This window comes from Salvelinus fontinalis, chromosome 18 (assembly GCF_029448725.1).
Source record: "Salvelinus fontinalis isolate EN_2023a chromosome 18, ASM2944872v1, whole genome shotgun sequence".
NCBI classification, from domain to species: domain Eukaryota; kingdom Metazoa; phylum Chordata; class Actinopteri; order Salmoniformes; family Salmonidae; genus Salvelinus; species Salvelinus fontinalis.
The window spans coordinates 28,589,558-28,733,736 of NC_074682.1; the positions used below are offsets into that span (position 1 = coordinate 28,589,558).

At 43.7% G+C, this 144,179-nt stretch overlaps 6 protein-coding genes and 1 pseudogene across 11 annotated transcripts in view; 3 read left to right on the forward strand and 4 right to left on the reverse strand.

The window, feature by feature from the left end:
* Positions 1–479: 479 nt before the first annotated feature.
* On the reverse strand, positions 480–2,838 carry tpgs1 (tubulin polyglutamylase complex subunit 1). The gene is made up of 3 exons (XM_055870125.1): positions 2,313–2,838; positions 1,623–1,782; positions 480–1,167 (listed from the first exon to the last, which is right to left on the reverse strand). Exons 1-3 carry the CDS (start codon positions 2,723–2,725, stop codon positions 682–684), a joined length of 1,059 nt encoding a protein of 352 aa, XP_055726100.1. The 5' UTR covers positions 2,726–2,838; the 3' UTR covers positions 480–681.
* A 496-nt stretch (positions 2,839–3,334) lies between these two features.
* Positions 3,335–32,043, reverse strand: LOC129815903 (DENN domain-containing protein 2D-like). Of its 3 annotated transcripts, XM_055870102.1 has the most exons (15): positions 31,490–32,043; positions 31,059–31,112; positions 27,506–27,604; positions 25,383–25,549; positions 24,722–24,834; positions 20,763–20,832; positions 20,604–20,681; positions 14,267–14,407; positions 11,309–11,457; positions 11,010–11,181; positions 10,626–10,676; positions 10,263–10,344; positions 10,081–10,155; positions 9,214–9,453; positions 3,335–4,283 (listed from the first exon to the last, which is right to left on the reverse strand). In XM_055870102.1, exons 3-15 carry the CDS (start codon positions 27,594–27,596, stop codon positions 4,195–4,197), a joined length of 1,518 nt encoding a protein of 505 aa, XP_055726077.1. In that variant the 5' UTR covers positions 27,597–27,604; positions 31,059–31,112; positions 31,490–32,043; the 3' UTR covers positions 3,335–4,194. The 3 variants fall into 3 exon arrangements, with proteins under 3 accessions (XP_055726077.1, XP_055726076.1, XP_055726078.1); XM_055870101.1 differs by lacking the exon at positions 31,059–31,112; XM_055870103.1 differs by lacking the exons at positions 10,081–10,155; positions 31,059–31,112 and having other exon boundaries at positions 31,490–32,039.
* An 8,362-nt stretch (positions 32,044–40,405) lies between these two features.
* Positions 40,406–43,886, forward strand: LOC129815929 (transmembrane protein 263-like). The gene is made up of 3 exons (XM_055870144.1): positions 40,406–40,778; positions 41,622–41,706; positions 42,264–43,886. The coding sequence occupies exons 1-3, from the start codon at positions 40,770–40,772 to the stop codon at positions 42,569–42,571; spliced, it is 402 nt and encodes a 133-aa protein (XP_055726119.1). The 5' UTR covers positions 40,406–40,769; the 3' UTR covers positions 42,572–43,886.
* An 852-nt stretch (positions 43,887–44,738) lies between these two features.
* Positions 44,739–71,875, reverse strand: LOC129815932 (cryptochrome-1-like; annotated as a pseudogene).
* Positions 71,876–72,160: 285 nt separating this feature from the next.
* LOC129815901 (retinoblastoma-binding protein 5-like) lies at positions 72,161–89,298 on the forward strand. 4 transcript variants are annotated; one of them, XM_055870098.1, is made up of 14 exons: positions 72,161–72,283; positions 73,483–73,508; positions 76,377–76,549; positions 76,747–76,887; positions 77,211–77,373; positions 77,560–77,669; positions 77,864–77,983; positions 78,238–78,391; positions 78,593–78,664; positions 86,400–86,517; positions 86,602–86,671; positions 86,788–87,035; positions 87,124–87,321; positions 88,514–89,298. In XM_055870098.1, the coding sequence occupies exons 3-14, from the start codon at positions 76,407–76,409 to the stop codon at positions 88,564–88,566; spliced, it is 1,590 nt and encodes a 529-aa protein (XP_055726073.1). In that variant the 5' UTR covers positions 72,161–72,283; positions 73,483–73,508; positions 76,377–76,406; the 3' UTR covers positions 88,567–89,298. The 4 variants fall into 4 exon arrangements, with proteins under 4 accessions (XP_055726073.1, XP_055726072.1, XP_055726075.1 ...); XM_055870097.1 differs by lacking the exon at positions 72,161–72,283 and adding an exon at positions 72,444–72,589; XM_055870100.1 differs by lacking the exon at positions 72,161–72,283 and adding an exon at positions 72,445–72,589 and having other exon boundaries at positions 87,124–87,201.
* Positions 89,299–90,920: 1,622 nt separating this feature from the next.
* LOC129815892 (uncharacterized) lies at positions 90,921–114,603 on the reverse strand. Its single transcript, XM_055870071.1, has 6 exons — positions 114,088–114,603; positions 105,843–106,102; positions 105,513–105,624; positions 100,695–100,790; positions 99,857–100,371; positions 90,921–99,667 (listed from the first exon to the last, which is right to left on the reverse strand). Exons 1-6 carry the CDS (start codon positions 114,130–114,132, stop codon positions 98,218–98,220), a joined length of 2,478 nt encoding a protein of 825 aa, XP_055726046.1. The 5' UTR covers positions 114,133–114,603; the 3' UTR covers positions 90,921–98,217.
* Positions 114,604–143,554: 28,951 nt separating this feature from the next.
* Positions 143,555–144,179, forward strand: part of LOC129815927 (protein BTG2-like) — a 2,387-nt gene continuing 1,762 nt past the window's right edge. Inside the window, exon 1 of the mRNA XM_055870140.1 lies at positions 143,555–144,042. Within this exon, the coding sequence (XP_055726115.1) occupies positions 143,895–144,042 (148 nt within the window). The 5' untranslated portion in view covers positions 143,555–143,894. The remainder of the gene's footprint in view (positions 144,043–144,179) is intronic.

The window sequence follows — 144,179 nt, forward strand, 5'->3', positions numbered from 1 at the left end:
CAGCTATGTTCGAATTGTATTCTTCATACTATAAAATAATTCCACGGAATTCTAAGCAATTGCTGTCTGCTAAATGAACTAATGTAACCCACAACCATATGGAATAGCCAGATCAGAGCCTAACATAAGGACAACTCAGAGTATGCCATTCTGTTCTTCCAAAATAGACTACATTTTTCTTCATGTCATGTTTCTTTAGACCAGCCTAAAATGAATGTATTTATTGTAATGGTGTAGGCTAAATTACATGGATTTCTTATTTTTTAAATGTAGATGTCCCAGAGGTCTGATTCAGTGGCTTGTAGGCTCTGGGTGGAAGCCATGAGATGCTAAATGGGTTTGTTAATTAATGGTCAATTATCGTGAGACCGGCAGTTATTTGATGACGATCACCGGGTGACAAAATTTAATGACCGTGATAGCCCTACTTGTAACAGATGTTTTCATTACATTATAAATGAAAGCATGAATAAGCAAAATCCAGTTCTGACATTTATTGGTATATTGAATCATATTTACATGATCGTACTATATTATACAGTATATATTTAGCCATGCTGTATGTTCTTCAAGTGCTTCATAAGAACGAGGAAAGTCATACACACATCTCATTATACTAGGATCTGACACTACATTACAAGGAACAGTGCAGGCATTATAGGAACGAGAATACACCAGCAGCTAACACACAACTCTGACTCGATCGATAAAGAGCTCTGCCGCAGCGTCCTCAAACTCCTTGGCGTCCATGTTGCCCCCGGCTGGCTCCGCTCCAGCCATAGCCTGGGCCAGCTTACCGGGCGAGATCTTAGCACTCGCCTCCAGGTAGCGGCTAACCTTAGCCTCTAGGTAGGGATTGGCCTTAGCGTTAGCATTAGAGTAGTGGTTAGCATCTGAGGAGCCACCATCAGACCGGGAGGTCTCCAGGGCTTCATGGAGGGTGCCCAGCACAGCCAGACATAGTGTCCGACCAGCAGGCCCCTCAGCTGGGCCGCAGACCTCCGCGTACAGCCTCTGCGCCCGCCGGATGTAGTCAGAAAACACAGCACACGTCAGCACACCGTGCCTGAAGATGTCGTAGGGCACGGCCTCATGGTCCTGGCAGTGGAGCCGGCGTAACAGAGGTGCTGAAGTGGAGATGGGGACACCTCCCTCGCTGCAGAGACACTTTAGAGTAGAATATAGCAGAACAAAATAGTTAGATGTCCATCTACAACAGAAATTGGTATTTTACTCTGCTCCCAAATACCTCAGACAACACACAAACACAGCACTTGAGAAGACCACACAGGGTTAGCTGCAGAGGTTAAGGGCTAGATTCTATCCGATCTCCCCTTTTAGGCTATGCACCATATATATAATATATATCATATTTATTTATTGTCACGCACTGAATACAACAGGTGTAGACTTTACAGTGAAACTTAAAAGGCAATGTTTCCTCATTCACGGAGACCACATTCACGGTAAATGCTGCATATGTCTGCTCAATCAAAAATGATCTTTAAATGTCAATCACGCTATAGCGCTGACCTAAGTGCCTTGCTCAAGGGCACAATGGAAATAAATGGTTTCTCAAACCATCAGTGTTTACAGTATGACTTGTCAATTGTATACCCTACCTGGAGGGTGTGTGTGTAGAGGCGGCCCCTGACCCCCCCACCTGGGCTGTTAGAGCTGCATTGACCAGCAGGGCCACTGGGACCCACTGCTCCTCTCCGCTGGGGCCCTGACTGCGTTAGCAGGTCGTAGGCCACACGGACGTTGTTGCTGAAGGCAGATCTGAATACATACACACGTGGACATACACATCACAGGAGGACAGGCTCGTGATAACAGCCGGAGCTGTCGAATGATGTCAAATACATGGTTTCCATGTGTTTGATGCCATTCCGTTGGCGCCGTTCCAGCCGTTATTATGAGCTGTCCTCCCCTCAGCAGTCTCTACTGGTACACGTGCACAGGCACCCATGGATCATTTCCACTGGGAACAGACATCAGTTCAACGTCTAGTTATGATTAACATTTGGTTGAGCAGTTGTTAACTAACGTAAATTCAACCAAAAATGGCACCTGGTCATTGGATTTAGGTAAAAAAGTTAGGTAAAAAAATATGTTGATGACTTTTTGCAAATCCAATCAGTTTTCCACGTTGATTTAACACCACACATATATGTTTTATTAATATCACATGGAAACACGGTTGATTGAAGCCGTTTTTGCAGAGTGGGTTGTGTTATTTCATTGTGAGATAAAACGAGAACATAGACTTTAGCTTGGCAGTCGCAAAATGCATGTTCGTTCTGGTTTACCTCTGAGAGTGATGCGCTAGACGCAGGTGCCATAGGGCTCGGCTTAGCTGCTGCTGCTCGTGTGCGCCTGCGCCGAGGTTTAGCAAATCTCCATCGCTGCAGCATCCACCCGTCCCATTCTCCGCCTCGGAGGCCTGATTACAGAAATGGTCTGCCAAAAAACCCATTGGGTCCTCCGACCTGGCCTCTACCATCTTTAGCAGAGCCCCTCGGAGTAACTCCCCGACTCCCGCCTGCGATAGGAACTCCCGCTCGGTGTCGGTCTTGGTCGGTTTGGATTCGGACATCCCCGAAGTTCCCCCGGACCGACGTTTCTCCGCCATAGTCTTTCTAGGTAGTGACGGAAGTGATTCGTTCCTCAGGACAGCTCCGTTTGGAAAACGTAATCGTTGTGGATGCTCATCCTGCTCCATTGCACACCGCAGTAATGTAAAATCTCCTTGAATGTAAAATGTGTGTGCTTAATCGTGATGACAGAGATAAAAACTCGACAAATTATTGATTTGTCTCTCGCTCTCTGGCACTGGTTGCTAGGGACGCTATTTCATGCTCCGGATGTGATGTATGAGTGTCAAAGATCATCTCAATGGTTGCTAAAATGGGAAAAGGACTGGCCATGTAGCGTTGCTCTGCCTTCTTGACATCTCAGTCAACCAGACAGGTCGTCCAGGCCCTAGTTTTGTCGCACCTGGACTACTGTATGGTCACGTGGCAAAGAAACAGAAACCCAGTGGTAAATTGTAGTTGGTCCAGAACAATGCAGCACGTATCGCACTTAGAATGTATACGGAGGGGAAGTGTCAGCAACACGCGTGTAAGTCTCTCCTGGCTCAAAGTTTAGGTGAGATTTACTGCATCACTATTGGTCTTTGTGCGAGGTATTGATGTGTTGAAGGGTCTGTTCAAGCAGTTGGCACACAGTTCGGACACAACACAAGACATGCAACCAGAGGCCGCTTCACAGTCCCCAGGTCCAGAACAGAGGCTGGGAAAAACACAATATTAAATAGAGCCATGACTACATGGAACTCTACCACCCTAGGTAACTCAAGCTACCAATACAACCAGTTTAAATAAACATAAAATAACACTTTACTGCACAAAGGGGACTGTGAAGAGAAAGCCATTTCATATATATATTGAATTGTAATTTGCATTGTGCCATGTATTAGACTTAGTTTGTGTGTATGTACTGATATGTAGGCTATGTGTGACGTTTTAAATCTATGTATTTCAGTCCTTGACTAATAATGTTCTGTACTGTGTATTATGTGATGTTTCATGGGGATCTCAGGAAGAGTAGTTGATGCTTTTACAGCGGCTAATGGGGATCCTAATATATACACCAATCTCGTGAATGCTAACTTAATTAAAAAGGCATGTTAAAACATCATTGGTCCGACTTTTATTCACAATAAAAAAAAAAGTGCTTATTCACATCCTAACTTTCACATTCATACCCACAGCTTAAATAAACAAAATAACAATTTATAAGGCACTCAGTAGACATAAACATAAAATATTTAGAATACTATGAAATAATCATAGGTATGTTTAGTTATGAATGTAAGAGCATCTTGCAGCACAAAAGTGCAATAAATAAACCTTTTGCCAAGTCATCACAACAGAAGTAACACATCCTTCAATAAACCTAGAAACATTGACAAAAACATGTTTAAGTGTTTCTTCATCTTTAGCACACATTCATTCAACATGACAGGGGAGTAGCCTACAATTTTTACAGGCAAGAGAAAATACTGCAGACTTAGATTGTCACCATCTCCGCTCCACTGAGACAGCAGCAACTTCCTGTAGCCTCACCCTTATCCAGCATCACAAATGTACACATGATCAGAATCAATTTGTCTGAGGACGCCTACATTTACACCACAAGTCCTCTCACCCAGCCTCTCTTTGCCTTCTCTTTCTTCTTACTTTGTTGGTACTCTGCAATTTTTTGGTGGAAGAATCCTACAAAAAAAATAAAATAAGTGAAAAACAATTTATTCAATGCTAATGAATCTTGGTAAGTGAATATGCTCCTATGAAAAAATTATTTTTGTTGTTAACCACATCTTCCTCCAGCTTTGGTCAGTGCTTGGCCCAAATCTGTTTGTTGTACATCAATGATCTACCATAGATCTGCCCAAGTGCCAGCCTTCAACTGTAGACCAATGACTCGTCCATGTGTAACAGTATAACTTTAAACCGTCCCCTCGCCCCGACCCGGGCGCGAACCAGGGACCCTCTGCACACATCAACAACTGACACCCACGAAGCATCGTCACCCATCGCTCCAAAGGCCACGGCCCTTGCAGAGCAAGGTGCAACACTACTTCTAGGTTTCAGAGCAAGTGACGTAACTGATTGAAACGCTACTAGCGCGTACCCGCTAACTAGCTAGCCATTTCACATCCGTTACACATGTGTCTGGTAAAACCTGTGCTGATGTCTCTAAACAACTGACAGAACATCTGGACTCGGTGGCTTGCAACAGTGCCGAGACCCCTAGAGAGTCACTGTTCCAATGCTTTGAAAATCCTAGATCAAAAGCATATACAGTACCATCACAGTCACATCTTGAAAAACTGTACTGAGCTTTGAACACTTAATCAGATTTGCACATGTGAAGCTTGTGTGTCAATGGTCTTGAGGTTATAAAATTATTTTTTTTTTTAAATGAAAACATGTCCCGAGCTACTCATTTTTTCTAGCTTTCAAATAGGCACATTCTTCTAATCTCCTCTCTTTTACAACTCTTCCCCGGTGCACTATATTTTCTGTCAATATACACAAAAGTATGTGGACACCCCTTCAAATGAGTGGATTTGGCTATTTCAGCCACACCCATTGCTGACAGATGTATAAAAATCGAGCACATGTAATGGATGTGAAATGGCTAGCTAGTTAGCTCACCTCGTCTTCTCCGGACAAGCTTTTTTCCAGATGCCCCAAACAATCGGAAAGGGGATTCATCAGAGAAAATGACTTTACCCCAGTCCTCAGCAGTCAAATCCCTGTAACTTTTGCAGAATATCAGTCTGTCTCTGATGTTTTTCCTGGAGAGAAGTGGCTTCTTTGCTGCCCTTCTTGACACCAGGCCATCCTCCAAAAGTCTTTGCCTCACTGTGCGTGCAGATGCACTCACACTTGCCTGCTGCCATTCCTGAGCAAGCTCTGTACTGGTGGTGCCCCGATCCCGCAGCTGAATCAACTTTAGGAGACGGTCCTGGCGCTTGCTGGACTTTCTTGGGCACCCTGAAGCCTTCTTCACAACAATTGAAGCGTTCTCCTTGAAGTTCTTGATGATCCGATAAATGGTTGATTTAGGTGCAATCTTACTGGCAGCAATATCCTTGCCTGTGAAGCCCTTTTTGTGCAAAGCTATGATGACGGCACATGTTTCCTTCCAGGTAACCATGGTTGACAGAGGATGAACAATGATTCCAAGCACCTTCTTTTGAAGCTTCCAGTCTGTTATTCAAACTCAAATCAGCATGACAGAGTGATCTCCAGCCTTGTCCTCGTCAACACTCACACCTGTGTTAACGAGAGAATTACTGACATGATGTCAGCTGGTCCTTTTGTGGCAGGGCTGAAATGCAGTGGAAATGTTTTTGGGGGATTCAGTTCATTTGCATGGCAAAGAGGGACTTTGCAATTAATTGCAATTCATCTGATCATTCTAGAGTATATGCAAATTGCCATTCTAACGGATGTGAAATGGCTAGCTAGTTAGCGGGTACGCGCTAATAGCGTTTCAATCAGTTACGTCACTTGCTCTGAACCCTATTAGTAGTGTTGCCCCTTGCTCTGCAAGGGCCGTGGCGTTTGTGGAGCGATGTGGAGCGATGTATAACGACGCTTCGTGGGTGTCAGTTGTTGATGTGTGCAGAGGGTCCCTGGTTCGCGCCCATATCGGGGCGAGGGGACGGTTTAAAGTTATACTGTTACACACACAGCCATGCAATCTCCATAAACAAACTATAAGTGTTGTTATTGTGAAGTGGAAACGTCTAGGAGCAACAACGGCTCAGCCGCAAAGTGGTAGGCCACACAAGCTCACAGAATGAGACCGCCGAGGGCTGAAGCAACACTCACTACCGAGTTCCAAACTGCCTCTGGAAGCAACGTCAGCGCAAGAACTGTGCGTCAGGAGCTTAATGACATGCGTTTCCATGGCCGAGTAGCCACACACAAACCTAAGATCACCATGAGCAATGCCAAATGTCGGCTGGAGTGGTGTAAAGCTCGCCGCCATTGGACTCTGGAGCAGTGGAAATGCGTTCGAGTGATGAATCTCGCTTCGCGACCTGGCAGTCCGACAGATAAATCTGGGTTTGGCGGATGTCAGGAGAACGGTACCAGCCCCAATGCATAGTGCCAGCTGTAAAGTTTGGTGGAGGAGGAATTATGGTCTGGGGCTGTTTTCCATGGTTCGGGCTAGGCCCCTTAGTTACAGTGAAGTGAAATCTTAACACTACAGCACACAATGAAATTCTAGACAATTCTGTGCTTCCAACTTTGTGGCAACAATTTGGGGAAGGCCCTTTCCTGTTTCAGCATGACAATGCCCCTGCGCACAAAGCGAGATCTTTAAAGAAAATGGTTTGTCGAGATCGGTGTGGAAGAACTTGACTGGCCTGCAAAGAGCCCTGACCTCAACTCCATCGAACACATTTGGGATGAATTGGAACGCCGACTGCAAGCCAGGCCTAATCGCCCATCATCAGTACCCAACCTCACTAATGCTCGTGTCTGAATGGAAGCAAGTCCTCGCAGCAATATCCCAACATCTAGTGAAAAGCCTTCCCAGAAGAGTGGAGGCTGTTATTACAGCAAAGGGGGGGGACCAAGTCCATATTAAATGCCCATGATTTTGGAATGAGATGTCCACAAACTTTCAAGTTATGTATTGTACCTTTTAAAATAATGATTAATAAACAACTAAGGGGGGCCCTCTTAAATCTGTGAATTACCCCCCCAAATTATGTTTTATATTTTCCCAAGTTATGTTCAGTTAAATATTTTCTGGTTTTATATTGGTCGTTTTTAGTTTTTAGTTCTGCCCAGAAATGTTCTATAGGATTGAGGTAAGGGCTTTGTGATGGCCACTCCAATACCTTGATTTTGTTGTCCTTAAGCCATTTTGCCACAACTTTTGAAGTATGCTTGGGGTCGTTGTCCATTTGGAAGACACATTTGCAACCAAGCTTTAAAATCCTGACTGATGTCTTGAGACGTTGCTTCAATATATCCACATGATTGCCCTTCCTCATGATGCAATCTATTTTGTGAAGTGCACCTGTCCCTCCTGCAGCAAAGCACCCCCACAACATGATGCTGCCACCCCCGTGCTTCACGGTTGGGATGGTTCTTTGGACTTGCAAATCTCCCCCTTTTGCACCCAAACATAACGATGGTCATTATGGCCAAACAGTTCTATTTTTGTTTCATCAGACCAGAGGACAGTTCTCCAAAAAGTACAATCTTTGTCCCCATATGCAGTTCCAAACTTCTTCCTTGCTGAGCGGCCTTTCAGATCATGTTGATATAGGACTCGTTTAACTGTGGATATAGATACTTTTGTACCCGTTTCCTCCAGCATCTTCACAAGGTCCTTTGCTGTTCTGGGATTGATTTTCGCACCAAAGTATGTTCATCTCTAGGAGACAGAACACATCTCCATCCTGAGCGGTATGACGGCTGCGTGGTCCCATGGTGTTAATACTTGCGTACTATTGTTTGTACAGATGAACGTGGTACCTTCAAGCGTTTGGAAATTGCTCACAAGGATGAACCAGACTTGTGGTCTACAATTTTTTTCCTGAGGTCTTGGCTCATTTCTTTTCATTTTCCTATGTCGTCAAGCAAAGAGGCACTGAGTTTGAAGGTAGGCCTTGAAATACATCCACAGGTACACCTCCAATTGACTCAAATGATGTGGGGTAACTGTCTCCCTGTAGCGCTGTCTTAGGCGTCTCACAGTACGGACATTGTAATTTATTGCCTTGGCCACATCTGCAGTCCTCATGCCTCCTTGCAGCATGCTAAAGGCACGTTCACGCAGATGAGCAGGGACATATTTCTTTTGGTATTTTTCAGAGTCAGTAGAAAGGCCTCTTTAGTGTTCAAAGTTTTCATAACTATGACCTTAATTGCCTACCGTCTGTAAGCTGTTAGTGTCTAAACGACCGTTCCACATGTGCATGTTCATTAATTGTTTATGGTTCATTGAACAAGCATGGGAAACAGTGTTTAAACCCTTTACAATGAAGATCTGTGAAGTTATTTGGATTTTTACGAATTATCTTTGAAAGGGTCCTGAAAAAGGGATGTTTCTTTTTTTGATGAGTTTATATTTGTGGGTCTGTAACTTTCTCACTCATTATTTACGATCAATTCAGGACTATCCGTACCCCAATTATTTTGGTCCCCTAAAATGGGGGAACCATGTACAAGAAGTGCTGTAATTTCTGAACGGCTCACCCAATATCGACAAAAACACGCTCAAATGCAAGCTGACAGTATGCACTTAACCTCAGTCAATGTATAATTTCAAATCCAAAGTGCTGGAGTACAGAGCCAAAAATAAGGAACATGTCACTGTCCCAATACTTTTGGAGCTCACTGTATGTATGATATTTGCTTTGTGCATCTAATTGTAAACTATGACATTTTGCTTTGTGCATATAATTGTGTTAATGTAGTGATATGTGATTTAGTGGTTATACATTTTTCTTTTGTTTCTATTAGAACCTTAGAAAGACTATAGTACATGCACTGGACCATTGTTTATTCAATGTGTTTGTACTTGTCCCTATCCAAATAAACCAAATTAAATTCAAGTTGTATTCTATTCCATCCTATTCTATTGTTTCAGAAAGTGATGCAACCAGACCTTCCTGTGTGGGCTGTCTCTCCACTTCCTGGATGAAGAGGTCAAACATCTGTGTCTGGATGAAGCGTTTGACAAATTGGCGGCTGGCCTTCGGCTCGGAGGCCTTGCAGAAGCTGTTGATCTGGAATACTCCAGGCTGCCCGCCGCTTCTGCGTTTAACATAGGAGGGGAAGTGACCCACAGTCTTCACAAAGAAGGAGAGGAAGGCCTCCGAGACCACCTTATTCAACTCCTCCGAGGCTAGATAGAAAACAGAGAATACAGATGATCCAGTCAGGATGCTGAGGAGGTGTCTACAAACACAGGTTGAAAGGCCTCAGACAACACCCCTCTCATATATTCCGAGGCTGGACACAAAGTGCACAGAAGATTGTCAGTTTTTAAGTGGCGTCTGCTTTGAGATAGCCAATATGTTGTTGACACAATCATAGGTTGGAAAGCCTCCAAGACAACTCTGTTAAGCTGTATGGCAACCACAACACATGGTGGATTGGCATGTGTGGATGGGGGTTGGGTTTGTGTGTGAGCACTGAGGGGTTGCAGAGGTGCATCTGTGTCTGGATCCATTTAGGCACCGTCAACAGTATCCAGAAAAGAATTTCCAGGGTCGTGACGCTGGTCAAACCCTGGGTGTATGTTTCTACAGTATTTTCTCCAACATCACAACACTCCCACACTCAGACTAGCATAAACTTGGGACATTCCAGGGTTCATACTGTGTGGTATGAGAGAGATTTATGTTCATATTACAGCAACCATCCAGAACATTTCATTGCACATCCACTTCATCATTATTTCTCTCTCATTCTGTACAGAGGATCTCACTTCTATCGTTGGGTTTGTATGAACTATGATCGAGGATCTCACTTCTATCGTTGGGTTTGTATGGACTATGATGCTGCCTCATGTGGTTTGATTTGTTGCTGATGGAGTCTGTCTTATCTGAAATCGAATGAAAGCCTGAGTCACTGTGTTTACAGAATCCTCTTAAGCCCTATAAACAAGAGTAAAAATTCTAGTCAGTCAAAATGGAGAATGGGTCCACTCACTGGAGTTGTCTTTCCTACAACACAAGGCCTGGAGAAGCTCCCCCTGTAGTTTCTCTGGTAGGATGGTGCTCTCGTCTCCTATCTGTGCCAAAGAGAGAGAGGACACAGAGGAATCTGAGAGGTTGTTGCTAGACCAGCGAGAATGTTTTGGTATTTCTGAGTATACACACATTCAGCCAGAGAGGGCAAAACATTTGAACTGAACTGGTCTGAACCACATACACGATCAAGTTGGCTTTCAAAATGAGAATCATGGGAGTAGTGACGCTAGTTTACTAATCTGATTGTGAGATACGAGTTTTAGTTTATTTATGTACTTTTGTTTGTGAACTTGAGGGGAAATATGGTGCATGCAATACTTACACAAGTGATGAAGGTGTTCTCTGCTCCCTCTGTCAGATCTACAATGAGCATCTGTTTATAAGACAGAAATACACACACAAAATCACCAGGTCGGAGATAACACGCACACTGGCTGGTTTCCATAGGCTGTAATTGTGTTAGTGGTAGCTTAATGAGTGTCACTGGATATATTCTCCCATCTGCAGCCGGTCACAGTGTAGAGACAGGAATGCCTGATCCCAAACATAACAGTAAAACATTGTTTACAGCACTCAACAACTGCCCTTAACTTTCGTTAAAAATCTGTCTTTGTCCCAAAAACATAACTTCATCAAATAGTATTTTCTGAAGCTGACATGTACAGTACGTATACAAAACACATTCTGCTCTGCCATACACACTCACGTCGCTCTGGTCGATGACATCATCCAGTTTGTTCTTTTGCACACCAAGCAGGTAGGGAGTGGGTGCCATGACGACATCAATCAGCACTGAAGGAACGATGGAGATGAAGGTGTGTTGCCATGTGAACGGATAGAGCAGTGCCGCAACCGCATGCAACACCTGAGACAGGGTACTGTAGGGGGTGAAGCAGGTACAAACTTTACACCCATTCAACAGGCAGACAACAGGCCTGCCATTGTCCCAGACAACCCAGGTTCAGTGATGTCCTTTTGGGGTTAGGATTAGGGTTGGTGCTGTACCTGAGTTCGTCAGCCATGAAGATGATTCGTCGTTCCAGAACGGTGGAGGCAAACACCCGCAGCACCTCCTCGTCTGTGAGACAGCGGAACAGTGTCCGGAAATCCACATGCTCCAACCACGAGTCCAACGGCCTTGTCAAACTGATGACCTGGAGACACACAGGCCAGGAACAGAGAGACAAAAGGTCTTCAGGAAAAGAGAGAGAGAGCAAGATAGAGAGCTCTCTTTCAGTGCTGGACTCTAGGATGAAGGTCTCGATCCTCATCGTGATGCCAAGGGCTTTGTGTGTGTCTCCAAACTCCACGTGTCCTCAAGGGCTGCGGATTTTTGCTCCTTCTCTGTACTTGATTGATCGATGAAGGTTATTGATTAATTAGGAACTCCCCTCACCTGGTTCACTAGGTCTTAATTGGCCATGAAGTTAAAGGAATTAACAAAAAACAGAAGACACACAACCCTCTAGGAATTTAGTTAAATACCCCTATTATTGATAACTTTGACACCTTCTGGAAACAGAAGATACTCTACAGGAATGACGGAGTCCATCCAAATCATCTTGGCTCCTGGACTCCTGCATATAAACCAGAGTTACACTGTTAGCACTGAGGTGGTGTGCTATAGTAGGAAGACCACTTCATGCAGTTCACCCTGCACTATCAGCTCCAATGTAAATAACATCAGTCATTCTACCTCTGTTTTTAATGCTTTACTGGGACGCTTATCAATCAAGCAACCCAGAAAAGTGCTGAAAATAGCTCATATTAACCTATGTAACCTAAGAAACAAGGTCCATGAAGTCAATAACTTGCTTGTAACAGATGACATTCATTTTCTGACTATCTCTGAAACTCACTTGGTTAATACAGTTGATGTTGGAAGTTTACATACACCTTAGCCAAATACATTTCAACTCAGTTTTACAATTCCTGACATTTAATCCTAGTAAAAATTCCTCGTCTTAGGTCAGTTAGGATCACCACTTTATTTTAAGAATGTGAAATGTCAGAATAATAGTAGAGAGAATTATTTATTTATTTCAAATTTTCTTTCTTTCATCACATTCCCAGTGGGTCAGAAGTTTACATACACTCAATTAGTATTTGGTAGCATTGCCTTTAAATTGTTTAACTTGGGCCAAACGTTTTGAGTAGCATTCCACAAGCTTCCCACAATAAGTTGGGTGAATTTGGCCCATTTCTCCTGACAGAGCTGGTGTAACTGAGTCAGGTTTGTAGGACTCCTTGCTCGCACACACTTTTTTAGTTCTGCCCAGAAATGTTCTATAGGATTGAGGTCAGGGTTTTGTGATGGCCACTCCAATATCTTGACTTTGTTATCCTTAAGCCAATTTGCAAAAAGTTTGGAAGTATGCTTGGGGTCATTGTCCATTTGGAAGACAACCAAGCGCTAACAGTCAGTATCTGGATAATGTGTGTGAAATCAGAGGTATATTTTCTGGGTGACCTAAATACTGACTGGCTTTCATCAAGCTGCCCACTCAAGAAAAAGCTTCAAACTGTAACCAGTGCCTGCAACCTGGATCAGGTTGTCAGTCAACCTACCAGGTAGTTACAAACAGCAAAGGAATTAAATAATCAACATGTATTGATCACATCTTTACTAATGCTGCAGATATTTGCTTTAAAGCAGTATCCAAATCCATAGAATGTAGCGATCCCGTCAGATATTTAATTCGATTTTTCTTCTTTCCTCGAAACCAACTGGCTAGTACTTTAGTTAGCTAATCTAGCTAACGTACATGCAGACACAAGTCCCAGTGCCCTCCCATTAATTATATGCTAATGGAGGCCTCAAATATAATCCAGTTAGAATCAGGAATTCCCCAATGTAGATGTTTTGGCCCCTTGCTTTTTTACTAACGACATGACACTGACTGAGTAACGCCAGAGTGTCTATGTATGCGAATGACTCACTATGAATGTCAGCTACTGAATTGACTACAAAACTCTACAAAAATGCTGCAGTTAGTTTCAGAGTGGGTAGCAAGGAATAAGTTAGCCCTAAATATTTCTAAAACTAAAAGCATTGAATTTGGAACAAAACACTCACTAAACCTCAACTAAATCTTGTAATAAATAATGTGGAAATTGAGCAAGTTGAGATGACTAAACTGCTTGGAGTAACCCTAGATTGTAAAGTGTCATGGTCAAAACATATTGATGCCGTAGTAGCTAAGATGGGGAGAAGTCTGTCCATAATAAAGCGTTTCTCTGCCTTCTTAACAACACTATCAACAAGGCAGGTCCTACAGGCCCGAGTTTTGTCGCACCTTGACCACTGTTCAGTCGTCTGGTCAGGTGCCACACAGAAGAAAAAAAGACTTAGGAAAATTGCAATTGACTCAGAACAGGGCAGCACGGCTGGCCCTTGGATGTACACAGAGAGCTAATATTAATAATATACATGTCAATCTCTCCTGGCTGAAAGTGTAGGAGAGATTGACTTCATCACTACTTTTATTTATGAGAGGTATTGACATGTTGAAAGCACCGAGCTGTCTGTCTAAACTACTGACACACAGCTCGGACACCCATGCATACCCCACAAGACATGCCACCAGAGGTTTTTTCAGTCCCCAAGTCCAGAACAGACTATGGGAGGCACACAGTACTACATAGAGTCATGACTAAATACTATTACACATCAAGTAACTGATGCAAGCAGTAAAATGACATATTAAAAAAATGTATACGGAACAGCGGGGACTGTGAAGCAACAAACATTGTCACAGACACACACACGATAATACATACACATGGATTTAGTACTGTAGATATGTGGTAGTGGTGGAGTAGGGGCCTGAGGGCACACAGTGTGTTGTGAAATCATTGAATGTATTGTAATGTTTTTAAAATTGTATAAACTGCCTTAATTTTGCAGGACCTCAGGAAGAGTAAAGCAGCAGCTAATGGGGATCCATAATAAATACTCCATACCTCTGTTCCAGACTCTGGTATGAAGCTCTTGATCTTGACAGTGTTTCCGGGAGCAGGGAACGGAGCCTCCCTCAGGCTCTGCATGAATGGATAGATCATCGCCATGGAGATCTGCCTGCGCTTCTCCACCTCATCAAAGATCTGAAAAACACATATAGAATTATATAAATTGTAAGCACCAATCATACTGTAGTAAAGCTCTGTTGTGGGTAGACCAGCCTCCATATTAGGCCTACCATTTAGAATGTGTCATCAGCCCTATGTAAATGTATTGCAACCTGACTTTTGATGAATGCTATATTCATCTAGTTAACACTTATCCCAACTAGTATGTATGTATGAATGTAGTATGTAGTAGTATGGCTAGTATGTAGAAGAGTGGCTCTCAGGTTCTAAATATAGTTGTTCATAAACAGTTTGACTCATCAGGGAATTTCGCCCTAATGAAGTAGTAGGGAATGTCATTATTAAAACCAGCCCGTTTCCCTCTTCGTCTGACACACACACACACACTCTCCTTGCCTGCCGCAGCATAGATCATCTACTGTAAGGGTTAGAAGTCCCCTGGTGGATGAGGACATCAGTTGAACAACCCTCAGTGAAGAATACCTTGCTACAACAGGGCAGGGAGCTGAAGAACACCCCATTCTCCATTAATGAACAATTTCCCCATTCAATAGCGGAGAGAAGACGTGCCCTGTACCCCACTTCCAAGTCTCAGCGCAGAGAAGCAGAATGTCTTCTGGTCGATAAATTGTACATAAACCACCAAGAGTTCAAGGACTCGAATAATACAACGTGGCTGTGAGTGATAGCTACCTCCTGCTGAAATAGTACCTGATACATGATTGTAATGTGGTGCAATGTGTATTAAGTGTTTTTTTATTTTTATGCATGGACACTTTGGTTTTTTATTCATGCAGTGCAGAACCGTGTGGACTTCAAATAAGGTTGGACTTACGGGAAGGAGAAATGGGTACGATGGATTACATTTAACTTATGCAATATGGAACTTTGGACTTAAAATCAGGTTTGGATCTAGGGGAAGACGGAGGGTAAGGCTGACCTTTTTTTTCTCCTTTCTTTTTGTTTGTTTATTTTAATTTGAAGACTGCACAGGTAGTAAAATACAAAACCAATTTTGTTTTGTGAGTTTGACATAATATGGCCCAATTGTAGGGATCAGGGTATATTATGACTTAAAAGCTGTTATATAGTGCGGCCCTTTTCGGGGATGTGAATCGGAACTAATAGAATTTAAGCTATACGATCCTAATGTGCCATTATCTTTTTTCCATTTAAAAAATAGATCCTAAAAATGTAAATGGAATATTGTTCCGATACACACACCGGCAAATGGATTGGTTATTGTCAACAGGATTGTTGTCTATATTAGTGTGCGGCTGGATTGGTTAACACTGGGTTAAACTGATTAAAGTTAACGGTAGAGCTAACACAATAACTGGCTTGTGGAAGCGCTTCTAAGTGAGAAGTGTATTATGTTTTTACATGAGCTACCATTGAAGTCGGAAGTTTACATACACTTTAGCCAAATACATTTAAACTCAGTTTCACAATTCCTGACATTTAATCCTAGTAAATAATAGTAGAGTGAAGGATTTATTTCAGCATCCCATTCCCAGTGGGTCAGAAGTTTACATGCACTCAATTAGTATTTGGTAGCATTGCCTTTAAATTGTTTAACTTGGGTAAAACATTTTGGGTAGCCTTCCACACGCTTCCCACAATAAGTTAGGTGAATTTTGGCCCATTCGTCCCGACAGAGCTGGTGTAACTGAGTCAGGTTTGTAGGCCTCCTTGCTCGCACACACTTTTTCAGTTGTGCCCACAAATGTTCTATAGGATTGAGGTCAGGGCTTTGTGATGGCCACTCCAATACCTTGACTTTGTTGTGCTTAAGCCATTTTGCCACAACTTTGGAAGTATGCTTGGGGTCATTGTTTATTTGGAAGACCCATTTGCGACCAAGCTTTAACTTCCTGACTGCTGTCTTGAGATGTTGCTTCAATATATTCACAATTTCCCCTCATAATGCCATCTATTTTGTGAAAAGCACCAGTCCCTCCTGCAGCTAAGCATCCCCACGTTGCCACCCCTGTGCTTCACGGTTGGGATGGGGAGGATAGCAAGCCGAAGACCACCCTTTTCCGCCAAACATAACGATGGTCATTATGGCCAAACAGTTATATTTTTGTTTCATCAGACCAGAGGACATTTCTCCAAAAAGTACGCTCTTTGTCCCCATGTGCAGTTGCAAACTGTAGTCTGGCTTTTTTTAATGGCAGTTTTGGAGCAGTGGCTTCTTCCTTGCAGAGCGGCCTTTCGGGGTATGTCGATATAGGACTCGTTTTACTGTGGATATAGATACTTTTGTACCGGTTTCCTCCAGCATCTTCACAAGGTCCTTTGCTGTTGTTCTAGGATTAATTTGCACTTTTCGCACCAAAGTACGTTCATCTCTAGGAGACAGAACGTTTCTCCTTCCTGAGCGGTATGACGGCTGCGTGGTCCCATGGTGTTAATACTTGCATACTATTGTTTGTACAGATGAACGTGGTACCTTCAGGCGTTTGGAAATTGCTCCCAAGGATGAACCAGACTTGTGGAGGTCTATAATTATTTTCTGAGGTCTTGGCTGATTTCTTTTGATTTTCCCATGATGTCAAGCAAAGAGGCACTGAGTTCGAAGGTAGGCCTTGAAATACATCCACACCTCCAATTGACCCAAATTATGTCAACTAGCCTATCAGAAGCTTCTAAAGCCATGTAATCATTTTCTGGAATTTCCCAAGCTATTTAAAGGCAGTCAACTTAGTGCATGTAAACTTCTGACCCACTGGAATTGTGATACAGTGAATTGTAAGTGAAATAATCTGTCTGTAAACATTTGTTGGAACAATTACTTGTGTCATGCACAAAGTACAGTCGTGGCCAAAAGTTGAGAATGACACAAATATTAATTTCCAAAGTTTGCTGCTTCAGTGTCTAGATATTTTTGTCAGATGTTACTATGGAATACTGAAGTTTAATACACGCATTTCATAAGTGTCAAAGGCTTTTATTGACAATTACATGAAGTTGATGCAAGGAGTCAATATTTGCAGTGTTGACCCTTCTTTTTCAAGACCTCTGCAATCCACCCTGGCATGCTGTCAATTAACTTCTAGGCCACATCCTGACTGATGGCAGCCCATTCTTGCATAATCAATGCTTGGAGTTTTGTTTGTCCACCTGCCTCTTGAAGATTGACCATAAGTTCTCAATGGGATTAAGATCTGTGGAATTTCCTGGCCATGGACCCAAAATATCGATGTTTTGTTCCCCGAGACTCTTAGTTATCACTTTTGCCTTATGGCAAGGTGCTCCATCATGCTGGAAAAGGCATTGTTCGTCACCAAACTGTTCCTGGATGGTTGGGAGAAGTTGCTCACGGAGGATGTGTTGGTACCATTCTTTATTCATGGCTGTGTTCTTTGGGCAAAATTGTGAGTGAGCCCATTCCCTTGGCTGAGAAGCAACCCCACACATGAATGGTCTCGGGATGCTTTACTGTTGGCATGACACAGGACTGATGGTAGCGCTCACCTCGTCTTCTCCGGACAAGCTTTTTTCCAGATGCCCCAAACAATCGGAAAGGGGATTCATCAGAGAAAATGACTTTACCCCAGTCCTCAGCAGTCAAATCCCTGTAACTTTTGCAGAATATCAGTCTGTCTCTGATGTTTTTCCTGGAGAGAAGTGGCTTCTTTGCTGCCCTTCTTGACACCAGGCCATCCTCCAAAAGTCTTTGCCTCACTGTGCGTGCAGATGCACTCACACTTGCCTGCTGCCATTCCTGAGCAAGCTCTGTACTGGTGGTGCCCCGATCCCGCAGCTGAATCAACTTTAGGAGACGGTCCTGGCGCTTGCTGGACTTTCTTGGGCACCCTGAAGCCTTCTTCACAACAATTGAAGCGTTCTCCTTGAAGTTCTTGATGATCCGATAAATGGTTGATTTAGGTGCAATCTTACTGGCAGCAATATCCTTGCCTGTGAAGCCCTTTTTGTGCAAAGCTATGATGACGGCACATGTTTCCTTCCAGGTAACCATGGTTGACAGAGGATGAACAATGATTCCAAGCACCTTCTTTTGAAGCTTCCAGTCTGTTATTCAAACTCAAATCAGCATGACAGAGTGATCTCCAGCCTTGTCCTCGTCAACACTCACACCTGTGTTAACGAGAGAATTACTGACATGATGTCAGCTGGTCCTTTTGTGGCAGGGCTGAAATGCAGTGGAAATGTTTTTGGGGGATTCAGTTCATTTGCATGGCAAAGAGGGACTTTGCAATTAATTGCAATTCATCTGATCATTCTAGAGTATATGCAAATTGCCATTCTAACGGATGTGAAATGGCTAGCTAGTTAGCGGGTACGCGCTAATAGCGTTTCAATCAGTTACGTCACTTGCTCTGAAACCGAGAAGTAGTGTTTCCCCTTGCTCTGCAAGGGCCGCGGCTTTTGGGGAGCGATGGGTAACGATGCTTCGTGGGTGACTGTTGTTGATGTGTGCAGAGGGTCCCTGGTTCGCGCGAGGGGACGTACTAAAGTTATACTGTTACACCATCATACAAACTGAGGCAACAGACTTTGTGCAAATGTATATTTATGTCATTCTCAAAACTTTTGGCCACGACTGTAGATCTAACTTTCCAAAACTATAGTTCGTTAACAAGAAATTTGTGGAGTGGTTGAAAAACGAGTTAAATGACCCCAACTGTATATACGCTACCCTTATATTCTCAATCCTAATGATATAGGCCTGTGTGTAAATTAGCCAAAGTGATAGAGCAACGACCCTGGAATAAAAACTAAAATGTGTGTGGGTAGAGGTTGGTTTTACAGGTTCTCTCACTCTTGATTGTCAGTAATGCATGTCTTCTTTGTTATCGTGCCATGGCCGTGTCTTAGTGACAGACCTAGATATGGGGGGAAGTTTAGTGGGTGGAATATTAGGACAATTGGAGGTCTACTCAGTTACATAATGCAAATATTAAATGGTACAGCTACAGTATATGGACACAATCATCATGGTGCTTTTTGATGGCAAGTTTACAGACATTGGTTGTGGTAAGTATAATTGAAACTTGGGTATCATTATGGTAATTGGGGAAATAAGTTTAGACAGTTACAATTGTAATGGCTTAAAAAAATATATACACTGCTCAAAAAAATAAAGGGAACACTTAAACAACACAATGTAACTCCAAGTCAATCACACTTCTGTGAAATCAAACTGTCCACTTAGGAAGCAACACTGATTGACAATAAATTTCACATGCTGTTGTGCAAATGAATAGGCAAAAGGTGGAAATTATAGGCAATTAGCAAGACACCCCCAATAATGGAGTGATTCTGCAGGTGGCGACCACAGACCACTTCTCAGTTCCTATGCTTCCTGGCTGATGTTTTGGTCACTTTTGAATGCTGGCGGTGCTCTCACTCTAATGGTAGCACGAGACGGAGTCTACAACCCACACAAGTGGCTCAGGTAGTGCAGCTCATCCAGGATGGCACATCAATACGAGCTGTGGCAAGAAGGTTTGCTGTGTCTGGCACCATATGCTGACACATGCACATTTGTGGCCTGCTGGAGGTCATTTTGCAGGGCGCTGGCAGTGCACCTCCTTGCACAAAGGCGGAGGTAGCGGTCCTGCTGCTGGGTTGTTGCCCTCCTACGGCCTCCTCCACGTCTCCTGATGTACTGGCCTGTCTCCTGGTAGCGCCTCCATGCTCTGGACACTACGCTGACAGACACAACAAACCTTTTTGCCACAGTTCGCATTGATGTGCCATCCTGGATGAACTGCACTACCTGAGCCACTTGTGTGGATTGTAGACTCCGTCTCATGCTACCACTAGAGTGAGAGCACCGCCAGCATTCAAAAGTGACCAAAACATCAGCCAGGAAGCATAGGAACTGAGAAGTGGTCTGTGGTCACCACCTGCAGAATCACTCCTGTTTTGGGGGGTGTCTTGCTAATTGCCTATAATTTCCACCTTTTGTCTATTCCATTTGCAAAACAGCATGTGAAATGTATTGTCAATCAGTGTTGCTTCCTAAGTGGACAGTTTGATTTCACAGAAGTGTGATTGACTTGGAGTTACATTGTGTTGTTTAAGTGTTCCCTTTATTTTTTTGAGCAGTGTATATTTGTGTCCTCTGAAGGGGAGAGGGGAACGAGAGAGGTCGTGGATGAGTTAGTAATAATAAATAAAAAAAGTGAGTGAGTGAATATATAATGTGAGTGTGTATTACGACGCCCTCCCCGCTCACCTTGGAGAAGAGTCCAAAGCAGGCCACCTGGCTGATGATGCAATAGGCCTCCGGAGGCCGTGCCCCTTTGCCACTGGGCTGCAGGAACAACATGTCATGAGAAACTAAACACCGGAGAGTAATTCTCATGTCCTATGAATGACACCATGGATAATTTACCAGTAACCTCCTGCAGTAGCCATTCCTCCTACTGCCGTCGACCTCTGTCAACACGAAGGAAAATGTCTCACTGCAGAGAGAGAGAGAGAATAGAACATGTTGATCGACTACACATTTTTGTGCTTAGTACTCAGAAGTGTAGGTTCAGATTGAAAACATGATTCGTTTTCTTTAAATCATTTTTTTTTTTTTACACCTTTTTCTCCCCAATTTTGTGGTATCCAATTAGTAGTTACAGTCTTGTCGCTGCAACTCCCGTACAGACTCGGGAGGTGAAGGTCGAGAGCCGTGCGTCCCCCGAAACACAACCTAACCAAGCCATACTGCTTCTTGACACAATGCCCACTTAACCCGGAAGCCAGCCGCACCAATGTGTTGGAGGAAACACCGTAAACCTGGCGACCGTGTTAGCGTGCACTGCGCCACAGGAGTCGCTAGTGCGCGATGGGAGGATGACGCTGGGCCCATTGGTATCTCGGTCGCGGCCGGAGGCGACAGAGCCTGGACTCGAACCCAGAATCTGCTATGCAGTGCCTTAGACCACCGCACCACTCTGGAGGCCCCATCGGAGTCTTTTTCATTCAGATTTTGTAGCAACGCTAAGGAGTGCATCCATTCGTCTTGGTATTCTTGCAATTGTAAATTACACACACAATCACGGTGTACTCCAAGTAGGTCAGAGTATATAACATTGAGATTATAATTAGAATAGATGAATATAATAGAATGACCCACCCTGTTCTTCATTCACAATTGGTGGTTACATAATTATGCTTCCTCTCGCTCATCAACTCATCCATTCTCCCCCCCATCATACTTTAGCCTACATCATTTGTTGAATCCGATATTATAGCCTGTGTGTGAAAACCATAAAAGAATGACAAGCCCTCCTAAAACTGTCTACAACACCAGTTATGTTTGTGATATTACGATTATAACAACTGTGTTATATACACATATTTACAGTGGGGCAAAAAAGTATTTAGTCAGGCACCAATTGTGCAAGTTCTCCCACTTAAAAAGATGAGGCCTGTAATTTATCATAGGTACACTTCAACTATGACAGACAAAATGAGGGAAAAAAATCCAGAAAATCACATTATGAATTTATTTGCAAATTATGGTGGAAAATAAGTATTTGGTCAATAACAAAAGTTTCTCATTACTTTGTTATATACCCTTTGTTGGCAATGACAGAGGTCAAACGTTTTCTGTAAGTCTTCACAAGGTTTTCACACACTGTTGCTGGTATTTTGGCCCGCTCCTCCATGCAGATCTCCTCTAGAGCAGTGATGTTTTGGGGCTGTTGCTGGGCAACACGGACGTTCAACTCCCTCCAAAGATTTATGGGGTTGAGATCTGGAGACTGGCTAGGCCACTCCAGGACCTTGAAATGCTTCTTACGAAGCCACTCCTTCGTTGCCCGGGCGGTGTGTTTGGGATCATTGTCATGCTGAAAGACCCAGCCACGTTTCATCTTCAATGCCCTTGCTGATGGAAGGAGGTTTTCACTCAAAATCTCACGATACATGGCCCCATTCAATCTTTCCTTTACACGGATCAGTCGTCCTGGTCCCTTTGCAGAAAAACAGCCCCAAAGCATGATGTTTCCACCCCCATGCTTCACAGTAGGTATGGTGTTCTTTGGATGCAACTCAGCATTCTTTGTCCTCCAAACACGACAAGTTGAGTTTTTACCAAAAAGTTCTATTTTGGTTTCATCTGACCATATGACATTCTCCCAATCTTCTTCTGGACCATCCAAATGCTCTCTAGCAAACTTCAGACAGGACTGGACATGTACTGGCTTAAGCAGGAAGACACGTCTGGCACTGCAGGATTTGAGTCCCTGGCGGCGTAGTGTGTTACTGATGGTAGGCTTTGTTACTTTGGTCCCAGCTCTCTGCAGGTCATTCACTAGGTCCCCCCGTGTGGTTCTGGGATTTTTGCTCACCGTTCTTGTGATCATTTTGACCCCACGGGGTGAGATCTTGCGTGGAGCCCCAGATCGAGGGAGATTATCAGTGGTTTTGTATGTCTTCCATTTCCTAATAATTGCTCCCACAGTTGATTTCTTCAAACCAAGCTGATTACCTATTGCAGATTCAGTCTTCCCAGACTGGTGCAGGTCTACAATTTTGTTTCTGGTGTCCTTTGACAGCTCTTTGGTCTTGGCCATAGTGGAGTTTGGAGTGTGACTGTTTGAGGTTGTGGACAGGTGTCTTTCATTCTGATAACAAGTTCAAACAGGTGCCATTAATACAGGTAACGAGTGGAGGACAGAGGAGCCTCTTAAAGAAGAAGTTATAGGTCTGTGAGAGCCAAAAATCTTGCTTGTTTGTAGGTGACCAAATACTTATTTTCCACCATAATTTGCAAATAAATTCATAAAAAATCCTACAATGTGATTTTCTGGGAAAAAAATACTCATTTTGTCTGTCATAGTTGAAGTGTACCTTTGATGAAAATTACAGGCCTCTCATCTTTTTAAGTGGGAGAACTTGCACAATTGGTGGCTGACTAAATACCTTTTTTGCCCCACTGTAGGTAAAGCCAAGGACGAGGGGATGCATGGCTTAAATTATGGCAGAGTAATACTTTTTTTTAAATTCATGAGCAAATGACTGCTTTAGAGGTATTATAGTAGCGACATGTAATTTAACTGGAAAAATGTATTAACCTACCTTTTAATGTGGCATGAACACAACCAGTCATGAGGTCATCGGATTAAAAATCAAATCACTTCAAAAGTAGGTTACCTTGGAACATTAGTCCAAAATAGAATCCGATCAACTGAAACAGCGCCCTTCTGTCTTACAGTATGTAGCCCCATTTATCTGTCTTACAGTATGTAGCCCCATTTATCTGTCTTACAATATGTAGCCCCATTTATCTGTCTTACAATATGTAGCCCCATTTATCTGTCTTACAATATGTAGCTCCATTTATCTGTCTTACAATATGTAGCTCCATTTATCTGTCTTACAATATGTAGCTCCATTTATCTGTCTTACAATATGTAGCTCCATTTATCTGTCTTACAATATGTAGCTCCATTTATCTGTCTTACAATATGTAGCTCCATTTATCTGTCTTACAATATGTAGCTCCATTTATCTGTCTTACAATATGTAGCTCCATTTATCTGTCTTACAATATGTAGCTCCATTTATCTGTCTTACAATATGTAGCTCCATTTATCTGTCTTACAATATGTAGCTCCATTTATCTGTCTTACAATATGTAGCTCCATTTATCTGTCTTACAATATGTAGCTCCATTTATCTGTCTTACAATATGTAGCTCCATTTATCTGTCTTACAATATGTAGCTCCATTTATCTGTCTTACAATATGTAGCTCCATTTATCTGTCTTACAATATGTAGCTCCATTTATCTGTCTTACAATATGTAGCTCCATTTATCTGTCTTACAGTATGTAGCCCCATTTATCTATGTCATGAATCAAATACTTTCTCTAGTATTTTACTGGGTGACTTCCACTTAAGTAACAGTCTATTAAAAAGAGGTATCTATACTTTTACTAAAGTACGACAATTTGGTGCTTTTCCACCACTGGTTGTTTGCAAGAGATGACAGATGATGCTTTGCACTCGTCGCACACAAACATACGCAGATTTGTTCTGCGTGTAGGTAAAACGGTTCGTGTAAACCTTGCTGGAAACACTTCACCACATCCTGAAAACACTCTGCACAGCGTTGGGGGTGTGGGAGGACAAAGAAAGTAGATGTGTGTGATTGTTTGTACCAGGTGTGATTGCATGTGCACACACACAAGAGAAATCAGGTGTGTTTATTTTCAGCCAAATGTGACACTGAACTGAAAAAATGGTTGAGAGAGAAAGAGAAAACACTCAGTGAGGGGGACCCAGAAACAGAGATCACAGAGAAAGAGTGAGAGATGAGCACAGAGAGATATGGTGAGAAGTGGCACGTACCTGGCATATTCAGTCAGGGGGGCCCAGTTCACCCCCTCTGGGAAACAGAAAAGCAGGATGGCTTTCAGGGACTTCTCTTCTTCCTCTCTCTGAGAGCGCCTCATGTTAGCTAGCTAAAACACACATTTTAGATTAGTGCTAATTTACTATCACAAACACTTCCTCAATGTGTGTGTGTGTGTGTGTGTATCCAGCTGAAGTCGGAAGTTTACATAGACTTTAGTCAAATACATTTAAAACAATTCCTGACATTTAATCCTAGTTTACATTCCCTGTCTTCGGTCAGTTAGGATCACCACTCAAATGATGTCAATTAGCCTAACAGAAGCTTCTAAAGACATGACATCATTTTCTGGAATTTTCCAAGTTCCAGTCAACTTAGTGTATGTAAACTTCTGACCCACTGGAATTGTGATACAGTTAATTATAAGTTAAATAATCTGTCTGTAAACAACTGTTGGAAAAATTACTTGTGTCTCGCACAAAGTAGATGTCCTAACCGACTTGCCAAAACTATAGTTTGTTAACAATAAATTTGTGGAGTGGTTGAAAAACGAGTTTTAATGACTCCAACCTAAGTGTATGTAAACTTCCGACTTCAGCTGTATGTATGTATGTATGTATGTATGTATGTATGTATGTATGTATATATCAGTTTGACCTTGGGGAACTGATATGTGATCTGGGGTTCGTACGTTCCTTCCCCTCTCTTCTTCCGTAGGCTGACCACCACCAGGTACTCAAAGAAGAGGTGACTCTGGTTCTGGGCTGAGGTCACCACTAGGGCTGGGGCTGTAGGCCGAGGCAGTGTCGAATCCCTATCACTCCCTAAAATACAGACCGAAGACAGCAGTGAAGACAATTATTCATAAATACCATCAACTAACGGTGGCATGGACTCCAAGGAAGCTTTTCATTCCAAACATCACACGGCTGGGAACTGAAGATTGTACTTTGATATGCAGCTAGTCAAGTAGGCCAAAACTGTAAATCATGCATTGATGTTTATGGAATAATTAAAAAACAAAAATATAATTAAGTTAGGATTTAGCACTGTGTAAGTATACTGAATAATGGAAGAAGCTGATTAAACAGTATGATCATTACACAAGTGCACCTTGTGCTGGGGACAATTAAAGGCCACTAAAATGTGCAGTTTTGTTACACAATGCCACAGAGGTCTCCAAGTTGAGGGAGCGTGTAATTGGCATGCTGACTGTAGGAATGTCCACCAGAGCTGTTGCCAGAACATTTTCATTTCTCAACCATAAACTGCCTCCAACGTTGTTTTAGAGAATTTGGCAGTACGCACCCTCCCTTTTAAGGCATCTGTATTCCCAGTCATGTGAAATCCATAGATCAGGGCATAATGAATTTATTTCAATTGACTGATTTCCTTATATGAACTGTAACATAGTAAAATCTTTGTTGCGTTCATATTTTTGATCAGTGTAGTTCAAGAGGATGCCTAAACCATGCTCTAGAGATTTTAAACATACAATACTGAAAGGAAACCACAGAGCTAAAGAACTAAGAGGAACACTGTGTTAACCAGTCCCATTCAAAACCCTAATTTTCCCAAACCCCTAATCTAAAAACATAACCTTAACACTAAAAACTAACCCCCTTAGAAATAGTATTTGACCTTGTGGGGAATAACAAAATGTCCCCACTTGGTCAAATCTCTCCCCCCCGCTCCCTCGTGTGTATGAAGTACCACATTGACACAAGGCGGTCTGCCATAGACAGGTAGTGATGGCCTGATGGGTAGAAAATGACACAGCAGTGTTTCCCATATTAATTTAGCAGTGACAGGCCACTGCAGCTAAATCGTTGCCACTACTCCAAAAAATAGGATTTAAAAAAGACAGTCGGGAGAATCTAAAATTCCATTGTATGGGGTCCCCATTGATTTTGTAACAATGTTTGAATCACTCAGCATAAGAACATGGCATAAGCCATGGGAAAATGTGTAGAATTTCTGAAAATTCACTTTAAAACTAATTCTCGCAGCCCGAAGACTAAATAGAATTGCAGGAAATTAGCCACACCCACAATGTTAGACAACGTGAGGATTTGTTAGGCAACGTGAGGATTTGTTAGGCAACGTGAGGATTTGTTAGGCAACGTGAGGATTTTACTTGTTACCCACCAGTGAGAGTCTGGTGTGACTGTGCCATTTTTTGAAAGACAAGCAAGTACCTTCCTCTACCACGTGACTCCATGGGAAGAAGGGAAACCATTAACAATGCAAGTTAAGCCACAATAGAACCAGTAAGGCTAGATGGTCACTGACACACCTAATGACCTGCCACAATAGATGATATCCACACTGTCAAATACCAGGACCTGTATTTTACTAAACAATGTCTATTTGAGAAAAATGTCCAGCATGGTCAAGCATTAGGCTGGTTCTCTCAAATCGGAATTCCTCACATATCTCCAGAATAAGTGAATTTAGGAAAATGTGCCTGTTTCATAAGTGTTTATAAGAGGTGTCCTTTGTTTTATGAATCCAATGGGTTTGCCTGAGTGAGAGGGGTACAAAGCAGTTGAGGTCAAATCTTTGTATGCTTGACAGGCATGTTTAGTTCATGACCAGCATGATTCATGCTTGCCTCTTACAGTCTGTTTGCTTAGAGTTCTGTGTTGAACCTTTTACAATAATGTATAATTTGTGTTCTATACACACTTGGGCTCTGTTCCACCCATAGCCATTTTCCCTAACCCCAAGTCACTATAGGCCCAAAATAGAACGGACCCACTTCTATACAAGACACTCACGGTCTCTGTGGAACGTCTCCTTGAGGGACGAGAACATAGTAGTGAGCAGTTTCATTGGCCCATGGTCCCCCGCATCAAGCTCATTGGACATCTTGGCGCCTGCAGAGGAAGGAAGAGCAGAGGAGTGAAGGACTGATAAGAGGATAGAAAGTAGTGTGTTAACATGGTGGAAAGCCCCTTGAGTTAGTTACTTTCACTTATCCTTATGATTAAAAAGAAAAGGTTGGAGGGGATTATTCAGTGATTATCATCATGTAAGAGATGGATAGTAGGAAAAATGACCCTCACTTTAAGTTTTACTTCCCTTTTCCCCTTGTTGAGCTCAGACAATAGTTATGGGACAGGATGTTGACATCAGGAAATTGACCAATAGGTAATTAATGAGAATGTGTCATCTTTTGTTGATGCCCTCTACAGACCGCAGGTTGAAAACTACATGAGAGTGCAAGAGAAGAGGTGAAGGAGACAAAGGGAGAGAAATACAGAGACATTTGGTTGACAGAGATTGAGAACCCCCAACTTGAAAGTAGGTAAGAAAGACTGCTTAAACGTGTTGAAAGATCAAGCACAACACTTGCCACTTATTCAGCCCCTAAACAACAAGCCTTCAAATCAATTAAGCCAAAAATGTGGATAAGAGTTAACATGTCACATGCTGTAATTCAACATTCACGGTGTATCATACAAATATATATGATAGCGATCTGTAATGGCATTTACTATGTGGAGGTTGGATCTATATCAAGCCTGACAGTATAGTGGGAGTAAACAGGAGGCATTTCAGGTGAAGTTGCACAAGTCATATGACCAGCTTTCCATTACAACAAATCACCGTGGACCTGAAAGAATTGGATAGGTATTAGCACAGCCCTTTTGGTAAGGTATAGCAGTATGGTAATAGCTCTGATAGTCTGAGTTGGATCATTAATCCCTACAAGACAATGTGGATTGCACTACTATAATATTATTTGTGTGTATTTAATGTACCGTCTAATGTATTGTGATTGTACACTAATGCCAGACATCTGAAATTGTCTCTGGAAAATCCAGTTCTATTCTACAGAAGTGACTAAGTCAATTTCTTTCCAGCCAGCTGTCACTGAACCAGTAGCACCAGATTGGTGAGTTTTGTTTTTCAAAGTTATTGCCCTGACACACTTATGTAACCATTACTTTACAGTTTTGATTTTTCAGTATTTGATGAAGGCATTCTGCCTTCTCCCTACAGTTCTCAGCCATTAGCATCGTCCAAGACGGGCTCATGTGAACTACAATCCCGACGCTGTGTTTTAAGGTTTAGAAACGTCAATAATCATCACTTGCAATATGGCTTTCAAAACATATGGCCCTCATCTTTCATCAGCGAGAAAGAATCCTTAAACTGATACAGTAAGTGTTGCACAGATCCAGACAGCTATGGGTGCCTCCATCTGATGAAAGTACACTTCTGATATACACATCCCGAGTCACGCTTCACAGGTGTTCGGAGCAGGATAATTAGCACAGTGGTCACCTCGTCTTCCGTAAACAAGCACTGTTACATGGAGATATGGCTGTGTGGGAACACTAACCCTACCAAGGCGTGTAACAATTTAACCTTTAAAAAAATAAATAATAATTCTCGTTGAAATTAAAGAGAATGTCCTCATGCTTCCAAAACTGGGAAGCGACACGTGTTAATGTTCAGATTGAGCATAGGGGCTGTTGAAGCAGAAATCCATGAGGTCAAACAATTCCAAATGATAAACCTTACACCTTGGCTGGAGCTAAGAGTAAAGCATCTTCCTTCAGACCTTCTAAGATAACAAAACGGGCCAAACATGAGTGACTGAAAGATAACACACATGGAAGTGAAAAAGTTTCTAGTAAGTAACAAATGAGAGTTGGCCTTGGTGCCATTGAGATTTTAACTGTGGAGATCTACGCTTCCTCTTTAATATTTCACCATCAGTCTCACAGACCTCTCATCATCCCTGTCACAGACCTCTCATCATCCCTGTCACAGACCTCTCATCATCCCTGTCACAGACCTCTCATCATCCCTGTCACAGACCTCTCATCATCCCTCTCACAGACCTCTCATCATCCCTCTCACAGACCTCTCATCATCCCTCTCACAGACCTCTCATCATCCCTGTCACAGACCTCTCATCATCCCTGTCACAGACCTCTCATCATCCCTGTCACAGACCTCTCATCATCCCTGTCACAGACCTCTCATCATCCCTGTCACAGACCTCTCATCATCCCTGTCACAGACCTCTCATCATCCCTGTCACAGACCTCTCATCATCCCTGTCACAGACCTCTCATCATCCCTGTCACAGACCTCTCATCATCCCTGTCACAGACCTCTCATCATCCCTGTCACAGACCTCTCATCATCCCTGTCACAGACCTCTCATCATCCCTGTCACAGACCTCTCATCATCCCTGTCACAGACCTCTCATCATCCCTGTCAGACCTCTCATCATCCCTGTCACAGACCTCTCATCATCCCTGTCACAGACCTCTCATCATCCCTGTCACAGACCTCTCATCATCCCTGTCACAGACCTCTCATCATCCCTGTCACAGACCTCTCATCATCCCTGTCACAGACCTCTCATCATCCCTGTCACAGACCTCTCATCATCCCTGTCACAGACCTCTCATCATCCCTGTCACAGACCTCTCATCATCCCTGTCACAGACCTCTCATCATCCCTGTCACAGACCTCTCATCATCCCTGTCACAGACCTCTCATCATCCCTGTCACAGACCTCTCATCATCCCTGTCACAGACCTCTCATCATCCCTGTCTGACACAATGCCTTGAGAAAATATTCATACCCCTTGGCGTTTTCCATATCCCTCCACTTGTGTGTTACAGCCTGAATTTAAATGCATTCAATTGAGATTGTGTCACAGGCCTACATACGATACCCCATAATGTCAAAGTGAAATTATTTATTTAACAAATGTATTAAAAATGAAAAGCTGAAATATCTTGAGTCAATATGTATTCAACCCTTTTGTTATGGCAAGCCTAAATAAGTTCAGGAGTAAAAATGTCACATCAAATTCTAGAGAAACACCTAGTGCAGTCTGATTTCCAACAGACACTGGGAGCCAAATCCACCTTTCAGCAGGTCAATAACCTAAAAACACAAGGCCAGATACACACTGGAGTTGCTTACCAAGAAAACATTGAATGTTCCTGAGTGGCCTAGTTACTGTTTTGACTTAAATTGGCATGAAATCTATGGCAAGACTTGAAAATGGCTGTCTAGCTATGTTCAACCACCAACTTGACAGAGCTTGAACAATTTTAAAAAAGAATCATGTGCAAATATTGTACAATCCCTGTGTGCAAAGCTCCGAGTTACCCAAAAAGCTATTACAGCTGTGATCGCTGCCAAAAAGTGATTGTAACATGTATTCACTCAGGAGGCTGAATACTTATGTAATTGAGATGTGTGTGTCACCCCCCCCCCCCTTCTTTCACTTTGACATGAGTATTGTGTAGATCGTTGACAAAAAAATGACAATTAGATTCATTTCAATCTCACCTTGTAACACCAAAATGTGGAAAAAGTCAAAGGGGTGTGAATACTTTGAAGGCTCTGTACGGGTGCAAGTAAAAATACATTATTTCAGTCACTTATGATATCCATACTATGTAATGGGAATATGGCACATTACAATGCTCTTCTAGTGTTATTCACATTTTCAATAGCCACTTACAAAATACAACATATACAGTATACAGGTGGAACTATATGCCATTGCCAACAGTTGGAGCAATGTTGAGTATAGTTGAGAATAGCCTACCATTGTAAACATTGAAAATCAATACATGCTGATGTGAAAGGTGTCTCTGTGTCTAACAAGCATATCATATGTACAGTTTTCATTAAACAAACAAAAAGTATGAAACTTATAGATATACACAACCATTACAGCAAGAAAAATAAACAGTATATCAATGTCAAATACTCACTTTCCGCTGAATAATTCAATCAGTTGCTTAATGTTCCCAAAACGTTTTAGTCGCTGTTCAATATCTGCCGTCTTTCACACCAGATAAACAAGCAAGCAACCCGTCGTTCAAATGCCTTCTTAACCAACTACCCGGCACACATGCAATCGATTTCCAGGAACCGTTTCTATTCCCCTCAGTGCTAGATGCGCCGCATTCTGCGGATGAACACTTGTGGAAGACAGCTAGTTCTCTTTATCCAGAAACTTTCATTTACAACACAGCTCGATGTGTAGCGTGAGTAGCCTACGGTTAAATTTGTTGATAGAATAGAACCGTACGCAGGTTATCGAGACGACAATAAAACTAATTTGACAGATACCATGACCCACGTCAGATGTGTGACCAAAGGGGACACTGACACGCCCTTTTCCAAAAGTTCCTTAAAGCCTATTGGAGGGCGCGTTGTCTAATTAATTTAGGGAGGTTGGTCTGCTTCAGAGAATATGGAAATAATTTCGTATTATTTAGCCTATCCATGTTTCCTCTAGGCACTCATATGGTGATGTATTAAGCTAACTAATGTATATTCTCACACTGCACTAGAGACTGACATTCGTACATATTAACCATACTCTCTTTCCAAGCTGTCTTTGAACGTGATGAGTATGTCATCTTTATATTGGGGGTGTGTTTACACAGGCAGCACAATTCAGATTTTTTTTCACTAATTGGTATTTTTTTACCAATCAGATCAGCTCTGCAAAAGATCTGATGTGGAAAGATCTGATGTGATTGGTCAAAAGACCAATTAGTGGATAAAATCTCAGAATTGGGCTGCCTGTGTAAACGCATACGTAGTGTCACGACTGATTTCTCACGTCTATGCTCTCATATTATCTGACATGAATACAACAGTCAACAAGCAGGCTATGTTTCTCATGTTCCTGGTTGACTATTATATTTTGGTTATCCCTCCGACCATTTTCTAGTCATGCTTATTAAAAATGCATGCATGGGGCAATGGATCATAGACTGTAAATGAATGGCATAGCAGAGGCCCATAGGAGTCATCTTGAGACATTTTAGGGAAATGACTCCCTCTGGTGGAAAAGATAAGGATAGCAAAGGCCACTAACATCCTTTGTCAGTGCAACAAATGTTCCCTTTATTCCCTTATAATAATACAGTATTTTTTTTATGTCACCATAACCTCTAAATCCTGTTTGGTCGTTTTTTGGCATTTTCTCAGATAACTTGAAAATAAAGTTCTAGTATTTAACTTTTCCTCTACCTACTCTCCTACAGATTAATCAAGAGCTTGCTTGTCCCTGAGCATACACACACTGTTGTCAACCAGATTCAACCAGCCACCACCGAACCATCCACATGTTCCGGAAGGTGTCTGCTTCTCCATGATGTGCCCGTTCCTGGTGGGGCCACTGGAGTTGTCAGCGTGTGTGTACCCATCATCCTGAACAGGCCCTTCATGGAGGGGGGCATGTGCACTGGGGCCCTGCGCTGGAGATTCCTCCTGCAGGTCAGTGGGTTAACTAGGGTATCCCGATGAAGGGTTTATAGTAGCACATGCAGACATTACCTAGCCTATTAAGTGATTGTTTGGAATTGTTCTTGTACAGTTTTTTTTCTGATAGAAAGCAATACAACTCAATATGTTATGAAAGGGACTAGTTGGTCTCTAGAAACGTTGCACCAACAGAACTGCAAAATGAGTGGTCGGTCCATACAGAATGGTTTGAAATCACATTGACATGTTATTCTCCTTGGCCCTGCAGTGTCTGGAAAATCTCCACCGTAGTCTCCAGGCCCTGGGCTCCAGGCTGTATGTGCTCCAGGGAACCTACCAGGGGACAGTGAGGTGTCTGGTGGCCCAGTGGGGAGTCACCCAGCTCAGCATGGACACAGAGATAGAGTCCCACACGACACCCAACTGGACCAGGAGCTCCACATCATGGCCTGGGAACTGGGCCTCAACATACACACCACTGTGGCACACTATGATGTCCAGGGCCGGATTAATGCAGAGGCTTACCGGGGCTGAAGCCCAAGAGGCAGCAAAAAAAATATGGAAAAAAAACATACATAAAAAGCCAAACATATATACATTATATATTAAATATGTAGTATATGTATATATATATTTTTACTGAAACCGCCAACCACAGGAGGATTCAGGAGCCTTAATGAGGGTAGATTAGCAGAGCGACAGCAGACAATCGTCAGATGAGATGAGAAGAGTTGATAGGGGGCCCACAATGGGGGGCCCTGCCTTGATTGGGTAACTGATTCAAATTTAAAAACTGCATAATAGCCGAATGTGACTGGTCAGCTGTGTGAGTCAGGGGCTGGGCCCAAGCCCATAGGGAGCCCATGAGGTTAATGTTTTATTTCATCCATTTTAGATTAAGGCTGTAACGTAACAAAATGTGGAAAAAGGGAAGGGGTCTGAATACATTATGAATGGCATAAGTTAAACAAATCCTCAGCAATCTACACACATTACCCCATAATGACAAAGTGAAAACAGGTTTTTTGAAATTTTTGCCAACGTATTAAACATAAAAACGGAAATACTTTATTTACATAATTATTCAGACCCTTTGCATCCTGTTTCCATTGATCATCATTAAGATGTTTCGACAACTTCATTGGAGTCCACCTGTGGTAAATTCAATTGATTGGACATTATTTGGAAAGGTACACACCTGTCTATATAAGGTTCCACAGTTGACAGTGTATGTCAGAACAAGAACCAAGCCATGAGGTTTTAGGAATTGTCCGTAGAGCTCCGAGATAGCATTGTTTCGAGGCACAGATCTGGGGAAGGGTACCAAAACATTTCTTCAGCATTGAAGGTCCCCAAGAACACAGTGGCCTCCATCATTCTTAAATGGAAGAAGTTTGGAACCACGAAGACTCTTCCTAGAGCTGGCTGGCCAAACTGAGCAATCGGGGAGAAGTGCATTGGTCACGGTGCTGACCAAGAACCCAATGGTCCCTCTGACAGCGCTCTAGAGTTCCTCTGTGGAGATAGGACAACCATCTCTGCAGCACTCCACCAATCAGGCCTTTACGGTAGAGTGGCCAGACGGAAGCCACTCCTCAGTAAAAGTCACATGACAGCCTGCTTGGAGTTTGCCAAAAGGCACCTCTCAGAGGTCTCAAGGACTCTCAGACCGTGAGAAACAAAATTCTCTGGTCTGATGAAACCAAGATTGAACTCTTCGGCCTGTGTGCCAAGTGTCACGTCTGGAGGAAACCTGGCACCATCCCTACGGTGAAGCATGGTGGTGGCAGAATCATGCTGTGGGGATGTTTTTCAGCGGCAGGGACTGGGAGACTAGTCAGGATCGAGGGAAAGATGAACGGAGCAAATTATAGAGAGATTATTGATGAAAACCTGCTCCAGAGCGCTCAGGACCTCAGACTGGGGAGAAGGTTCACCTTCCAACAGAACAACAACCCTAAGCACACAGCCAAGACAATGCAGGATTGGCTTCGGGACAAGTCTCTGAATGTCCTTGAGTGGACTAGCCAGAGCCCAGACTTGAACCCGATCGAACATCTCTGGAAAAACCTGAAAATAGCTGTGCAGCGACGCTCCCCATCCAACCTGCAGTTTCAGAGGATCTGCAGAGAAGAATGGGAGAAACTCCCCAAATACCCAAGAAGATTCGATGCTGTAATCGCTGCCAAAGGTGCTCCAACAAAGTACTGAGTAAAGGGTCTGAATACTTATCTAAGATGTAATATTTCAGTACATTTTTTATAAATTAGCAAACATTTCTCAAAACTTGTTTTTGGGAGGAGGGCATGAAGGTACCAAAAATGAGGAGAAGGGGGGCAGCATGACTGCTGGCTCTAAAATCAGTCACTTTACAAGGTGTCTCCAGTTGTTGGTGTACTTCAGTAGCTGACTGCCCTTCTCTCTGCATCTCCCTGTGCCCTCTGTGTGTGTCAAGTGTTTGAGGAGCACCTGTTGGATGCAGACTACAGTATAAATGCAGAGAACTGGATTTGGTTGTCTGCCAGTGCCTTCTTCCACCAGTACACATGCATCTTCTGCCCCGTACGTTTTGGATGACACACAGACCCTAAAGAGGGACAGTGGAGCCAAGTTGTTGAACCCTGACACCAACGATCACAAACGCAATACCAGACCGTGCAAACTGGATCCACGTGGACGAAGAGGTCATGTGACCAACCACATCCCTAAAAACATAAACCCTGCCCTAGTAATTGAGCTCATGCCCCCTAAAAACATATCCGTAAAAACATGGATAGCCTCTTCCCCCACCTTCAACATCTGATCTGAGAGCAGTGGCCAGCTTTTCCATACAGAGTAGTCTTGTTCCTAGCTGTAAGTCTTCAGGATGGGGCGGCAGGTAGCCTAGTGGTTAAGCGTGTTGCGCCAGTAACCATGAGGTCGCTGGTTTGAATTCCCGAGCTGAGAAAAATCTGTCGATGAAAGGCACTTAACCCTAATTTCTCCCTTAAGTCTCTCTGATGGCTAAAATGTAAGACAATCTCTGGTAGCAAGAAGCATCAACTGTGGTGTGGCTGCTTTCCTCCAAGACCTGCTGTAATCCTTTCCAGGGGAGATAAAACATTTCCTGTTGGGGTGTACTCTCAAGTCTTTGCAGTAGTCTTAGGTTAAAAGACTGGGATACAGTTGGACTGTGTGTGTGCACAGACTGTTGGAATGCATTGAATTTCACGTGCACTTGTTTTGTTGCATTTTATCTCATTGTGGTGGAAGGCTGGCTCTGAAGCTGAGGGGTAAACATCGCAGAAATGTTCATTCAACTGTTGTACTTCACCTGCTTTTCACAGGCCTCTGTAAGGCAGAGAGCCAAGGGGCTTAAATCTAGGACTTGACAGAGATAGGTATGCTGCAGGTGTGACAGCCAGCCTTCACATCTATTATTGGAAGAGACACATTCTTCTTCAGTACAGTCTGTATGGCACTGCCATCACAGGAGACCATTCAGGAACAGAGAGATGTTTTTCTCTAGGCCGGCAGTGGGCCAGGCGGCTGTCTGTTTCGAAGAACCTCGCCACCTTCACCGTTGGCATGGCAACCAATACTCACTTGCTTCATGATGATCACAGTGCTTCCTGATGCTATGACTCACTTTGAGATCTCTGTGCATATTGACTAGGCTAACGTTATTTGAGGGTATTTTCATAAATATCTGTTTTACCGTTTAGAAATGAAAGCACTTTATGTATCCATTTGACTACGTCTTTTGGGGGGGGGGGACAAATTCACTTATAGTGTATTATTATTATTATATATTTTTTATTTAAACTTTATTTAACTAAGAAAGTCAGTTAAGAACAAATTATTATTTACAATGATGGCCTACCCCAGCCAAACCCTACCCTAACCCGGACGACGCTGGGCTAACCCGGGTCTGTAGGATAGTACCACCCCGCAAAAAAACAGGGGGATAAAACAAAAAATGTAGCTCAGTTGGTAGAGCATGGCGCTTGTAACGCCAGGGAAGTTAGTGGGTTTGAGTCTCGTGACCAGCCATAGGTAAAATGTATGCACACCTAACTAAGTCACTTTGTATGAAAGCATCTGCTAAATGGCATATATCATTACTTATTATTAGATCAGACTAACCTAGTAATTTGCTTGTGTTACAGCTTTGATGAACGGGTTGAGACCAAATAGAGACTACACTGAGTCAGTCATGTGTGTCAATAAATGAGGGTCAACACTTGGATCAAGAGCCCCATGTCTTATCTGAAAAGCAGGTCACCACCTGGGGAGGTATCCAGACCACCCACTGCGATGGAGGCTGAGATAGTTCTGGAACACCAGTGGCCCAATTCAGATACTTTTAGAATGCATTTGGAGAGATTTTAAACTGGGACCAGTGGGGGTCAGTGCTGTTTAAAATGAGGGAGGACAATTTTAAAGCTATTACATGATACTCAAATTTTCCCTATACCCATCATGAGGTTGCTACAACCTTGCCAATGAATGAAAGTTTACAACGTACAGTTGAAGTCGGAAGTTTACATACACCGTAACCAAATACATTTAAACTCAGTTTTTCACAATTCCTGACATTTAATCCTAGTAAAAATTCCTTGTCTTAGGTCAGTTAGGATCACCACTTGATTTTAAGAATGTGAAATGTCAGAATACTAGTTGAGAGAATTATTTATTTCAGCAGGTATTTCTTTCATCACATTCCCAGTGGGTCAGAAGTTTACATACACTCAATTAGTATTTGGTAGCACTGCCTTTAAATTGTTTAACTTGGGTCAAACGTTTCATGTAGTCTTCCACAAGCTTCCCACAATAAGTTGGGTGAATTTTGGCCCATTCCTCCTGACAGACCTGGTGTAACTGAGTCAGGTTTGTAGGCCTCCTTGCTCCCACACGCCTTTTCAGTTCTGCACACAAATTTTCTATAGGATTGAGGTCAGGGCTTTGTGATGGCCACTCCAATACCTTGACTTTGTTGTGCTTAAGCCATTTTGCCACAACTTTGTAAGTATGCTTGCAGTCATTGTCCATTTGGAAGACCCATTTGCGACCAAGCTTTAACTTCCTGACTGATGTCTTGAGATGTTGCTTCAATATATCCATATAATTTTCCTGCCTCATGATGCCATCTATTTTGTGAAGTGTACCAGTCCCTCCTGCAGCGAAGTACCCCTACAACATGATGCTGCCACCCCCGTGCTTCACGGTTGGGATGGTATTCTTCGGCTTGCAAGCCTCCCCCTTTTCCCTCCAAACATAACAATGGTCATTATGGCCAAACAGTTCTATTTTTGTTTCATCAGACCAGAGGACTATTTCCAAAAAGTACGATCTTTGTCCCCATGTGCAGTTGCAAACTGTAGTCTGGCTTTTTTTATGGCGGTTTTGGAGCAGTGGCTTCTTCCTTGCTGAGCGGCCTTTCAGGTTATGTCGATATAGGACTCGTTTTACTGTGGATATAGATACTTTTGTACCTGTTTCCTCCAGCATCTTCACAAGGTCCTTTCCTGTTGTTCTGGGATTGATTTGCACTTTTCGCACCAAAGTACATTCATCTCTAGGAGACAGAACGTGTCTCCTTCCTTAGCAGTATGAAGGCTGCGTGGTCCCATGGTGTATATACTTGCGTACTATTTTTTTTAGTACTTGCGTACTACTATGTTTGTACAGATGAACGTGGTACCTTCAGGCGTGTGGAAATTGCTCCCAAGGATGAAACAGACTTGTGGAGGTCTAAAAAAAATAATCTGAGGTCTTGGCTGATTTCTTTAGATTTTCCCATGATGTCAAGCAAAGAGGCACTGAGTTTGAAGGTAGGCCTTGAAATAAATCCACAGGTACACCTCCAATTGACCCAAATTATGTCAACTAGCCTATCAGAAGCTTCTAAAGCCATGACATTTCATTTTCTGGAATTTTTCAAGCTGTTTAAAGGCACAGTCAACTTAGTGCATGTAAACCCACTGGAATTGTGATATAGTGAATTATAAGTGAAATAATCTGTCTGTAAACAATTGTTGGAAAAATGACTTGTGTCATACACAAAGTAGATGTCCTAACCGACTTGCCAAAACTATAGTTTGTTAACAATAAATTTGTGGAGTGGTTGAAAAACGAATTTTAATGACTCCAACCTGAGTGTTTGTAAACTTCTGACTTCAACTGTAGGTGCACACAGGTCAAGAGAAAAAATGTAGGTGACAGACAGTGACACATTCAATACCGCCTTGCACACTCTTGCCTGCATCTAGCTGATATAGGGTGTAATTATTAGTCCAACAGTTGCAAACAAGACATTTTTTTTCCGATGGCAATAAATTAGTTAAACCAAAAGCTTGCCTTGACTTGGAAGAGTTCCAGTGTTGTGTTGGAAAGTCATAGCCAGCTATCTAACACAGCATCCCTCTGAGCAGGGTGTTTCAGTAGGCTAAACTAGCTAGCTGCATTTGCTAGCTCAGTAAGTGAAACTGGAGAAAAAAAACGATGTAATCTCAACTATCTCTCTCTTTGAGTTAACTACTCACCACTTTTTATGCACTGCAGTGCTAGCTAGCTGTAGCTTCAGTACTAGATGTATTCTCTGATCCTTTGATTGGGTGGACAACATGTCAGTTCATGCTGCAAAAGCTCTGATAGGTATGAGGACGTCCTCCGGAACTTGTCATAATTACTGTGTAAGTCTATGGAAGTGGGTGAGAACCATGAGCTTCTTAAGTTTTGTTTTGAAGTCAATGTACCCAGAGGAGGACGGAAGCTAGTTGTCCTCCGGCTACACCATGGTGCTACCCTACAGAGTGTCATTAAGGCTACTGTAGACCTTCATTGCAAAATAGTGTGCACTAATCAATTATTTGGTGAAGTGATTATATTTAGTATAGTTTTATCTAAAAATTATAACTTTTTAAATGTTTTACCATTTTTAGTTGTATGAAATTCACTGAGAAGGATGGTTCTCCCCTTCCTCCTATGAGGAGCCTCAACTGACCTGGACAGATAGAACTCTTGAACCAGGGTTTGCCATGACATGTTTTTATGAATTAGGATGCTGTTACCTAATGATGAACACAATATATTTCCTTCGCTGAAACACAGGATAAGGGTCCATATAGAGTTATTTTATTGTTGGTATGGTGTAACATATCTTATCTTAGACAAATGCTGAATAAACAAACGTTATATATTTATCACCTGTTGTTATTTAGTTGAATGAATGTATTACCAAATTCTAAAAGATGTACTGATTCTTATGAATTATATGCCATGTCGTGATTTTTTTGATAGCTATAGTCCAAAGGGTCAATGATAATTCGTCCATATTACGTAACAGTTTGTCATGTTCTCTTTAAGTGAAGCCTGAAAAAGTAAATATGTAGTCCATGTAGTACACGTAAGAAGTGTAGCACTCATGAAGAGAGACAGGCCGCAGCCTGTTTTAGGTGACGCAAGATCCGGAGATGAGGGGCAAACGAGCGCAGTAGTTGAGGCGCCACGTCCGCAGAACCAACAAGATAAAATGTATACTTTTTTTTAGGAAAAGTTTGAAGCCTCGCAAGTACGATTATATGTGTGTTGAAATAGAGGGCAGGGCGTTATTAGTAAAGAGCAGATTTTAATATATTTTTTAACAACAGTAAGAACTCGGAGGCGGAACATTGCGATAGTATTTCTCAAGGAGACAAACGAGCGCACCAGTTATTCTTTGTCCCAGGTGCGTTTTTTTTTTGAAGACGTAGCATTCCCTTCTGCAAGCGGCCATCGGAAAGTACTGGAAACATGGTGAAGGTAAGGATTTGTCTGGCCTATTATATCGATTTCATTTTCACAATGCATTCCTATGTGTTTCGACAAGTAAAGTGATACTGCATATAGATTGGGGTATGATAAAACCATTGCGTACGAACGAAATGCCAAACCGAATTGATTAGACCCAGAGTGATGCACAGCTATTCGTTTTACACAACAGGTTAAAAAACCAAAAATAAATATAGTAAAAACGAGATATATCCCAAATGAATGACGTTTTGCTTTTCGTTATCCACTTTTCGTGAGTGTTATTCACTCAGCGCAGCATACGTATTCCAAACAGAGAAGAGCTTTCACGACGGGGTAACTTTTTAAGACCCTTGTTTTTAAAAACCTGTAGCTTGGCTCTGTCTTTATTTTTCTTTGATGAACAAAGGGGCATTAATCTACACGAAACAACCAAGGATTATAGTTTATGGTTTTACAACAAGATCAAGAACTTTCAAAATCAACAAGCACAGGTTTTTAACATTGTTTGCTTGACGGGCCCCGTCAAATTGAACGTTTTGCGCAAAAAAGCCACAATAATAGCCTTTCTAATATGCTGTTACTTAACCTACGTATTATGCACGTAGAACGTTTTTCATGGCTGCTCAGTAGGCCCACAGGGTAAAGCCTGAACGCACCCCCAACGTGGCAGCGAACATTTTTTGTACACCTATATTTCTATTGAGAAATGTATTTCCAAGTGAGTTTGATTATTCTCTTTTTACTTTACCTGCAGAGATGTTGCCTAATGCTTATAGGGCTAGTGGTGGTTTAACAACTTCTAAGATATTCTACTTGTATTTATGTTTTTTTTTTTTTTTTTTCCTGTGTCAGAAGGTGAATGCCACCCCAGAGCCCCAGCCTGAAGGTTGTCTCATTGGAGAAGAACTGGAGCCCACTGAAAATGACCCCACATCAGGTAACTAGGCACAGAACACATCAACAGTGTACTCTGCATTGCACAATCTTTCTCTGCTGCATCACCCTTGGTGGGCATTTTTAAAGTGCCAGTTTGTCAAGGGACCCTTTAATCATCTGGGATATGGTGCAATTCAGGGTAAAGGGTTGGCTGTTGCTATTTTAAGCAACTTGAGAGATGTATCAAGGGAATCTGTTTGTTTGTGCAAGAGGAAGGGTAAGGGTTGTACTGCGTGTCAGTCTATCTTGTGGAAAGATTTCTCAGTAAGTGCATTATGTAGAATACCTCAAAGTATTGACATATGTTGCTATTGTTTAACAATATGATCCAATGTGTGTAGGTATACGCCTATTTCTAAAAAGCAGCCTCTTGAGTGCCTATATCCAAGCACAACCTGTTTTCTGTCTGGTCTCTCACACTCTGGTAATTGTCAGTCTCATAAATATGACATGTGGTCCTCACTCTTTCTTGCTCTCTGGTCTGTCTCTTTCTGAAACTCTACCGAGGTGTTTTTTGTTGTGTGTTTGGTCTTTCTAAAAGCTATCTCTTTCTTCTAGATAAGGGAAAGGATGAAGGGAAGGAGCACCCCGTGGCACAGCCAGGCATGATCTGGCGGGTTGGGGGTGGCCTGTTCAGCGCCAGTAAAACGATGGTGGGCGCCACGGTAGGAGGAGTTGCCTGGCTGGGTGGGAAGAGTCTGGAGTACACCAAATCAGCAGTCACCTCTGTCCCCTCGATGGGCGTTGGCCTGGTGAAAGGGGTTGCCGGGGGCGTGTCATCGATTGCCGGGGGCGTGTCATCGGTGGGTTCCACTGTAGCCAGCAAAGTTCCGTTCAGATCCAAGACTAAGGACAAGGCAGAGTGAGGAGGAGATGATGATGGACACAACACACAATGCATTGCCCCCCCCGACTGAGCCATAAGAGGATGTGATGAGTTGAGACAAAGCTAGTCACCGTGTTTTCAAAGTTGAATGGACATTTATTTTCCTTCTGTTAGTTTGTACAGCACATTCACTAAGTTGTACTTAGGGAACTTGTTCAGTAGTGCCTTCTGTAGCCTCCCCTTTCCCCTTTTTTATTTTTTTTGTTCTCAGTCGGTAACCATGTTTTTATGCAAGTAAAGTCGTATCGTGTAAACATTTTTAAATCACGACAGCTGTGATGGAAACAGGTAGTTTTGGTAACTTGCTATTTAAAGCAACTGTTATTCTGACAACTATAGGTAGTTGAAAATGCGAAGAAACATATTGAACTTGGAGATTTTCATTCGGTACATGAGTATTTAAGCGAAAAAGTACATTTTGTGTGCACTACGTCATCACACACTAACTTATCTGCAACAAGTATGTTTGGTGGAAACACCATTGGTGGGAAAAAGCGTGTTTTCTTTATTTGAATATTCACTTGAAAATATGTCGCTAATTGGATGGAAACGTAACTGGTGTTGAGGGAGATTCATGTTATTCAGGGCGGGGGTCACATACGTCCCTTTCTCTGCTGTCCTTACCCCCCACCCCCCCTTCGTTCGCCCTCAACACAATTTCGCTGTGCAATGTGTACAGGGGCTTGTCATCCAATACAACATGGGCCCCTGAAGCCTTAAGACATTGTCTAGCAGTTTGAGACAGACATGCTAAGCTGGGTTCTTCTCCAACCAACTAAAGCCTGGTTTATGATGTGCTGGTATTTTTGTTTGATCTTCTGTGAGTGCTGTCCTAACCCAGAACAGTTTCAAAATGCTACAGTGAACATGTGTTGAAGGTATAGCTGTTTGGGACTTCTGAAAAGAGTTTGATAGCATTAACAAAACAAGAGTTGGAGGTGGTATGATTTCAAGAGAGACAATAGCCCTGTTAGGTTGCGGTGGTGGCATAATGATATGATAGCTTTAACCTTGGTTTTTCAATTGATTCATATATGAACTGGAAATGTCATCAATTTTATATAAAAAATATATATTTATTGATGAAGGGCTAGTTTCTCTACTGCCTGTCTGTTTTGGCCCCTTTTTTTATGTTTGTGAACATTTCTATGGAAACTCAGCATTTCAATGCAACATTTTGGGTTTGTTTGTCTGCATTCTGCCATGACTGGGCTGTTGCTGGTAGAGAATGCTGATGTGAATGTCTTGTATGTTTACTTTCTGACATAGTATTAAAGTGTCATAGGGAAGTTTAACTTTGCCTCTGTGTCTTATTCACAACTTGATGTACCTTGTGGTTTCAAGTCGAAGGCTGCCCAAATCTGTTCTTTTGCTAAATTATTGGTCAAGGAACTAAGCAGACCAGACCCAGCTGCTACTGCATTGGTGCCTATGGGAGAGCCACCCTGTTAAACAGACCATTTTTGTTCAATGGTAAACTGCCTGAGTAGGACATCTTCATTTATCCACTGTCTTTGGTACCACATCACTAGATGAGGGTAGTCCATTGGGAACTGCATTTCTCTAATGGCATCATACTCTTGTTTGTGCAATGTCTATGTTGCCATGTTGAAAGTGAGTGTTGCTGATCCTCAAGGGTCTGAGTGTTCGGGTCAATATGGAGTCCTATTATTAGCGTGGGTGCCAGACTGTTGCTGCCTGACAGCACTACATCACTATGGACAAGACAACAGGTTGACTAGTCTATAGCTCAAACTAACAGGCAACCAGCCAGACAAGATATAGAATCCTCTCAACAGTTATTTTTAATGCTCTACATGTACCAAAAGGAGATGTGCTAAATGACAAATGATCACTTATGTCTATTTCAACAAGCTGCTGATAAACCAATGGTATCTTGTTATGTCTCAGACAGGGATGTTTACAGACGCTTGCCTGCTCCATATCCTTGGTGTCAGTCTGGAATCAAGATGGTCTCTCTTCAAGTCAACTATTTCCAAACACAGAAGCAGATGAGAATGAGTGCCCCAGCTAAATGATTGTAATTACCAATATCTCTTATGAAATAATTAATCAAATGTTGCAAATTCCTAAACAAATTAAAATACCCTTACAAATCGGACAAGATGGAACCACACATTTAAAAGTTGTGTACAGAGAGTTGTTTCAACCATTTAATTTCAGTTGAAATAGAATAGTCTACATAGACGAGCAGAGAGGTATACTGTATATACATTATTTGAACATGTATATCTGAAGGCAATTTTTTGGTAATTCTGTAAAAACAAAAGCAACCATACAGTGCCAGAGGGAAAACAAAAATGTACAAAAGCAACATACTGTTATTTATGGAAACATATAACCTGCATGATACCAGTCAACATACACTAGCATTTTCAAACTGAATATTGACGTCCTGCCTGCTGGTCACTGATATTACATTTGAGGGAGTTGACATTACACTATGGAAAACAGTATAAAGGAATGTAATGGTAATACATCTTTCAGAATCTGGTGAATCTAAGAACGTTTTCCAACGGCAGTGTCTCCAACAGACTGCTGGATAGATGGAACATTACTGCTGTGTGTCTAATACTGTCTAGTATAGGACACTGGTCTACCAACAGAAGTAACACTGACCTCGTTTAGACACTTCATATTCTATACCCAGAATAGCATTCATTCTTCACCCTCCATTTTAGCAGAAACTAGAAACATGTTGGGAAAATAACACATGAACAGCCATATGCTATTACACACACTTTTGCTACAGAGAGCAGCTGGTTTGATCTGACCAATTTGTTTGCTGTGATCCTCAGGGTTAGAGGTCAAAGGTAAACACTAGAGGTAATGGGTGATCCGGATCTAAATATCATGTCTCCTGTGAAATGGTTATATTATTCGTCTGTCTGCTCTGTCAGAATAAGTCCAGATGGAATTTGTCTTCAGGCTATCAGGCTGTTTCACACATACAGTACAGAAGTAAAGCTACAGTCTAACAGTCTTACTGACATATTTACATCATCAGTCATGTTCAACCTAGGTGAGGAATTTAGTCCTAACCTTGGGCTCCCAAAATTAGATTACAATAAATCCAAACTGATTTCAATTTTTTTTCAAATTGAAATAATACATTTGAGATCACAAATCTGAAAAGTAAGATTCAGGGACTTTCATGTCACATCTCATACAGGAACAGAGGCTTTTCCTTGATACAAAAATGTAAAATATTTAAACATCTATGTACAGTATGTATAATAATATCCATCTATGACGGCAGCAGCTTATGAAGACACAGCCATCCTCTCATCCTGCTGACACGTACTCTTCTGAAACACAGAACAAAGGAAACATTATTATTTCTTTACTAAGTAAACACCAAATAGGTTTACAGTATCACAATGCAGAATCCCTGAAACTGAGAGTAAAATAAATAAATATTTTTTTTAAAAGCCTAAACTTTTCCCCCTACTAGCTCTGACTTTGCTGATAGCTACATTATTGAGGAGAAATGTACTTACTATGACTGAGATGTGGTTGTTCCACCTAGCTATTTTAAGATGAATGCACAAACTGTAAGTCTCTGGATAAGAGCGTCTGCTAAATGACTAAAATGTAACATGTAAATGTTGAGTCAGTTATACTATGCTCCAAAAAGTCTAACTTCATGAACTCAGAAACATGAATATTATGATTTTTTTGTAACTTATCGATCCCCCCCAGGTACATTACATTCTGTTTTCTACAGTCTATGTTAACACACACATTGACCCCTGACTTACCTGTTTATTGTGTCGCTGCACCTTGAAGGCGTAAGACAGAGAGTCGTTGTCTCCGGCCACTTCCGGTTCCAACTCCCGTCTCCTCTTCCTAGACCTGCACCCGGTCCCGCCCTGGACCAGATAACCTGGATACTGAGGCACAGCAAAGTCATGGGCACATCCTGTCCGACAGAGTTCCTGATTGGACGATTGGGCCTGTTCTGTGTGTGCCATTCCACAGCCTGCAGTGACAAAGAGAAAAACAGAAATAGACACATAAAAATTTCCTCCTGAACATAATACTGTAAGTGACTGTTGTGTCTAGTCTGATATGATATCCCGTGTCTAGTCTGATATGATATCCCGTGTCTAGTCTGATATGATATCCCGTGTCTAGTCTGATATGATATCCCGTGTCTAGTCTGATATGATATCCCGTGTCTAGTCTGATATGATATCCCGTGTCTAGTCTGATATGATATCCCGTGTCTAGTCTGATATGATATCCTGTGTCTAGTCTGATATGATATCCTGTGTCTAGTCTAATATGATATCCCGTGTCTAGTCTAATATGATATCCCGTGCCTAGTCTGATATGATATCCCGTGTCTAGTCTGATATGATATCCCGTGTCTAGTCTGATATATCCCGAGACATCCCGTGTCTAGTCTGATATGATATCCCGTGTCTAGTCTGATATATCCCGTGTCTAGTCTGATATGATATATCCCGTGTCTAGTCTGATATGATATCCCGTGTCTAGTCTGATATGATATCCCGTGTCTAGTCTGATATGATATCCCGTGTCTAGTCTGATATGATATCCCGTGTCTAGTCTGATATGATATCCCGTGTCTAGTCTGATATGTAATCCCGTGTCTAGTCTGATATGATATCCCGTGTCTAGTCTGATATGATATCCCGTGTCTAGTCTGATATGATATCCCGTGTCTAGTCTGATATGATATCCCGTGCCTAGTCTGATATGATATCCCGAGACATCCCGTGTCTAGTCTGATATGATATCCCGTGTCTAGTCTGATATGATATCCCGTGTCTAGTCTGATATGATATCCCGTGTCTAGTCTGATATGATATCCCGTGTCTAGTCTGATATGATATCCCGTGTCTAGTCTGATATGATATCCCGTGTCTAGTCTGATATGATATCCCGTGTCTAGTCTGATATGATATCCCGTGTCTAGTCTGATATGATATCCCGTGTCTAGTCTGATATGATATCCCGTGTCTAGTCTGATATGATATCCCGTGTCTAGTTTTACTCTGAGTGTATATCGGTCCAGGTCGTGGTCTAACTCCCCTGGGTCCCATCTGCTCCTCACAGTTCATTATTACACTTCTGTTTTCTCTACCACGGCCTGGATAGAGGGGGAGGAGGAAAGGAGAGTGGGAGAGGAGGGGAGGGTGAGAGGAGAGTAGAGGAGAGGAGGAGGAGTTAGAGTGTGCTCACTTTGCAGTCATGGTGTGATAACAACAGTAAAGGTGTTTTAGGCCATGGTCCTTGCTCATGTAACAGTATAACTTTAAACCGTCCCCTCGCCCCGACACGGGCGCGAACCAGGGACCCTCTGCACACATCAACGACGGTCGCCCACGAAGCATCGTTACCCATCGCTCCACAAAGGCCACTGCTCTTGCAGAGCAAGGTGCAACACTACTTCTAGGTTTCAGAGCAAGTGACGTAACTGATTGAAACGCTAGTAGCGCGTACCCGCTAACTAGCTAGCCATTTCACATCCGTTACACTCACCATGATGGCTGTTGGTCCCGCTGTGTTTTCTACCAGTAGAGGGCGAGGTCAGCGGCTTGACCGCATTCACATTCAGACCCTCAATAGGACTGTTTGGCACAGCAGCTAGTAAGCCTATCAGAAGAGAGACAAGTAATAATGAGCAGGTGTGAGAAAGAGAGAGATAGCGACACAGAGAGAAGGAGACAGACAGAAAGCAAGAGAGAGAAAGAGAGAGAGAGAACAATACAAAGAAAGGGAGGGAGGGAGGGAGAAAAATACTTACAGATTCCTGTGTATCTGGACAGCTGCTGGTAGATTTGTCTCATCCACTCTATGTTGAGTCGGCTGGCCTCTGCATGGTTCACCATAGGTTTGGGGTAGTCCACGTCGACCACACACCTGGCCGCCGACTGCACCTCTATGGGGTCTTTCCAAGGGTCGTAGATGTACTTGTCTGTATCGCCTGCAAGCAGAAGAAGAAATTAAAACAGCGCATCGTCACAAATGCCAGAGGAGTTGGTTGAGCACCACATACAGACAGCAGTCAGACAGACTTACAGAACAGCCTTGCTAATGTATGACTTGTTAAAGCAGATACTTGGATACTTTATGCATTGATACTTTGTGTGTGTGCATGTTGTTTGTGTGTGTGCATGTTGTTTGTGTGTGTGCATGTTGTTTGTGTGTGTGCATGTTGTTTAGATATATTTAGATATACTAACCTGATGAAGTCTCCTTCTGGATCTATTTTTCGTCCGAAGCCCACAGGACAGTAGCAGTGGAAGAACTGCTGGAAGAAGGAACTGCAGGAGTAACACAGCCAGCTGCCTGCATTCACACTCCAGTCTGCATCCAGGAGCAGCTCCTCAAACACCTGACAGACAGGTAAACATAGTCAGATACACAGAACAACAACACACAGTCATTCACACATAATGTCTCTACAGTTTTCTTCCTCCCCCTTCCCTCTCTCTCTTCTTTCATCCCTTCCTCCAAGCTAATCTACATGTCTTCTCTCCTCCAACCCTTATCTCCCTCCCTCCCTCCACCCTCCTCATTACCTTCATCCCCTCCTCCCAGCTGATCCACAGGTCTCCTCTGGTGAGGAAGCAAGCCACAGAGTGTCTTGCCAGGTGGTGGATCCATCCTTCCTGCCTCAGCTGGGTCATGATGGCGTCGATCCAGGGGAAGCCCGTCTTGGCCTCGGCCCACTTGGCCAGCGCCTCTGCGTTGCGGTCCCAGGGGATGCGGATACAGATGGGGTTGCCCTCCATCTTGTCGAAACGAGGGTTGTTAGTGGCAGCTGTATAGAAGAACTCACGCCACAGCAGCTTGTCGTAGAGGGAGATGGGAGGACTGTTGTTCGTCTTCACCTGAGGTGAGGACAGAGAAGAGAAATATAACACAAGAAAAAAATAGAAACAACCTTGCGTGATAGTTGTGATCATTGTGAGTTGGGGTTAGTGTTCAGTAGTGACAGCTGTGATCATTGTGAGTTGGGTTTAGTGTTCAGTAGTGACAGCTGTGATCATTGTGAGTTGGGGTTAGTGTTCAGTAGTGACAGCTGTGATCATTGTGAGTTGGGGTTAGTGTTCAGTAGTGACAGCTGTGATCATTGTGAGTTGGGGTTAGTGTTCAGTAGTGACAGCTGTGATCATTGTGAGTTGGGGTTAGTGTTCAGTAGTGACAGCTGTGATCATTGTGAGTTGGGGTTAGTGTTCAGTAGTGACAGCTGTGATCATTGTGAGTTGGGGTTAGTGTTCAGTAGTGACAGCTGTGATCATTGTGAGTTGGGGTTAGTGTTCAGTAGTGACAGCTGTGATCATTGTGAGTTGGGGTTAGTGTTCAGTAGTGACAGCTGTGATCATTGTGAGTTGGGGTTAGTGTTCAGTAGTGACAGCTGTGATCATTGTGAGTGGGGGTTAGTGTTCAGTAGTGACAGCTGTGATCATTGTGAGTTGGGTTTAGTGTTCAGTAGTGACAGCTGTGATCATTGTGAGTTGGGTTTAGTGTTCAGTAGTGACAGCTGTGATCATTGTGAGTTGGGGTTAGTGTTCAGTAGTGACAGCTGTGATCATTGTGAGTTGGGGTTAGTGTTCAGTAGTGACAGCTGTGATCATTGTGAGTTGGGGTTAGTGTTTAGTTGTGATCATTGTGAGTTGGGGTTAGTGTTCAGTAGTGACAGCTGTGATCATTGTGAGTTGGGGTTAGTGTTCAGTAGTGACAGCTGTGATCATTGTGAGTTGGGTTTAGTGTTCAGTAGTGATAGCTGTGATCATTGTGAGTTGGGGTTAGTGTTCAGTAGTGACAGCTGTGATCATTGTGAGTTGGGGTTAGTGTTCAGTAGTGACAGCTGTGATCATTGTGAGTTGGGGTTAGTGTTCAGTAGTGACAGCTGTGATCATTGTGAGTTGGGGTTAGTGTTCAGTAGTGACAGCTGTGATCATTGTGAGTTGGGGTTAGTGTTCAGTAGTGACAGCTGTGATCATTGTGAGTTGGGGTTAGTGTTCAGTAGTGACAGCTGTGATCATTGTGAGTTGGGTTTAGTGTTCAGTAGTGACAGCTGTGATCATTGTGAGTTGGGGTTAGTGTTCAGTAGTGACAGCTGTGATCATTGTGAGTTGGGGTTAGTGTTCAGTAGTGACAGCTGTGATCATTGTGAGTTGGGGTTAGTGTTCAGTAGTGACAGCTGTGATCATTGTGAGTTGGGGTTAGTGTTCAGTAGTGACAGCTGTGATCATTGTGAGTTGGGGTTAGTGTTCAGTAGTGACAGCTGTGATCATTGTGAGTGGGGGTTAGTGTTCAGTAGTGACAGCTGTGATCATTGTGAGTTGGGTTTAGTGTTCAGTAGTGACAGCTGTGATCATTGTGAGTTGGGTTTAGTGTTCAGTAGTGACAGCTGTGATCATTGTGAGTTGGGTTTAGTGTTCAGTAGTGACAGCTGTGATCATTGTGAGTTGGGGTTAGTGTTCAGTAGTGACAGCTGTGATCATTGTGAGTTGGGGTTAGTGTTCAGTAGTGACAGCTGTGATCATTGTGAGTTGGGGTTAGTGTTTAGTTGTGATCATTGTGAGTTGGGGTTAGTGTTCAGTAGTGACAGCTGTGATCATTGTGAGTTGGGGTTAGTGTTCAGTAGTGACAGCTGTGATCATTGTGAGTTGGGTTTAGTGTTCAGTAGTGATAGCTGTGATCATTGTGAGTTGGGGTTAGTGTTCAGTAGTGACAGCTGTGATCATTGTGAGTTGGGGTTAGTGTTCAGTAGTGACAGCTGTGATCATTGTGAGTTGGGGTTAGTGTTCAGTAGTGACAGCTGTGATCATTGTGAGTTGGGGTTAGTGTTCAGTAGTGACAGCTGTGATCATTGTGAGTTGGGGTTAGTGTTCAGTAGTGACAGCTGTGATCATTGTGAGTTGGGGTTAGTGTTCAGTAGTGACAGCTGTGATCATTGTGAGTTGGGGTTAGTGTTCAGTAGTGACAGCTGTGATCATTGTGAGTTGGGGTTAGTGTTCAGTAGTGACAGCTGTGATCATTGTGAGTTGGGGTTAGTGTTCAGTAGTGACAGCTGTGATCATTGTGAGTGGGGGTTAGTGTTCAGTAGTGACAGCTGTGATCATTGTGAGTTGGGTTTAGTGTTCAGTAGTGACAGCTGTGATCATTGTGAGTTGGGTTTAGTGTTCAGTAGTGACAGCTGTGATCATTGTGAGTTGGGGTTAGTGTTCAGTAGTGACAGCTGTGATCATTGTGAGTTGGGGTTAGTGTTCAGTAGTGACAGCTGTGATCATTGTGAGTTGGGGTTAGTGTTTAGTTGTGATCATTGTGAGTTGGGGTTAGTGTTCAGTAGTGACAGCTGTGATCATTGTGAGTTGGGGTTAGTGTTCAGTAGTGATAGTTGTGATCATTGTGAGTTGGGGTTAGTGTTCAGTAGTGACAGCTGTGATCATTGTGAGTTGGGTTTAGTGTTCAGTAGTGACAGCTGTGATCATTGTGAGTTGGGTTTAGTGTTCAGTAGTGACAGCTGTGATCATTGTGAGTTGGGGTTAGTGTTCAGTAGTGACAGCTGTGATCATTGTGAGTTGGGGTTAGTGTTCAGTAGTGACAGCTGTGATCATTGTGAGTTGGGGTTAGTGTTCAGTAGTGACAGCTGTGATCATTGTGAGTGGGGGTTAGTGTTCAGTAGTGACAGCTGTGATCATTGTGAGTTTGGGTTAGTGTTTAGTTGTGATCATTGTGAGTTGGGGTTAGTGTTCAGTAGTGACAGCTGTGATCATTGTGAGTTGGGGTTAGTGTTCAGTAGTGATAGTTGTGATCATTGTGAGTTGGGTTTAGTGTTCAGTAGTGACAGCTGTGATCATTGTGAGTTGGGTTTAGTGTTCAGTAGTGACAGCTGTGATCATTGTGAGTTGGGGTTAGTGTTCAGTAGTGACAGCTGTGATCATTGTGAGTTGGGGTTAGTGTTCAGTAGTGACAGCCGTGATCATTGGGAGTTGGGGTTAGTGTTCAGTAGTGACAGCTGTGATCATTGTGAGTTGGGGTTAGTGTTCAGTAGTGACAGCCGTGATCATTGTGAGTTGGGTTTAGTGTTCAGTAGTGACAGCTGTGATCATTGTGAGTTGGGGTTAGTGTTCAGTAGTGACAGCTGTGATCATTGTGAGTTGGGGTTAGTGTTCAGTAGTGACAGCTGTGATCATTGTGAGTTGGGGTTAGTGTTCAGTAGTGACAGCTGTGATCATTGTGAGTTGGGGTTAGTGTTCAGTAGTGACAGCTGTGATCATTGTGAGTTGGGGTTAGTGTTCAGTAGTGACAGCTGTGATCATTGTGAGTTGGGGTTAGTGTTCAGTAGTGACAGCTGTGATCATTGTGAGTTGGGGTTAGTGTTCAGTAGTGACAGCTGTGATCATTGTGAGTTGGGGTTAGTGTTCAGTAGTGACAGCTGTGATCATTGTGAGTTGGGGTTAGTGTTCAGTAGTGACAGCTGTGATCATTGTGAGTTGGGGTTAGTGTTCAGTAGTGACAGCTGTGATCATTGTGAGTTGGGGTTAGTGTTCAGTAGTGACAGCTGTGATCATTGTGAGTTGGGTTTAGTGTTCAGTAGTGACAGCTGTGATCATTGTGAGTTGGGGTTAGTGTTCAGTAGTGACAGCTGTGATCATTGTGAGTTGGGGTTAGTGTTCAGTAGTGACAGCTGTGATCATTGTGAGTTGGGGTTAGTGTTCAGTAGTGACAGCTGTGATCATTGTGAGTTGGGGTTAGTGTTCAGTAGTGACAGCTGGGATTATGTGAGTTGGGGTTAGTGTTCAGTAGTGACAGCTGTGATCATTGTGAGTGGGGGTTAGTGTTCAGTAGTGACAGCTGTGATCATTGTGAGTTGGGTTTAGTGTTCAGTAGTGACAGCTGTGATCATTGTGAGTTGGGTTTAGTGTTCAGTAGTGACAGCTGTGATCATTGTGAGTTGGGGTTAGTGTTCAGTAGTGACAGCTGTGATCATTGTGAGTGGGGGTTAGTGTTCAGTAGTGACAGCTGTGATCATTGTGAGTTTGGGTTAGTGTTTAGTTGTGATCATTGTGAGTTGGGGTTAGTGTTCAGTAGTGACAGCTGTGATCATTGTGAGTTGGGGTTAGTGTTCAGTAGTGATAGTTGTGATCATTGTGAGTTGGGGTTAGTGTTCAGTAGTGACAGCTGTGATCATTGTGAGTTGGGTTTAGTGTTCAGTAGTGACAGCTGTGATCATTGTGAGTTGGGTTTAGTGTTCAGTAGTGACAGCTGTGATCATTGTGAGTTGGGGTTAGTGTTCAGTAGTGACAGCTGTGATCATTGTGAGTTGGGGTTAGTGTTCAGTAGTGACAGCTGTGATCATTGTGAGTTGGGGTTAGTGTTCAGTAGTGACAGCTGTGATCATTGTGAGTTGGGGTTAGTGTTCAGTAGTGACAGCTGTGATCATTGTGAGTTGGGGTTAGTGTTCAGTAGTGACAGCTGTGATCATTGTGAGTTGGGGTTAGTGTTCAGTAGTGACAGCTGTGATCATTGTGAGTTGGGGTTAGTGTTCAGTAGTGACAGCTGTGATCATTGTGAGTTGGGGTTAGTGTTCAGTAGTGACAGCTGTGATCATTGTGAGTTGGGTTTAGTGTTCAGTAGTGACAGCTGTGATCATTGTGAGTTGGGGTTAGTGTTCAGTAGTGACAGCTGTGATCATTGTGAGTTGGGGTTAGTGTTCAGTAGTGACAGCTGTGATCATTGTGAGTGGGGGTTAGTGTTCAGTAGTGACAGCTGTGATCATTGTGAGTGGGGGTTAGTGTTCAGTAGTGACAGCTGTGATCATTGTGAGTTGGGGTTAGTGTTCAGTAGTGACAGCTGTGATCATTGTGAGTTGGGGTTAGTGTTCAGTAGTGACAGCTGTGATCATTGTGAGTTGGGGTTAGTGTTCAGTAGTGACAGCTGTGATCATTGTGAGTTGGGGTTAGTGTTCAGTAGTGACAGCTGTGATCATTGTGAGTTGGGGTTAGTGTTCAGTAGTGACAGCTGTGATCATTGTGAGTTGGAGTTAGTGTTCAGTAGTGACAGCTGTGATCATTGTGAGTTGGGGTTAGTGTTCAGTAGTGACAGCTGTGATCATTGTGAGTTGGGGTTAGTGTTCAGTAGTGACAGCTGTGATCATTGTGAGTTGGGGTTAGTGTTCAGTAGTGACAGCTGTGATTATGTGAGTTGGGGTTAGTGTTCAGTAGTGACAGCTGTGATCATTGTGAGTTGGGGTTAGTGTTCAGTAGTGACAGCTGTGATCATTGTGAGTGGGGGTTAGTGTTCAGTAGTGACAGCTGTGATCATTGTGAGTTGGGGTTAGTGTTCAGTAGTGACAGCTGTGATCATTGTGAGTTGGGGTTAGTGTTCAGTAGTGACAGCTGTGATCATTGTGAGTTGGGTTTAGTGTTCAGTAGTGACAGCTGTGATCATTGTGAGTTGGGTTTAGTGTTCAGTAGTGACAGCTGTGATCATTGTGAGTTGGGGTTAGTGTTCAGTAGTGACAGCTGTGATCATTGTGAGTTTGGGTTAGTGTTTAGTTGTGATCATTGTGAGTTGGGGTTAGTGTTCAGTAGTGACAGCTGTGATCATTGTGAGTTGGGGTTAGTGTTCAGTAGTGACAGCTGTGATCATTGTGAGTTGGGGTTAGTGTTCAGTAGTGACAGCTGTGATCATTGTGAGTTGGGTTTAGTGTTCAGTAGTGACAGCTGTGATCATTGTGAGTTGGGTTTAGTGTTCAGTAGTGACAGCTGTGATCATTGTGAGTTGGGGTTAGTGTTCAGTAGTGACAGCTGTGATCATTGTGAGTTGGGGTTAGTGTTCAGTAGTGACAGCTGTGATCATTGTGAGTTGGGGTTAGTGTTCAGTAGTGACAGCTGTGATCATTGTGAGTTGGGGTTAGTGTTCAGTAGTGACAGCTGTGATCATTGTGAGTTGGGGTTAGTGTTCAGTAGTGACAGCTGTGATCATTGTGAGTTGGGGTTAGTGTTCAGTAGTGACAGCTGTGATCATTGTGAGTTGGGTTTAGTGTTCAGTAGTGACAGCTGTGATCATTGTGAGTTGGGTTTAGTGTTCAGTAGTGACAGCTGTGATCATTGTGAGTTGGGGTTAGTGTTCAGTAGTGACAGCTGTGATCATTGTGAGTTGGGGTTAGTGTTCAGTAGTGACAGCTGTGATCATTGTGAGTTGGGGTTAGTGTTCAGTAGTGACAGCTGTGATCATTCTGAGTGGGGGTTAGTGTTCAGTAGTGACAGCTGTGATCATTGTGAGTTGGGGTTAGTGTTCAGTAGTGACAGCTGTGATCATTGTGAGTTGGGGTTAGTGTTCAGTAGTGACAGCTGTGATCATTGTGAGTTGGGGTTAGTGTTCAGTAGTGACAGCTGTGATCATTGTGAGTTGGGGTTAGTGTTCAGTAGTGACAGCTGTGATCATTGTGAGTTGGGGTTAGTGTTCAGTAGTGACAGCTGTGATCATTGTGAGTTGGGGTTAGTGTTCAGTAGTGACAGCTGTGATCATTGTGAGTTGGGGTTAGTGTTCAGTAGTGACAGCTGTGATCATTGTGAGTTGGGTTTAGTGTTCAGTAGTGACAGCTGTGATCATTGTGAGTTGGGGTTAGTATTCAGTAGTGACAGCTGGGATTATGTGAGTTGGGGTTAGTGTTCAGTAGTGACAGCTGTGATCATTGTGAGTTGGGGTTAGTGTTCAGTAGTGACAGCTGTGATCATTGTGAGTGGGGGTTAGTGTTCAGTAGTGACAGCTGTGATCATTGTGAGTTTGGGTTAGTGTTCAGTAGTGATAGCTGTGATCATTGTGAGTTGGGGTTAGTGTTCAGTAGTGACAGCTGTGATCATTGTGAGTTGGGGTTAGTGTTCAGTAGTTATAGTTGTGATCATTGTGAGTTGGGGTTAGTGTTCAGTAGTGACAGCTGTGATCATTGTGAGTTGGGGTTAGTGTTCAGTAGTGACAGCTGTGATCATTGTGAGTTGGGGTTAGTGTTCAGTAGTGACAGCTGTGATCATTGTGAGTTGGGTTTAGTGTTCAGTAGTGACAGCTGGGATCATTGTGAGTTGGGTTTAGTGTTCAGTAGTGACAGCTGGGATCATTGTGAGTTGGGGTTAGTGTTCAGTAGTGACAGCTGGGATCATTGTGAGTTGGGGTTGGTGTTCAGTAGTGACAGCTGTGATCATTGTGAGTTGGGTTTAGTGTTCAGTAGTGACAGCTGTGATCATTGTGAGTTGGGTTTAGTGTTCAGTAGTGACAGCTGTGATCATTGTGAGTTGGGTTTAGTGTTCAGTAGTGACAGCTGTGATCATTGTGAGTTGGGGTTAGTGTTCAGTAGTGACAGCTGTGATCATTGTGAGTTGGGGTTAGTGTTCAGTAGTGACAGCTGTGATCATTGTGAGTGGGGGTTAGTGTTCAGTAGTGACAGCTGTGATCATTGTGAGTTTGGGTTAGTGTTTAGTTGTGATCATTGTGAGTTGGGGTTAGTGTTCAGTAGTGACAGCTGTGATCATTGTGAGTTGGGGTTAGTGTTCAGTAGTGACAGCTGTGATCATTGTGAGTTGGGGTTAGTGTTCAGTAGTGACAGCTGTGATCATTGTGAGTTGGGGTTAGTGTTCAGTAGTGACAGCTGTGATCATTGTGAGTTGGGGTTAGTGTTCAGTAGTGACAGCTGTGATCATTGTGAGTTGGGGTTAGTGTTCAGTAGTGACAGCTGTGATCATTGTGAGTTGGGTTTAGTGTTCAGTAGTGACAGCTGTGATCATTGTGAGTTGGGGTTAGTGTTCAGTAGTGACAGCTGTGATCATTGTGAGTTGGGGTTAGTGTTCAGTAGTGACAGCTGTGATCATTGTGAGTGGGGGTTAGTGTTCAGTAGTGACAGCTGTGATCATTGTGAGTGGGGGTTAGTGTTCAGTAGTGACAGCTGTGATCATTGTGAGTTGGGGTTAGTGTTCAGTAGTGACAGCTGTGATCATTGTGAGTTGGGGTTAGTGTTCAGTAGTGACAGCTGTGATCATTGTGAGTTGGGGTTAGTGTTCAGTAGTGACAGCTGTGATCATTGTGAGTTGGGGTTAGTGTTCAGTAGTGACAGCTGTGATCATTGTGAGTTGGGGTTAGTGTTCAGTAGTGACAGCTGTGATCATTGTGAGTTGGAGTTAGTGTTCAGTAGTGACAGCTGTGATCATTGTGAGTTGGGGTTAGTGTTCAGTAGTGACAGCTGTGATCATTGTGAGTTGGGGTTAGTGTTCAGTAGTGACAGCTGTGATCATTGTGAGTTGGGGTTAGTGTTCAGTAGTGACAGCTGTGATTATGTGAGTTGGGGTTAGTGTTCAGTAGTGACAGCTGTGATCATTGTGAGTTGGGGTTAGTGTTCAGTAGTGACAGCTGTGATCATTGTGAGTGGGGGTTAGTGTTCAGTAGTGACAGCTGTGATCATTGTGAGTTGGGGTTAGTGTTCAGTAGTGACAGCTGTGATCATTGTGAGTTGGGGTTAGTGTTCAGTAGTGACAGCTGTGATCATTGTGAGTTGGGGTTAGTGTTCAGTAGTGACAGCTGTGATCATTGTGAGTTGGGTTTAGTGTTCAGTAGTGACAGCTGTGATCATTGTGAGTTGGGTTTAGTGTTCAGTAGTGACAGCTGTGATCATTGTGAGTTGGGGTTAGTGTTCAGTAGTGACAGCTGTGATCATTGTGAGTTTGGGTTAGTGTTTAGTTGTGATCATTGTGAGTTGGGGTTAGTGTTCAGTAGTGACAGCTGTGATCATTGTGAGTTGGGGTTAGTGTTCAGTAGTGACAGCTGTGATCATTGTGAGTTGGGGTTAGTGTTCAGTAGTGACAGCTGTGATCATTGTGAGTTGGGTTTAGTGTTCAGTAGTGACAGCTGTGATCATTGTGAGTTGGGTTTAGTGTTCAGTAGTGACAGCTGTGATCATTGTGAGTTGGGGTTAGTGTTCAGTAGTGACAGCTGTGATCATTGTGAGTTGGGGTTAGTGTTCAGTAGTGACAGCTGTGATCATTGTGAGTTGGGGTTAGTGTTCAGTAGTGACAGCTGTGATCATTGTGAGTTGGGGTTAGTGTTCAGTAGTGACAGCTGTGATCATTGTGAGTTGGGGTTAGTGTTCAGTAGTGACAGCTGTGATCATTGTGAGTTGGGTTTAGTGTTCAGTAGTGACAGCTGTGATCATTGTGAGTTGGGTTTAGTGTTCAGTAGTGACAGCTGTGATCATTGTGAGTTGGGGTTAGTGTTCAGTAGTGACAGCTGTGATCATTGTGAGTTGGGGTTAGTGTTCAGTAGTGACAGCTGTGATCATTGTGAGTTGGGGTTAGTGTTCAGTAGTGACAGCTGTGATCATTGTGAGTGGGGGTTAGTGTTCAGTAGTGACAGCTGTGATCATTGTGAGTTGGGGTTAGTGTTCAGTAGTGACAGCTGTGATCATTGTGAGTTGGGGTTAGTGTTCAGTAGTGACAGCTGTGATCATTGTGAGTTGGGGTTAGTGTTCAGTAGTGACAGCTGTGATCATTGTGAGTTGGGGTTAGTGTTCAGTAGTGACAGCTGTGATCATTGTGAGTTGGGGTTAGTGTTCAGTAGTGACAGCTGTGATCATTGTGAGTTGGGGTTAGTGTTCAGTAGTGACAGCTGTGATCATTGTGAGTTGGGGTTAGTGTTCAGTAGTGACAGCTGTGATCATTGTGAGTTGGGGTTAGTGTTCAGTAGTGACAGCTGTGATCATTGTGAGTTGGGGTTAGTATTCAGTAGTGACAGCTGGGATTATGTGAGTTGGGGTTAGTGTTCAGTAGTGACAGCTGTGATCATTGTGAGTTGGGGTTAGTGTTCAGTAGTGACAGCTGTGATCATTGTGAGTGGGGGTTAGTGTTCAGTAGTGACAGCTGTGATCATTGTGAGTTTGGGTTAGTGTTCAGTAGTGATAGCTGTGATCATTGTGAGTTGGGGTTAGTGTTCAGTAGTGACAGCTGTGATCATTGTGAGTTGGGGTTAGTGTTCAGTAGTTATAGTTGTGATCATTGTGAGTTGGGGTTAGTGTTCAGTAGTGACAGCTGTGATCATTGTGAGTTGGGGTTAGTGTTCAGTAGTGACAGCTGTGATCATTGTGAGTTGGGGTTAGTGTTCAGTAGTGACAGCTGTGATCATTGTGAGTTGGGTTTAGTGTTCAGTAGTGACAGCTGGGATCATTGTGAGTTGGGTTTAGTGTTCAGTAGTGACAGCTGGGATCATTGTGAGTTGGGGTTAGTGTTCAGTAGTGACAGCTGGGATCATTGTGAGTTGGGGTTGGTGTTCAGTAGTGACAGCTGTGATCATTGTGAGTTGGGTTTAGTGTTCAGTAGTGACAGCTGTGATCATTGTGAGTTGGGTTTAGTGTTCAGTAGTGACAGCTGTGATCATTGTGAGTTGGGTTTAGTGTTCAGTAGTGACAGCTGTGATCATTGTGAGTTGGGGTTAGTGTTCAGTAGTGACAGCTGTGATCATTGTGAGTTGGGGTTAGTGTTCAGTAGTGACAGCTGTGATCATTGTGAGTGGGGGTTAGTGTTCAGTAGTGACAGCTGTGATCATTGTGAGTTTGGGTTAGTGTTTAGTTGTGATCATTGTGAGTTGGGGTTAGTGTTCAGTAGTGACAGCTGTGATCATTGTGAGTTGGGGTTAGTGTTCAGTAGTGATAGTTGTGATCATTGTGAGTTGGGGTTAGTGTTCAGTAGTGACAGCTGTGATCATTGTGAGTTGGGTTTAGTGTTCAGTAGTGACAGCTGTGATCATTGTGAGTTGGGTTTAGTGTTCAGTAGTGACAGCTGTGATCATTGTGAGTTGGGGTTAGTGTTCAGTAGTGACAGCTGTGATCATTGTGAGTTGGGGTTAGTTTTCAGTAGTGACAGCTGTGATCATTGTGAGTTGGGTTTAGTGTTCAGTAGTGACAGCTGTGATCATTGTGAGTTGGGGTTAGTGTTCAGTAGTGACAGCTGTGATCATTGTGAGTTGGGGTTAGTGTTCAGTAGTGATAGTTGTGATCATTGTGAGTTGGGGTTAGTGTTCAGTATTGACAGCTGTGATCATTGTGAGTTGGGGTTAGTGTTCAGTAGTGACAGCTGTGATCATTGTGAGTTGGGGTTAGTGTTCAGTAGTGACAGCTGTGATCATTGTGAGTTGGGGTTAGTGTTCAGTAGTGACAGCTGTGATCATTGAGTTGGGTTTAGTGTTCAGTAGTGACAGCTGTGATCATTGTGAGTTGGGGTTAGTGTTCAGTAGTGACAGCTGTGATCATTGTGAGTTGGGGTTAGTGTTCAGTAGTGACAGCTGTGATCATTGTGAGTTGGGGTTAGTGATCAGTAGTGACAGCTGTGATCATTGTGAGTTGGGGTTAGTGTTCAGTAGTGACAGCTGTGATCATTGTGAGTTGGGGTTAGTGTTCAGTAGTGACAGCTGTGATCATTGTGAGTTGGGGTTAGTGTTCAGTAGTGACAGCTGTGATCATTGTGAGTTTGGGTTAGTGTTCAGTAGTGACAGCTGTGATCATTGTGAGTTGGGGTTAGTGTTCAGTAGTGACAGCTGTGATCATTGTGAGTTGGGGTTAGTGTTCAGTAGTGATAGTTGTGATCATTGTGAGTTGGGGTTAGTGTTCAGTAGTGACAGCTGTGATCATTGTGAGTTGGGGTTAGTGTTCAGTAGTGACAGCTGTGATCATTGTGAGTTGGGGTTAGTGTTCAGTAGTGACAGCTGTGATCATTGTGAGTTGGGGTTAGTGTTCAGTAGTGACAGCTGTGATCATTGTGAGTTGGGTTTAGTGTTCAGTAGTGACAGCTGTGATCATTGTGAGTTGGGGTTAGTGTTCAGTAGTGACAGCTGTGATCATTGTGAGTTGGGGTTAGTGTTCAGTAGTGACAGCTGTGATCATTGTGAGTTGGGGTTAGTGTTCAGTAGTGACAGCTGTGATCATTGTGAGTTGGGGTTAGTGTTCAGTAGTGACAGCTGTGATCATTGTGAGTTGGGGTTAGTGTTCAGTAGTGACAGCTGTGATCATTGTGAGTTGGGGTTAGTGTTCAGTAGTGACAGCTGTGATCATTGTGAGTTGGGGTTAGTGTTCAGTAGTGACAGCTGTGATCATTGTGAGTTGGGGTTAGTGTTCAGTAGTGACAGCTGTGATCATTGTGAGTGGGGGTTAGTGTTCAGTAGTGACAGCTGTGATCATTGTGAGTGGGGGTTAGTGTTCAGTAGTGACAGCTGTGATCATTGTGAGTTGGGGTTAGTGTTCAGTAGTGACAGCTGTGATCATTGTGAGTTGGGGTTAGTGTTCAGTAGTGACAGCTGTGATCATTGTGAGTTGGGGTTAGTGTTCAGTAGTGACAGCTGTGATCATTGTGAGTTGGGGTTAGTGTTCAGTAGTGACAGCTGTGATCATTGTGAGTTGGGGTTAGTGTTCAGTAGTGACAGCTGTGATCATTGTGAGTTGGGGTTAGTGTTCAGTAGTGACAGCTGTGATCATTGTGAGTGGGGGTTAGTGTTCAGTAGTGACAGCTGTGATCATTGTGAGTGGGGGTTAGTGTTCAGTAGTGACAGCTGTGATCATTGTGAGTGGGGGTTAGTGTTCAGTAGTGACAGCTGTGATCATTGTGAGTGGGGGTTAGTGTTCAGTAGTGACAGCTGTGATCATTGTGAGTTTGGGTTAGTGTTCAGTAGTGATAGCTGTGATCATTGTGAGTTGGGGTTAGTGTTCAGTAGTGACAGCTGTGATCATTGTGAGTTGGGGTTAGTGTTCAGTAGTGATAGTTGTGATCATTGTGAGTTGGGGTTAGTGTTCAGTAGTGACAGCTGTGATCATTGTGAGTTGGGGTTAGTGTTCAGTAGTGACAGCTGTGATCATTGTGAGTTGGGGTTAGTGTTCAGTAGTGACAGCTGTGATCATTGTGAGTTGGGTTTAGTGTTTAGTAGTGACAGCTGGGATCATTGTGAGTTGGGGTTAGTGTTCAGTAGTGACAGCTGTGATCATTGTGAGTTGGGGTTAGTGTTCAGTAGTGACAGCTGTGATCATTGTGAGTTGGGGTTAGTGTTCAGTAGTGACAGCTGTGATCATTGTGAGTTGGGGTTAGTGTTCAGTAGTGACAGCTGTGATCATTGTGAGTTGGGGTTAGTGTTCAGTAGTGACAGCTGTGATCATTGTGAGTTGGGGTTAGTGTTCAGTAGTGACAGCTGTGATCATTGTGAGTTGGGGTTAGTGTTCAGTAGTGACAGCTGTGATCATTGTGAGTTGGGGTTAGTGTTCAGTAGTGACAGCTGTGATCATTGTGAGTTGGGGTTAGTGTTCAGTAGTGACAGCTGTGATCATTGTGAGTTGGGGTTAGTGTTCAGTAGTGACAGCTGTGATCATTGTGAGTGGGGGTTAGTGTTCAGTAGTGACAGCTGTGATCATTGCGAGTTGGGGTTAGTGTTCAGTAGTGATAGCTGTGATCATTGTGAGTTGGGGTTAGTGTTCAGTAGTGACAGCTGTGATCATTGTGAGTTGGGGTTAGTGTTCAGTAGTGATAGTTGTGATCATTGTGAGTTGGGGTTAGTGTTCAGTAGTGACAGCTGTGATCATTGTGAGTTGGGGTTAGTGTTCAGTGGTGACAGCTGTGATCATTGTGAGTTGGGGTTAGTGTTCAGTAGTGACAGCTGTGATCATTGTGAGTTGGGGTTAGTGTTCAGTAGTGACAGCTGTGATCATTGTGAGTTGGGTTTAGTGTTCAGTAGTGACAGCTGGGATCATTGTGAGTTAGGGTTAGTGTTCAGTAGTGACAGGTGTGATCATTGTGAGTTGGGGTTAGTGTTCAGTAGTGACAGCTGTGATCATTGTGAGTTGGGGTTAGTGTTCAGTAGTGATAGTTGTGATCATTGTGAGTTGGGGTTAGTGTTCAGTAGTGATAGCTGTGATCATTGTGAGTTGGGGTTAGTGTTCAGTAGTGACAGCTGGGATCATTGTGAGTTGGGGTTAGTGTTCAGTAGTGACAGCTGTGATCATTGTGAGTTGGGGTTAGTGTTCAGTAGTGACAGCTGTGATCATTGTGAGTTGGGGTTAGTGTTCAGTAGTGATAGTTGTGATCATTGTGAGTTGGGGTTAGTGTTCAGTAGTGATAGCTGTGATCATTGTGAGTTGGGGTTAGTGTTCAGTAGTGATAGTTGTGATCATTGTGAGTTGGGGTTAGTGTTCAGTAGTGATAGCTGTGTGTGTATGTACACAACCTCCTTGTAGAGCTCTGCCAGTTTGCTGTAGAAGAGTCGACAGGACAGACATCCAAAGCGGAGGTAGGGGCTGAGACCCAGAGGACTGGGGAGCAGGGGGCTGGCGGTCTTCCTGGGACGCTCAAAATTCACCTGCCATGTCTGGAGAGAGAGAAAGGTTTAATATATAATACATATATGATATAAAACATAAGTCTGAGTCTGTGTGTTACGTACTGTGGAGAGGTCAGGTCTAAGTTGTTTTTCTACCCTGGTGAGAGCTTCACTCGCTCCTCCAGGCCACACAGCTGGAGCCAAGCCCTCAGTGTCAAAGCCTGGGGAGGGAAACAGGCACACAGCATGTTTAGACACTTGCGGTAAAAGTATTGAGAAAATGTGTTTTTCACAAGTATGGATTTCAATGGGAACAATTGTGAAGTGTCTTACCCAGCTCCTCCAGTAGGGGCACTCCATACTTGTCCGTGTGGTTGTCTGAGACGGGGGTGACACATCGACCCATGCTGGCCTGGGACAGAGCCTCTACTGGGGAGTCCAGGGGCAGCATGGAGCCCACCAACATCTGGAAAAGCTTGAAGGTGAGAGGAGGGTGACCCCCGTTCAGCTCCATGATCCTACAGAGAGAAGAGGAGGAGGAGAGGGTTTCAATTCAGGGCTCGGTTTAATCCAAGCCTCCATGTGAAAATGTCATCCGGGTGTCCCACTCACTTGTCCAGGTCGTAGAGTGTGAGGTCCTGTTGACCACCTCCACTCCAGCCTCTGTGGCCAGCTTCCTAATGGCTGCATCCCTCTCCTTACCGAATGACTCAGAGTCACACTCAAACGTCAGCTGAGAGATGTTCCAGTCCTGAGAGGAGAGGACACAGAAAACACTGATACAGTAAGGTGGATACAGTTGAAGTAAGAAGTTTACATACACTTAGGTTGGAGTCATTAAAACTTGTTTTTCAACCACTTCAAATGTATTGTTAACAAACTATACTTTTGGCAAGTCGCTTAGGACATCTACTTTGTGCATGACAAGTAATTTTTCCAATAATTGTTTACAGACAGATTATTTCACTTATAATTCACTGTATCACAATTCCAGTAGGTCAGAAGTTTACATACACTAAGTTGACTGTGCCTTCAAACAGCTTGGAAAATTCCAGAAAATTATGTCATGGCTTTAGAAGCTTCTAATAGGCTAATTGACATAATTTAAGTCAATTGTAGGAGTACCTGTGGATGAATTTCAAGGCCTACCTTCAAACGCAGTGCCTCTTTGCTTGACATCATGGGAAATTCAAAAGAAAATCAGCAAAGACCTCAGAAAGATAATTGTAGACCTCCACAAGTCTGGTTCATCCTTGAGAGCAATTTCCAAACACCTGAAGGTACCACGTTTATCTGTACAAACAATAGTACGCAAGTATTAACACCATGGGACCACGCAGCCGTCATACCGCTCAGGAAGAAGACGCATTCTGTCTCCTAGAGATGAACGTACTTTGGTGCGAAAAGTGCAAATCAATCCCAGATCAACAGCAAAGGACCTTGTGAAGAAGGCTGGAGGAAACAGGTACAAAAGTATCTATATCCACAGTAAAACGAGTCCTATACCGACATAACCTGAAACGCCGCTCAGCAAGGAAGAATCCACTACTCCAAAACCGCCATTAAAAAAGTCAGACTACGGTTTGCAACTTCACATGAGGACAAAGATCGTACTTTTTGGAGAAATGTCCCCTGGTCTGATGAAACAAAAATAGAACTGTTTGGCCATAATGACAATCGTTATGTTTGGAAGGAAAAGGAGGATGATTGCAAGCCGAAGAACACCATCAATACCATGAAGCACGGGGGTGGCAGCATCATTTTGTGGGGGTGCTTTGCTGCAGGAGGGACTGGAGCACTTCACAAAATAGATGGCATCATGATGCAGGAAAATTATGTGGATATATTGAAGCAACATCTCAAGACATCAGTCAGGAAGTTAAAGCTTGGTTGCAAATGTGTCTTCCAAATGGACAATGACCCCAAGCATACTTCCAAACTTGTGGCAAATTGGCTTAAGGACAACAAAGTCAAGGTATTGGAGTGGCCATCACAAAGCCCTGACCTCAATCCTTTAGAAAATTTGTGGGCAGAACTGAAAAAGCGTGTGCGAGCAAGGAGGCCGACAAAACCTGACTCAGTTACACCAGCTCTGTCAGGAGGAATGGGCCAAAATTCACCCAACTTATTGTGGGAAGCTTGTGGAAGACTACCTGAAACATTTGACCCAAGTTAAACAATTTAAAGGCAATGCTACCAAATACTAATTGGGTGTATGTAAACTTCTGACCCACTAGGAATGTGATGAAAGAAATAAAAGCTGAAATAAATCATTCTTAAAATGAAGTGGTGATCCTAACTGACCTAAGACAATGAATTTTTACTTGGATTAAATGTCAGGAATTGTGAAAAACTGAGTTTAAATGTATTTTGCTAAGGTGTATGTAAACTTCCGACTTCAACTGTATTTGCTGTCTCTGGTTTGAGGGTTTGGGTGAGGGGAGAGAGTATGGGTGAGGGGAAGACTGTAGGGGTGATGGGGTCTCACCTTAAAGAGTCGGGGGAAGATGTTGGCCGGCTGGCCTCGGATCACAAATAGACGGGAGTTGAGCTTCTGGAGGCTTGCGTCTAGATCTTCCAGACACTGCAGCAGGAACCTGAAACACAGGAGTGGGAGGACAACCGTCACTATATGGCCATGCAGGAGAGGACACTGCTTTAACGGCATTCTCACAGTGTGAAGAGACTCATGTTTGTGAGTTAAACCTGACACCATGTATGATTGAATAAAACCCTAATAAGTCCAACTAAATAATAGATTATTTAGAATGAAGAACATGGTTGTGGGCCAGGATATAAATAAAAACTCTAAATTACTTTCCAAGAAGCAGACTGGTGCCCTTTGACCATAATTAATATTAAGATGGTGATCGTATATACAGTATAACAGTGCAGGATTCTGGCACAACCTGCATGACTGTAGGCCACCACAAGAGAGAGCGGTCTACAACAGAAACAGCCTAACACACAGAGGCCACTCACACCTTCACAACAAGCATGATTTCACAAAAACATTTGCCTTTTCGCATTTAGGCACAGATTCTGGCACAGATTCAGTCCTTACTGTTGCAGCAGTAATATTTGGAATGAAACTGTGCAACGGTTAACATGGTTCAGTGATCAGTGTGGTATCCCAAATGACTGATTGACAGAAAACTCTGATCCTGCTGCCACAGAACAGCCCCCTGAGAGGAGAGCAGCAGGTGGTACATGGTGTGTGTATGTGTGTGTCTAGTGTGTTTGTGCAGAGTAAACACCTGAACACCTTTGAAGGCAATAAACAAGCTGTGGAGATAGCAGGCCTACACAGGGTTATCTGGGCTATCTGCCTGTCGATTCACCCGTTTTCCAGATCAAATAAAATTCTAATAAAAAAGAGAAAAAAGTATAGTTGTGGACAAATTGACTTTGTCCTCAATTTAAAAGATGGCTAATCCAGCTACAGATCTGAGGGCCACTGCTGCATCCTGCTGCTTGAGCGCTTTTAAAGATCCAGCTAGGCCGCTCCACCACAGCACAGCCTGCTGTAAAGTCGGTCATCCCAATAGCAACCACTAACTCAGGAAACTTAACTCTCTATTGGCCCACTAACCTGTCTCCCTGCCTGGAAGACACCATTTTACAGGCCTTGGCTCTAACCTCGTTGGTTTTGGATGCCAGAAAAAATGCCCCAGAGAGGACTTAATAATTTGTACAGAAAGGGAAAATATTGTCCGTTTCTATTACACTAAGAATGCTTTCTTAACCGTGTCTGGAAGAGAGAAGATGTTGCTTTTGCCTGCCATTCATTCAATTAGGCCTAGTAGTAGTTATTCTATCTACTGAGATAAAATAATCAAGGAATAAGCACCACTACCTTTTAAAATACGAAATAACCTGGCAAATAATTGGAGAATACGCAAACATAGAATCCACTAACTTTCAATACAGAAGACAATGCTGTTAACACTACTTTTATCTTCAAAGCAGACAGAATTACAATATAGACCTACTTCTGCAATCCTGCTCTGCTGGGCCTATACAACTACCTGATCTATGGATGTCAAGATCCAGGCCTTCCACTGGCACATCTGATCACTCCATAGCCTACTTCTGTTTTCTCTAGCTTGGCCAGATAGTGGCAACCGTCTAATGGGAGCTGTTCTGAGAACCACTAGATCACTACAACTAACTACTATAACATCTGGTATGGGTCAATAAATTGGACTTCCAATTCACTTCTTGAATTGAAATGGAACAGACCACAATCCTGCCTACAACATCAACTTTGTAATACACTGAACAACACTGTTAAATAGTTAACACTGTAATACCACAAACAGAGTATACACAATGCATTTATGTCTACTGGGACAATATAATCTTATTGATTTGTTGGTTGATAGATGAATAGATAAGTTAGTTGTGCCTCACCTCCACCGGTTGACCCCCAGGTTGGAGGAGCCAGCGAACCAGGGGTCCAGGAAGTAGACACAGCGCACCGTGTCTGAATCCCGCACCGCCTCCAGCAGAGCTGGGTTGTCATGGAGACGCAGTCCTTTCCGGAACCAGTGGATGGAGTTCTTGGACATATTTGAAACAAGGACTGAAAAAAAATAGGGATTTTTTTTAATGTTTAGAAGCCCCGTATGTGCCATTGTGCAGGTTTTCCCAAACTGGGTCCTGTCACCATGGGTGCACATTTTGTTTTTAGCCCAAGCACTACACAGCTGATTCAAATCATCAAAGCTTGATAATGAGTTGGTTGTTTGAATCAGCTGTGTAGTACTTCGGGAAAAAAACGAAACATGCCAACCAGGACCAAGTTCGGGAAACCCTGCTATAGAGAACGGTTCACCTAAAAATTAAAAAAAAGCAAGTTATATATTTTTTGGTGCAAGTTATACTACATCTTTAAAGAGATGTATTATAGAGAACTGATAATTAAACACACTGAGTGTGGGAGGACTGGAGCTCCAACGTCACAGTTTTTTAAATAAAAAAGACTACTGATTTCAGCACCCAAAGAATAGCTCACAATTGCACACAACATTGTTCTGTGTAAATAAATGCAGGTTATTCTTTGGGTGCTGAAATTATGATATATATATATATATTTATTTTGTTTTTATCAATTCGCCCACACTAGTCGCAACTCCAACGTAAATAGTGGAGTTGAGTTTAATCGGCTAAGTGAAAGTGGGCTTTAGTCAGAAATAATGTAAAATGCTTGCAATGCTCACAGCACTTCCATTTGTCTTCAATTACAATATTTTCATATTTCTGTGACATGTATATAACATAATACTGTATACATTACAATACATTTATATGATGTATACAGTCAAATGGGACTGAAAAAAATATGGTCATCCAAAATAGTTTAGTTTCCTTCTACTCACTAAATACACTGCTCAAAAAAAATAAAGGGAACACTTAAACAACACAATGTAACTCCAAGTCAATCACACTTCTGTGAAATCAAACTGTCCACGTAGGAAGCAACACTGATTGACAATCAATTTCACATGCTGTTGTGCAAATGGAATAGACAAAAGGTTGAAATTATAGGCAATTAGCAAGACACCCCCAATAAAGGAGTGATTCTGCAGGTGGTGACCACAGACCACTTCTCAGTTCCTATGCTTCCTGGCTGATGTTTTGGTCACTTTTGAATGCTGGCGGTGCTTTCACTCTAGTGGTAGTGTAACGGATGTGAAATGGCTAGCTAGTTAGCGGGTGCGCGCTAGTAGCATTTCAATCAGTTACGTCACTTGCTCTGAGACTTAAGTAGTGTTGCCCCTTGCTTTGCAAGGGCCGAGGCTTTTGTGGAGCGATGGGTAACGCTGCTTCGTGGGTGACTGTTGTCGATGTGTGCAGAGGGTCCCTGGTTCGCGCCCGTGTCGGGGCGAGGGGACGGTTTAAAGTTATACTGTTACAGTAGCATGAGACGGAGTCTACAACCCACACAAGTGGCTCAGGTAGTGCAGCTCATCCAGGATGGCACATCAATGCGAGCTGTGGCAAGAAGGTTTGCTGTGTCTGTCAGCGTAGTGTCCAGAGCATGGAGGCGCTACCAGGAGACAGGCCAGTACATCAGGAGACGTGGAGGAGGCCGTAGGAGGGCAACAACCCAGCAGCAGGACCGCTACCTCCGCCTTTGAGCAGGAGGAGCAATGCCAGAGCCCTGCAAAATGACCTCCAGCAGGCCACAAATGTGCATGTGTCAGCATATGGTCTCACAAGGGCTCTGAGGATCTCATCTCGGTACCTAATGGCAGTCAGGCTACCTCTGGCGAGCACATGGAGGGCTGTGCGGCCCCACAAAGAAATGCCACCCCACACCATGACTGACCCACCGCCAAACCGGTCATGCTGGAGGATGTTGCAGGCAGCAGAACGTTCTCCACGGCGTCTCCAGACTCTGTCACGTCTGTCACATGTGCTCATGTGCTCAGTGTGAACCTGCTTTCATCTGTGAAGAGCACAGGGCGCCAGTGGCGAATTTGCCAATCTTGGTGTTCTCTGGCAAATGCCAAACGTCCTGCACGGTGTTGGGCTGTAAGCACAACCCCCACCTGTGGACGTCGGGCCCTCATACCACCCTCATGGAGTCTGTTTCTGACCGTTTGAGCAGACACATGCACATTTGTGGCCTGCTGGAGGTCATTTTGCAGGGCTCTGGCAGTGCACCTCCTTGCACAAAGGCGGAGGTAGCGGTCCTGCTGCTGGGTTGTTGCCCTCCTACGGCCTCCTCCACGTCTCCTGATGTACTGGCCTGTCTCCTGGTAGCGCCTCCATGCTCTGGACACTACGCTGACAGACACAACAAACCTTTTTGCCACAGCTCGCATTGATGTGCCATCCTGGATGGACTGCACTACCTGAGCCACTTGTGTGGGTTGTAGACTCCGTCTCATGCTACCACTAGAGTGAGAGCACCGCCAGCATTCAAAAGTGTCCAAAACATCAGCCAGGAAGCATAGGAACTGAGAAGTGGTCTGTGATCACCACCTGCAGAATCACTCCTTTTTTGGGGGTTTCTTGCTAATTGCCTATAATTTCAACCTTTTGTCTATTCCATTTGCACAACAGCATGTGAAATGTATTGTCAATCAGTGTTGCTTCCTAAGTGGACAGTTTGATTTCACAAAAGTGTGATTGACTTGGAGTTACATTGTGTTGTTTAAGTGTTCCCTTTATTTTTTTGAGCAGTGTATAATAATTACCAAAAAAAACCACATATTTTTGGAGACAAATCAAACAAAAATATTATATTCCAAAAATAAAGCAATATTTTGTTATCAGCAGGCATGAAGAAAATGCAATAAATTTCGTTTCTCGATTTTTGAATAAACAGACGTTATATCACACAGATACAGGGCCGTTTAGAGCGCTTCACAATGTAGGTCAATCTGGTGACCATAACAGCTAGACTGTTACAGCATCTGACCACAGCATCATTCGCATTATATACATGGCATACCTGCACACAAATTGTTCAGAAAACTCAGACACACTTAAACACATTCTATACCTAATCCAAGGAAAGATCATTTTTTTGTTAATTGGCAATGCACAGCCTCAGAAGCGGGTCAATTACACTTACCTTATGTAAGTGTAATACATGTTCCCCTACTTTACAACGAATACACCTAATACGTTATGATAACCAATAATCGCAAAAATGTACCTGTAATGTGTACTCAAGGATGTCTCTTATGTAATTACCGTTGACAGTGTCGTTAAAATCCCACGGGTGGTCTCTCAAAATGTAAATTAAACTGTCTAGGGTTTCCTTTCCAGGGTACAGTTCTTCCAGTGCAATAAATAGTTTCATAACTGTTCAAGCTACAGCGCATGCTCAATATTCCAGTGATCAACACATGATATAGAAAATATATTAATAGATATGATGTCTGTTTCAAACCACAGTACCTTTACTGTCTAGTTAGAAATATCTATTCTCCCAGCGACACGCCCCAACAAGCTACAAATTAACCACCTTGAAAAAAGACGTATCCAATTGGTGGATTTCCAAGTTACGCAGTGGGCATGAACTCACGTTTCTGTGGCATGGCTCCGGAACACTTTGTGCAATATTTAGAGGCTTTTGGTGCACTACATATGATTTTTTTGGTGAAGTTTTCATTATGTGTTGAGCATTTTTATTTGACATGTAATACCTATATTTCGATAATCTGAAACCCCGCCCTGTTTTTATGTGTAACATGTGATTGGTTACTTTGGGAGAGACCCGGATGATCACTGGTGGTAAAATTTTTGAGTCCACTGGAAGCAATTAAGGCTCAAAGTAGCTTGATGGCTTGTTAAAAACATGGGCACAAGCGCCACTGTGTCGGTCTTGATGGTGAGTGTTGGGTATAACGTTAATTTATTCAAATTTTGAATGAGTAGATTAAATCATGCGTACACAAATCTAAGTAACAATAATTAAACGAAAACACCCCAGTATCGACAAATGAATCCATTCCTTATTGATTTTTGTTTAGGCAGTTTCAGCATCGCTTTGTTTGGGGTCCTTCGTTAGGTAGGCACCAGTCGCGGTCTTGTTAACAGTAGAGCTAGAAAGCAGTGTTTTGAATACATCAACTTGACTGTTTATTTTGATATTTGTGGTATCAAAATTGTTCAGCAATGAATTTAGAGTTGCTCGGTAATGATCATTTAACATTCTTCAGTAATTGATTGGGCGCAAAAGCGCACGTAAACGAGGATACCGTAATCAGACAGCAATACTAGCTAACGTTAGTAAGTAACGGACGCTAGCTTGTTCGCTACTAGCCCTCAAGAAACAATAAGAAGTAGTGAATAGTTAAACTAAATGTCCCTAGTGTTAATCGTACATTGAGGCAATGAATGAACGATCTGCGTATGTGAGGAACTGTCACTGCAGTTAGAAGGATGAACAGTAGCTTGATAGTCTATTTCTCTACAGCCTGCGGATTGTGATGGCCTATTTCAGTCAGTGATCTTGAATCTGTTTTAGCATAACGGCTTGCGATACGGTTTTAGAAACCTTTGGAACTTAACTAATATGAGCTACAATCTTTCCAATTCAAAATATACACTTACTGTACGCATTTGCACACTGCTGTGTATCTTTTGCGTTTGAAAAATGATCACTGACATAAAAGGAACGTTTAAATGTTTCCATAAGCGAGATATTACAGTTTAGACAGAGCGTTTGGGTGATTTCCCTCACATGGCGGATATGTTCCTAAATAGAGATAATGCCTCGATCACACCAACAGTGTCACTGTACACAATGGTACTCGGCATCATCTGGATATGTGTACCAAAGGTTAAACATTCACCTTCTACTGCCATTTCTGCCAAGCCGTCTACACATACAGTTTGATACATACTTTCGATAAATCCAAGTTATGCACCAGACAACGCAATGCTGCAAGGCAAACGCAATCCATTGGAAATAAAGTACTTCTGGTATGATCGTGGCGTAATACACTAGCGTTACCGTCTGAATGGGCAAACCTATGCATTACAGTACATGAATGGGCTAACCATATTCTTTGTTTTCTACTCCAGAGTCGTTCGGGCAGAACTATCCAGAGGTAGGCCATTCTTGTTCTAATGTTACCTGTAACTTGTCAACACATCTCTCCCTCACATGCCCCCTTCCTCACAGTGAATGTTTATGCCTTCTCCCTCACAGTGAATGGTTATGCGTGTATGCTCATTCTAGTCATCAGAGTAGAACATAGCCAAGCAGTGCTCAAACCTTAGGAGGCATAAAAGACGGTCCTTTGATAATATGACCAAAAAATTGTCAACCAAATTTTACTTATTGATACTAACTTATTCTCGATTTGGAAGGCACTGGTGTTTTAGACAATTTTTTAAATATTTGCCGGTAGAACCCCGATAACAAAAAATATTCTGAAAGATTTTACATCCACTTTTTGCACTGGGTTAGTTCTCTTACCATTGTAGCTGCCAGACATCTTACATTTCCCAACATCTTTGCTGGAATTAGTTATTTCTAGGCGCCATGGCCACATCATGATGATAGCAGCTTGTCACACATAGATCTACACACATGCTAGAGGCATTTCTCACTTGGTACAAATGTCTTTCTGAATATTTCCTCTTCGGAGTTCCACCTGCAACTAGAAACATTTGTTTTCCTAAATTTTCCAAATCAGGAATGAAGAAAGTACTATTCTGCAGTGGAGCAGGTTGAGAGCTTAAAGTTCCTTGGTGTCCACATCACCAACAAACTAACATGGTCCAAGCACGGCATGACAGTCGTGAAGCGTGCACAACGAAATCTATTCCCCCTCAGACTGAAAAGAGTTGGCATGGGTCCTCAGATGCTCAGAAGGTTCTACAACTGCACCATCGAGAGCATCCTGACGGTTGCATCACTGCCTGCTATGGCAACTGCTCGGCCTCCGACCGACCGTAACACGGAACTCTAAACCGGCAGCGCGCGTGCGCTATCGTGCATAAATGTATTTTGTCCCTCTACACCAAACGCGATCACGACACGCAGGTTAAAAATATAAAAACAAACTCTGAACCAATTACATTAATTTGGGGACAGGTCGAAAAGCATTAACCATGTATGGTAATTTAGGTAGTTAGCTTGCACTTGCTAGCTAATTTGTCCTATTTAGCAAGCTTGCTGTTGCTAGCTAATTTGTCCTGGGATATAAACATTGAGTTGTTATTTTATCTTCTACTCCAACAATTAATCCACATATAAAACGGTCAACCGAATCGTTTCTAGTCATCTCTCCTCCTTCCAGGCTTTTTCATCTTTGAACTTATGGTGATTGGCATCTACACTTTTACCACGACAACCGGCAAAACATTTCGTCTTTCAATCACCCACGTGGGTATAACCAATGAGGAGATGGCACGTGGGTATCTGCCTCTATAAACCAATGAGGAGATGGGAGAGACAGGACTTTCAGCACGATCTGAAAATAGAAAGGAGTTCTATTTTAGCCCTTGGCAACGCAGACACTCGTTGGTGCGCACGAGCAGTGTGGGTGCAGTAATTGAATAACATGGATTTCTACATTTATTTTGCGACGATCACGCACGCGACGTGTCCGGTCTGGTCGGCATGTCACTACAGAGGGTAGTGCGAACGGCCCAGTACATCACTGGGGGCAAGCTTCCTGCCATCCAGGACGTCTATACCAGGCGGTGTCAGAAGAAGGCCCTAAAAATTGTCAAAGGTTCCAGCCACCCTAGTCATAGACTGTTTTCTCTGCTACCGCACGGCAAGCGGTACCGGAGTGCCAAGTCTAGGTCCAAGAGGCTTCTAAACAGCTTCTATCCCTAAGCCGTAAGACTCCTGAACATCTAGTCAAATGGCTACCCAGACTATTTGCATTGTCCCTCCTCCCCACTCTCTGTTGTCATCTATGCGTAGTCACTTTAATTAGCTCTACCTATATGTACATACTACCTCAACTAACCGGTGCCCCCCTGTCTATATTGTTATTTTTTACTGCTGCTCTTTAATTACTTGTTATTTTCTCTTATCCATATTTTTTGAAACTGCACTGTTGGTTCGGGGCTCGAAAGTAAGCATTTCACTGTAAGGTCTACCTACACCTGTTGTATTCGGTGCATGTGACTAATACAATTTGATTTGAAGTTAAAGGTATAATCCACCCCAAACCACTAATTCCTATGAGGTAGCTACACAATAATAGCAAAGTCAATTTCAGCATGTGAAGTAACTAGCTAGCTGTAAAGTCGCGGTAACAAACTGCACTATCAATTCAGGAGTTTATCTCACCGAGTTCAACTTGCAGTTCTCTACCCAGAGTCAGTGCAAGAGTACTTTGCTGTGGCAACAACGGCCCTTTCCCACAATTCCGACAGACAGACAGACACAGGGCTCGTTGCGAGATGGTACTTGAAGGAGAAACTGAGTTGAATAATTTGGTACACTGTTGACCACATCTCAGTGAAATATATACATTGTCATGACGATATAAATAGATGGATGTGATATAGACAAGTTTGCCCATACCAGTTATTGGCTGATTTGGCGATCTGGAGTTCAGGTAATTGTTTTAAAAGTGTTATGAAATGTGATAGGGAATAATTGCACTATCTCCATTGACGAGAACCATGTAACTTTAGCTAGCTATGACACATTCCTACACGATTTTCTAATTTCACAGATGGACCACTTAAAATAATGGGGACAATTTTTATTGAACATAGGCTTTCACCAAATTGACAGGAGTTTCATGATTTTTATTTTTGGGAGTGGATTATTCCTTGAAGGTTGGTAAAAAAATTTTTTTACCGTATTGTCAATGGACTGTCTGCTCGACCACAAGCTTTAGCTATGCACAGGAGGTTCGAGCACAATTTGGCTAAGTAAAATATCGATATACCAATCTGTATGTGTGTTTGTGAGTGTCTTGACATGGTTGCTGTCTCATTGGCAGGAGGCAGATGGCACTCTGGACTGTATCAGTATGGCTCTCACGTGCACTTTTAACCGCTGGGGCACGCTTCTGGCGGTGGGGTGCAACGACGGACGCATCGTCATTTGGGACTTCCTGACAAGGGGCATCGCCAAGATTATCAGTGCTCACATCCATCCAGTCTGCTCACTATGGTGAGAAAACAAACTATGGCCACAAGAAAGTAAAAACACCGGCAAGCACACCGTTCAGAATCCGCAAACCATATTTATATATGTTCTTCTTGTATTTTGTCATAAACCATCATTTCGTTCCAGAGCCCTTGTCAAGGGGTGTATTGACTGTGGTTCTGAATCTTAATCTTCTTTAACGTTTCCCTGTGTGTCTGCAGTTGGAGTCGAGATGGGCACAAGCTGGTGAGTGCGTCGACAGATAACATAGTGTCCCTGTGGGACGTCCTGACTGGAGACTGTGACCAAAGGTTCCGCTTCCCCTCGCCCATCCTAAAATTGCAGTACCACCCCAGAGACTTGTGAGTATATATCTATATCTACCTCGTCCTATACCTCAGCCCAGTCTTATCCTTTCTAACTAATTCCTAACCTCATCCATCAAACGACAGTTAGTAGTACCGTCCCCACCCACCTGGGAGTATATATCTATACCCCAGCTCAGTATATACCTCCACCTTAGCTCAGCCTACACCTCACCCTCTTATGCTTCCTAACTGATTGTCACTCCTAACCTCAACCCATCAAACTACAGTACCACTCAACAGACCTTTGAGTATCTGTATGGAATACTATGGAAAGCACCCCTTGATTCCGCAACCTGTCCCCTCCCGTTGTGTTTCAGGGACAAGGTCCTGGTGTGTCCTATGAAGTCTGCCCCGGTACTGCTGACGCTGTCAGACTCTAAACATGTGGTTCTGCCCGTGGATGACGACTCTGACCTGAACGTGGTGGCGGCCTTCGACCGGCGGGGGGAGTACATCTACACCGGCAACGCCAAGGGAAAGGTCAGAGGTCACCAGGGGCTGGGGCAATGGGCACAGTTTAGATTTGAAACCTTGTTTATTTATTTGTGAATCATACATACTCATGTTGTCATTATTTTTCTATTTAGCACTTTATAAACAATATATAGCTTGTGTATGTGTGTGTTGGAGTGTGTGCTGATTGTTTTCATTGATATAACCTTGCAGATTTTGGTGCTGAACACTAACACACAGGATCTGGTGGCATCGTTTCGGGTTACGACAGGGACCAGCAACACTACAGCCATCAAGTCCATAGAGTTTGCACGAAAGGGCAGGTGAGAGGACTGACAGTGACCTAATTTGTGTGTTTTGGGAAGGCTGAAAAGGCGGTAGGACTCTAATGATTGTGTGGGAATTAATTCTGGTGTTTAGAAGGCAGTTGTGGGCCGTTAATGGAGAATATTTAGAAGTTTCATCAATAGACCGATCATGATCCATTCTCTCTTCTCTCTTCTTCTCCTTCCTCCAGTTGTTTCCTCATCAACACAGCAGACAGAATCATCAGGGTGTATGACGGGAGGGAGATTCTCACCTGTGGGAGAGATGGGGAGCCAGAGCCCATGCAGAAACTACAGGACCTGGTCAACAGGTACACACACACCGCCGCTGATAATGGCTGACCCTGGGTGTGACCCCAGTCTCAGAGGGTGTCTCAGGGGGAGTTGGGATATGCCAAAAAACACATTTCACGCATGCGTATAATAGAAAACAGGACAAATATGAACACCACACACACACACACACACCTTCATGGCGCATACAAACCACACACATGCACACTTTGATACATCTCTCCTCTTCTCTTTCCCTCTCTCCCTCCCCTCTCCTCCCATCTCTCTGAAGAACACCGTGGAAGCGATGTTGTTTCTCTGGGGATGGGGAGTACATCGTGGCTGGTTCAGCCCGGCAGCATGCTCTGTACATCTGGGAGAAAAGCATCGGTAACCTGGTGAAGATCCTCCATGGAACCAGAGGAGAACTACTGCTGGATGTGGCTGTAAGGAACCCCAAACCCCTTTCTTTCTCACCCTCACCCCCTTGGTTTTTCTCTGGAGATATTCTCTCTTTTTTGCCTTGTTTCAGGGGGGGAAATCATTTTTGGAATTGTCTTTAGACTAACAGAATGAATAGTAACTCATTGTGCTGATGAACTTTGACCTGACTCTGTGCTGACCTATGAACCCTGACCTCTCTTCAGTGGCACCCTGTGCGGCCAATCATCGCCTCCATTTCCAGCGGAGTGGTGTCCATCTGGGCTCAGAACCAAGTGGTGAGTGACAGATAACACAGGTTTGACCTGAGTTCTATACCCTGGATCTGGTCTGGGTGCTGGACTGGTCTTTTTGCTAATGGCTAGGTCTTGAGATTGAGTGATTCCACTGCCTTTGTAAGGCAATGATGAAGGGTGGTTCCATGCCAGCATAGCCCAAAAATATTTTTGGTATGTCACATTGTTCTGGCTATTTTCACATAGAAACTTCATTGGGAGAAAGGATGTTTGATATGCTTTTTACATTTGTAACACAAACCATTTTTGACAAAATCATGATGAAAATGGCAAATTTAGGAACTTTTTAGATCTTTAACCTTTCTGAACCACCCATCCCGGTACCGGGATAATTGTCATCAGCAACGCTGAATAGCATAGCGCCACAGTCAAATAATATTACTAAAAATATTTATAATCATGCAATCACAAGTGAAATATACCAAAACACAGCTTAGCTTGTTGTTAATCCACCTATGGTGTCAGATTTTGAAAATATATTTTACAGCGAAAGAAATCCAAGCTTTTGTGAGTGTAGTTTTCAAAGCTACATCAGCTAACCCCAAATTAGCATAGTCACGAAAGTGTGAAAAACAATAAAATTCATCGCTTACCTTAGATAATCTTCGAACGTTTCCACTCACGAGACTCCCAGTTACACAACAAATGTTCTTTTTGTTTGATAAACATTACTTTTATCACAAAAAGCAGCCATTTAGGTCATGATGAAAAAAACGACAGCCTCATTCCGGTCCTGAAAGGAAGATGAACATTTCCAAACGTATCAGATTAAAAGATATTACAAAAAATATTTATAATCATGCAATCACAAGTGAAATATACCAAAACACAGTTTAGCTTGTTGTTAATCCACCTATCGTGTCAGATTTTGAAAATATATTTTACAGCGAAAGAAATCCAAGCTTTTGCGAGTTTCTATGCTATAACAGTTTAGCCTTATATTAGCTTGGCTAGCATGGTCACGAAAGTAAGAAAAGCAATCAAATTAATCGCTTACCTTTGATAATCTTCGGATGGTTCCACTCACGAGACTCCCAGTTACACAACAAATGTTCTTTTCTTTCGATAAATTTACTTTTATCACAAAACACCGCCATTTGGTTTGCGCAATATTTTGCGGAAACAAAAGCCGTGTTCCGTTCGACAAATCCCCAAAAGTATCCGAAATGGTCGTAGAAACATTACAAATGTTTTTTATAATCAAACCTCAGGTTGTCTTTAACAAACATAATCGATAATATTTCAACCGGGGCATAACCTATTCAATAAGAGAGAAAAAGAAAATGAAGAGCCCCTCTCTCGTGCGCAGGAAATATTTGGAGGACACCTGACCTCTTTTGAAACATCTCACTAATTTTTCAAAATAAAAGCCTGAAACTATGTCTAAAGCCTGGTCACAGCCTGAGGAAGCCATTGGAAAAAGAATCTGGTTGATACCCTTTTAAATGGAGGTTAGACAGGCCAGGAAAAAAGTTTTTTTTTTTCAAAATAAATATTACTTCCGGGTTACTTTTTCTCACGATTTCGCTTGCAGAATAAATATTATTTTTCTCACAGACAACATTTTGACAGTTTTGGAAACTTTGGAGTGTTTTCTATCCTAATCTATAAATTATATGCATATTCTACGATCTGGGCCAGAGAGAATTTCCGTTTACGTTGGGTACGTATTTTGAAAGAAATTAAAATAATTCTGATCCCTAGTGCTAAGAGGCTTGCAGTTGCGTCACAAATCAGCTACCAGCCGCACCAAGCGCCATGTTGGAAGACCAAAAAAAATTGTTGGGGTACAGGAAATACATTTTATTCAATGGTGCTTGGCAAAGCAGAGATGACAAAATACTTTTTGTTTCACCCATACATCAATATTATTAAAGTACAGTATGTTTATAATATCATGAACACGTTTTTTATATATTACAAATTTCATTTTCTATATTCATACGTTTTAAAGGGAACTTTTGTTATGGCAACAAGGTGAAGGTGCCCTACTCAAATGGCACAACAGAATCTTTCAGATTGACCGAAGCACAGCGTATAGCAACCATCCCGTATACTTGAGGGATGTCTCCTTTAATATCTGGGAAAGGACTAAGTAGTAGAAGTAGATGGTGCTGTAGCGTTGCTCATCTTCACGGTGGGAATCCAGTCGACATGGTGTCTTGATAAAGGTCAACTGGTGAACCTACAGTAGTACATCAACAAATGAAAGCAAACCTGATGTTAGAATATCACTTCTTCAGGTCACCTATACATTTACATTTACATTTAAGTCATTTAGCAGACGCTCTTATCCAGAGCGACTTACAAGTACATACATTCATCCTTTTTTTGTACTGGTCCCCCGTGGGAATCGAACCCACAACCCTGGCGTTGCAAGCGCCATGCTCTACCAACTGAGCCACCAGGGCTCTTAATAGTTTGCTTCCTGTTTAATTCATTCAGGTGTTTAGTGTCACATAAAGATTACATTTATTGTCGGGCTTGAACAATGAATATACGATAACCACTGGAGTTTTTTGGGACAATAATGTTCTCCAAGCTATATGGATGTCATATTGTACAATTTGTCTCCCCTTTTCATGGTCATGGCTAGAAAGGATCCAGCTTCTGTCAAATGAACATCATATTTGACATTTCGTAACAGATTAGGAGAATTAGGTTAGGAAACAGGTTAACTAAAATGAACAAAAATTACTTTTGACAAAAGCTGAATCCTTTTAGCCAGGACTCCTTTTTTATAGGTCTAGATTACATGGTTGCATTCAAGACAAGGTCGTTTTTATTGATCTATTGTCAGTAGAGTAGGCCTAGACTACCATCCTATAAAAAATGATTCTGCTAATTTCTCCAGTCATATAAAGTGTAGTAGAATTGCATGAAATGTTTATCAAAGGCCACATTTTTCCTTTGGGAAGGAAACGGCTCTGATATAGCCTATAAACCTATGCCACTACACGCTTAATAGCCTAAATTAGCACTATCATATCTAGTCATAACATGAGGAAAAGTAGGCTTACATTTGTCTGCAATTGCAATGAGGCATGCAGTCCTTTGTCATAAAGGACTGCATGCCTAAGACCGAGTGTAAGGCACTGCATCTCAGTGCTAGAGGCGTCACTACAGACCCTGGTTCGATTCCAGGTGGAATCGCAACCGGCCGTGATTTGGAGTCCCATAGGGCAGCACACAATTGACCCTAGCGTCGTCCGGGTTTCGCAGTTTTATGGCTGGCATTGTAAATAAGGATTTGTTCTTAGCTGACTTGCCTAGTTAAATAAAAAATAAAATGAAAAATTGCTTCCCCAAAACTTTCAACTCATGCAACACATGCTAATTGCTAGACTACAAGCTATCTACCTAGCTAATTTTGGCTAACTTAGTGTTGCTAAAAACACCTAGCATAACAGCTAAACTAAACTCGAAATCGTTCAGACTTGATTTACCAGTGAGGAAATGATCGTAGCAGACCCGTTACTGACATCTGTCTGGGTTTAGGTCTTAACGGGCAAAAAGGTTTCTTCGCTTTTCTGACTGTTCGTGGCTCTTCTCTTGGTGTCACCAATGGTGCCTCATGATTGCGGGGATCTGTAAACATATTTTCCCCCGTTGTCTTTCCTGCCTGGTTAGAGCAGACAGATACTCTACAGAAAATGACCGTAGTAATGAATCAACTCGTTTTTGGCACTGTTATCATGTAGTTTGGGGTAGCCACTCGGCTGTTGTCAGAAGAATTAATGCGGTGGTCTTCCAACATGGCCGCCAAGAGGTGTCGTATGTCACCTGCAAGCCCTCTATACATGCCCCCTGTAAGACCCAATGATCCGTGAACCGTACATGATAGTCATCACCTTGGTGTCATTATACTCCTAATGGTGTGCTCTAAAATATGCAGTATCACTACATAGAGGCTAGGATATGCATATTATTAGTAGATTTGGATAGAAAACACTCTGAAGTTTCTAAAACTGTTTGAATGATGTCTGTGAGTATAACAGAACTCATATGGCAGGTGAAAACCTGAGAAAAATCCAACCAGGAAGTGCGAAATCAGAGGTTTGTAGTTTTTCAAGTGATTGCCTATCCAATATCCTGTGTCTATGGGGTCAGATTGCACTTCCTAAGGCTTCCACTAGATGTCAACAGTCTTTAGAACATTGTTTCAGGCTTCTACTATGAAAGGGGAGCGAATAAGTGGTATGGTTTAAAGCCTTTAGGTTAGTCACGTGCGCGGCCGTGAGCACAAGCTCCGTTACTTTTCATTTCTAAAGAAAAAAGGAATTGTCCGGTTATGATTAAAAACATCCTAAAGATTGATTCTATACTTCGTTTGACATGTTTCTACAAACTGTAATAGAACTTTTTTGACTTTTCGTCTAGACTTTGTGCTCGCGCCTTGTGCATTTTGGATTACTGGACTAAACGCGCAAACAAAAAGGAGGTATTTGGACATAAATTATGGACTTTATTGAACAAAACTAACATTCGTTGTCTGGCATGGAGACCTGGGAGTGCCATCAGATGAAGATCATCAAAGGTAAGTGATTAATTTTAACTCAATTTCTGACTTTTGTGACACCTCTCCTTGGTAGAAAAATGGCTGTATGGTTTTCTGTGGCTAGGCGCTGACCAAACATAATCGCTTTGATGTGGCTCTCTCCACTTTCACCGGATGTTTGTTTGAGACAAGGCATTTCTGAACATAACGCGCCAATGTGAACTGAGATTTTTGGATATAAATATGAACTTTATCGAACAAAACATACATGTATTGTGTAACATGAAGTCCTATGAGTGCCATCTGATGAAGATCATCAAAGGTTAGTGATTAATTTATTTTCTGACTTGTGAGCCCTCTCCTTTGCTGGAAAATGGCTGTATGGTTTTCTGTGACTAGGCGCTGACCTAACATAATCGCATGGTGTGCTTTCCCAGTAAAACTTTTTTTGAAATCGCACATGGTGGTTGGATTTACAAGAAGTTTATCTTTAAAATGGTGTATAATACTTGTATGTTTGAGGAATTTTAATTATGGGATTTCTGTTTTGAATTTGGCGCCCTGCAATTTCACTGGCTGTTGTCGAGGTGGGACGCTACCGTCCCACTTGTACCAGAGAGGTTAACCAGGTAGGCCAGTTGAGAACAAGTTCACATTTACAACTGCGACCTGGCCAAGATAAAGCAAAAGTAGTGCGACAAAAACAACAACACAGAGTTACACATGGGATAAACACGGCAGCTCCTGTCCGGCGCTTCCGGAGTCTCCCGTCTATTCGGGGCCCGCTGTAAGGGTCCCCAGTCCGAGGTCGGTGGCGAGGGTCGCCGCTCCAAAGGCGCCACCTAAGTGGGCCAAGACTATGGTGGAGTGGGGTCTATGCCCACCCAGACCCTCCCCTATAGGTTCAGGTTTTGCGTCCGGAGTCCGCACCTTTGGGGGGGTACTGTCACGTTCTGACCATAGTTCCTTTTTTATGTCTTTATTTTGGTTTGGTCAGGGCGTGAGTTGAGGTGGGCATTCTATGTTGTTTTTCTATGTTTTCCATTTCTGTGTTTGGCCTGGTATGGTTCTCAATCAGAGGCAGCTGTCGATCATTGTCTCTGATTGAGAATCATACTTGGGTAGCCTGTTTTCCCATTTTGGGTGTTGGTGATTGTTTTCTGTCTTGTGCGTATTCCTTACAGAACTGTTTCGTTTTCGTTCTCGCTTTTTATTATTTTTGTCATTTCAGTTTATTTTGTTTATTAAAATGAACACTTACCACGCTGCACCTTGGTCCTCTTCTCCTTCACCAGACGAAAGCCGTTACACATTCATTCAGATATTTTCATACATTCAGTTTTAATATTTGCATTTCATACTTTCCTGTACCTGTGGGCTGCCACTCGAAATAAGAAAAATGCATACAAAGACAAAGAACAGCATCAACAGTTTTGTAATATTTTGTATGCAAGGGGGAAAAAAAGGCTCTCCAACCCCTTCAGTCCCCATGCACCCGCCCGCATCCTCCCTCCCCACCCGAAAACCATGTCTTCCACCCCCCCTAGCCCCCCTCCAAACCATTACAATCCATGATATCGCCAAGGGTATAGATACCACATTTGGACCATTGGGGCAAGGCATTATTGTTACATAGTCTGGGTGTGCCATTTCAATCCCAGTTGCATAGATTTTCAATTTTGCAGCAAATAGAAATTGTGTGAATAAATAATAAGGCTAAAGCGTAGTTTACATTTGTTTAAGAGAGAGATTAATGAACACCACATCTTCCAGGGCAATTAGAGCCACCATATTTCTCTGTTCTCAGCCAGGGAGAGGAAGAGTCATTTCTAAACCAATTCAAAATTGGGGGGTGAAATGCTAAATGCCCTCTCTGTAAATGTCTTAATTTAGTCTGGGATCTCTTACCTTTTCATATACATTTTGAATACGCTCTGTGAATTTTATCCCAATAGCCGGAAGGGGGAGACTCACAAAATTCAACTGAGGCAATGTATTACATTTCACAATAGAAATTCTGCCGGTGAGAGCGACTGAGATGTTAGTCCATTCTACTGAGGTCTGATTGAATTGATTTTAGCCTTCTGTTGAAGTTTTTGGCAATGGTTTTATCTAAAGAAGGAAATATACTGTATCTATTTCTAAATATTTAAATTGACAAACAATTGGGATTCCATATGTAGAGATGGTGTCCGTCGCGTTCTTGAGGGGGAGTAAGGCAGATTTGGTTAGATTTATTTTATTTTTGAAATGTAGCTGAATTTGTTCATAATCTTCAAAGTGTTTGGGTGAGATTGAGATACTTTATCTAAATAATGTAAGATATCGTCTGCGTGTTATGAGATGGCTTGAGAGATATTGGTGTAATTCCTTTTGATTTCCGAACTGCCTGGGCCAGAGGCTCCATAGAAGAAGAAACAAATAGCAGAGGTGAGATGGGTTCACCTTGCTTACTACTTCTAGTGATTCTGAATGGAGCAGAGCAGGTATGGCCTGTTATTACTATGGCTAAGGGAATTGACATATATAATTTTTTGTCCTATTCAATGGTTGCAATATCCGCTAATTGATCATTACTGCAAAGCTTGTTAGCCAGTAGAACACTGGGTCGATTACCATGGAAGTAATGGTTGAGTCTAACTCGATGGATGGCAAATTCTGCTCCGTCTTGTAAAAGAAAATGGTTTGTGATACAAATGTAAAAAGCATGTTAAAGGTAGACTCAGCGAAATGACGTTACCTCGAGCAGCCACGCAGATATTGAGATGAGTGAGATGAAGACTTCGCTGTAACACAGTCACACACAATGTCTGCACATGTGCACGGGTTCACTTCTCACTGTTTACAGTGTGGTAGCCAGTGCACCAAAACAGCAGAGCAGTTGAGCCCTGTGCTTCAACGCTCATAGTTTTTGCGGAAATTGACCCATTATGCTGTTTACTTTCTGCATCTACGTCATATTGCTGAGTCTACCTTTAAACATCCTTCCTCCCAAAGAAGATGTGAAAATTGCCAGAACAGTCTGGAGTACCAAAAATATTTTGGGGCTATGCTGGCGTGCAATCGCTCATGAAGCACTGTTGAAAGAGGAATCATTCAGGAGTCCACAAGATTCCAGAATCATAAACCAAAACTGTCTACTGATGAGGATGGATGTTATGGTTGTGGATCTAATGGAATGGGTTGGTTAATTCATTCCATGTTGTGATTTGTGTTCAGGAAAACTGGAGTGCGTTCGCCCCAGACTTTAAGGAGCTGGATGAGAACGTGGAGTACGAGGAGAGAGAGTCTGAGTTTGATATAGAAGACGAGGATAAAAGTGAACCTGAACAGACAGGTACACACACACACAAACGTGTGAATAAATGGAGAGACATTGCTACTTGTCAGGGACTTATTTGTGTGTGTGTGTGTGTCCCAGGTGCGGATGCTGCGGAGGATGAGGAGGTGGATGTGACCTCTGTTGACCCCATTGTGGCTTTTTGCAGCAGGTGAGTGTGTGTGATGATGATGAAGGTAGACAGGTGTTGTGATGGTGATACTTTTATAGCTTTAAATAGGCAAGGCAATTGAATAGAAATGTAATTGCAACACAATACTGTGTTAGTGATGAGGAGCTAGAAGACTTCAAGGCCTTGCTCTACCTGCCCATCGCTCCAGAGGTAGAGGACCCTGAGGAGAATCCATTTGGTCCCCCTCCGGATGCAGCCGTCCAGATAACCCCCGCAGAAGATGGTTCTTCCCACACAGGGGGCGGGGACAAGAAGCAACGCCAGCCATCCTCAGAAGGAGCTCCTCCCAAAAAGAAGGCCCGTACCACCACCATCATCGAACTACAAGGGGTGCCCAGTGATGGTGAGAGTCAGAACACACACACACACACAACAACTTTTAACCATTGATTGGATACCTATTTGACTTGTGTTTTCTCCCCCTATCCCAGAGGTGCACCCCTTACTGGGGGTGAAGGGAGACAGCAAGTCCAAGAAGAAGACGGCAGGGCGGCCGAAAGGCTCCAAAGGTAAAGAGAAAGACTTCCCCTTCAGGCCCAAACCCTACAGGGGGGACAGGGTCTACCCTGACGGAGTGGAAGTGGGAGGAGGGATGAAGGGCAGAGTGGAGGGGGGCCTTACTGCTGCAGGTAAGGATGTGATATGATATGACGCCACAATGGGGAGCTATGCTGATCCTGCTAGCTACAATGCTTCACCAGCCATCTGCTCCTGCGGCCCGGCTAGGCCCACCCTACAAACACACACGGACCCTTTAATTGAGCCCAAACCGCCCACTATCCCCAGGCCCCCAACCCCCTACCCTACAACCCACCCTCCTTAACTCTGCTGATTAGGAACTGATTCTGGGACAGATTTGAAATGTGGTGGTGGGACTAATCCATACAAAATCAAGATATTCTCCCCACTGTGAGGGTTTGGGTTAGTTGTGATTCTGGCTTTCTGGTTGTTGGTTTGGTTTGGTTTCCAATATGGCCACCGGCCAGCCGACTGACCTGGAGCTAGATGGCTTTATACTGACCTGACCTGCGGCTGGTTTGTCTACTTCCTGCTTGCCCTTCCTGCTCCGCTCAGCACCAGCCTCGCTCTTCCCTGGGCTTGTGTGTCTGTAGGTGTGTGTTGGTGGATGGGTATATCCAGGTTTGTGTCTATGTTGGATGTGTTTGGGTGTTTTGTATATTTGTGAAATCAATTCTGCTCTAAGATCTGTGATGTTTGCTGTGCTTTTTTTAACAACTGTCAAATTATCCTGCTGGACCACAATGCAAGACACTGAGAGTTGAGCAAAACTGAGCTGTCATAGGCTGTGTTCAAAGTTCTTCTCATTTTTTTGTTGGTAAAAAACAACTCATGGTCCCTTGGGACCTATGCAATGTAATTGGGTGAAATTGCATCAGTGATTCAAAAGGAGAAATATACAAATGTTTGTTATTACAATACATTTGTGAAACTTTGCAAGCAAGCAGTGAGGGAATTTCTTCTATTGAATCATGTTTTATTTTCCAATGCACCTCCAAAAGCATATTCTTTCAAATTGCATTATTGAAAATTGTTATGGTAAGAGATTATACACCTGAAATGCCTCTGCTTTGAATTCTGTGTTTATTTCATGTTAACCATACTGTCTGCTCTGGGAAAAGTATGAAATCGATAGACTATAATTTCTGTACCTGGGAAGAAGGTAAGACAGACAATATTTAGTGTTCAAGCCAAGGTCAGGTCCTGAGTGTTTCTCCTCAGTAGATAAGGAGTATGTATGTATGTTCATTGTGAGACCTGTTCTATGTATTCTATGTGATATTGTTGGTGGTGTTCCTACAGGGAGCCTGGTTTCACAGTCCTACAAACGGCATGATATTGTGGGTCTGGACTGAGCCAGTATCATCATCGCCCCCCGTGGTTCTGAAAGGAGAAGGACAGGCACCTGAACAGTTTTTTTTTAACATTTTATTTTTTACTCTCCTAAACTCAAAAGACAATTTTTGTGACATCACTCAAGACTCATTATGACATCACAGCCTTCTATCACTCAGGCTGTTGACTGTGGGGTTTCGTAAACCCACAGGCTGTCTCGTTCTGTGTTGCCATGGTTACTTGGATTATCTCCCTTCTATCAAAGACTGCTGTATGAGACCTAATGATATCACAGGTTTGGATGAGAGTTCTGACTGGTAACTCTATGCCCCAGCAACATGGCAGATTCACACTTTCTCTTTTTGTAGTTTTTGGTACTAGTAACAGAAATGGACCAAGAGAAGGGTGGCATGTAGCCTAGTGGTTAAGAGCTTTGGGCCAATAACCGAAAGGTTGCTGGTTTGAATCCCCGAGCAGACTAGGTGAAAAATATGTTGATGTGCCCTTGAGCAAGGCACTTAACCCTAATTGGTCCTTTAAGTCTCTCTGGATAAGAGCGTCTGCTAAATGACTAGAATGTAGAAGAGGGAAGCAACAATCTGCAATAGTAAAGGATCACCTCTTCTCTAGGTCTGTCTTTTTCTGGAGGATGACTGTACAGATATAATAAGCTGCAGTGTAGTGTGTCGCAACTTGTCTGCTTTTAACTGCTTCAAAATATATATATATATTATTAAACCATTTTGATATTGGTGATGCCACCTCTGTGTAATTATTGAGTCTTCCTGACTGGAGTTTCTTGTCTGTGGAAGAATGATCTCTCACTCTGATTATCCCCCCAGCCCCCCCCCCCCCACCCCCCCCCCCCCCACCCTGCAAACACAATAAAATATCAGATTACAGTCACTAACCTTCAGAATACTATGACACAGGTTTGTGCCACATGATGTCGCTGCTGCAGCACCAATCTCCCAGCACAGCGGAGTGGAGCCTGGTGAGATATAGCCTCACTGCCTGGCAAAGCTAGATGGTGATTCTGAAGAGCTTTTCTCTGTCATTTGGATTCCATTTTGTGCTTCTGCACAGTTGGATTCCATTTTGCCTTTATTTTAAAAAGAACTGACAAAAATATGAGATAAATATGGATTGTGATTGAGAATAGAGAAAAGACACATAACAGCCAACTGGCCAGTTCTACATCAGATCCCAGTGTGTGCGTTGTTTATCTGGTAGAGTGAACCAACTTTGAGTGTTGCAGATGAAAATGTACCATTTAGGAAAAAAATCCCAGTTGTGGAGACACACACAGTCAGACACATCTGGCCACCCTCTCAGGGTGATAAAGGAATGAGTGAATGGCCAGAAAAAGGAGTGTGTCCTTAACATGGCTGACTGGCTCATCATTCACTCTGGTTACATAAGACTGAGCTCATTAGACGATTGGCCAGATGTATCGTGTGTTGGTGTTCTGGTGTTGGGTGGGTTCTGCTGACGACATGGGTTTGGAGTCAGACTATGGACAGGCTGGAAGAATTTAAACCAGGAAGAAGTCTAATTCAGATCAATGTCAGATACTCAAGTGACACCCTATGCTACCGTGGCCAAAGACAGTACTGTGCCATGGCCTATAGCATGCACTATGATGGTGTTGACCAGAGTGTCTATGTGGTGTAGTCGTGCACTTCGGGAAATAGGGTGTCATTTAAGGTTTGCTTAAGGAATCTATTTCCCATGGTTGTCAGCTATTTACAGTACATGGTATAATCTTTCCAGATATCAGATAATCTCTAATGACTGATGACTGACCACAAGTTATAATCAAAACCTGTTCATTAGCTAGCCTGTTGTCAACATGACATGAACTATGGAGGCCTACGAGGGTGAACATTGACCACATATTGATGTGGTGTAAAGGGTCCATTAAGAGGAGTGGGTCCATCTACTTGTCTCCTTTTAGTTATCCACACACTGATGTAAAAGAAGTTGACCGGTCGAGTCAAATTCCTGGCAGGCCATATTGCATTCAGCCATCTTGTTTCTTCAGATCAGTTAGGTCCATGTTGGACAGCTCAATGAGGGCAAAGGTGTCTCTGTTCTAGGAAACAGAGTGGAGGACAACATTTACATGTGACTCAACATTGTGAATGGATGTGGAAACGACTCCATAATGAAACAGATTTACAAAATGACTGGAGGCCAAACTGCTGTGAGAACTAAACACATTAGCCTAGTCTGAAAAGTAAACAAGCTCCTACCCCTTCTGTTTTAGCAAATCTGAAGGAACAGAATAGGTAAGGAAGCTCTATGGAAGGATAGATAAAGCTAAATGTACCTTATTATCTGATCACATCGTAGAATCAAAATTCAAACACGGTTTTAGTAGCTAATTAAAATATCTTTATTACAATCACATGTACATCATCCTCATTCCAAAAAGAGTCTTCTGAAAAGTGAAAATGAGCAGAAGCAGAGATTGGCAGGGAAACAGTCTGAGGGGAAACAGTACAGTGTGGGTAGAGAAAAAACTGAGGTGTGCAGAGCTTTAAAACACAAGTGTCTCTCCTGTGTGCTTTCACTTCTCCTAGGAAAGGAGGGCTATTTTCAGCCTTGATAATCCTCACATATAGAGGGAGGGGGATGAAGGGAATAAATCCTATCTTGTTCATCCATTATTCAGGGTGTTTGAGTCATGCCGAGTGTGACGTGGAACACCTTGAGGAGAGAGCAAGCAATCCAACATTCTCTCTCTCTCTATATATATATATATTATTTATTTCTATGTCTATATATATACAGTTGAAGTCGTAAGTTTACATACACCGTAACCAAATACATTTAAACTCAGTTTTTCACAATTCCTGACATTTAATCCTAGTAAAACTTCCCTGTTTTAGGTCAGTTAGGATCACCACTTTATTTAAGAATGTGAAATGTCAGAATAATAGAAGAGAGAATGATTTATTTCAGCTTTTATTTCTTTCATCACATTTCCAGTGGGTCGCAAGTTTACATACACTCAATTAGTATTTGGTAGCATTGCCTTTAAATTGTTTAACTTGGGTCAAACGTTTCGGGTAGCCTTCCACAAGATTCTCACAATAAGTTGGGTGAATTTTGGCCCGTTCCCCCCGACAGAGCTGGTGTAACTGAGTCAAGTTTGTAGGCCTACTTGCTCGAACACGCTTTTTCAGTTCTGCCCACACATTTTCCATGGGATTGAGGTCAGGGCTTTGTGATGGCCGCTTTTCCATGATGTCAAGCAAAGAGGCACTGAGTTTGAAGGTAGGCCTTGAAATAAATCCACAGGTACACCTCCAATTGACTCAAATGATGTCAATTAACCTATCAGAAGCTTCTAAAGCCATGACATCATTTTCTGGAATTTTCCAAGCTGTTTAAAGGCACAGTCAATTTAGTGTATGTAAACTTCTGACCAACTGGAATTGTGATACAGTGAATTATAAGTGAAATAATCTGTCTGTAAACAATTGTAGGAAAAATGACTTGTGTAAACACAAAGTAGATGTCCTAAGCGACTTGCCAAAACTATAGTATGTTAACAAGAAATTAGTGGAGTGGTTGAAAAATAAGTTTTAATAACTCCTACCTAAGTGTATGTAAATTTCCAACTTCAACTGTATATATATTTATCTCTCTGTGTGTATATAGTGTGTATATATATATATATTTATCTCTCTATGTGTGTATATATATATTTATCTCTCTATGTGTGTATATATTTTTATCTCTCTATGTGTGTATATATATTTATCTCTCTGTGTGTATATATATATATTTATCTCTCTATGTGTGTATATATATATTTATCTCTCTATGTGTGTATATATATTTATCTCTCTATGTGTGTATATATATTTATCTCTCTATGTGTGTATATACATTTATCTCTCTATGTGTGTATATATATTTATCTCTCTATGTGTGTATATATATATATATATAATCTCTCTATGTGTGTATATATATATTTATCTCTCTATATGTGTATATATATTTATCTCTCTATGTGTGTATATATATTTATCTCTCTATGTGTGTATATACATTTATCTCTCTATGTGTGTATATATATTTATCTCTCTATGTGTGTATATATATTTATCTCTCTATGTGTGTATATATATATTTATCTCTCTATGTGTGTATATATATATTTATCTCTCTATGTGTGTATATATATTTATCTCACTATATGTGTATATATATTTATCTCACTATATGTGTATATATATTTATCTCTCTATGTGTGTATATATATTTATCTCTCTATGTGTGTATATATATACACTGCTCAAAAAAATAAAGGGAACACTTAAACAACACAATGTAACTCCAAGTCAATCACACTTCTGTGAAATCAAACTGTCCACTTAGGAAGCAACACTGATTGACAATAAATTTCACATGCTGTTGTGCAAATGGAATAGACAAAAGGTGGAAATTATAGGCAATTAGCAAGACACCCCCCAAAACAGGAGTGATTCTGCAGGTGGTGACGACAGACCACTTCTCAGTTCCTATGCTTCCTGGCTGATGTTTTGGTCACTTTTGAATGCTGGCGGTGCTCTCACTCTAGTGGTAACATGAGACGGAGTCTACAACCCACACAAGTGGCTCAGGTAGTGCAGTTCATCCAGGATGGCACATCAATGCGAACTGTGGCAAAAAGGTTTGCTGTGTCTGTCAGCGTAGTGTCCAGAGCATGCAGGCGCTACCAGGAGACAGGCCAGTACATCAGGAGACGTGGAGGAGGCCGTAGGAGGGCAACAACCCAGCAGCAGGACCGGTACCTCCGCCTTAGTGCAAGGAGGTGCACTGCCAGAGCCCTGCAAAATGACCTCCAGCAGGCCACAAATGTGCATGTGTCAGCATATGGTCTCACAAGGGCTCTGAGGATCTCATCTCGGTACCTAATGGCAGTCAGGCTACCTCTGGCGAGCACATGGAGGGCTGTGCGGCCCCACAAAGAAATGCCACCCCACACCATGACTGACCCATCGCCAAACCGGTCATGCTGGAGGATGTTGCAGGCAGCAGAACGTTCTCCACGGCGTCTCCAGACTCTGTCACGTCTGTCACATGTGCTCATGTGCTCAGTGTGAACCTGCTTTCATCTGTGAAGAGCACAGGGCGCCAGTGGCGAATTTGCCAATCTTGGTGTTCTCTGGCAAATGCCAAACGTCCTGCACGGTGTTGGGCTGCAAGCACAACCCCCAACTGTGGACGTCGGGCCCTCATACCACCCTCATGGAGTCTGTTTCTGACCGTTTGAGCAGACACATGCACATTTGTGGCCTGCTGGAGGTCATTTTGCAGGGCTCTGGCAGTGCACCTCCTTGCACTAAGGCGGAGGTACCGGTCCTGCTGCTGGGTTGTTGCCCTCCTACGGCCTCCTCCATGTCTCCTGATGTACTGGCCTGTCTCCTGGTAGCGCCTGCATGCTCTGGACACTACGCTGACAGACACAGCAAACCTTTTTGCCACAGTTCGCATTGATGTGCCATCCTGGATGAACTGCACTACCTGAGCCACTTGTGTGGGTTGTAGACTCCGTCTCATGCTACCACTAGAGTGAGAGCACCGCCAGCATTCAAAAGTGACCAAAACATCAGCCAGGAAGCATAGGAACTGAGAAGTGGTCTGTGGTCACCACCTGCAGAATCACTCCTGTTTTGGGGGGTGTATTGCTAATTGCCTATAATTTCCACCTTTTGTCTATTCCATTTGCACAACAGCATGTGAAATTTATTGTCAATCAGTGTTGCTTCCTAAGTGGACAGTTTGATTTCACAGAAGTGTGATTGACTTGGAGTTACATTGTGTTGTTTAAGTGTTCCCTTTATTTTTTTGAGCAGTGTATGTATCTCTATATGTGTGTATATATATATTTATCTCTCTGTGTGTGTATATATATTTATCTCTCTATGTGTGTATATATATATATTTATCTCTCTATGTGTGTATATATATATATTTATCTCTCTATGTGTGTATATATATATTTATCTCTCTATGTGTGTATATATATATATATATTTATCTCTCTATGTGTGTATATGTATAAACTATGTGTGTATATATATATATTTATCTCTCTATGTGTGTATATATATATAATCTCTCTCTATGTGTGTATATATATATATATATATATATATATATATATATATATATATTTATCTCTCTATGTGTGTATATATATATATTTATCTCTCTATGTGTGTATATATATTTATCTCTCTATGTGTGTATATATAAATGTATCTCTCTATGTGTGTATATATATATTTATCTCTCTATGTGTGTGTATATATATATTTATCTCTCTATGTGTGTGTATATATGTATCTCTTTATGTGTGTGTATATATATATTTATCTCTCTATGTGTGTATATATATATTTATCTCTCTATGTGTGTATATATATATAATATCTCTCTATGTGTGTATATATATATAATATCTCTCTATGTGTGTATATATATATATATTTATCTCTCTATGTGTGTATATATATATATAATCTCTCTCTATGTGTGTATATATATATATATTTATCTCTCTATGTGTGTGTATATATATATATATATTTATCTCTCTATGTGTGTGTATATATATATATATATTTATCTCTCTATGTGTGTGTATATATATATATATTTATCTCTCTATGTGTATATATATATAATCTCTCTCTCTGTTGTTCTCTTCGTTCTTCTTCCTCTCTCAGCTCCACACCAGACAAGTGTGAGTCCTACTTGCTGTGTGTGTAAGAATCACATGCAGGTTGTGTGAGTGTGTGTGAAAAACACACAGTGCATTAAGGTGTGTGATCCTGTAGCCCCAGTAATTATGAGTGCTGATGACGCTGCACAAAAAGCAAATCACACCTCTGATCACACCTTTCATTTCAGTTATCAATGATAGTATGAGTACTACCTACCACAGTGACTTTAGTTAACATTTGCTGCATAGCCCTGACATAAGCCTACATAACCCTGACATAATCCTGTATAACCCTGTCATAAGCCTATTTGACATCTGACCCCTATCTATTGATCAATTAAGTGAGAAACAAATATTATACAGATATTGACAGACATTAGAGCGTGACACCACATTGTCCACCAGTGTTGTACCCTAGTGTTGTACCCTAGCGTTGTACCCTAGTGTTGTACCCTAGCGTTGTACCCTAGTGTTGTACCCTAGTGTTGTACCCTAGCGTTGTACCCTAGCACTGTACACTAGCTTCGTACCCTAGCTTCGTACCCTAGTGTTGTACCCTAGCGTTGTACCCTAGCGTTGTACCCTAGTGTTGTACCCTAGCGTTGTAACCTAGCGTTGTACCCTAGCGTTGTAACCTAGCGTTGTAACCTAGCGTTATACCCTAGTGTTGTAACCTAGCGTTGTACCCTAGTGTTGTAACCTAGCATTGTACCCTAGTGTTGTACCCTAGTGTTGTACCCTAGCGTTGTACCCTAGTGTTGTACCCTAGCGTTGTAACCTAGCGTTGTACCCTAGCGTTGTAACCTAGCGTTGTAACCTAGCGTTATACCCTAGTGTTGTAACCTAGCGTTGTACCCTAGTGTTGTAACCTAGCATTGTACCCTAGTGTTGTACCCTAGTGTTGTACCCTAGTGTTGTACCCTAGCGTTGTAACCTAGTGTTGTACCCTAGTGTTGTAACCTAGCGTTGTACCCTAGTGTTGTAACCTAGCGTTGTACCCTAGCGTTGTAACCTAGCGTTGTACCCTAGTGTTGTACCCTAGTGTTGTACCCTAGTGTTGTACCCTAGTGTTGTAACCTAGCGTTGTACCCTAGCGTTGTACCCTAGTGTTGTAACCTAGCGTTGTACCCTAGTGTTGTAACCTAGCGTTGTACCCTAGCGTTGTAACCTAGCGTTGTACCCTAGTGTTGTACCCTAGTGTTATAACCTAGCGTTGTACCCTAGCGTTGTACCCTAGCGTTGTACCCTAGTGTTGTACCCTAGCGTTGTACCCTAGCGTTGTACCCTAGTGTTGTACCGTACGTTGTACCCTAGTGTTGTACCCTAGCGTTGTACTCTAGCGTTGTACCCTAGTGTTGTACCGTACGTTGTACCCTAGCGTTGTACCCTAGCGTTGTACCCTAGCGTTGTACCCTAGCGTTGTACCCTAGCGTTGTACCCTAGCGTTGTAACCTAGTGTTGTACCCTAGCGTTGTAACCTAGCGTTGTAACCTAGCGTTATACCCTAGTGTTGTAACCTAGCGTTGTACCCTAGTGTTGTAACCTAGCATTGTACCCTAGTGTTGTACCCTAGTGTTGTACCCTAGTGTTGTACCCTAGCGTTGTAACCTAGTGTTGTACCCTAGTGTTGTAACCTAGCGTTGTACCCTAGTGTTGTAACCTAGCGTTGTACCCTAGCGTTGTAACCTAGCGTTGTACCCTAGTGTTGTACCCTAGTGTTGTACCCTAGTGTTGTAACCTAGCGTTGTACCCTAGCGTTGTACCCTAGTGTTGTAACCTAGCGTTGTACCCTAGTGTTGTAACCTAGCGTTGTACCCTAGCGTTGTAACCTAGCGTTGTACCCTAGTGTTGTACCCTAGTGTTATAACCTAGCGTTGTACCCTAGCGTTGTACCCTAGTGTTGTACCCTAGTGTTGTACCCTAGCGTTGTACCCTAGCGTTGTACCCTAGCGTTGTACCCTAGTGTTGTAACCTAGCGTTGTACCCTAGTGTTGTAACCTAGCGTTGTACCCTAGTGTTGTACCCTAGTGTTGTACCGTACGTTCCATAATGAATATGTACTAAACAACAACAGCCGTGACCTCCAGAGACCTCCAGCAACAAACCACCAACCCCTGGCCAGCTCAGCCTACACCATCTACCTACTACTCTACAGTACCTATCTCTGGAACAACCACTTCAGAATACAGAATGAATGCCTCAATAGACAGGCAATGTAAACATTATGCCAACGATAGGATGGGTTGGGTTGGTTGTTGTGCAATCAAGGGTACCAGGTAGTTTGAGCACGATCACATCCGGTAGCAAAATCTTCTACTGCAGCACCATTCCCCTATAAGACTGTAAACAGGATCTCTGATACAAAAACACATTGATTGTGTGGGGTGGTTATCAATCCACAAAGTGCTCCACTAGCTTTGTTGTGGCATCTTATCTCCTCTCCAGTAAGCTGCTGTTTTCTGGTGGATTCTCTTACAGTGCAGTATTGCTTTTAGAAATCTCAGTCACAACTTTAGTTGAGGCATAAAAGTCCAAATGTAAGAGTTTCATCAAGGCAGCTGTCACAAGGCAGCATTTTTGCACCCAAAAATACCCAAAGATAAAATCAACAAAATGACATGATATTGTATTGTGTTTCAAATTGTTTCACAAACCCCATCAGCATGAGGTAGCCAGACATGGCGCAGACACACACACAGACCGATCCTCCCTCACACAGACACACAGATTGTAATAGATACAGACTTGCAGTGCGTTACAGTAGTCAGTAAGAAGGTCTGACACATACACACACTTTGTCAGAGGTGCTGTACAGTGGTGACACACACTTATATACTCACACGCATACACTTACCCTCAAACAAATTTTGTCCATGGTGCTTTATGGTGGAAAAACACACAGACATACACTCAGAGACACACTCTATACAGTAGTGACAGTCAGTAGTGAGCTGGGACAGAGGGACATCTCCTCCCCGGTGCCCAGCCTCGTCCCATGAGTCAGCAGCTCCTCCACCGTCGTCCAATCATCTAACAGCTTCCTGTTCCTCAGACGACTCAACTTCTTTTGGCTGAGCTCCAGCACCGTGCTGCACCGGCCGTCTCCCAAAGACCCTCCCCCTCCAGACATAGCCTCTCCTTCTCTGTTAACCCCCCCCCCCTGGCCACCCATAGCTCCTCCTCTTGTGTTGACCCCTGTATCTCTCATAGATCCTGATCCTCCATTGGCTCCTGGCCTTGTGTAAGCCTGCTGCCCTCTGGCCTGCTGTTGTTGATGTTGCTGCTGTTTCTGCTCGCGGGCCAGTAGGAGGTGCTCCCGTCTCTCAGTGCGGCTCCAGTACCTCCCCCTCATCACCTCCTGGCTCTCCTCATCTGTACTCATCCCGCTGCGCTCGTCCGCTAGCCGCGATGCCCGGTCACGAAGAATCTGGTTCCTCACAGCCCTTGCGTTAGGGTTAGGAAGGTTGGGGTTGGTGTTGGGGGTAATATCAGGGTTGGGGTTAGGATTGGAGCCCATCCTGGACACTCCAACGACCCCAGACCCGAACCCAGTGTGGCTCTCCAGGGTGCTGTAGAGGCCCCCACCACCCCCGGACCCCTGGCGGGACAGACGCTTGGCTGGTTTAGGCCATGTCTCATGGATGTCCGTGGATGTCTGGGGTGGGTGGCTGAGGGTGTGGAAGCGGTGCACCTCTCTTCCTCTCTCTCTTTGTTTTTCTCTTTCCCGCTCTCTTTCTTTCTCTCGTTCTCTTTCTTGATCTCTTTCTCGTTCTCTTTCTTGCTCTCTTTCTCGCTCCCTCTCTCTTTCTCTTTCTCTTTCTCGCTCCCTCTCCCACACTGGTAGGTCTGTCATGAAGCTCCTCTCCTGCTGCCTCCTGTCATTAACCAGCTGGTCACGACCTCCACTATTGTCCCAGTAATGTCCCCTGGGTAAGGGTATGGCCCCTCTGTGTTCCCCCGGAGAGGTTGCATGGTGCTGAGGTGAGAGGGCAAGTCCTGCTGGGTGTGTGAGCACTAGTTCTGGTTCTCCCTCTTCAGGCAGGCCCAGCTCCAGGCCTCTAAGTGGAGCTACTCCACAGTGCTGCAGGGTGGCGTAAGAGGGGGAGGACGGGTGACTGGCCCGTCTGACACGCTCCTGGGGTGGAGCCCGGTAGTGCAGGGTCCTGCTTCTCCTCAGCTGACCCTCCGAGCTGGAGCCCTGGTGCTGCAGCGGAAGCCTGTGGTGACCAGAGGGGGTACTGCAGGTGGAGAGGACAGGGGCGTGGACAGAGAGGGGGCCATGGGTGTGCTGGGGGTTGAAGAGGGAGCCACTGCTGGAGCTGTGTTTGCTCAGACAGGGACGATCCGCCTTCCGGAACTGGACAGACGACACCCTGAAGAAACAGAAAACTATTAGAAACAGAAGCGATAAATACAATGGTACCGTGGTGAACAACCTGCTTTATCATCATTGAACCCTGGACTGAGAACACTTTGAAGATGAGGTTTGGATGGTTATGGATCATGTTATCATGATAAGCTATGATAATCACAGTGATGTTAGTCTGGTGATAAGCTCCTACCTGAAGAGTCCTCGATGTGGAGGGCCCACGGATGGAGCAGTCAGGCCAGGCGTGAGGGAGGAGTGATGGGGCTGCATGGTCAGTGCCTCAGGGATGGCCTCCAGCAGCTCTCTGTGGTTCTTCTGCCAGCTGTCGCGGCGCTCCCGTGTACACACCTCCCCTTGGTGGTGCAGACGAGCGTTGTACAGGCGCATGCGTTTCTCTAACAGCCTCTGGAAACGGCGAAACTCTCCGGTGCTCACGCTATAGAAGCCAGAGTCACTCAGCTCAGACGAGATGAAGGATTCAGAGGACGGAGACCCACCACCTCCACCCCCTCCTCCGCTGACCAGCAGGCCCCCACCGGAGCCTCCTCCCCTGGGGTGACACTCCTCCAGACCCCCCTCCTCAGTCTCCAGGCCAGAGAGGTCTCCCTGGTGCAGGCTACCGTCGGTCCAGCCCAGGCCACTGTCCAGCTCATGGTGGAGAGGTAGGTAGCCCAGAGGTTTCTCCAACATATAGTCCTCATCCTCAGTCTGAAGGAGAGAGAGCGTGAGAGAGGGACAGAGCGAAAGAGGGAGAGAGAGAGAACACAGTCACACACACATACAGTATGTAGATATACAGTACATAGACACACACAGTATATAGATATACAGTACATAGACACACAGTATGTAGATATACAGTACACAGACACACACAGTATGTAGATATACAGTACACAGACACACACAGTATGTAGATATACAGTACACAGCCACATATACAGTACACAGACACACACAGTATGTAGATATACAGTACACAGACACACATACAGTATGTAGATATACAGTACACAGACACACATACACACCTGGCTGTGGAAACTGCTGGGCTCCTCAAGGTTGGTGTTGCAGCAGCCAGTCAAACAGCTCCGATCCCTTGGAACACGACGGTCCAGCTCCAGGTCCTTAGGGAGAGAGAGAGAAAGAGCGGTTAATCAATGTTTAACTAACTGTGAATAATGTGTGTTTACGTGAATAAACAAGCATTCCATTTTTTTATGCTAATTCTAGAACTTTGGTTATGTAATTCAAATGTTCATCCAGCCTCTCTCCCCCCAAAATATCCCTAAAATATCCCTATGTTATCAAGAGTCCTGATTATTAAGTATGGCCTTTAATTGTACTGCATCACATGCTGTAGGTTTGCAATCCAGATTGACTGAACTGAGGCTTGTGTCTTGCAGCAGTGGTTAAATCAGTCTGTAGACAGTAAATGTTTGTAGATGGGAGAGAGGAGTGTGTTTTTCCCTCTGTCTCTCTAAGCTGAGCATCCTTCCATTCTCCAAGGGGATTTCATTAGGCACTGCTCACATTCCACCCACTGAACACGTGAGTTCTGTTTATGACTGTGTGACCGTGTGCGCATGGATGTGTGTGTGGCAGAGCGTGTTTGGGAATATACTGTGTATTGTGTGTTTATTTGTGATTAAGGATAGATGTGATGATTTAGATGTACATGTGGTGGTGATTTAGATGTAAATGTGGTGATGATTTAGATGTAAATGTGGTGGTGATTTAGATGTAAATGTGGTGGTGATTTAGATGTAAATGTGGTGGTGATTTAGATGTAAATGTGGTGGTGATTTAGATGTAAATGTGGTGATGATTTAGATGTAAATGTGGTGGTGATTTAGATGTAAATGTGGTGGTGATTTAGATGTAAATGTGGTGATGATTTAGATGTAAATGTGGTGGTGATTTAGATGTAAATGTGGTGGTGATTTAGATGTAAATGTGGTGGTGATTTAGATGTAAATGTGGTGGTGATTTAGATGTAAATGTGGTGGTGATTTAGATGTAAATGTGGTGGTGATTTAGATGTAAATGTGGTGGTGATTTAGATGTAAATGTGGTGGTGATTTAGATGTAAATGTGGTGGTGATTTAGATGTAAATGTGGTGGTGATTTAGATGTGGTGGTGATTTAGATGTAAATGTGGTGGTGATTTAGATGTAAATGTGGTGATGATCTAGATGTAAATGTGGTGGTGATTTAGATGTAAATGTGGTGGTGATTTAGATGTAAATGTGGTGGTGATCTAGATGTAAATGTGGTGGTGATTTAGATGTAAATGTGGTGGTGATTTAGATGTAAATGTGGTGATGATCTAGATGTAAATGTGGTGGTGATTTAGATGTAAATGTGGTGGTGATTTAGATGTGGTGGTGATTTAGATGTAAATGTGGTGGTGATTTAGATGTAAATGTGGTGGTGATTTAGATGTAAATGTGGTGGTGATCTAGATGTAAATGTGGTGGTGATTTAGATGTAAATGTGGTGATGATTTAGATGTAAATGTGGTGATGATTTAGATGTAAATGTGGTGGTGATTTAGATGTAAATGTGGTGATGATTTAGATGTAAATGTGGTGGTGATTTAGATGTAAATGTGGTGATGATTTAGATGTAAATGTGGTGATGATTTAGATGTAAATGTGGTGGTGATTTAGATGTAAATGTGGTGGTGATTTAGATGTAAATGTGGTGATGATTTAGATGTAAATGTGGTGGTGATCTAGATGTAAATGTGGTGGTGATTTAGATGTAAATGTGGTGGTGATCTAGATGTAAATGTGGTGGTGATTTAGATGTAAATGTGGTGGTGATTTAGATGTAAATGTGGTGGTGATCTAGATGTAGATGTGGTGGTGATTTAGATGTAAATGTGGTGGTGATCTAGATGTAAATGTGGTGGTGATCTAGATGTAAATGTGGTGGTGATCTAGATGTAAATGTGGTGGTGATCTAGATGTAGATGTGGTGGTGATTTAGATGTAAATGTGGTGGTGATTTAGATGTAAATGTGGTGGTGATCTAGATGTAAATGTGGTGGTGATTTAGATGTGGTGGTGATCTAGATGTAAATGTGGTGGTGATTTAGATGTAAATGTGGTGATGATTTAGATGTAAATGTGGTGGTGATTTAGATGTGGTGGTGATTTAGATGTAAATGTGGTGGTGATTTAGATGTAAATGTGGTGGTGATTTAGATGTAAATGTGGTGGTGATTTAGATGTAAATGTGGTGGTGATTTAGATGTAAATGTGGTGGTGATTTAGATGTAAATGTGGTGGTGATTTAGATGTAAATGTGGTGGTGATTTAGATGTAGATGTGGTGGTGATCTAGATGTAAATGTGGTGGTGATTTAGATGTGGTGGTGATTTAGATGTAAATGTGGTGGTGATTTAGATGTAAATGTGGTGATGATCTAGATGTAAATGTGGTGGTGATTTAGATGTAAATGTGGTGGTGATCTAGATGTAAATGTGGTGGTGATCTAGATGTAAATGTGGTGGTGATTTAGATGTAAATGTGGTGGTGATTTAGATGTAAATGTGGTGGTGATTTAGATGTAAATGTGGTGGTGATCTAGATGTAAATGTGGTGGTGATTTAGATGTAAATGTGGTGGTGATCTAGATGTAAATGTGGTGGTGATTTAGATGTAAATGTGGTGGTGATCTAGATGTAAATGTGGTGGTGATTTAGATGTAAATGTGGTGGTGATCTAGATGTAAATGTGGTGGTGATCTAGATGTAAATGTGGTGGTGATTTAGATGTAAATGTGGTGGTGATTTAGATGTAAATGTGGTGGTGATTTAGATGTAAATGTGGTGGTGATCTAGATGTAAATGTGGTGGTGATTTAGATGTAAATGTGGTGGTGATCTAGATGTAAATGTGGTGGTGATTTAGATGTAAATGTGGTGGTGATTTAGATGTAAATGTGGTGGTGATTTAGATGTAAATGTGGTGGTGATCTAGATGTAAATGTGGTGGTGATTTAGATGTAAATGTGGTGGTGATCTAGATGTAAATGTGGTGGTGATTTAGATGTAAATGTGGTGGTGATTTAGATGTAAATGTGGTGGTGATCTAGATGTAAATGTGGTGGTGATTTAGATGTAAATGTGGTGGTGATTTAGATGTAAATGTGGTGGTGATCTAGATGTAAATGTGGTGGTGATTTAGATGTAAATGTGGTGGTGATCTAGATGTAAATGTGGTGGTGATCTAGATGTAAATGTGGTGGTGATCTAGATGTAAATGTGGTGGTGATTTAGATGTAAATGTGGTGGTGATCTAGATGTAAATGTGGTGGTGATTTAGATGTAAATGTGGTGATGATTTAGATGTAAATGTGGTGGTGATTTAGATGTAAATGTGGTGGTGATCTAGATGTAAATGTGGTGGTGATCTAGATGTAAATGTGGTGGTGATTTAGATGTAAATGTGGTGGTGATTTAGATGTAAATGTGGTGGTGATTTAGATGTAAATGTGGTGGTGATTTAGATGTAAATGTGGTGGTGATTTAGATGTAAATGTGGTGATGATTTAGATGTGGTTACTCTTCTTTTATTTATGCAGCATAGCATCCTGGCTGTTTGGGCTTGAGCAATCAGGCTTGTCTATGTGTACTGTATTTGTCTCTGTACGTCTTTGTCTGTGTGTGAGTGTCTGCGCGAGCGTGTGTGTGAGTGAGTGCATGTGTGTGTATAGTTCCACTCAGGTCCCAGATGCTTGGCGGCAGCATGTATAATTCCAGACTGGGTTGGCTGAGGGGAGCTGCTCCATAAAAATAAAAAAAGGCATCGTTTTACAGCCTTGATCTACACTGAAGTAAATACTCAGCCCCTCTGAAAAATAAAAGTATCTTTATAAAAAAAAAAACATACTCCAATATGGACTGCAGGTCTTTTGGACGTTAGCCCTGATTCAGACCAAACATTTGCAACCTGGATTCTATTCAATCAAAAAGGTTATCTGGATGTCTATGGTTTATTCTATATATATATATATATATATATATATATATATATATATATATATATATATATATATATATATATATATATATATATATATATATATATATATATATATATATACATACATACATACACACACACACACACACACACACACACACACACACACACACACACACACACACACACACACACACACACACACACACACACACACACACACACACACACACACACACACACACACACACACACACACACACACACACACACACACACACACACACACACACACACACACACACACACACAAACAAACATGGAGAAGTAAGCCCTGAACCTCCTCTTGTGCAGTCCCCTGTTCAAAGAGCCCTGTGTACACTCTGACCTTCAGAGCCATACAGCCCACCACTACACCCACACAAGCTTCCCAGTGTTGTTTATTTAACATGACAGTTTTCTTCAAAGAAGATGTATTTCCATCCTCTCAATGGACAGAACAACACAGACACACAGTATGCTGTAGTTCTAGCTACTTCCGTCACATGTACTGTACCATACAATACAGTGGGTCAATTATATTGGCTCTATTATCACCAGTGACTGAATAAGTCATATCAGTCACAATAATTAGTGGGGTGCAGGATTTAACACTGGTGTAAGGCCTTTAATTGATGTGTCTTGTAACTGATACAGGTACTGAGTGATGAATGGTGGTACACTCACAGAGTGCCCACATTTGTAGACCTTACTATAAGATATGGCTTTGGCTGACAACATCAAGTGATTATTTTTAATTCAAAACTAAATGGCATCCTCCTACTACTAGTATGTGTGTGTGTGTGTTTTGTCTCACCTGGTAGCCCAGTGGTTCCATGTCCTCTATGTCTCGTGGAGCGTTGGGCAGGTACTCATATCTCCCGTTGTCACGGTGATCACGAGGCAGACTCATGTGGCTGCAGTAGTGCCTGAGAGAGAGAGAGAGAAAAAGAGAGAGAGAGATGTCGAGTCAATAAATCTAACATTTAGTGGAGTAAGATATTAGTGAATTTTATAGACATCTGAAGTGTGTGTGTGAGAGAGAGAGACAGAGAGAGCATGTGTGTGAGCATTTGTCTGTGTGTTAGCATGTGTATGTGTCTGTGTGTTAGCGTGTGTGTGTGTGTGTCTCTATCTGTAACTCTACCCGTCCGGGTTGACCCTGGGCATGGTCCCGGCTGCTGTGACCCCCAGACTGTGCAGGGCCAGATGGGGGGCCAGGGGGAGGGGCTCCCAGTGTCTTTCCGTCTGTGTGCTGCAGTCATGTAAGCCATATCCCCTCCCACGCTGGCCCTTGATCTGCAGCGTGATTGGGTGCTCATAGGCAGCCAGGATTCTAAGAGCATCCCGTTTGCTCAGGTGAGAAAGATCCCGTTTAGTCAGGTGACTCAGATCCCGCCCACTGACCTGTGAGGAGACAGAGAGAGACAGATGACATCCTATTCGCCATATAGTGCACCAGGGATGCATTGTGGGGGTTCAGAGGTGACTCATCTACTCTGTAGAATACTCAAATCAAGGGAGGGGATGCAGAGATGAAAACTAAAGGGTTCCAACCCAAGACGAGAAACAAAACAAGACGAGAAACAAAACAAAAAAGGAGAGGAGACTGGGCATCACCCCACGACAGAAAGAGAGAGAGGAGAGGAGACTGGACATCACCCCACAACAGAAAGAGAGAGAGGACAGGAGACTGGGCATCACTCCACGACAGAAAGAAAGAGAGAGAGGAGAGGAGACTGGACATCACCCCACGACAGAAAGAGAGAGAGAGGAGACTGGGCATCACCCCACGACAGAAAAAGACAGATGAGAGGAGACTGGACATCACCCCACGACAGAAAGAGAGAGATAGGAGAGGAGACAGGACATCACTCCACGACAGAGAGATAGAGGAGACTGGGCATCACCCCACGACAGAAAGAGAGAGAGGCGAGAAGAGGAGACTGGAAATCACCCCACGACAGAAAGAGATTGAGAGAGAGAGGAGAGGAGACTGGGCATCACCCCACGACAGAAAGAGAGAGAGGAGAGGATACTGGGCATCACCCCACAACAGAAAGAGAGAGAGAGGAGAGGAGACTGGGCATCACCCCACGACAGAAAGAGAGGGATGAGAAGAGACTGGGCATCACTCCACGACAGAAAGAGAGAGAGGAGAGGAGACTAGGCATCACCCCATGACAACAAGAGAGAGATGAGAAGAGACTGGGCATCACTCCACGACAGAAAGAGAGAGAGGAGAGGAGACTGTGCATCACTCCACGACAGAAAGAGAGAGAAGAGGAGACTGGTCATCACCCCACGACAGAGAGAAAGAGAAGAGGAGACTGGGCTTCACCCCATGACAGAGAGAGAGAGAGGAGAGGAGACTGGACATCACACAACGACAGAAAGAGAGAGAGGAGAGGAGACTGGACATCACCCCACATTAGAGAGAGGAGAGGAGACAGGACATCACCCCATGACAGAAAGAGAGAGAGGAGAGGAGACTGGGCATCACCCCACGCCTGAAAGTGAAAGAGGAGAGGAGACTTGGCATCACCCCACAACAGAAAGAGAGAGAGGAGAGGAGACGGGACATCACCCCACGATAGAGAAAGGGAGGAGAGGAGTCTGGACATCACCCCACGACAGAACGGGAGAGGAAAGGAGTCTGGGCATCACCCCACGACAGAAAGAGAGAGAGGGGAGGAGAGGAGACTGGACATCACCCCACGACAGAAAGAGAGAGAGAGAAGAGGAGACTGGACATCACCCCACGACAGAGACAGAGAGAGGGGAGGATAGGAGACTGGACATCACCCCACGACAGAAAGAGAGAGAGAGAAGAGGAGACTGGACATCACCCCACGACAGAAAGAGAGAGAGGGGAGGATAGGAGACTGGACATCACCCCACGACAGAAAGAGAGAGAGGGGAGGATAGGAGACTGGACATCACCCCACGACAGAAAGAGAGAGAGAGAAGAGGAGACTGGACATCACCCCACGACAGAAAGAGAGAGAGAGAAGAGGAGACTGGACATCACCCCACGACAGAAAGAGAGAGAGAGAAGAGGAGACTGGACATCACCCCACGACAGAAAGAGAGAGAGGGGAGGATAGGAGACTGGACATCACCCCACGACAGAAAGAGAGAGAGAGAAGAGGAGACTGGACATCACCCCACGACAGAAAGAGAGAGAGGGGAGGAGAGGAGACTGGACATCACCCCACGACAGAAAGAGAGAGAGAGAAGAGGAGACTGGACATCACCCCACGACAGAAAGAGAGAGAGGGGAGGATAGGAGACTGGACATCACCCCACGACAGAAAGAGAGAGAGAGAAGAGGAGACTGGACATCACCCCACGACAGAAAGAGAGAGAGAGAAGAGGAGACTGGGCATCACCCCACGACAGAAAGAGAGAGAGGGGAGGAGAGGAGACTGGACATCACCCCACGCCAGAAAGAGAGAGAGAGAGAGGAGAGGAGACTGGGCATCACCCCACGACAGAAAGAGAGAGAGGAGAGGAGACTGGGTATCACCCCATGACAGAAAAAGACAGAGGAGAGGAGACTGGGCATCACTCCATGACAGAAAGAAAGAGAGGAGAGGAGAGGAGACTGGGCATCACTCCACGTCAGAAAGAGAGAGGAGAGGAGACTGGGCATCCCCCCACCACAGAAAGAGAAAGAGAGAGAGGAGAGGAGACTGGAAATCACACAAGGACAGAAAGAGAGAGAGGAGAGGAGAATGGACATCACCCCACGACAGAGAGAGAGGAGAGGAGACTGGGCATCACCCCACGACAGCAAGAGAGACAGGAGAGGAGACTGGACATCACCCCACGACAGAAAGAGAGAGAAAGGAGGAGACTGGGCATCACCCCACGACCGAAAGAGAGAGAGGAGAGGAGACTTGGCATCACCCCACAACAGAAAGAGAGAGAGGAGAGGAGAGGAGAGGAGACTGGACATCACCCCACGATAGAGAAAGGGAGGAGAGGAGTCTGGACATCACCCCACGACAGAAAGGGAGAGGAGAGGAGTCTGGGCATCACCCCACGACAGAAAGAGAGAGAGGGGAGGAGAGGAGACTGGACATCACCCCAGGACAGAGAGAAGGAGGAGAGGAGACTTGTTATCACCCCACGACAGAAAGAGAGAGAGGGGAGGAGAGGAGACTGGACATCACCCCACGACAGAAAGAGAGAGAGAGAGAGAGGAGAGGAGACTGGATATCACCCCACGCCAGAAAGAGAGAGAGAAAGAGGAGAGGAGACTGGGCATCACCCCACGACAGAAAGAGAGAGAGGAGAGGAGACTGGGTATCACCCTACGACAGAAAAAGACAGAGGAGAGGAGACTGGTTATCACTCCATGACAGAAAGAGAGAGAGAGGAGACTGGGCATCACCCCACGACAGAAAGAGAGAGAGGAGAGGAGAGGAGAATGGGCATCACTCCACGTCAGAAAGAGAGAGAGGAGAGGAGACTGGTTATCACCCCACGACAGAAAGAGAGAGAGGAGAGGAGACTGGACATCACCCCACGACAGAGAGAGAGAGGAGAGGAGACTGGGCATCACCCCACGACAGAAAGAGAGACAGGAGACTGGGCATCACCCCACAACAGAAAGAGAGAGAGGAGAGGAGACGGGATATCACCCCACGACAGAAAGAGAGAGAGGAGAGGAGACGGGATATCACCCCACGACAGAAAGAGAGAGAGGAGAGGAGTCTGGACATCACCCCTAAACAGAAAGAGAGAGAGGGGAGGAGAGGAGACTGGACATCACCCCAAGGACACAGAGAGAGAGGAGAGGACACTGGGCATCACCTCACAACAGAAAGAGAGAGAGGGGATGAGAGGAGACTGGACATCACCCCACGACAGAAAGAGAGAGAGAGAAGAGGAGACTGGACATCACCCCACGACAGAGACAGAGAGGAGAGGAGACTGGGCATCACCCCACAACAGAAAGAGAGAGAGGGGAGGAGAGGAGACTGGACATAGCCCCACGACAGAAAGAGAGAGAGGGGAGGAGAGGAGACTGGACATCACCCCACGACAGAATCAGAGAGAGGAGAGGAGACTGGACATAACCCCACGACAGAAAGATAGAGAGAGAGGAGAGGAGACTGGGCATCACCCCACAACAGAAAGAGAGAGAGGAGAGGAGACTAGGCATCACCCCATGACAGAAAGAGAGAGATGAGATGAGACTGGGCATCACTCCACGACAGAAAGAGAGAGAGGAGAGGAGACTGGACATCACCCCACAACAGAAAGAGATAAAGAGAGGAGACTGTGCATCACTCCACGACAGAAAGAGACAGAAGAGGAGACTGGGCATCACCCCACAACAGAAAGAGATAAAGAGAGGAGACTGTGCATCACTCCACGACAGAAAGAGAGAGAAGAGGAGACTGGTCATCACCCCACGACAGAGAGAGAGAGAAGAGGAGACTGGGCTTCACCCCATGACAGAGAGAGAGAGAGTAGAGGAGACTGGACATCACACAACGACAGAAAGAGAGAGAGGAGAGGAGACTGGACATCACCCCACATTAGAGAGAGGAGAGGAGACAGGACATCACCCCATGACAGAAAGAGAGAGAGAGAAGAGGAGACTGGGCATCACCCCACGACAGAAAGAGAGAGAGGGGAGGAGAGGAGACTGGACATCACCCCACGCCAGAAAGAGAGAGAGAGAGAGGAGAGGAGACTGGGCATCACCCCACGACAGAAAGAGAGAGAGGAGAGGAGACTGGGTATCACTCCATGACAGAAAGAAAGAGAGGAGAGGAGAGGAGACTGGGCATCACTTCACGTCAGAAAGAGAGAGGAGAGGAGACTGGGCATCACCCCACGACAGAAAGAGAGAGAGGGGAGGAGACTGGCATCACCCCACCACAGAAAGAGAGAGAGGAGAGGAGACTGGAAATCACACAAGGACAGAAAGAGACAGAGGAGAGGAGACTGGAAATCACCCCATGACAGAAAGAGAGAGAGGAGAGGAGACTGGACATCACCCCACGACAGAGAGAGAGAGGAGAGGAGACTGGGCATCACCCCACGACAGCAAGAGAGACAGGAGAGGAGACTGGACATCACCCCACGACAGAAAGAGAGAGAAAGGAGGAGACTGGGCATCACCCCACGACCGAAAGAGAGAGAGGAGAGGAGACTTGGCATCACCCCACGACAGAAAGATAGAGAGGAGAGGAGACTGGACATCACCCCACGATAGAGAAAGGGAGAAGAGGAGTCTGGACATCACCCCACGACAGAAAGAGAGAGAGGAGAGGAGACGGGACATCACCCCACGATAGAGAAAGGGAGAAGAGGAGTCTGGACATCACCCCACGACAGAAAGGGAGAGGAGAGGAGTCTGGGCATCACCCCACGACAGAAAGAGAGAGAGGGGAGGAGACGGGACATCACCCCACGATAGAGAAATGGAGAAGAGGAGTCTGGACATCACCCCACGACAGAAAGGGAGAGGAGAGGACTCTGGGCATCACCCCACGACAGAAAGAGAGAGAGGGGATCAGAGGAGACTGGACATCACCCCAGGACAGAGAGAGAGAGGAGAGGAGACTTGTTATCACCCCACGACAGAAAGAGAGAGAGGGGAGGAGAGGAGACTGAACATCACCCCACGACAGAAAGAGAGAGAGAGAGAGAGGAGAGGAGACTGGATATCACCCCACGCCAGAAAGAGAGAGAGAAAGAGGAGCGGAGACTGGGCATCACTCCATGACAGAAAGAGAGAGAGGAGACTGGGCATCACCCCACGACAGAAAGAGAGAGAGGAGAGGAGAATGGGCATCACTCCACGACAGAAAGAGAGAGAGGAGAGGAGACTGGGCATCACCCCACGACAGAAAGAGAGAGAGGAGAGGAGACTGGACATCACCCCACGACAGACAGAGAGAGGAGAGGAGACTGGGCATCACCCCACGACAGAAAGGGAGAGGAGAGGAGTCTGGGCATCACCCCACGACAGAAAGAGAGAGAGGGGAGGAGAGGAGACTGGACATCACCCCACGACAGAAAGAGAGAGAGAGAAGAGGAGACTGGACATCACCCCATGACAGACAGAGAGAGAGGAGAGGAGACTGGACATCACCCCACGACAGAAAGAGAGAGAGAGAGAGGAGAGGAGACTGGACATCACCCCACGACAGAGAGAGAGGAGAGGAGAATGGGCATCACCCCATGACAGAAAGAGAGAGAGGGGCGGGGAGGAGACTGGACATCACCCCACGACAGAGATAGAGAGGAGAGGAGACTGGGCATTACCCCACGACAGAAAGAGAGAGAGAGGAGAGTAGACAGGACATCACTCCACGACAGAGAGAGAGAGGAGACTGGGCATCACCCCACGACAGAAAGAGAGTGAAGAGACTGTGCATCACCCCACAACAGAAAGAGACAAAGTGAGGAGAGAAGACTGGACATCACCCCACGACAGAGAGAGAGTGAAGAGACTGTGCATCACCCCACAACAGAAAGAGACAAAGTGAGGAGAGAAGACTGGACATCACCCCACGACAGAAAGAGAGAGAGAGGAGACTGGATATCACCCCATGACAGAAAGAGAGAGAGGAGAGGAGACTGGGCATCACTCCTCGACAGAAAGAGAGAGGGGAGGAGAGGAGACTGGGCATCACCCCATGACAGAAAGAGAGATAGGAGAGGAGACTGGACATCACCCCACGACAGAAAGAGAGAGAGGAGAGGAGACTGGACATCACCACACAACAGAAAGAGAGAGAGAGGAGAGTAGACTGGACATCACCCCACGACAGAAAGAGAGAGAGGAGAGGAGACTGGATATCACCCCATGACAGAAAAAGAGAGAGGAGAGGAGACTGGGCATCACTCCACGACAGAAAGAGAGAGGGGAGGAGAGGAGACTGGGCATCACCCCATGACAGAAAGAGAGATAGGAGAGGAGAGGAGACTGGGCATCAGTCCACGACAGAAAGAGACAGAGGAGAGGAGACTGGGCATCACTCCACGACAGAAAGAGAGAAAAAGGAGAGGAGACTGGGCATCACCCCATGACAGAAAGAGAGATAGGAGAGGAGACTGGACATCACCCCACGACAGAAAGAGAGAGAGGAGAGGAGACTGGACATCACCCCGCGACAGAAAGAGAGAAAGAGAGGAGAGGAGACTGGGCATCAGTCCACGACAGAAAGAGAGAGAGGAGAGGAGACTGGGCATCACCCCACGACAGAAAGAGAGAGAGAGAGGAGACTGGGCATCACCCCACGACAGAAAGAGAGAGAGGAGAGGAGACTGGGCATCACTCCACGACAGCGTGAGAGAGAGGAGAGGAGACTGGGCATCACTCCACGACAGAAACAGAGAGAGGAGAGGAGACTGGGCATCACTCCACGACAGAAAAAGAGAGGGGAGGAGAGGAGACTGGGCATCACCCCATGACAGAAAGAGAGAGAGGAGAGGAGACTGGCCATCACCCCACGACAGAAAGAGAGAGAGGAGAGGAGATGAGAGGTGGCTGGACATCACTCCATGGCAGATAGAGATTGCGAAAGGAGGGAAGAGGGAAGGAGAGGAGAGCAGAGGAGAGGATGTTAGAAGAGAAGAGAGGAGAGAAGGGAGCAGAGGGGAGGAGAGGAGAAGAGAAGAGGAGAGACGGGACCAGAGGTGAGGAGAGGAGGAGAGAAGAGAGCAGAGGTGAGGTGAGGAGAGAAGGAACGGTACAGATGGATGTGGAGAAGGATGTAATGTAAGGTCAAAAGATGGATAGGAGAGAGAGAGAAAGAGAGAGAGATAGAAAAGGAGAGAGGGAGAGAATTGAAAGAGGAAGGGAAGTGAAAGAGAGAGAAGAGGCGGGGAAGTGAAAGAGAGAGGGAGAGGAAGGGAAGTGAAAGAGAGAGAGTCACAGCTCTCTGTGCTGTTGGATGGGAAAGCTGTCACTCCTTGTAATCATCAACGCTGGTCACAAGAGGCTGCCCCCCCCCCCCCCCCCCCCCCCCCCCCCCACACACACACACACACACACACACACACATATATATATATATATGCATTCACAACGCTGAATACCCCCAACACAGAAAGAACAATCACGAGCCTCACTATGTTGCTAGAACAGGCAGCAGAACAAATCTGTCTGTAGACACAATCTTTCTAGAAGTAAATACAAGAACTCTTTCAAACACATATGGTCATTTCTCTCATAATAAGATCCGTACCTGTCTAACTCTTATTCTGTACTACTCTCACAAGCACACTCACAGACTCCCACGTATTGACACACACACACACACACACACACACAGAAGCGCATACGCATGCAAGAAAGAATGCACACGCACGCAGGCATGCACACACCACACACCCACAGATTTAGAAGGGTGCACACTAACCCCCATTCCATCACCGAACCACGGCCCTGAGAGCCGACAGCCCATTGCCACGGCAACGGATGAGCTCTGAGTCCGAGGGTTCCCTCCGTTTTAAAGACAGCGCAGACAACAAGAGGAAGAGGAGGACAAGGAGTTATGAAGGATCCAGCTCGGGCATAGACTCCTGTGCTTCAGCAGAGACAGAGAGAAAGATCTCTACGCTCTCTCTCTTCTCTCTCCCTCCTTCACGCTCTCTGTTTCTCCCTTGTTTCCTCTCTATCTCTCCCTACCAGAGACAGAGACAGAAGGGACTCTCTTGCTCTCAGCTCTCTCTCCGCTTGCTCGCGATCTCCTTCACTCTCTCTCTCACCCTCTCACACACACACACTCTTTCAACTGTCATTCTACCCCCCTCTATCTATCACACTCTCTCTCTCCTTCCTTCCCTCTATATCTCTCCCTTCCTTCTTATGTGCCAGTCTTGTGTTGAGGCCCCACCCCCCTTGCACAGCTAGTGCATAGTAACCCTGCTGGACTGTGAATCTATATGCACACACTCACATGCACACACAGACACACTTGTGATTGGTCACTTGCTCTGGGTTATCAGCTTATCACATAGCCAGGCTAGGGGGTAGATGAGAGGGGTACCCTCCCCTGCAGGGTTTTCCTCAGATGGAGGGAGATTCTTCTCTGTCTAATAGTTTCTCATATGCTCTCCTCCTCTCGCTCTCTCCCTTTCCATCTTTCTCCTGTTCTTATACTCTCCTTCTCTCATTCCTGTACCTCCCACCCTCTCTCTTTCTCTTGCTACTGTACCTCCCACCCTCTCTCACACCCTTCCCCTTCTCTCTGCCTCTAAAGTACCGTTATCCTCCTTGTTATCCATTCCCCATCACTCTCCCTCCCTCATCCTCTCACTCCTTATTCTGTAGAAACATTAGAAACATCCCCAATAGAACACAGGAAGCAGGTCACATAAGAACACATATTGTATACAGTACCATGACAGATATTGTTTACAGTATGTTGCCCCCACACACATAATCAGTTCATTGTAGCAGCGCTGTGTACCAATAATAATATACCGAGGCAGGCAGATGGAGATGCTGGATGGATGAGAGAAGGAGAGATGGAGAGTTTGATAGGTGTGAGATGGATGTAGGTTTGATTACATGCTGTAACCCCTCACACACTGTGCGTTGCCCTGGATACCAAGATCAGCTCGACAACTAAATGTAAACGTTAACGTTAACTGTAAGGCAAGTGTGCGCTTACTGTGCCTTCAGAAAGTATTCACACCCCTTGACTTTTTCCACATTTTGTTGTGTTACAACCTGAATTTAAAATGTATTGCATTTAGATTTTGTGTCACTGGCCTCCACACAATACCCCATAATGTTAAAGTGGATTTTTTAAAACAAATTAATACAAAATGAAAAGCTAAAATGTCTTGCATCAATAAGTATTCAACCCCTTTGTTATGACAAGCCTAAATAAGTTCAGGAGTAGAAATGTGCTCAACAAGTTGCATGGACTCAATAATAGTGTTTAACATGATTTTTGAATGACTACCTCATCTCTGTACCCACACATCCAATTATCTGTAGGTCCCTCAGTTGATCAGTGAATTTCAAACACAGATTCAACCACAGAGACCAGGGAGGTTTTCCAATGCCTCGCAAAGAAGGGCACCTATTGGTAGATGGGAAAAACAAAAAGCAGTCCTTGCATATCTCTTTGAGCAATACAACATGGGATTTTACTGAGTGGCCTAGTTACTGTTTTGACTTAAATTGTCTTGAAAATCTATGGCAAGACTTGAAAATGGCTGTCTAGCAATGTTCAACAACCAACTTGAAAGAGCTTGAAGATTTAAATAAAGAATCATGTGCAAATATTGTACAATCCAGGTGTGCAACACTCTTAGAGACTTACCAAAAAATACTCACAGCTGTAATCAGTGGAAAAAGGAGATTCTAACATGCATTGACTCAGGGGTGTGAATACTTATGTACATTAGATATATAACAAAAAGATTCTGGCTGTTCCACAAAATGTGGAATAAGTAAAGGGGTATGAATACTTTCTAAAGGCTCTATACATGCATGTGAGTGTATGAATGTATTTAGATTTTGTGTGTATTGTGTGTTTGTTACATTTACAGTGCATTTGGAAAGTATTCAGACCCCTTGACTCAGTACTTTATTGAAGCACCTTTGGCAGCGATTACAGCCTCTAGTCTTCTTGGGTATGACGTTACAAGCTTGACACACCTGTATTTGGGGAGTTTTTCCCATTCTTCTCTGCAGATCCTCTCAAGCTCTGTCAGGTTGGATGGGGAGCGTCACTGCACAGCTATTTTCACGTCTCTCCAGAGATGTTACATCAGGTTCAAGTCTGGGCTCTGGCTGGGCCACTCAAGGACATTGAGACTTGTCCCGAAGCCACTCCTGTGTTGTCTTGGATGTGTGCTTGGGGTCATTGTCCTGTTGGAAGGTGAACCTTTGCCCCAGTCGGAGGTCCTGAGCAGAGGTCTTTCCCTCGATCTTGACTAGTTTCCCAGTCCCACCGCTGAAAAACATCCCCACAACATGATGCTGCCACCATCATGCTTTACTGTAGGGATGGTGCCAGGTTTCCTCCAGACGGGACGCTTGGCATTCAGGCCAAAGAGTTCAATCTTGGTTTCATCAGACCAGAGAATCTTGTTTCTCATGGTCTGAGAGTCCTTTAGGTGCCTTTTGGCAAACTCCAAGCAGGCTGTCATGTGCCTTTTACTGAGGAGTGGCTTCCGTCTGGCCACTCTACCATAAAGGCCTGATTGGTAGAGTGCTGCAGAGATGGTTGTCCTTGAAGTTTCACTTATCTCGAACAGAGGAACTCTGGACATCTGTTCGAGTGACCATTGGGTTGTTGGTTACCTTCCTGGCCAAGGCCCTTCTCCCCCACTTGCTCAGTTTGGCCGGGCAGCCAGCTCTAGGTGGTTCCAAACTTCTTCCATTTAAGAATGTGTAACGCTCGTCGGAAGAAGTGGACCAAGGTGCAGCGTAGTACGTGTTCATGATTCTTTATTAAATCCGAACTCCAAACCAAACAACAAAAGAACAATGAACGTCACGTTCCGTAGGCTACGCAGAGCTAACAAAAAACAACATCCCACAACCTAAGGTGGCAAAACAGGCTGCCTAAGTATGATTCCCAATCAGAGACAACGATAGACAGCTGTCCCTGATTGAGAACCATACCCGGCCAAAACATAGAAACACAAAACCTAGAAATAAAGAACATAGAATGCCCACCCAAATCACATCCTGAACAAACCAAATAGAGACATAAAAAGGCTCTCTAAGGTCAGGGCATGACAGAATGATGGAGGCCACTGTGTTCTTGGGGACCTTCAATGCTGCAGAAATATTTTTGTACCCCTCCCCAGGTTTGTGCCTCGACACAATCCTGTCTCGGAGCTCTACGGACAATTCCTTCAACCTCATGGCTTGGTTTTTGTCACGCTCGTCGGAAGGATGAGACCAAAGTGCAGCGTGGTGAGCGTACATTTCCTTTTATTATAAAATGTCGCCAATAAAACAAGAAACAAATAAAATGACCGTGAAGCTTCCGAGGGCTATAGTGCCACTAACAAAGATAACTATCCACACCCACAGGTGGGAAAAAGGGCTGCCTAAGTATGATTCCCAATCAGAGACAACGATAGACAGCTGTCCCTGATTGAGAACCATACCCGGCCAAAACATAGAAACACAAATCATAGAAATAAAGGACATAGAATGCCCACCCATATCACACCCTGACCAAACCAAAAGAGACATAAAAAAGGCTCTCTAAGGTCAGGGTGTGACAGTTTTTGCTCTGACATGCACTATCAACTGTGGGATCTGGTATAGACAGGTGTATGCCTTTCCAAATCATGTCCAATCAATTGAATTTACCACAGGTAGACTCAAATTTACCACAGGTAGACTCAAAACAAGTTGTAGAAACATCTCAAGGATGATCAATGGAAACAGGATGCACCTGAGTGTCTGAATACATATGTAAATGAGGTATTTCAGTTTTTTAATTTTTTTTATACATTTGCAAACCTTTCTAAAAACTTGTTTTCGCTTTGTCATTATGGGTTATTGTGTGTAGATTGCTGAGAAAAAAAAATATTTCATCAACTTTAGAATAAGGCTGCAACGTAACAAAATGGAAAGGGTGTGAAAACTATCTGAATGCACTGTACATTTAGTCATTTAGCAGACGCTCTTATCGAGAGCAATTTACAGTAGTGCAGACATTTTCATACTGGTTCCTCGTGGGAATCAAACCCAAAACCCTAGCGTTGCAAGCTCCAAGTCCTACCAACTGTCTGTGTGTGTCTGTGTGTGTGTATGAAGATTCCTGCTAGATGCATGTCTTAGAAATTCTGACGTTTGTATGTTGATGTGTGGTGGTGTTAGGATGCGGAAAAAAAGAGAGAGAGGAGAGAGAGCAGAGTATGAAGAACGACACACACATGCTCGTTCTCGCACTCCAACACACACACACACCTCTGTTTCTGAAACGGTAGTAGAGCAGTGAGCAAGATAATCCAGCCCTTCTGTACATCACGGTCACATTACATGTAGGCCCCTTCAGTGTATATTAATTATATAGATGCTCAGAGACTATAAATACTGGTGACTGTGCTCTAAATACAGACATACACATTCTTCAGTTGCCATCTGTGCCAGGACAAAGAGCCAATCACACCATCTCTGTCTCACTGTTTTCAAGGAAAAAATGAGTGTGTGTGTACGTCACATGGCTATTAATATATTGCATATACACAAACAGTATTCCATCATTTCTATCTCATTGGTGAAGCAATTTGTGTCTCACCACTGAGTATTAATATGCAGTTAAATGTATTACCTCTTCCCGCTGGAAATCATTTCATTGAGTATGGGATTCCATTCCACATTAGTTAATGTTATAGCATGTACTGTAATCTTTTTAAATAATTATTCCCCTCGAAAAAAAGAGTAGTGTAAATATTGAGCTAAGCTGTTTCAAAGTGAAATAATGAAATTATAACCAAGCAAGCCCACATCGCTAGCGTCCTTGTTAAGGCTAATAGAACTGGACGCTTGCTGCATCTCTTCTGCATGACCTCCTAAATGTGTTTTCTGCTTTGCTGCTGCTGCTGGTTAGGCTGAACTAACACTGCCTGGCCTGGCCTGGCTTCTATCTGCACTGGGACGCCACACTGAGCAACCCCTAATGAAGTTGGTGTGTACAGTCAGGGTCTTGACACAGAGCCTCATTCCCCACTTTTCAACTAGGGAGGATGAGGGAGGTAGAAGGAGAACGAAAGATGAAAGAAATTATGAGGGAGGAATAGGGAGGACAGGGAGGATGTGGGAGATAGAAGATGAGGGAGAGAGAGGATGAGGGAGGAAGAGAGAGAGGATGAGGGAGGGTGAACAAGGGCCTGGGTTCACCCTGAGGGAGAGGAAAGGAGTCACACAGAAACGAGGAGGCACCAGGGTAACAAACCAAACAAAGCAGAGATAGTGTGACACAGCTGAGAGGTGAGAGGCATTCGCTTACATCTCCATACCACATATCCCTTACATATCACATATCCATATCCATATCACATATCCATATCCCTTACCCAGTGGCGATTTTAGCATGTAAACCTTGGTGGTGGTGGGGGGGGGGGGGGGGGGGGTTAAAGTGGGACGCATGCCAGCAAAGCCACTACACAACACTAAATTAATTGCACTATAACAACGGCCTACATAAAGCTGTCCCAACAGCAGTCCCAACATCTTACCGCTGCTACACCTGGCTTTCAGCAGAGCCTTGTCTGGCAGCGAAACAGTTCATTCAGCCTCATTTACTGACTTTAAAAAAACATAGCTGATATGGCTGACTTGCTGAAACAAATGTGGTTTCTGGCATAAGGGGACGTCAAGCGGATAAGAGACAATCCGTAATTTCGATTAAGACATTAATGAGCAAGCTAGGACGGACGTAGTCAATATAACTATTTGTTTAGCACTTTTGAAATTACAGCGACAGAATTCAGAACATGGGGCGTTCTTACAGTGATCTCCCTGTATACCAAGTCAGAACTGTAGGATAAATAAAGGGGGCATTTAAGCAGACAATGAAAGCTTTTACAATATTCAATGATTACATTTCTCTAAAACAGGTTATAGGCTACATTTGCACCACCAAGTCAAAACAGTAACAGTAGGCGAAATAAAGAGGGGTAAATGGACTGAATTATTAGGGTGAGGCACATGGGCTACTAACACCCTACTACACAACATACACTTGTTTCTTAGCTACAGTGTACATATCTCCCTGGTATATTACATAATTACATATTACATAATTTATGCAGCAGCATACAATACATTTTTGGACTCATCTTGTTGTGCTGTGCTCACGTGAACAGGAAGGTGGCGCCGCAGTCCTTCGTGGGCAAATTTTGTCATCAAAGTCTGGCATTCTCTGGATTTATTGTGCTTTCAAAGCAACTGGGAACTCTGAAAAAACAAGGTTGAATCATGATGATGACATTGATCTTCAGATCGTAGCTCTAGAAAGAGGCCGGATTTACAATTCCGCGTTGGATGACCATTCAAAATGTATGTTCCCAGTTGGAGCTCGTTTATTCCCGACTTCCCAGTTGTCTTGAACTCACTGAAGTCAAGTTTTCGCAGTTCCGAGTTGAGTTGTTTTGAACGCGGCACAAATCATGCTTCATTGACAGCATGGCTAATGTTAAATATTTATCATTTAAACTTGGAAAAGAGACCCTTAATCCCAGATTTGGGACCACACAGCCACTCCACTGAATAGCAGGCTAGTGATTGCTTTGCAATGCAGATTCCTTCCAAACCACTCGTTGTTGAATTTGCGATTTCCAACTTGTTGTGTAATGTTTATGTCCAATGGCCGATGAGCACCAGTACGTTTTATCTATAATTTCTCTTCATACAACAAAGATTTTAAAAGATTTGCAAGTAGATTGTCAACTTGATTCATGATGATGACTGCTAGCTAATATTTTTAAAGTATGATGTTGACATGATCAGTCCAATCCAAGCTATAACGTGATTTGACGTCATTTTATCTGTGGCCAATGACCTTGAGCCTTCTTGGATGTGCACTTCTAATGTAACTCTATGGCAGCACCCAAGAGACTACAATTTTTTAGCTCTAACCTTAGACTTGGCGTGACGTAGTGTCCCCATGAGTGACAGAACACTGAGCCAATCACGGCGCAACACTCTATTTTCTGCTGGCTTGCCCCATCACCACAGAAAGCACTGAGCTAGGCTGAAACACCTGCATTTTGGAGCTGCCTTACTCAAGAAAACAAAAAAGAGACCTAGTTTGTATACAGCTTCATTAACTCAATGATATATGTCGTGTCTTTGACTATGCCAGATTAATTGCTATGACATGCTATTCTATAAAATAATTTCTCCGTAATTAATATTACCTGATTGAACTAATCATGTAAATATTAATTAACTAGAGAGGGACACCACGAAATAATATTTATAGAGCTGTTATCTTTCGAATAAACTCTTAAAGATTTTGTAATATTTTACTAAATAGCCGTCACATTAATCGTCATTATATTCAGTCTCATCTGAAAGTTGTAAGTCCTTGATTATCTGCAAGAATCCTGGCTAACAAGTTGAATCAGCAATACAAAATTGGGTTTAATTATTTATTTACTAAATACCTAACCAATCACACAGAATCACACATATACAATTAGATCATAACTTGATCACAAATTACGTCATACAGAAAACGTCCCTAGCGGGCGGAATAGATATGACAGCTTGTTACACAAAGGGAATGGGCTGAGTCTTAGTGAAAGAGCGGGAGATTCGGAACAGGGCAAAAGCTGTGCTCTCGTAAATCAGTATCTGATGCATTCTAAATTACCGCCCATTTGAGAAAGAAAATGCAATACATATTTACTCTGAGCTGCGCTTCAGTAAGTTGGTGGTAGATGGAAGAACGTATCGCCAACCCGAGTCCTCTGTCCTTTGGAGAATGTCTCTGGTTGTCACGGGATACTTTGTAGTAACGTTGGGTGTGGAAGACGGGATACTCGGACTGTCCTTCCTAACCTGCGTTTGTAGCAGCTGTTGCCAACTCAACGGCTAGGAGATATCACTTCTGTAGTGAACACGAGTTCAAAGTTCATACCATTCACAATCAAAGTCCATGCTGATGTTGGCTTCATCTATAGTGATTATCTGAACCATTCTGACCCTGGATCGTCATCCTAGAGTACCCGGAACAGGAAGTTACATTTTTGTCACTGGCTTTATAGTGGAGGGAGAGGGGTGTGTCTGAAAGGTTTATAACCCATTCCTCTTCACAGGGGCGGACCACTGTGAGCAGAGAAACTTATGAAAGCACAGATCTCTCATTTAGAAGCTAAAATTACATTTCATCTCTTCACAAATAATGTCATATTCAAACATTTGAATTAAACAACAATTCCATGTGAATCCGATACCTCTGACGTTTAGACTTTTCACAGTAGCGTTTATGTCATTCTATCATTGATGAGAATGTGTCAGAGGGCAACCGAACTGACATAATATACCTTAAGTACCACCGCATATGTACAGTTGGTTGGATTACCAGAATATAGTTCATTTCCCCCAACTTCTGATGTTACCCAGAATCTTTATGTTAACCCATGGGTTTCCTTATGTCACATCAGTTATAGTGGGGAGAGAAAAAAAAGGGGGAAAGAGGTATTTATGACTGTCGTAAACCTACCCCCAACCCAACGTCATGACATATATATATATATTTTACATTGTTTGCAAATTGATATGTGACAGGTATTAATGCCAAAATAACATGCAAAACAGGCAAGCCCTTCAAAATATGTATTTATGTTTTATTTATTTATTTCGCTAAAAATGTGGGGCTCAAAACAGGGGCTGAATGATAGGTCGCCACTGCCCTTACATATCTACTATATATCACATATCCATATCCCCTACATCTCCATATCTATATCACATTTCCATATCCCTTATATACTGAGTATAGCAAACATTAGGAACACCTACCTAATATTGAATTGCACTCCCCATATCCCTTACATATCCATATCAAATCAAATGTTATTTGTCACACTGTCAGGGTTGTGTGCGGCGAAGTAGCAGAGTCAAATGCAGGACACAGGTGTTGAGCGAAACACAAAACGTTTACTCAAAATCACAGCAAAATTCCACAAAGGGAATAATTACAAAACATCATAAGAAATAACAACAACCACTAACGTAACAAACAATCACGGACAAAACAGAAATGAAAGCCAGAGGGTTAAATAGGGAACATAATAGGGGAATTGAAACCAGGTGTGTAATTATGCAGACAAAACAAAACGAAACAGAAAAATGGATCGGTGGTGACTAGAAAGCCGGTGACCTCGACCGCCGAACACCACCCGAACAAGGAGAAGGGCGGACTTCGGCGGAAGTCGTGACAGTACCCCCCCCCCCCCCTTGACGCGCGGCTCCAGCAGCGCGACGACACCGGCCTCGAGGACGACCCGGAGGGCGAGGTGCAGGGCGATCTGGGTGGAGACGGTGAAACTCTTGTAACATAGATGGATCTAGAATGTCCTCCACCGGTACCCAGCATCTCTCCTCCGGACCGTACCCCTCCCACTCCACGAGGTACTGAAGGCGCCTCGCCCGATGCCTAGAATCCATGATGGCTCTTACGCTATACGCCGGGACACCCCCGATGTCAAGAGGGGGCGGAGGAACCTCCCGCACCTCAGACTGCTGGAGCGGACCAGCCACCACCGGCCTGAGGAGAGACACATGGAACGAGGGGTTAATACGGTAATCAGGGGGGAGTTGTAACCTATAACAAACCTCGTTCAATCTCCTCAGGACTTTAAATGGCCCCACAAACCGCAGACCCAGTTTCCGGCAGGGCAGGTGAAGGGGTAGGTTTCAGGTCGAGAGCCAGACCCGATCCCCCGGTGCATACACCGGGGCCTCACTGCGGTGGCGGTCGGCACTCGCTTTTTGTCTCCTGATGGTACGTTGTAGCCGTACGTGGGCAGCGTTCCAAGTCTCCTCTGAGTGCCGAAACCATTCATCCACCGCAGGAGCGTCAATCTGGCTCTGATGCCATGGTGCCAGGACCGGCTGGTAACCTAGCACACACTGAAAAGGTGATAGGTTGGTAGAGGAGTGGCGGAGGGAGTTTTGGGCCATCTCGGCCCAGGGGGATGTAAGCTGCCCACTCCCCCGGCCGGTCCTGGCAATAGGACCTCAGAAACCTACCCACATCCTGGTTTACTCTTTCCACCTGCCCGTTGCTCTCGGGGTGGAAACCTGAGGTAAGGTTGACCGAGATCCCCAGGCGTTCCATAAACGCCCTCCAGACTCTAGACGTAAATTGGGGACCCCGATCAGAAACTATATCCTCAGGCACCCCGTAGTGCCGGAATACATGGGTGAACAGAGCCTCCGCAGTTTGTAGAGCCGTAGGGAGACCGGGCAAAGGAAGGAGACGGCAGGACTTAGAAAACCGATCCACAACGACCAGGATCGTGGTGTTACCCCGCGACGGGGGAAGATCCGTCACGAAATCCACCGATAGGTGTGACCATGGTCGCTGTGGAACGGGAAGGGGTTGTAATTTCCCTCTGGGCAGATGTCTAGGTGCCTTGCACTGTGCACATACCGAACAGGAGGAAACATAAACCCGCACGTCCTTAGCTAAAGTGGGCCACCAGTACTTCCCAGAAAGGCAGCGCACCGTCCGACCGATACCAGGATGACCAGAGGAGGGTGACGTATGAGCCCAACAGATCAAACGATCGCGGACATCAAACGGAACGTACAGACGCCCAGCTGGAGAGTCATGTGGAATGGACTCTGTACGTGACGCCCGTTCGATGTCCGCGTCCACCTCCCACACCACCGGTGCCACCAGGCGAGAGGCTGTAATTATGGGAGTGGGATCTGTGGACCTCTCCTCTGTATCATACAGCCGGGACAGTGCATCTGCCTTAACGTTCTGGGAACCTGGTTTGTAGGTAAGGGTGAAATCAAAACGGGTGAAAAACATGGCCCACCTTGCCTGGCGAGGGTTCATTCTCCTCGCTGCCCGTATGTACTCCAGATTGTGGTGGTCAGTTCAAATTAGAAAAGGGTGTCTAGCCCCCTCAAGCCAGTGTCTCCACGCTTTCAGAGCCATGACAACAGCCAGCAACTCCCGGTCCCCCACATCATAGTTTCGCTCCGCCGGGCTGAGCTTCTTCGAAAAGAATGCACAGGGGCGGAGCTTTAGTGGCATACCCGAACGCTGAGACAGCACAGCCCCTATCCCAGCCTCGGACGCGTCCACCTCAACTATGAATGCTAAGGAAGGATCAGGATGAGCCAGAACTGGTGCCGAGGTAAACAGAGCCTTCAGGTGACCAAAAGCCCTGTCCGCCCCAGCTGTCCACTGCAGTCGCACCGGTCCTCCCTTCAGCAGTGAGGTAATGGGAGCCGCTACCTGACCAAAACCCCGGATAAATCTCCGGTAGTAGTTGGCAAACCCTAAAAACCGCTGCACCTCCTTTACCGTGGTTGGAGTCGGCCAATTACACACGACTGAAATGCGGTCATTCTCCATCTCTACCCCTGACGCTGAAAAGCGGTACCCTAGGAAGGAGATGGATCGTTGGAAGAACAGACATTTCTCAGCCTTGACGTACAGGTCATGCTCCAACAGTCGACCAAGCACCCTACGCACCAGGGACACATGCTCGGCGCGTATAGCGGAGTATATTAGAATGTCATCTATATACACCACTACACCCTGCCCGTGCAGGTCCCTGAAGATCTCATCCACAAATGATTGGAAGACTGATGGAGCATTCATTAACCCGTACGGCATGACGAGGTACTCATAATGCCCAGAAGTGGTGCTAAATGCTGTCTTCCACTCATCTCCCCCCTTAATACGCACCAGGTTGTAAGCGCTCCTGAGGTCCAATTTTGTGAAGAAGCGCGCCCCGTGTAATGACTCGGTCATACTGGCTATGAGTGGTAGCGGGTAACTGTATTTTACCGTGATCTTATTTAATCCTCGATAATCAATACACGGGTGCAAACCTCCATCCTTCTTCTTCACAAAAAAGAAACTCGAGGAGACAGGTGAGATGGAAGGCCGAATGTATCCCTGTCCCAGAGATTCGGTGACATATGTCTCCATAGCCACCGTCTCCTCCTGTGACAGAGGATACACATGACTCCTGGGAAGTTTAGCGTCTACCAAGAGATCTATCGCACAATCCCCCGGTCGATGGGGTGGTAATTGAGTCGCCTTCTTCTTACAGAAGGCGAGTGCCAAATCGGCATATTCGGGAGGAATGTGCATGTTGGAAACCTGGTTTGGACTTTCCACCGTAGTGGCACCTAAGGAAACACCTACACATCTACCTGAACACTGACAGGACCATCCCTTGAGAGTCCTCTGTTCCCACGAAATAATCGGATCATGAGAGGCCAACCAGGGAAGACCCAACACAACAGGAAACGCAGGAGAGTCGATCAAAAAGAGACTAATTCTCTCCTCGTGATCCCCCTGCGTTCTCATAGCGATGGGCGCTGTGACCTCCCCAATCAGCCCCGACCCCAAAGGACGACTATCTAAGGCATGTACAGGGAAGGGAACATAGACAGGAACAATAGGGATCCCTATTCTATGTGCTAAAGAGCGATCAATAAAGTTCCCAGCTGCGCCTGAATCTACTAGCGCCGTATGCTGGGGATGCGAGGAAAACTCAGGAAATTCTATATGTAACCACATGTGCGCAACAGAAGACTCTGGGTGAGTTATGTGCCTACTCACCGGAGATGACCCATCAGTGCTCCGCCTGCTACCTCGACTTCCAGGAGAAACACCCCAGCACCGGACAGCAGTGTGTCCTCTGCGTCCACAGTTGGTGTATGGAGTGGTCCTCCCTCCGGTCTCCCTACTAGCAGCCCCTCCTAACTCCATCGGTGTAGGATCCAAGGGGCTGGGTAATGGAACGTGCGGACCCCGATCTAGACGTCCGCGGGAGGCCAACAGGTTATCCAGACGGATAGATAAATCCACCAGCTGGTCCAGGTTAAGAGTGGTGTCCCTGCAGGCTAACTCCCTACGAACGTCCTCTCGTAGACTACACCTGTAGTGATCGATCAGGGCCCGCTCATTCCATCCCGCACCAGCGGCCAGAGTACGGAAGTCCAGGACGAAATCTTGAGCGCTCCTCATCCCCTGTCTGAGATGGAACAAACGCTCTCCCGCCGCTCTCCCTTCAGGTGGATGATCAAAGACCGCCCGGAAGCGGCGAGAGAAGTCATCATAGTCATCCAGGGTTTGGCCCTCTCTTCCCCAGATGGCGTTGGCCCACTCCAGGGCCTTACCAGTCAGACAGGAGATGAGGGCGCCCACTCTCTCTCGTCCTGAAGGGGTCGGATGAACAGTTTCCAGGTATAACTCCAACTGTAGGAGGAACCCCTGACACCCGGCTGCTGTACCGTCATACGCTCCTGGGAGCGAGAGCCGAATCCCACTGGGTCCTGACGATGGAGGGATGACCGGTGGAGTAGGGATAGGCGCGGGTGGGGTTGATGGGGTCTGATTTACCGGGAGACCTCCTCTCTCCCATCGGTCCATTGTCTGCAGCACGCGTTCCATGGCGGTCCCTAAACTGTGTAACATGGTCGCGTGCTGTTGAACTTGCTCCTCGACTGGGAGAGAGGGGCTGGCTGTGCCTGCTGACTCCATTTGAAGTTTGGTCCGTGATTCTGTCAGGGTTGTGTGCGGCGAAGTAGCAGAGTCAAATGCAGGACACAGGTGTTGAGCGAAACACAAAACGTTTACTCAAAATCACAGCAAAATTCCACAAAGGGAATAATTACAAAACATCATAAGAAATAACAACAACCACTAACGTAACAAACAATCACGGACAAAACAGAAATGAAAGCCAGAGGGTTAAATAGGGAACATAATAGGGGAATTGAAACCAGGTGTGTAATTATGCAGACAAAACAAAACGAAACAGAAAAATGGATCGGTGGTGACTAGAAAGCCGGTGACCTCGACCGCCGAACACCACCCGAACAAGGAGAAGGGCCGACTTCGGTAGAAGTCGTGACACACATACACGTGTTTAGCAGATGTTATTATGGGTGTAGCGAAATGCTTGTGTTTCTAGCTCCAACAGTGCAGTAATATCTAGCGAATAATATCTAACAATACACACAATCTAAAGGAAAGGAATAGAATTAAGAATATATACATATTTGGACGAGCAATGTCAGAGCAGCATAGACTAAGAAACAGTAGAATAAGACAGAATACAGTATATACATATGAGATGAGTAATGCAAAATATGTAAACATTATTAAAGTGACTAGTGTTCCAATTATTAAAGTAGCCAGTGATTTCATGTGTATGTATAGGGCAGCAGCCTCTAATGTGCTAGTGATGGCTATTTAACAGTCTGATGGCCTTGAGATATCCCTAACATATCCATATCCTTAACATATCCATATCCCTCACATATCCATATCACATATCCATCTCACTTACATATCCATATCACATATCCAACTCTCTTATGTATCCACATCACATATCAATATCCCTAACATATCCATATCCTTAACATATCCATCTCCCTTACATATCCATATCACATATCCATCTCACTTACATATCCATATCACATATCCATCTCTCTTATGTATCCACATCACATATCAATATCCCTAACATATCCATATCCTTAACATATCCATATCCCTCACATATTGTAACGGTTCTGACCTGTTTTATGTTGTTTTTTATGTGTTTATGGTCAGGGCATGTGTTTTGGGTGGGCAGTCTATGTTATCTGTTTCTATGTTGGTTTTGGGTTGCCTGGTATGGCTCTTAATTAGAGGCAGGTGGTTTGCGTTTTCCTCTAATTAAGAGTCATATTTAGGTAGGGCGTTCTCACTGTTTGTTTGTGGGTGATTGTCTCCTGTGTCTGTGTCGATGTTACACCATACGGGAATGTTTCGGTTTGTTCGTGCGTTTATGTAGTCTGTTCCTGTGTCAGCGTGCTTCGTGTATTTGTAAGTTCGTTTGTTCAGGTCTGTCTACATCGTTTTGTTATTTTGTTAGTTATTTCAAGTATAGTTCGTTTTCGTCTTTGTCTGTTTTGTTTATTTAATAAATCATCATGTATTCACAACCCGCTGCGCCTTGGCTCGATCACTACACCTCCTCTTCTTATGAAGAGAGAGGAACGCCGTTACACATATCCATCTCACTTACATATCCATATCACATATCCATCTCTCTTATGTATCCACATCACATATCAATATCCCTAACATATCCATATCCTTAACATATCCATCTCCCTTACATATCCATATCACATATCCATCTCTCTTATGTATCCACATCACATATCAATATCCCTTACATATCTATATCACATATTCATCTCCCTTACATATCCATATCACATATCCATCTCCATTACATATCTATATCACATATACATATTCCTTACATATACATATACCTTACATATCCATAACATATTCATATCACATATCCATCTCCCTTACATATTCATATCACATATCCATCTCCCTTACATATTCATATCACATATACCTTACATATACATATCCCTTACATATCCATAACATATCCATATCACATATCCATCTGCCTTACATATTCATATCACATATACCTTACATATCCATATCCCTTACATCTCCATATCATACAGTGTATATCTCTCATTCTATTTTTGCCCAAGAAATGAGCATAGTTTTCGACTGAAGAGACAATTATCAGCAAATGACAAAGAAAAGGTCATTCATCATACATTAAATACACCGATTGTTTCTGTTTATTTTCCAACTCCACGTTAACACCCATTATTTTGTAATGAGATGTTCGACAAGCAGGTGTCCACATATTTTTGGTAATGTAGTGTAGTTTTGGCCATATTGCTTTCCACCACTGTAATCTATAGGGGACAACTATTTGGAATGAAATTGTTATATAGGCTATGTCTTGACCAGAATACATGTTTTTATCTATGCATCACATTGCAGTAGACAAAGAGAACCTTCTCATATCTCTACCTCCCCGTTTCCCTGTTCTGGAAGAAGCCGTTCCATCAGTAAGGAGAGCACTCTAAAGACCTCTGTTACGTCACCACCTCAGAAAAGGCTCATGTCAATCATTTATTCCCTCCCTTTCCCCAGAACTCTCCTCTCACTGACGAGAGCAACACAGATCTGCACTTTCCTGGAGCTTGTCTGAAATATTCTTACCACGCACGCACGCACGCACGCACGCACGCACGCACGCACGCACACACACACACACACACACACACACACACACACACACACACACACACACAGGCCTGTCTGAAAAGCTCTCGCGTTTGCATTGCCCTGCATTTATTTTCCTCAACACTGTCAAATGGTGTTACATCGTCCTCTTCTCCACCCGCAGATATACAGAGCCCAGCCTGGGGTTTAAATCACAGTACTGGAGGCACAATAACTAGAAATACTCCCTATCCTTCTCCTGTTCAGCCATGATAACGCTTTAAATTCATCAAATCACAGACTGCATCCTACTGTACAGTATAATGAACAATTGCTCACTACTTTGCAACTATACTCAACAACACTAAACTTGCTACTTAACTACAATGAAAACATGTATATGGGGCTTTTTTGTAGTGGTTATGGTAATAACATACAATGCAACACACAATTGGAGCTAAGGCATTAGCACTCATTGGTAGGGAAAACAATACATGATCTAAACCCACAGGATCAGGAATGTAAATATTAAGGCAGTGGGGTTGAACTCTTCAATTTGCAATGTACCAGAAACCAGCCATGCCATTATCCTGTGGGAAGACCGATAAAACACTGATAGAAAAGCTTAGCTTCTCTCTCAAGGCTGAGCTCAGAGCGCAACACAGATTTTTCTGAAAAATACATGTATGGTAAGAGAGGTGGGAGGGAGTATGTGTGTGAGAGAAGTAGAGAGAGGGGCAGAGAGAAAGAGGGAGGGAGAGAGAGAACAAGGAGAAGAAGTGGAGAGGGAAGAAGAGAGTGAGAGAGAAAAAAAGAGAGAGAAACAAGAGAGAGAGAGAGATGAAGTGGCAAAGAAACACAAGGTGCTTGAGGGAGATGTCAGCTCTCATCAGACAAGCTATAGGAGAAGTGCTAAGGGGTGTCTGTGTGTGTGTATGTGTGTGTACTGTATGTGTGTGTGCGCATGCGTTCATGTGTGGTTGTGTATGTGAATGGTTACATCCGTGCATGTGTGTGTGTGCTTGTACGTTCCTGGCTGCGTGCATGTACAGTAAAAGTCAAAAGTTTGGACACACCTACTCATTCAAGGGTTTTTACTATTTTCTACATTGTAGAATAATAGTGAAGACATCAAAACTATGAAATAACACATATGGAATCATGTAGTAACCAAAAAAGTGTTAAACAAATCAAAAATATATTTTAGATTTTAGATTCTTCAAAGTAGCCACCCTTTGCCTTGACGACAGCTTTGCACACTCTTGGTATTCTCTCAACCAGCTTCATGATGTAGTCACCTGGAATGCATTTCAATTAACAGGTGTACCTTGTTAAAAGTTCATTTGTGGAATTTCTGAAGGTCAGTCAATCCAGAAAGTTCTAAGAACCATCAAGTGGCAAGATGAAACTCTGTGGGAAGAGATGCCCGTGACCATGCCATATGTGTGAGAGCAGACATCACCTCAGGCTCCAGAGTGTAGGGTCAGCCTTCACCTGTAGGTTGCACTTTGCTGCTCACACAGCGCAGGGGTCAAAGGGCAATCAATCAAAGCAGGAAGTGGCCCTGAGGCAGCAGGAGGCCTATAGCCTAGTATGACTAGTGCTATCAGGGATCCTTGGGACGTCCATAACTTAAACCCTACACTCTTAGAAAAAAAGGTTCCAAAATGATTATTTGGCTGTCCCACTAGAACCCTTTTTGGTTGCAGGAAGTACCCTTTCTGGTTCCAGGTAGAACCATTTTGGGTTCCATGTAGAACCTTCTGGGGGTTTTACCTGGAACCAAAAGGGTTCTACCTAGTACCAAAAAAGGGTTCTACAAAGGGTTCTCCTATGGGGACAGCCAAATAACCTTTTTAGGTTCTAGATAGCACTTTTTTTCTAAGAGTGTAACCTTAACCCTTACCCTAACCATAACCCTTACCTTTACCAGGACGAAAGGTAGCCTAGCGGTTAAGAGCATTGGGCCAGTAACCAAAATGTCGCTGGTTCGAGTCCCCGAGCCAGCAAGGTGAGTTCCTGGACTATAGTCAATACAAGCATCTCTAAAAGTAAGAGCATTGTATTTGGTTCAAATCATACCCTATGTTCTAGACCTCAGCTGAATCTGGTAATGAATGGTGTGGCTGTTGAACAAGTTGAGGAGACTAACTTACTTGGTCTTACCTTAGATTGTAAACTGTCATGCTCAAAACATTTACAGTAGATTCAATGGTTGTAAAGATGGGGAGAGGTCTGTCCGTAATGAAGAGATGCTCTGCCTTTTTGACACCACACTCCACAAAGCAAGTTCTGCAGGCTCTAGTTTTCTCTCATCTTGATGTCCAGTCGTGTGGTCGAGTGCTGCAAGGAAAGACCTAGTTAAGCTGCAGCTGGCAAAGAACAGAGAGGCACATTTTGCTCTTCATTGTAATCAGAGGGCTAATATAAATACTATGCATGGTAGTCTCTCTTGGATAAGAGTTGAGGAGAGACTGACTGCTTCACTTTTTCTTTTAATAAGAAAATTCCAAATTGTTTGCATAGTCAACTTACACACAGCTCTGACACACACACTTACCCCACCAGACATGCCACCAGGGGTATTTTCACAGTCTCCAAATCCTAAACAATTCAAGAAAAAGTACAATATTATAGAGCCATTATTGCTTGGAACTCCCTTCCATCTCATATTGCTCAAATTAAAAGCAAACCTGGTTTAAAAAAACAGATAAAGCAACACCTCACGCCACAACGCATCTCCCCTATTTTACTAAGATAGTGTGTGCCTTTTTTCAATTGATGTAGTTCTGGCCTTGAGCTGTTCTTGTCTATTAATGTTCTGAATTATGTCATGTTTCATGTTTTGTGTGGACCCCAGGAAGAGTAGCTGCTGCTTTCGCAATAGCTAATGGGGATCCTAATAAAATACCAAATACCAAGCATTCATACCTGATTCAAATAATCAGGTAGGGTTGATCCTAGATCTGTGGCTACAGGCTACTTTTACCTGCAGCTGTATTCCAATAGACCAACATGCAAGGCAAGAGAAAAGTCACATTAGCATAGTTAGTTCCATTAGTTGACTATTACATCAAACAGGACACCTTTTTATTATTTTTTACCTTTTTTGTCTCCCCCTCTATTCAGTTCAGAACTGAGCCTGAGTGGGGAAAGTGGGGTCCTGAGAGCCAGATGGCCTGTGGAGTGCTAGGAGTCAGTCTACTGAGATGACGCTCTCTGTCCATCCCACTCCAACACAGCCCCGTTGGAATCTCTCTCCTCAACACTCTCATTACATGTCACGCCCTGACCTTAGAGAGCCTTTTTATGTCTCTATTTGGTTTGGTCAGGGTGTGATTTGAGGTGGCCATTCTATGTTTTTGTTTTATATGATTTTGTATTTCTATGTTTTGGCCGGGTATGGTTCTCAATCAGGGACAGCTGTCTATAGTTGTCTCTGATTGGGAACCATACTTAGGTAGCTCTTTCCCTCCTTTCAGTGTGGGGAGTGAACTTTGTTTGTGGCATAAGCCCTGTTAAGCTTCACGGTCGTTTTTGTATTGTTTATTGTTTTGTTGGCGACATTCCATAATAAAAAGGAAAATGTACGCTCACAGCGCTGCAACTTGGTCCACTTCCTTTGACGTCCGTGACACTACAGGCCTACACTTTACTATCTCTGCCCTTGGTTTGTTAAGTGCAGCAGCTGCAGTCGAAGAACATCACCTGTCGAAAGCACATCATCAGCTCCAAGAACAATCGCAGGCAGCACATGTATAACAGAGTGACAAACGCAGTAATTAGATGGTTAGGACATTTGTGACTCATAGTTCAAGGCAGGAGAGACTTTTCACAGCTTTCATAGCTTGACAAGTAGGACTAATACAGTACCTTTCATGCATGAAGTAATTGGATGGATTTCTGAGAAACCGGTTTGAACTGTGTGATGTAGACTGGAGTTATAGAGGATTTCAGAGCATGTGGCATAGACTTATTATAACATGCTGGAGTTATAATGCATGTATACCGCTCTGAATAAAATAAATAGAATGATATTCAGATTTCCTATTTCACTGAAAAAGGCAATCATACATGCACACAGCGAGCAGCCAGCCGTCTGCATTCACACACCTAGCTACAAACATACACAAATTGAGAGAAATAAACGACACATACGGAGTGAAAAGTTGGAAGAAAATCAACAGTAGTGGCAAATCAGACAACAAAAAAACAGCAACAAAAACGTCCCTCTTTCAGCTAAAAATCATTCTGGTGTTGCCATGGTGAGGGGGTACTGTGACAGTGACATCATCCCATCCAAACATAGTCTAGCATTTAGGACGGGTGTCATGGGCTGAATAATACCCTGAGGAAACAATAATGGGATTCTGCTTAAACACTTAGTGTTGATCCTTTATAGCTGGACCATAGAGAGTGGCTGGAGTCTAGCCAGTGCCGGGGGGCACTCTGTTTCTGCATCAGACAGCTCTATGGTCAGTGCTTCATTTGTAAGTCGGGATGTGCCCGAACAAAGAGTGAGCTTGAGAGGTACCAGAACTCATTAAAAAAAATCCCCTTTATAATAAAGCATTGCATGCATATCATAGCATTTGTGTAGGGGCATACAGCAGTAGAGTACAGGCACTTACAGAAGTTGCACACATGGGGAAGATTTTAGTAACCTAGGGGCTGGTAAAATGTCCTTTTATAAATGCATTTCATGCAATTCAACATCACTTTACATGTCCGAAGACTTTGGCAGAACCTTTTTTAATACTGCACAAATGATCGAAAAGGCAGGCTACTTTGACACTGACAAACTGAGAATCTGAGATACATACAAACTACGTTGAATCCATCAATAGCATAGGCCTAGGTGCGTGGAGACATATTGTAGGCTACAACTCTGCTTGTAGGCGCGGGCCTTAATGAGGATGAAATGATAGTCCTAGACATGCTTTCCAGTTTCACTGACTCACTCAGTGATGCGCAGCTCACTCGCCTGTGATGGCCGATGCCTTCGTGCCAAAAGCCTATATCTCGCTCTTGTTTTACTTTGTAAAACAATATTTGGAAGTTGATTAAATATTTTGCTAGCCTACAGCATAGTCTTCTCTTTTCAGCTGGAGCCATTTGGTTTCAAACCTGTGTTTCCCGCAATTGTATTTGAAATATTGCGAAAGGCCTGTTTTGTCTGCATGCTGTTCACTGACAGATTTGCCGCATGATTCCGACTGTAGGCTATGTCATGTTATTGGGCTACACACAATCCACAGCAGTGGAGGCTCCTCAGAGGAGGAAGGGGAGGACCATCCTCCTCAGTGAATTTCATAGAAATCTTGTAAAAAAAATATTTACTAAATATATTCACATACCAAATAATTGATTAAAACACACTGTTTTGCAATGAAGGTCTGCAGTAGCCTCAGCAGCACTCTGTAGGGTAGCACCATGGTGTAGCCTGAGGGCAACTAGCTTCTGTCCTCCTCTGGGTACATTGACTCCAATACAAAACCTAGGAGGCTCATGGTTCTCACCCCCTTCCATGGACTTACACAGTAATTATGACAGCTTCCTGGAGGACGTCCTCAAACCTATCAGAGCTCTTGCAGCATGAACTGACATGTTGTGCACCCAATCAAAGGATCAGAGAATGAATCTACTACTGAAAGCATTAGCTACAGCTAGCTAGCACTGCAGTGCATAAAATGTGGCGAGTAGTTGACTCAAAGAGAGAGAAAAACAATAGTTAATTTTTTTTTAACAAATTCATTTCTTCCAAAATTAAGGAGAAGCCAGAGCGAGAAAGCGAGAGCTAGCTATATTTGGTTGTATTTTTTAAACTTTCACTTAGCTAGAAAATGCTGCTAGCTAGTTTAGCCTAGTCAAACACCCGGCACAAACAGAAAGGGGTGTTATGTTAGCTAGCTGGCTACGGCTATCCAACACTGGAACTCTTTTAAGTCAAGGTAAGCTTTTGGTTTTATAAATTTATTGCCACTGGGACACACCAGTGTAGCTGCTAAGCTGCTTTCTGACTGTACATTGTACTGCATGACTGTAGCGGGTTTACTAACACATTAGTTCTAGTAGTTTTGATAGTAGATTTGATTTCTAGTTGACTATGACGTGACAACTACAGTATGTAGAATGTGTGCAGCGGTTAGCATTCATGATATGAAGGTTTGGCTTGGAAAGGTTTTTTCACCTGCTCACATATGTTGTGCACTGAAGTTCACAAGCGATGGGAAAAGGTGAGAGAAGAGCGTGTAGATAGTTGTGAGAAGGAATTATATACAACGAGCAAAGTGATCATCCTGTTTTTATGTGGCTGCTTTGAAAGTGACCTGTTTGCGTGTGATCAGGGATGTATTCATTCCGCCGATTCTGTTGAAAAACTTTTCGAAAACGGAAGCAAACAGAAGAAAACGGGGATAAACATACCTGAAGAGTGTTCAATAGAAACTGTCATTTGCAACTGTTGGACTAATGATTACACCCTAGATCAGCTAGATGCAGGCAAGAGTGTTCAAGGCAGTATTTAATTTGTCACTGTCTGTCACCTTGAATACTCCAAATTCTCTCGACCTGTGCAGCAACGTTTTAAACTTTTATTCATAGCAACCTCATGATGGGTATAGGGAAAATTAGAGTATCATGAAGTAGCCTAAACCTATCAATGTTACATTGAGCTGGGTGAATGGAATATGAATGACAGTCATCCAATATGCTGTAAAAGGCCATGCTCATAAAAATGATAATTCTCCTTCATCTTAAATGGCACCGACCTCCACTGATCCACAGCTTGGCAATTCTTAAAAAGAAGCTATTGATCCTCCGTGGCTAAATTATGGGCATTTTCATGGTGTAGTACGCTATTCTAAATTATTTAATTTATTTCTGAACAGATGGCAGTTATTCTATAACTTTGGTAAATGTATTTCAATTTATCAGGGGTGTTGCAGGCAGCTCCTCCAGAACCCTTCACACGGCTATGATTCTATAAAGAAATAAATTATGAAGTGCAACGCTGGAGAGATGAGAGTTGCAGGCTCAGGTCTACCAGAGCATCATAGAAAGTGAATCTCATTCTATTTCTGTGAGAGATACAGGCACGCTAATCACACAGCTATGGCCACGCTTTGGTCTCAAACATAGTTACAAGGTTACGCAAACTATAAACGGGCCTGATATTCTAAGAGTTGATTCGGGTTGGCTAGGCCCGGGCAGCAAATCTACTTTTTCACATGACTTTTTATTTTGGGGGCGGTGGGGTGGGGGGGTACCGGGTCCGACCAAATAGGTTCCGGAACAAAACAGTCCAAAAATGAAGCAGTCTATGGTCATTGTCGATGGTCAATATCAGAGGTGTCGTAACCATTGAAACTGAGCAGCCACTTACCCCCTCAATAGTTTCAAGACATATGATGATGACATGGTTACAACACACACACACGAACACACACACACCACTTCAGGAGCTGCTGTGTTCCATTCTGTGTGAGCATAAATGCAAAAGTTCATTAGCAATTCAGAAGAGTAGGTCAAGCATGTGGTTGTGGCATTTAAGCAACTGTCCCGGCAGCCTTCCCTCTCTTCACTAAAAGAGGGGGTGAAACAGGGATCGGACCAACACGCAGCGTAGCCAGTGCTCAACATGTTTAATTAAACAAAAAACAGTGAACACTTACAACGAACAAAAAATAACAAAGTGTGGCAAACCGAAACAGCCCTATCTGGTGCAGAAAACTAACACAGAGACAGGAAACAACCACCCACAATCCCCAACACAAAACAAGCCACCTATATATGATTCTCAATCAGGGACAACGATTGACAGCTGTCTCTGATTGAGAACCATATTAGGCTGGACACAGAAACAGACAAACTAGACACACAACATAGAATTCCCACCCAGCTCACGTCCTGACCAACACTAAACAAGCAAAACACATAAGAACTATGGTCAGGACGTGACAGCAACAGGTGGTTGGCCACAAGAGAAAATGAATATCAGTGGAGAACTAGATATGGATCTTATGTCCACCTACCAAAATTCTAACCTGAATACCACGATACTGATAGCCAGGTCAAACGGCCTAGGAGGACAAAGAGCAAATCAGATGGCTCTAAACAGAAAGTATTTAACCTGAGACCTACTGGTGCTGTTGAGAATGGATCTCTTATATATCCAACATGTTTACATTGTGATGTGTAAAGTGCATTTGGAAAGTATTCAGATCCCTTCACTTTACCACATTTTGTTACGCAACAGCCTTATTCTAAAATGGATTAAATAAATACAAATACTCATCAATCTACACACAATACCCCACAATGACAAAGTGAAAACAGGTTTTTAGAAAGATTTGCAAATGTATTAAAAATACAAAACAGAAATACCTTATTTACATAAGTATTCAGACCCTTTGCTATGAGACTCGAAGTTGAAATTAGGTGCATCCTGTTTCCACTGATCATCCTTGAGATGTTTCTACAACTTGATTGGAGTCCACCTGAACCCAATGGTGACTCTGACAGGGCTCCAGAGTTCCTCTGTGGAGATGGGAGAACCAAGATTCTCTGGTCTGATGAAAACAAGATTGAACTCTTTGGCCTGAATGCCAAGTGTCACATCTGGAGGAAACCAGGCACCTCTCATCACCTGGCCAATACCACCCCTACAGTGAAGCATGGTGGTGGCAGCATCATGCTGTGGGGGAATTTTTCAGCAGCAGGGACTGGGAGACTCGTCAGGATCGAGGGAAATATGAACGAAGCAAAGTACAGAGAGATCCTTGAAGAAAACCTGCTCCAGAGCACTCAGGACCTCAGACTGGGGCGAAGGTTCACCTTCCAACAGGACAACGACCCTAAGCACACAGCCATGACAACACAGGAGTGGCTTCGGGACAAGTCTCTGAATGTCCTTGAGTGGCCCAGCCAGAGCCCAGACTTGAACCTGATCGAACATCTCTGGAGAGACCTGAAAATAGCTGTGCAGCAACGCTCCCCATCCAACCTGACAGAGCTTGAGAGGATGTGCAGAGAAGAATGGGAGAAACTCCCCAAATACAGGTGTGCCAAGCTTGTAGCATCATACCCAAGAAGATTCAAGGCTGGAATCACTGCCAAAGGTGCTTCAACAAAGTACAGAGAAAAGGGCCTGAATACTTATGTAAATGTATTTATCTCAGTTTCTTTTTTTTTTTTTACATTTGCAAAAATGTCATTATGGTTTATTGTGTGTAGATTGTGGGGGGAAACAATGTAGTACATTTTAGAATAAGGCTGTAAGGTAACAAAATTTGGAAAATTTAAGGAGTCTGAATACTTTCAGAATGCATGGTATAACTGAAAGTTGAGACAATGTTACAGGAAAACAAATGATCAATGAGAAGAAACTGACTACACCGATGAAGTGTCTTCACAGACATTTTCAATCTATCCTTGTCCCAGTCTGTTATCCCAACATGTTTCAAGCTGACCACCATTGTCCCTGTTCCAAGGTAACCTGCCTAAATTACTATAGCCCTGTAGCACTCACATCTATAATTAAGAAGTGCTTTGAAAGGCTGGTCACGACACACATCAACACCATCATCCCAGACACTCTAGACCCACTCCAATTCGCATATCGCCCCAACAGATCCACAGATGAAGCAATCTCTATTGCACTTCACACTGCCCTCTCCCACCTGGACAAGAGGGGAAATAACTATGTGAGAATGCTGTTCATAGACTACAGCTCATTCAACACCATAGTGCCCTCCAAAAGCATCAGTAAACTAGGGAGGCTAGGACTGAACCCCTCTCTTTGCAACGGGATCCTGGGCTTCCTGATGGGCCGGCCCCAGGTGGTGAGGGCATACGGTTTATGCAATGGTACAAAAAAACTACACTTGATTCAAAAATTTTTTTTCAATTTATATGATTGTATAATATTATTGCCACCAACAGAATGCTGTATATATGGGGCATACAACAATCTCAGCTCTGTAGATTTTGCTGCGAAGAGACAGAATCAATAGATCACTTATTCTGGTATTGCCCCTATGTAGCTTGTTTCTGGTCACAGGTTCAGGAATGGGAAAAAAAATCACAACATGCACCTAAAATTAACTTTACATATAGCAGTGTTGGGTGATCTGGAAAGCCATAGTCAGATAATAAATAATATAATAATACTCATAGGAAAGGTTTTCATCTTTTGTTCACAATCTGTGGACACTATATGATTAGAAAGGTTCAAGAATGTTGTAAAACATCACAGCACAATTGAAAAACATTTGGCACATGGAAACCAAACAAGGGGTCTATGGTCTATGGTGATAGGTGGGATGGTGATAGGTGGGATGGACTGGGAGTGGCTGAGGGTTAAGATTAAAGAGCTTATGTTTGGTATAAAGTATTATTGTTATGTGACTGCTTTATATAAAAGTACCATGTACTGTATGTAAAATGTGTATGTAAAATGTATATGTAAAATGTATATATATATGTAGCAAAAAAGCTGTAAAAAAACTAAAAGATATTTGTCCTCCGAAGAGTGGGGGTGGTGGAGGGGTTAATAATAACAATAAAATTCAATTAAAAAAACATCTCCGCAACGCTGACCCGCAACACGGGGGCCCCTCAGGGGTGTGTGCTTAGTCCCCTCCTGTACTCCCTGTTCACCCACGACTGCGTGGCCTAATCACTGACGGCGATGAGTCAGTCTACAGGGAGGAGGTCAGAGACTTAGCAGTGTGGTGCCAGGACAACAACTTCTCCCTCACTGTCAGTAAGACCAATAGGCTGATCGTGGACCATAGGAGAAAGAGGGGAGAGCACGGCCCCATCCACATCGAAGGGGCTGTTGTGGAGCGGGTCGAGAGCTTCAAGTTCCTTGGTGTCCACATCACTAAGGACCTAACATGGTCCGCACAGTCATGAAGAGGGCACGGCAGCGCCTCTTCCTCCTCAGAAGGCTGAAAAGATTTGGCATGGGCCCTCGGATCCTCAAAAAGTTCTACAACTGCACCATCGAGAGCATCTTGACTGGCTGCATCACAGCTTGGTATGGCAAATGCACCACCCTTGACTGCAAAGATCTACAGAAGGTGGTGCGGAGAGCCCAGTACATCACTGGGGGCGAGCTTCCTGCCATCCAGGACCTCTATATCAGGCTGTCTCAGAGCAAAGCCACCCAAGCCATAGTCTGTTCACTCTGCTACCATCCGTCCGGCAAATGATACCGGAGCATCGAGTCTCTCGGACCAACAGGCTCCAAGATAGCTTCTACCCCCAAGACTGCTAAATAGACAGACTGATAAATAGTCAATTAATGGTAACCGAACTATCTGCAACTGACTCTATCTTGCAAATTAATCTACGCACACTCACTAGACTATATATATCAATCAATTAAATGTATTTATAAAGCCCTTTTTACATCTGCAGATGTCACAAAGTGCTTTAATCCAGAGGTAGAAGCACAAACCATATACACACTCACTTACACACACAACATTGACACTCCCACACAAAACCCACACCCATTCACATACACTTCATACGCACACAGATAACACACACACATAGGCCTCCCGAGTGGCGAAGCGGTCTAAGGCACTACAGATCCGGGTTTGATCCCGGGCTGTATCACAACGGGCCGTGCTCAGGAGTCCCATAGGGTGGCCATGCCCAGCGTCCCATAGGGCGGCTATGCCCAGCGTCCCATAGGGCGGCCATGCCCAGCGTCCCATAGGGCGGCCATGCCCAGTGTCATCCAGGTTAGGGGAGCGTTTGGCAGGGGGGCTTTACAAGTAGGCCGTCATTGTAAATAAGAATTTGTTCTTAATTGACTTGCCTAGTTAAATAAAGGTTAAATATTAATAAATCAAATCTACCTCAAATACCTCGTACCTCTGCACATTGACCTAGTACTATATAGCTCCATTCTCGTGTATTTTATTCCTCGTGTCACTACTTTTGGGAAGGGCTCTTAAGCAAACATTTCACGGTAAAGTCTACACAAGTTGTATTCTGCGCATGTGACAAATACAATTTGATATGAACAGGGGGTTAAAATGGCAAACTATTACTTTCATTTACGACCACTAGATGTCCCTGTAGTAGCGCCAGAGGAACCACAACACACACACACACACACACTTGAACGTTAAACCCGAACTCTGTGATTTAACATTTTGTTCCTCACAGCCGAGAAAGTGTATTCTGCCTAGACTTGTATTTCCCCATATACAATTGTAGTAGCACTGATTAAAGCTGGAGGCCTTAATTGAAACAATCACAAAGCATTTACTCCACCTCTGTTTTGGTCAAAAGCTGAACAACATGGAACTATGTGGTGGCCCACAGCTGTGCCTGAGTAATTGTGTTATCTGGCATGGGCCTGTAGAAATGTAACCACTCTCAAATTCATCAAAAGAGCAATGGATGCAAGGACTGACCATCCACATCAAAGTTATAGTTGTAACCATGTTTTGGAACTATACCGTTTGTTTACATTTACATTGTTTACAAACATTGGGAGTAAAAAAATATATTTTGGGTTCTGATGGGGAACGACAGTTGAACTAAGCTCATGATGCATTTATAAGTTATATTATTCAAGAATCAATTGCTAAAAATTATTTATTTATAAGTCTAAAGTCTAATGTATGTAGCAACTAAGGATTCTAGCTTTAAATGAAATATGTCAAATGGGATGAGTATTTTTGTCAATACTAGGTTCATTTGTTTGGCTAAACCGGTAAAAACTGTTTTTCTTCCAAATAGCCTGTAAACAATAACTCTTTGAGCCGATGTCAATAGTTGTTGAATACGCTTGTTAATGTAGCAGAAAATCAAATTTTCTCGTTTGAAATTTACAGTAAGTAGCTAGTGTTTTTTGTTGCACAGTCGTCACGAATACTTTAGAGCAGGGTTAGACGTCAATTTCTATATTTGGTGATGGACGGAACCTCATTTGCATTTTACACCCACCTCGGTTTTCCACGATATAAACCAATCACATCGCACGGGGAGCGCGGTGTGTGGTTTTTCTGTGAATTTCATTGGTTAAAATGCCAATCACTCAAAACTTGCAATTAAGTGACATCACATATTCTGTCCCTTGATAAAAAAGAAGCCACAAGCTGTAGTGCGAGCACAGACAACTTGGAAGTGGCATTTGAGCGAAAAATAACATCAAACGCCACTTCCAAACGAACAAATATTTTAGATAAATAATGCTGGTTGTTACTTTGGCTAGAGCCAACTTGTTGCTTTGATATCACTGCTTCTGACTTGAAGATTCATTTTTGCTGAAGGATTCGTCGAGGACTCGCATAGCTACTTCCGCTATAGCTAGCTAACGTTACCTCGGTTTCACACTGCATTACTGTCAAACTCTTATATTATTTCCTACGACCTGAAATAACAATTTTGCTTGCAAAATGAACCAAGGATACTCATCTAGAGGTGAAATGGGCCCAGAAGTAACGGCCGCTGCGACGTTTGTTTCCAGGTTATTGAGAACAAGAGGCTTCCTGAGTGAACACCAACTTCATGATTTCAGAGATTGTCTTCAACAGTCATTATCAGGTAATTTGGTTGGCTTTTCCTGTACATTTTTTAAAAACGTTTGGCTAAGAACTAGTTATTGTCGACATGGCTGCATAGTGTTTTGGCTAGTTAGTTGAGTAACGGTAGCCTAGCTAACGTTTAACTAGTATTGGCTT

Coding starts and splice junctions, on each gene's coding strand:
- tpgs1 (XM_055870125.1), bottom strand. CDS start 2,725: ATGGAGCAGGATGAGCATCCACAACGATTACGTTTTCCAAACGGAGCT. Junction 1,783..2,312: donor CTAGCGCATCACTCTCAGAG/GTAAACCAGAAC, acceptor GTATGTATTCAG/ATCTGCCTTCAGCAACAACG. Junction 1,168..1,622: donor TCTACACACACACCCTCCAG/GTAGGGTATACA, acceptor TCTACTCTAAAG/TGTCTCTGCAGCGAGGGAGG.
- LOC129815903 (XM_055870101.1), bottom strand. CDS start 27,596: ATGTCCAATGAGCTTGATGCGGGGGACCATGGGCCAATGAAACTGCTC. Junction 14,408..20,603: donor GCTTTGGACTCTTCTCCAAG/GTGAGCGGGGAG, acceptor TGTGTTTTTCAG/ATCTTTGATGAGGTGGAGAA. Junction 11,182..11,308: donor TTCATGGCTGACGAACTCAG/GTACAGCACCAA, acceptor CACCCCCTACAG/TACCCTGTCTCAGGTGTTGC.
- LOC129815929 (XM_055870144.1), top strand. Junction 41,707..42,263: donor TGAAAATGACCCCACATCAG/GTAACTAGGCAC, acceptor TCTTTCTTCTAG/ATAAGGGAAAGGATGAAGGG.
- LOC129815901 (XM_055870097.1), top strand. Junction 76,888..77,210: donor CAGTACCACCCCAGAGACTT/GTGAGTATATAT, acceptor GTTGTGTTTCAG/GGACAAGGTCCTGGTGTGTC. Junction 86,672..86,787: donor ATTGTGGCTTTTTGCAGCAG/GTGAGTGTGTGT, acceptor ATACTGTGTTAG/TGATGAGGAGCTAGAAGACT.
- LOC129815892 (XM_055870071.1), bottom strand. CDS start 114,132: ATGGGCTGTCGGCTCTCAGGGCCGTGGTTCGGTGATGGAATGGGG. Junction 100,791..105,512: donor TGGAACCACTGGGCTACCAG/GTGAGACAAAAC, acceptor TCTCTCCCTAAG/GACCTGGAGCTGGACCGTCG. Junction 99,668..99,856: donor CCACATCGAGGACTCTTCAG/GTAGGAGCTTAT, acceptor CTGTTTCTTCAG/GGTGTCGTCTGTCCAGTTCC.